At 40.4% G+C, this 144,179-nt stretch overlaps 2 protein-coding genes and 2 pseudogenes across 3 annotated transcripts; all 4 read left to right on the top strand.

Moving 5' to 3' along the window:
- Positions 1-36,577: 36,577 nt before the first annotated feature.
- LOC132232404 (small ribosomal subunit protein eS4, X isoform-like) lies at positions 36,578-37,435 on the top strand (annotated as a pseudogene).
- Positions 37,436-48,315: 10,880 nt separating this feature from the next.
- TSLP (thymic stromal lymphopoietin) lies at positions 48,316-53,003 on the top strand (the record flags this gene model as incomplete). The annotated part of the gene is made up of 4 exons (XM_059695084.1): positions 48,316-48,465; positions 49,373-49,411; positions 50,065-50,196; positions 52,110-53,003. Coding segments are annotated over 4 exons (435 nt in total), but the record flags the coding sequence as incomplete, so codon positions are not given.
- Positions 53,004-69,603: 16,600 nt separating this feature from the next.
- LOC132234035 (U2 spliceosomal RNA) lies at positions 69,604-69,738 on the top strand (annotated as a pseudogene).
- Positions 69,739-83,715: 13,977 nt separating this feature from the next.
- Positions 83,716-129,707, top strand: WDR36 (WD repeat domain 36). Of its 2 annotated transcripts, none has more exons than XM_059693926.1 (23): positions 83,716-84,004; positions 86,794-86,821; positions 88,720-88,820; positions 90,435-90,552; positions 92,320-92,452; positions 96,083-96,137; positions 98,798-98,930; positions 99,189-99,364; positions 99,696-99,816; positions 100,188-100,253; positions 101,433-101,519; positions 102,630-102,775; positions 110,141-110,255; positions 110,745-110,910; positions 111,148-111,256; positions 113,215-113,294; positions 119,415-119,522; positions 120,920-121,017; positions 121,397-121,542; positions 124,344-124,463; positions 124,664-124,745; positions 125,835-126,022; positions 127,174-129,707. In XM_059693926.1, the coding sequence occupies exons 1-23, from the start codon at positions 83,810-83,812 to the stop codon at positions 127,324-127,326; spliced, it is 2,724 nt and encodes a 907-aa protein (XP_059549909.1). In that variant the 5' UTR covers positions 83,716-83,809; the 3' UTR covers positions 127,327-129,707. The 2 variants fall into 2 exon arrangements, with proteins under 2 accessions (XP_059549909.1, XP_059549910.1); XM_059693927.1 differs by having other exon boundaries at positions 83,916-84,004; positions 86,794-86,817.
- Positions 129,708-144,179: the final 14,472 nt, after the last annotated feature.

Here is a 144,179-nt window from a genome sequence, read left to right as displayed (position 1 = left end):
TCCAATAGGTCCTAGAATGCCTCAGGATCTTCCTACAATGGAAACTAGGAGCCAATTTCTTAAGAACTATGTACTAGGTATCTCTTCTACTTTAACTCTCTCAGGTTAGAAGGCCTCCTGACCCAAGGCCCTCTAGAGTTTCCAGTTCATCACCATCGACCGGAAGACTACATTTGTTCTAATCAAGACTTAAAGGGAAAGCAAGTTGGAACCCTCCTCAGAAGGACCGTCCCTGTCTTGCTTACCACAGAGACTGCTATTTGGACTGCAGAGTGATACACCTCAACTTGAACAGCCATACCAGGACATATCCCCTTGAAATTGATGCTAAAAAACTGTGAGCTGTCTTAATAACCATCATGTACTGGGCTCTATTTGCTTTAGGAATCTGGCACATTGCAGGGGCTTACAATGTGGGCTGGAAAAATGTGTATAATGTGGATCATGCTTACCCAGTTAAGTTATTGATTATAGATAACTTGAATGACTTGGATATTTTAGCCTTTAGGCAAAATATTGGCTTGGACTAGATTTAGGAGTAGATGTCACAGGACAAGATCCCCTAGGGCAGTGAGGCGAAACTTTTGAGCTTGGCGTGTCAGCATTTTGAAAAACCCTAACTTAACTCTGGTGCCATGTCACATATAGAAATTTTTTTGATGTTTACAACCCTAGTAAAACAAAGACTTATATTTTTGATATTTATTTTATATATTTAAATGCCATTTAACAAAGAAAAATCAACCAAAAAAATGAGTTCGCCTGTCAGAGGTGTCAGAGGTTCGCCATCACTACCCTAGGGCCTAGGCAACTGCCACCACCATGCAAATAGAAGTAGGCTCTAAGGGGAAGAATGACTGGGTAATGCTGGTGTGTGTTTCTCGGCATCTAGAAGGGTTCAGAAATTTGGAGAAGGTGTTGTGTAAATTAATCAAGAGTCCAGAGACAAAACATAATTTTGGAAGGCTTTTTGGGGAGCCATAGAAAACTTAGCTAAAGGAACTAAGTTCTTCTGAATCTCCAGACCCCTTGCTTTTTATTAACACAATTTGTCCTAAGGCAAGGTAGATATACACATCAAAGGGCAAGGTTTGGTATACAGCAGAGGTTCTCAACGTGTGGGTCGCGACCCCTTTGGGGGTCAAACGACCCTTTCACAGGGGTTGCCTAAGACCATCGGAAAACACATATATAATTACATATTGTTTTTGTGATTAATCACTATGCTTTAATTATGTTCAATTTGTAACAATGAAAATACATCCTGCATATCAGATATTTACATTATAATTCATAACAGTAGCAAAATTACAGTTATGAAGTAGCAACGAAAATAATTTTATGGTTGGGGGTCACCACAAAATGAGGAACTGTATTAAAGGGTCACGGCATTAAGAAGGTTGGGAACTACTGGTATACAGAATCCATTGTTGGTTTGGGGAAAAACTGCCTACGGCTGTTCAGGTGTTTGGCCAGCAGGAGGCAATAATATGTAAATTGAAATGCCCTCAGCTGTCTGGCAGCAAGCAATCATTTATACATCCTTTTCAGGCTTGGGGAAATGCCCTCAGCCATCTCCAGATGATTCAGCCCTGCTGACATGCTGGAATTGGCTTCCGGCACCTGGATGGGATGGATTAAATATTCTGTAAGCACCCTAAATAAAAGCTACTGTTGATGCTTGCGCAGCAGGAAGGCTAGAGGCCCAAGTGGTCCCATTACCATTCAGATGGACCTCAGACAGTAATGGGATGGACTATGTGCTTGCCTTGTACCAGGAGGAAACCACCTGGGGAAACGTTTCCGGTAAGACTCTCACCTTGTTGTTCAAAGAGCTAGAACAACGCCCCCCCCCCCCCAAAACAACAAACAATCCAGCCCATCATCCAATGTAAACTATATCTCCTGCCTCTTAAGGGGGGGAACAGTGCTTGAAGTTTATAAGAAATTTATCGGGATGCATAAATGGCCGAATATCCTCAGAAGCCCATCATGCTGTATTGTTGGTACCCCACGCTGATGTCTGGTGGTGTCATTGGGGACCCTGAGTTGTGGCCTTGCCCAGCAGTTCAAGTGGAACTTGCACTCTGATACAACTGGCTATCCCTTTCACATTGGCATATCATAAACCTTTTTCAATGGACAGACTAGGAAGAGGAGAGAGAGCCTGGGGGGAGGGGGGCTCCTCTGATCCCCATATACACACAGATCCCACTGGGGTTCCATGAGGAGGGCCAAGGAGTTTAAGGCTAGAAATCAGATTGCTGCAGGGTTTGAGTCTATCCTGTGCTGGTGGCCCACTGTGAACAAGAACGTGGTGGATTAATTACATTTTCTAGAACCAGCAAAGGCTTGTTAACTACACTTGAGACGCAGTTAGAGGGATAACTGAACAGCTAGATGCCAGCAGCGGGATGGCCTGTGAGAACAGATTGACCTTGGATACGATTCTGGCAGAAAAAGGAGAGATATGTGTAATGTTGGGGGTCAGTGCTGTACATTATCCTGACAACAGAGCAGATGGACCATCACTGAAGCCCTAAGGCACTGGCAGCTTCAGTGATGACTGAGCTGGAACCTGGCATCGAGGGTCCTTTCTCTGATGCACTATGGCAACGGTGTCCACATTCACCCCTTTGATTAGGAGTTACAGTGATAGGATGTTACATCATCCCATGTAGGGGGGATCTTATTCAAGAGTTAATTGAAACCGCATTGACCAAACAGCAAATTAATCTCCTCCTAGATACTTCAGAGCATGAAAGTTAATGAATATCAGCCAAGTTTGAAGAAAAGAGTCTAAATAAAGAAAAGGGGGAAATTGTGAGAAGAAACAAGTCATCTTTTCTGTCAAAGAACTTTATTTATTTATTTATTTTTTTATTTATTTTTTTATTTTATTTTATTTTTTGGTGCCAAAACCCAGGATCGATGGATGTCAAAGAACTTTTTAGACAGCCACCATTTTGGACTGCATGACTTGGCAGTTGCCATGTTGGCCGCATGGCTTGCAGCTCCCCTGGGGGCCACCATCTTGAAATGGCAAAGGCCAACCCCTCCCTTTGAATGAGCCAATCAGGAAAGACTGTGCACCTGAGCTCCAATCAAGAGCAAGGGACAGGTCACATGTGTCAGGAATGATAAACCCGAGCAGACCACCTGCTAGGTGTGCCGTGTTTCCAGGCCATGTGTGCCCACCCTTCTACATAGAAGTAAAGATATTCGCCTTGCTTCCTGGCTCCCGAGTATGATTTCTGTTCTACCAGGACCCCTGAATTTGGGGGGCTTGCCTTATTACTAACAGTGAGACCTGTCTTATGACCCAGTGATGCCACTTCTGGGAATATATCCAAAAGAACCCCAAACACAAATTCAAAGAATATATGCACCTTTATGTTCATTGCAGCATTATTTACAATACCCAACATTTGGGAGCAGCCCAAATGCCCATCAGTAGATGACTAGATAAAAAAGCTGTGGTATAGTTACACAATAGAATCCTACTTGACCATCAAAAAGGAAATCTTACCTTTTGTGTCAGCATAGATGAATCCAGAGAATATTATGCTAAATTAAATAAGCCAGTAAGAGAAAGACAAAAGCTGTGTAATTTCACTTATATGTGGAATCTAATGAACAAAATAAACAAACAAACAAAATAGAAACAGACTCATAGATAGAGTAAACAGACTGACAGCTGTCAGAGGGGAGGCGTTGGAGTGCTGGGTGAAAAAGGTGAAGGGATTAAGGAAAACAAAAAGAAAAACTCATAGACACAGGTAACAGTGTGATGATTACCAGATGGAAAGGGAGGTGGTGGTTGGGGGTGGGCAGGGTGGGTAGAAGAGAGTAAAGGGGGAATTAATGATGGAAAGAGACTTGACCCTGGATGGTGAACACATAACGCATAATATACAGATGATATATTGTTATAGAATTGTACGCTTTAAATCCATATAATTTTATTAAGGAATGTCACCCTAGTGAATTCAATAAAAATTAAATAATAACAACAAAAATAATAATATAAATAAAGATAAAAACCAGGACTAAAGATTTGGGCCCAATGAGCTGCAAAATAGCCATTATATATAAAAGGAAGGCCAGAGAAGGGGCAGAAAGCCATGAAGGTTTCAGCACAAATCCAGAGGTAACCCAAGTGACAACTAAAGCTCTGGTTTTTGTCACTGCTGAAGATCCCAGTAGACAAGCAAAAAAATTGGACTTATACTCTTCAAGAAAGACAAGCACAGCTGGGACCAGGGTATAGTCTGGTCAAATGCAGAGAGGGGCATAATTTCTTTCTTTTTTTTAATCAGAATAGTTTATTTTATTTTTCCCATCACCATTTATCCCACCTGTATACCCTCTTCCACCTCCACCCAACCACCTCCCCTCAGAAATCACCACACTGTTATCCTTGTTCATGAGTTCTTTTCTTTTCTTTTCTTTTCTTTTCTTTTCTTTTCTTTTCTTTTCTTTTCTTTCCTTTCCTTTCCTTTTTTTTCTTTCTTTCCTTCTTTCTTTCTTTCCTTTTTTCTTCTTTCTTTCTTCCTTTCTTTCCTTCCTTCCTTCCTTCCTTCCTTCCTTCCTTCCTTCCTTCCGTTCTTCATTTTTTCTTTTCTTTCTTTCTCTCTTCTTCAATTCCTCCACAGTGAGGAGCATAATTTCATATGATCATCTTGAACTGATCTGGATAAGTCTTTGAGGAGTTTATTTAAAGAGTCATTTGACGTTTCTAGATAAGCAACCAAAAAGGGTATGGTTCTGCCAGTGATAATTAATCATGGACCATCTTAACACTTTATTAAATACTAGGGGCCTGGTGCATGAAATTCGTGCACTGGGTGTGTGTGGGGGGGGGGAGTGTCCCTCAGCCCAGCCTGCCCCCTCTCACATACTGGGAGCCCTCAGGCGTTGACCCCCATCACCCTCCAATTGCAGGATCGGCCCCTTGCCCAGGCCGGACGCCTCTGGCCTAGGCATCTGGCCCGGGCAGCGGGGACCCGCAGCTTCAGCGGCCCCGTGATCGTGGGGTTCGCTTTAGGCCCAGGCAAGGGACCCCTAGCTCCTGGGACTACCAGCTTCGACCGTGCCCAGCTCCCATCGCTGGCTCCACCCCTACTTCCTGCTATCACTGGCTAGGGCGGAAAAGGCACCTGATTCTCCGATCATGGCTCCCCCCTAGGTTTCCAATAACTGTCAGTGGCAGGGGGCTTCTTCCTGCTTTCCCTTTCGCCTCCCTGCATTGTGCCTACATATGCAAATTAATCGCCATCTTGTTGGCAGTTAACTGCCAATCTTAGTTGGCAGTTAATTTGCATATAGCCCTGATTAGCCAATGAAAAGGGTAGCGCTGTACGCCAATTACCATTTTCCTCTTTTATTAGTGTAGATGAATGAGAGAGTCTCTCTGAAAAAGTAGGATTTTTAAGTGGTGCAACTTTAAATTTCATTTGTTTCAATACCTTCATTTTCTTATGAGGAGTCAGAGAAGCCAAGGGGTAAAGTGGTCTACATAGCAGCAAAAGAGTTGGTGGAAGAGCAGAGTTAGAACTCTTTTCCATTTACCATGCTGATCTTGAAAACAATGTGTACTAGTATATTAGTGTTGCTTTACTACCTCATTGAGAGATTCTCAGTTTTAATTTTAAACTGGCCTCCATCCTCAGGGTGCAGGGAGAGACCAAAGAAAAAGGCAGATACAAAAAAAAAAGAGTATTTGAGATATTGCTACCCAGCATTTGTCTTCAGTTAGGCTCACATAAACTTATAAAAATGTGCTAAGAAAAAGAGAGAAGAGGAGAGAAGAGAAGAGAAGAGAAGAGAAGAGAAGAGAAGAGAAGAGAAGAGAAGAGAAGAGAAGAGAAGAGAAGAGAAGAGAAGAGGAGAAAAAGCAGGCCACTTCAGATTGTTAGGTGGAGGTTTTTTTTGTGTGTGTGTTTTGTTTTTTTAAAAAAATATATTTTATTGATTTTTTACAGAAAGGAAGGGAGAGAGATAGAGTTAGAAACATCGATGAGAGAGAAACATCGATCAGCTGCCTCCTGCACATCTCCCACTGGGGTTGTGCCTGCAACCCAGGTACATGCCCTTGACTGGAATCGAACCTGGGACCTTTCAGTCCGCAGGCTGATGCTCCATCCACTGAGCCAAACCGGTTTCGGCTAGGTGGAGGTTTAATAAGCAAGGAAACTTATATAAGAGGGTTGTCCTGGGCAGTCACAAGCTGTGGAGTTTTTCACACCTGCCCACCAAATCTTAAAAGTTTAGTTTGGTTACAGCACACAGGGCGCCTTAACAGGGTTCAATCATGTACCCTGTTCAGACAGTCTCATCACAACATCACTAGCTCAAGGCTGTAACCATGGGCAGCTTGTAGCTCCAGGAAGGCAAACTGAGCCCACATTCCAAGTGCAGGGGAGAGAGCAGGAGCCTCCAGTTGCCTGGGTTTTCAGGTCAAACCAGCAGTCATACCTTGTTCATGACTTTCCCTAAAAGTCATTCAGCCTCTTCTTCCTAAAATTGAGTCCAGGCTGAAGTATAGTTCAGACAACATATAACCAAATGCTCTGACTTATCTCTTAGTAAACAGTCTAGAATTCAAACATCCAAGTGTGGGCCTGCTTTCCTTGAGTTTCTAAATTGATCCTGACAACATGCTTGACTTGCCTGGCTCTCTGCCCCCGAGTTTCTTCAGATACCAATTATCATAAGCATGTTGACTCAGCTCTAATTAGAAAGAATAAATGCAACTATGCCAGGTTATTTTTATCAACCTAAATGTGGAGGTTAAAGTCACAAGGTTATTAACTCGTTCATTCAACTAATGTTTAGCAACTATTATAAATGCTTTTTGGGTTTGTTTCCCAATATCCTTTTTCCTTTTCTAACAGAAATGTGATTTTTTTTGGGGGGGGGGGGGGGCAGAAGAATTGCCTCTTTCTTATCTAATACAATCTGGTTGGACTTTACTTAGTAACCTTTCCTCTCATTTGCATATTAAGAGACAAAGACGCTGAAAGTGGTTGAAATCCCATCCTGACCAGAGGCAGCTTTCTGATCACTGGCTGGAGGAACTGTGGGACCTCTGCTCCTCTAGCCACCATCAGCTCCAAGAGCTCCCCAAATCCTTAACACAATTTTTGCTTTGGCTTATATTAGCCATAGTTGTTTTATCTTGTTTGGAATCAAAGAACTCAGCAGATAAACTAACTCATGTACTCACCACTATGTTTGATGCTGGAAAAAGAATATAAAATAATTAAAAGGCGGAGCCCCATTTTTCCAAAAACATCCTGTACAACTGAAAAAGCAAAATATGCATATCAGAAGAAAAATATGTAGGTCATTTATTACCAAATGGAAGACACCACCACTTTATTGAAGGCCAGTTAATAGAGAGAAAATGAGGACAAACAGCTGTTGTGAAGAATGGAATGCTCATAGGAAGGTGGTAGAAGAGGAAACCAGTAAAGAAGCCAGAAAAATAAGTAGAAATAAGATAGCAAAAACCAAAGACTTTTGAAGTGGACTTTAAGACAAATCCTTAACTTCTCCAGTCCTCAGTTTCCTCCTCTGTAGAAGGGGTTATGATGATGCCACTTCGTAGAGTGTGGTGATGAAAAGGTAAGTTCATATACATGAAACACTTAAAAATATTTGGACTAGATTAGCAAATGATACAGATCTGCTGCTTCAAGAAAGCATCATTTCCAGTTCAAGTCTCCAAGAAGTTCAAGCCATGAACATTTCACGAATTTAGTTATTAGTTGTCAACTGTCAAAAAAACACAAAACAGCCCTAGTCAGTTTAGGGTGTCAGCTTGTGAAATGAGGATCCTGGATTCAATTCTGAGTCTGTGTTATCGCAGATGATTATGAAAAAAGTTATTTAAAAAAAACACAAAACAGTTTTGAGATAGAAGTGAGATTACAACAGGTTAAAAAGAGAATGAGTAGTGAAAACATGGAAGATGTAGACTTTTGATTCAAAAGTTTGTCCGTGAAATGAAAGTGAGAGCAAATGTTTTATAAAGAGTAGGCAGACACCACAACATTTGGAAGGCATAGCAGAAGGCTCAGGAAGGGGGAAGAGGTAAGGACAAGAACAAAATGAGTCTGTGCCAAAGATTTTCATGAGAGTCAATAAAAAGATTCAGGACATAGAGTAGTTTATCTTAGGGAAGTGAAGTCTTCCTTTGAATCTGGAGGAAAAAATTAATGTATAGTCATAAGAGAAAATGATACATTGAAGTGGAGAATAAAAACCATAATGAAATTCAGGGTCAGTGAACATAACCTTATCAAAAAAGTAGGGGAGACCAAAAGAAGTGAAGATGATGAAGTTATGAAAAGTGAGAAAATGCTAAAAAATGACAAATCTTTGTGCCCCTTATTGAGACTCTATCTTCTCAAGAAATTCCAATAGGAAAACTATAGAGAAACTATCCCTAAAAATTGAAAGAGTAAATTAAAAATTATTTTAAACAGCCTATTAAATTCAGTGTTCAAAATTAAACTAATTGGTGAAGAGAGAAACAAACAGTCATTGGAAGGGCTCAGATTGGATAAAAGATATTGTGGAGTAGATTTCTGCACAGAATAGAAGGAAAGGAAAAGAGAACTTCCAATGCCCCAGATATTTATTTGATACTATGAATTTATATCAAGAATAGGAAATAAGAATTTATACGAGAAATCTACTTATATAAAAACCCTGGGTGTAACATCACGGCCAAAACTTCGACCAAGCAGGAGGAAGTCAGTCCTGCAGGGGTTGTCTTGGCAATGGCTGCGCCCGCCCCCGAGCTGTTTCCTGGAGCTGTTTCTGGTGAGGGCAGGAACCCGCCCTCGGAGCATGGAGGCATATCTTTATAAAGTGTGCTGCGCCAGCATGGCCAAGGGTGAACCTGAGTGGGGGCAGCTGAAAGGCATAGAAAAGACAGACAATAGAATAAAAGCTGGGTCTCGGTGGGATGCTGCTTCTCTGAGAGACAGCAACTGTTGGGGTCCAACCCCAACAGGTCCAGGGGTCCCCAAAGGTGTGGACGGAGACAGCGTTCAGTTGATCAGCAGCCTAGCCAGGATCTCCAGCCAAGTTCTGGTCTCGATCTCCAGAGAGGTTCTGCTCAGGTTCTCCAGTCAGGTTCAGTCACCAGGTTCTAGTCAGGCTCTCCTGCCAATTTCCGCAGTCAGGTTCAGTCCAGGATCTATTGCCATGTTCTCTCCAGCGAAGTTCTTCTGTCTACAGGCTCCGTGTAGGTTCTGTCTTCTGAATTCTGTCTCATGAGTTCTGTCTCTCTCTGTCTGGTTACATCTGTATTTATACCAGTTGATTCAATCCTATCAATCTCTATTACAAAGGTTAGGGTGTTTCTTCTCTCAATTCCAGGGAGTAAAGATTATGTAGCTTAAGCATGATTGTTCATAGTTAAAGTGATTAATTACCCGCCTGGCACTTAGTTGAGGGGTTTTATTCCCTCCCTAACTTCAGGGGGAAATCCCTACCTGGGGATTCAACCTTTCTCGGAGAGGTGACCTTGGTTAAAACACAGCGCCAAGAAGGTGAGCAAACATATTAAGAACTGTATGCCATATATGCCAGGTCCCTTGAAACAGCAAGGATGGACCGGCTCCCGGCAAGCAACCATGCCCACAGCCATGCCTTTATTTTATAGCAGATGGCACGAGGCAAAGTAAGGGCGTGACCAAGATGTTTACAACATTTTCCTGGGTTTCAATCCTACTTAACTACATGCACCTGAACTCTATCAAGCCTACATCACTCAGGCACGTGGGGCCACGTGTTTGGACCATAGGTTCCAGCTTACAACTACAGCTGTTGGCTATAATTGTGCTGGGAGGGCCCTGCCCTCCAAGCTGGGACTTGCACGTGGCAATGAGAGGACTGTGCCCTCTCATCAGTCCAAGGCTTGAACGTGTCCAAAACTCTGTAGCGGCTCCCCACAATAAAGTTTTAATACATTATATTAGAGGTTGTGGTGGTATATCTATAGATAATATTAAAAATATATCTAAACATAAAATTCTTTGTCCAAAAAAATGAGCACATTCAAAAATTAAATGAAGAAATTGTACTTGATGGAGATTTTAACACATATTTGAGTGATGATTCCATTGATTCAACAGATGATGCTGAAAAGGAAAATTTTGCCATTGAATTTCTTAATAGTATTATTCCGATGGGACTGCCGTGTCATAAATTAAAATGGGAAGTGGTGCAATCATCATGCTATTGAGAAATATTAATAGTAAATGGGGTCTTTATAGTGGTACCAGATTTATTATCAAAAGATTATGACCTAACATTATCGAAACTGAAGTATTAACAGGATCTGCAGAGGGAGAGGTTGTTCTTATTCCAAGAATTGATTTGTCCCCGTCTGACACTATCCTCCCATTTAAATTAATTCAATGACAGTTTCCCGTGATGCCAGCATTTGCGATTATTAATAAGTCACAAGAACAAACTCTAGACAGAGTAGGCATGTTCCTACCTGAACCCGTTTTTACACATGGTCAGTTATATGTTGCTTTCTCTTGAGTTTGAAGAGCATGTGATGTTACAATTAAATTTCTAAATACTTCATCACAAGGGAAATTAGTCAAGCACTCTGAAAGTGTTTTCACTCTTAATATGGTATACAGGGAGATATTAGAATAAGTTTAATCACATTATCAGTCATTGTTTGCATCACTGTTGTTTTTATATCATGTTTCTGTTGTTTTGATATCATGTTTTTGTCATTTTTATATCATGCTTCTGTTGTTGTTATATCCTTTTGTTACTGTTTATTAATAAATTTATATATTATTTTCATAAAATTTTACTAATTTCCTTTCATCTCTCACACTTCTATTATAGAGAAAGGGAAAATAGCAATATTAAAATATCTGCACTAATTAATTCCCTTTTAATGTGCATGAATTTTGTGCACCGGGCTACTAGTACCTAATAAAATTCCTGGGAGTCAGGGGCTTTTGTATGATGCATGTATTATAGGAAAAGGAGTCACCATTCCCAGGAGGAGAAAGAGCTTTTTTAAATCTCACAGCAAGGCTTGCATGTCACTAGATTTTCATTATATCACTTTAATCTGACCTACTGAAATGACATAATAAGGCTCTCCAGGATTGGCTAAGAAAAGGAGGCTGCCAAAGAAGATATGACCTAAATTAATTTTACAGACCACTTTTTCTCTAGGATTAACAAAACTGTTGTAAGCCTCATTTTACAGAGGAAGAAAGACAGGATGATAGCGGTCACCTGACTGGTAACATGGTGGAGTGAGGTCTGCCTATCAGTCTTTCTGCTGTATTTTAAATTTTTTAAAAAGTGTATGTAGTAAAAGGTAGGTACAATTGGCTCTCCAAGTTGGGTCTCTGAAAGTGACACCTTGGGAAGCTCCACCAGAGTCCATAATTCAGTCTCTTCTATCTTTATGTTTTTTTTAATTAAATCTTTATTGTTCAGATTATTACATTAGTTACTCTTTTTTCCCACCATAACACCCCTCCACCCAGTTCCTACCCCACCCTCCACCCTCACTCCCCACCCACTGGCCTCATCCATAGGTGCACGATTATTGTCCAATCTCTTCCCTCACCCCACACCCCTTTCCCCCCCACCAAGAATAGTCCACTCCCTTTCTATTTCCCTGATTCTATTATAATCAACAGTTCATTCTGTTCATCAGATTATTCACTTGATTTTCAGATTCACTTGTTGATAGATGTGTATTTGTTGTTCATAATTTGTATCTTTACCTTTTTCTTCTTCTTCCTCTTCTTAAAGGATACTTTTCAGCATTTCATATAATACTGGTTTGGTGGTGATGAACTCCTTTAGCTTTTTCTTATCTGTGAAGCTCTTTATCTGGCCTTCACTTCTGAATGATAGCTTTGCTGGATAAAGTAGTCTTGGTTGTAGGTTCTTGGTATTCATCACTTTGAATATTTCTTGCCACTCCCTTCTGGCCTGCAAAGTTTCTGTTGAGAAATCAGCTGACAGTTGTATGGGTACTCCCTTGTAGGTAAGTGACTTTCTTTCTCTTGCTGCTTTTAGGATTCTCTCTTTGTCTTTTGCTCTTGGCATTTTAATTATGATGTGTCTTGGTGTGGTCCTCTTTGGATTCCTTTTGTTTGGGGTTCTCTGCGCTTCCTGAACTTATAAGTCTATTTCTTTCAGCAGGTAGGGGAAGTTTTCTGTCATTATTTCTTCAAATAGGTTTTCAATATCTTGCTCTCTCTCTTCTTCTGGCACCCCTATAATTCGGATGTTGGTACGCTTGAAGCTGTCCCAGAGGCTCCTTACACTATCTCCGTATTTTTGGATTCTTTTTTCTCTTTGTTTTTCCGGTTGGGTGTTTTTTGCTTCTTCATATTTCAAATCTTTGACTTGATTCTTGCGATCCTCTGGTCTGCTGTTGGGAGTCTGTATACTGTTCTTTATTTCAGTCAGTGTATGCTTAATTTCTAGTTGGTCCTTTTTCATAACCTCGAGGGTCTCATTAGATTTCTTGAGGATCTCACTACATTTATCGGCGATCTCACCAGTCTTTTTGAGGGCCTTATTAAGTTTATCGGCGGCTTCTAGACAGTTCTTTAAAGACCTTAAAAATGTGGTTTTGAACTCTATATCCAGCAGTTTGCTTTCCTCTCATTCTGTCGTTTGTGTCCTGTTTCTTTGTCTCAGCATTTTTTATGCTTCGCTGTGTCGATAGAGTGCCTTTCTGTGCTAAGTGTCCCAATTACCTGAGGTAGACACTCTTGGTGCACCCCCTTGTGGGCTTTGTGCACAGTCTTGTTGTAATTAAGCCTTGATTGTTGTAGTTATCACTGTGAGGAATTGACCTCCAAGCCAATTGGCTGTGAGAATCAGCTGTGTCTGCAGTGGGAGAACTTCTGTGCTGGAGACACCCCTCTGGGGGTAGACTTGCTTCGATGGGGCTTTGGTGCTCACTGAGTCTCCCCGCTGAGTGTGTCTTTTATGGTTCCACGGAGCTGCAAACTGGATGGTCCCACTCTGACCTCTAGGCTTCCTGGCTCCTGGATCTCTAGGGAGGTGCTAATCTAGCCTTTGCCTGAGGCTATCTAGCAAAAGCCTCCCTGCAGGGCTTGGGCGGGGATGGGATCAACAGGGTGGGGTTAGCAATTATGGCTGCTCTCAGTCTTGCCCTCAGAGGCTCTGCTTCTCAGTGTCCCAGTAATCGCTGAAGCCCCAAGGAGAGAAAGCTGCCCTAGGGTTCTGAGCAATGCCAGGCAGTCCCGCTTCTCCTGTATGAGTCTGGGTCCCTAGAGACTCGCCCGGAGCTGGAGCTCAGAGCCTGAGACTCCCTCCCAATTGAAAACAACAACCACGCCCTCAGCCGCCAGCCTGCTCTGCAGGCACTCCGAGCCTTAGTATTTTACTTCAGCACTGCGCCTCCTCTGAGTCTCGGTATGTTTTTCTCTTTCCTCCTAGTTGTAGAACTTGCACTCAGCCAGCCTTCCTGTGGTTCTGAATGATGTCCGTTCCGTCTTTTAATTGTATTTTTGAAGTGGTTGTTCGAGGCAGCAAACTCCGGTGTTTACCTATGCCGCCATCTTGATTTCAATTCAGTCTCTTCCATCTTTGTGTCTGCAAATTAGTAAGGCAACTCCTCATCTTAAAATTAACTACAAGGTGGTGAGCGTTGCTGGAATCAGCAGAGTTAAACAGAACATATTATAATTAACTAGAGGCCCGGTTCACAAAAATTTTTGCACTGGGGGGTGAGGGCGGGGGGGGAGGGTCCCTCAGCCCTTCCTGTGCCCTCTCGCAGTCTGGGACCCCTCGGGAGATAACAACCTGCTGGCTTAGGCCTGCTCCCGGGTGGCAGAAGGCAGGCCCAATCCCTAGGTGCAACCACTGGTCGGGATCAGAGCAGGGCTGATTGGGGAGTTGAGGTGCCACCCCCTGTCATGCACAGAGCAGGGCAGATTGGGAGGTTGCGATGCCACCCTCAGTCACCCTCAGGGTAGGGCCAATTGGGGGGTAGGTGCACCGCCCCCTGTCACACTCAAGGCAGGGTCGATGGGGAGGTTGTGGCGCCACCCCGTCAGGCACAGAGCAGGGCCAATTAGGGGGTTGGGGCGCTGCCCCCTGTCACGCACAGAGCAGGGCCCATCAGGGGGTTGGGGCGCCACCACTGTCACACTCAGGGCAGGGCCGATGGGGAGGTTATGGCTCTACCCTGTAACACACAGAGCAGGGCCCGTGGGGGGGGTGGGGATTTGGGGCGCTGCCCCCTGTCACACACAGAGCAGGGCGGATTAGGGCGGTGGGGCGCCGCCCTCTATCACCCACAGAGCAGGGCCGATCAGGGGGTTGGGTGCCGCTACTGTCACACTCAGGGCAGGACCGATGGGGAGGTTATGGCTCTACCCCGTCACACACAGAGCAGGGCTGATCAGGGGGTTGGGGCGCTGCCCCCTGTCACACACAGAGCAGGGCCAATCAGGGGGTTGGGGCGCCGCACCCTGTCACACACAGAGCCGCAGGGCGATTAGGGGGTTGGGGAGCTCCCCCTATCAGGCACAGAGCAGGGTTGATCAGGGGATTGGGGCGCCTTCCCCTGTCACGAACAGAGCAGGGAGGCTAGGGAGGTTGTGGCCCCGCCCCCTGTCACACACAGAGCCGCAGGGTGATCAGGGGGTTTGGGCGCTGCCCCCATCACACTGATCCTGGTGCCAGGAGGCCTCTCGGCTCCGCTGATCCCGGTGCTGGGAGGCATATTACCCTTTGCTATATAGGATAGAGGCCTGGTGCACGGGTTGGGTCGGCTGGTTTGCCCTGAAAGGTGTCCTGGATCAGGGTGGGGGGGTCCCCACTGGGGTGCCTGGCCAGCCTGGGTGAGGGGATGATGGCTGTTTGCAGCTGGTCACACACCCTTCAGGGTGGGGGTCCCCACTGGGGTGCCTGGTCAGTCTGAGTGAGGGGCTGAGGGCTGTTTTCAGGCTGACGGGTGACTGAAGCTCCCAATCTGTCCTTTTTTTCTTTTTTTTTGTTCTCGGCCAGCTTTAGCTCTGAGGCTTGGCTCCAGCTCTTAGGCCTCTGCTGCTGAAAGCAGGTTTCTGGCCTTTGTTTACCTTCTGTATTTGAAACAATGTTGCGATCCTGCTGGCTGAAGCCGGATGGACTAAAGCAGGTTTCTGGGGTTTTGTTTAGCTTCTATATTTGTAACATAGTTGCTTGGAGTTGCAGCTCAGAGGCCTGCAGTGGCAGGCAGGGAATGTTGGAGTCCTCCATCACTGAAGCAAGCAAGCCTCATGTTCACTTTAAGCTGCCTGGCTTCCAGCCGCCATCTTGGCTGGCAGTTAATTTGCATATTGCCCTGATTAGCCAATGGGAAGGGTAGTGGTCGTACGCTAATTACCATGTTTCTCTTTTATTAGATAGGATGATCTAGTATAAACTAGAATGTATAATATTATCAGACATTTCAAGTTAGTTGATATAAATTATTTATCATATGTAACATGTAACAAACAATATACTGATTATTATGGAAAAATAGTACTATTACTATCGAAAATCAAAATATATTTTAGGAAAATTGAGCATATAAATACTTCAGAATATTAGGAACCATAAGAGCACTAGAACAAAATATAGATATTTCCTGAGTGTGATATCAAAGAGAGAAACTGTAAACTTTAAAACATTTGTAATAAAAAAATACTATATATATATATATATATATATATATATACATATATATATATATATATATATCCTATATAATAAAAGAGAAACATGTAAATTGTCCATCCCTCTGCTATGCTCACCAGCCAATCAGGAGTGAGTACGCAAAATAATCCAACAAAGATGGTGGGTTAATTTGCATACACAGGGGACTTGTCTCCCCAAGCCCCCAGACTTAGAGCAGAGAGGGAGAGCTGGTGGCTTGGAGGATTTGGCAGAGTGGGAGGCTGTAGGATGGAGACAGAGCAAGAAGAGAAAACCAAGAGCATGGGGAGCATTAGAAATTCTGGGAATAGTAGTTCTGGTGGCAGCCCCAGGACCTGAAGTGGAAGCCTAGAGCGCAGAGAGCACCAGGAATGCTGGGAATCGTAGTTCTTGTGGCAGATGAATCTCCTAGACCAGCGGTTCTCAACCTGTGGGTCATTACCCTTTCACAGGGGTTGCCTAAGACCATCGGAAAACACATATATAATTACATATTGTTTTTGTGATTAATCACTATGCTTTAATTATGTTCAATTTGTAACAATGAAATTGGGTGTCACCACAACATGAAGAACTGTATTAAAGTGTCACAGAATTAGGAAGGCTGAGAACCACTGTTCTAGAAGGATGTGAGCATTCTTATACAAAATACATGATAGAAAACCATCCTATACTAATAAAAGAGAAAAATGGTAATTGGCGTACGACCAATACCTTTTTCATTGGCTAATCAGTGAGATATGCAAATTAACTGCCAACTAAGATGGCAGTTAACCGTCAAAAAAGATGACGGCTAATTTGCATATTGCAAGGCAGGATGGTACAGCACCATCAGAGAGCGGGTTGGGGGTGTGAGTGCCAGCAGTCGCCTGAGACCTGATCCCGCCGGTAGACCTGGACACGGGCCGGCGAGGCTGCTGCGGCATCCGCCCGCACTCACGCCGCCAACCCGCGAGAGTGGGTAGGGGGCGTGAGTGCCAGCAGTCGCCCGGGACCCGATCTGGCCGGCAAATCTGGACGCGAGCTGGCGGGGAGGCTGCGGCGGTCACCCGGGACCCGATCACGCGGGGCCAGCGGGGTGGCTGCAGCATCCGCCCGCACTCACGCCGCCAACCCGCGAGAGTGGGTTGGGGGCATGAGTGCCAGCGGTCGCCCGGGACCCGATCTGGCCGGCAAACCCGGACGCGAGCCAGCGGGGCGGCTGCAGCGTCCGCCTGCACTCACACCCTCAACCCGCTCTTGCGGGTTGATGGCATGAGTGCCGGTGGTCACCCGGGACCCAATCACGTGGGCCGGCAGGGCGACTCGCCCCCAACCCGCTCTCCCGCCCAGCAGGGGACCCTCATTTCCCCCCATCACTGGTTCTGCCCCCAGCCCAGGCCTGATGCCTCTGTCAGAGGGGTCAGGCCTGGGCTGAGGTCAATGCCTGAGGGCTCCCAGTATGTGAGAGGGGGCAGGCTGGGCTGAGGGACACTCCTCCCCACACACACACCCAGTGCACGAATTTCATGCACCGGGCTCCTAGTAAAAACTATAAGAGCATAAAGAGAGATTACAAAGAAATGACTTTTACATGGAGCAGACATGTCACCAGCAACAAAAGAACATAGGAGGAAATTAGTCATTTTTATTCAAAATGATGTGTTTATAAAACCTGCCAGCCTAAAGTTCTTTATCTAACTAAATTATTATATTAAGTCAATGAAAAATAAACACACTTTTAGGCATCTCATCTAAGAGGGTTTATTGTCCACAGAATTTGCTGAAAGAACTATTAATGGGAATCCATCACAAGAACGTGTATTATAGCATTATTTATAGAAATAAACATTAAAGCAAACTAAGATGCCTTTCAACAGAAAAATGTGTTAATAAATTTTGTTGCACTTGGAAACATGATATCCAACTCTACTAGTGAAAATGAATGAGCTATAACTAAAAAATCAACTATAAATACATATTCTCAAAAACTGCCAAGTGAAGAAAAAGTCTCCAAAAATTATATCGGATGTGATATCATTATTACAAAAATCAAAGGCAAACAAACATACAATTGCAAAGAAATCTGAATGCAAAATCTTTTTAGATTTTATTTTATTCTATCTTTGATAGCTATCTTACTCATACAAATGATTCAACTTATGTGTATCACTATTACTCAAATTTTCTCAGTTATCATAAAATTGATGACACTCTTTCTTGCTCATGTTTCACGTAAAGGTTAATTATATAGTTTCATAATTAAGAACTATGTTCAAACAAAACTGATGATTCTTAGCCAGAAGGAGAGGGTGTGTTCATAGTCTGCTAGCCGCCCTTCTCCAGAGCACCATGATAACCAATATTATGCTGTGTAGAAGAAATAGGCAGCACCAATAATCTCATTCAATGGATCTTTAGTTAAGAGGAATTCAATTAAGAACTATCCTATTTGAACCTAAAATGTTAACAGTGGCCATTTCTAATGATAGTACTTTCATTTGATTTTTTTTTTTTTGCACAATTGTATTTCCTAATGTATAAATTGAACATATAGTGCTTCTGCCAAAACTACCATCTGTGGACTTACAGAATTCCTTTGCCTTTTCTACTGTCATCATATTCTACACAACAATGCTTCTGATCAAGGAACTCATTTCTCTGTTTAAAAAAAAAAAAAAGTGTGGCAATGGACTCATGCTCATAAAATTCACTGGTCTAACCAAGTTCTCCACCATTCTGAAATGGCTGGCTTCATAGAACAGTATAATGGTTCTTTGAAGACTCAGTCACACACCAGTTAGGTTACAATACCTTGCAGAGCAGGGCACGGTTCTTCAGAAGGCTTATCCGCTCTTAGTTAGAGTCCAACACATGGTGCTATTCCTCCCATAGTCAGAATTCATGGATCTAAGAATTAAGAGGTAGAAATGGGAGTGGCGCCATTCACTAATACTCCTGGAGACCACAAGAAAACTTTTTCTTCCTGTTCTGCAATCCTATGCTTTGCTTGCCTAGAGGTCTTAATTCCAGAAGGAGGAAGACTTCCGCCAGGAGACGTAATAATGATTCCATGTAACTGGAAGTTAAGACTATCATGGCCGCTTTGATAGTCTTCCAAAAGAAGCATTCCAGAGGAGATTGACTATGCTCTCTTACACCTCCAAATGAATAAGCAAGAAGTGAGTTACTGCGCTGTCTGCGTTAATTGATCCTGACCACCAACAAGAACTTGGGTTACTATTCCACAATTACAGCAAAGAAGAACATATCTGGAATGCAAGAGATCTCGATATTTCATAGTGCATGATGTTACCTCCTCTGATTTCTAAATTACTCCATCAGAGCCAGCCCAATTCTAGAGCCAAATTTGGAATCACTACTGACCATTCAACAAATAATTTTATATTAAAACTAGAGGCCCGGTGCACAAAAATTTGTGCACTTGGGGGAAAGGGGGGGTCCCTCAGCCTGGCCTGTGCCCTCTCACAGTCTGGGACCCCTCGGGAGATAACGACCTGCTGGCTTAGGCCTGCTCCCGGGTGGCAGAGGGCAGGCCCAATCCCTAGGTGCAGCCCCTGGTCGGGCTCAGAGCAGGGCCGATTGGGGAGTTGGGGCGCCACCCCCTGTCACACTCAAGGCAGGGCCGATGGGGAGGTTGCGATGCCACCCTCAGTCACGCACAGAGCAGGGCCAATCCGGGGGTTGGGACACTGCCCCCTGTAACGCACAGAGCAGGGCCCATCAGGGGGTTGAGGAGCTCCCTCCTGTCACTCACAGAGTAGGGCCGATCAGGGGGTTGGGGCGCCACCCTCTATCACCCACAGAGCAGGGCCAATCAGGGGGTTGGGGCGCCGCCACTGTCACACTCAGGGCAGGGCCGATGGGGAGGTTATGGCTCTACCCTGGCACACACAGAGCAGAACCCGTGGGGGGGAGGGGTGGTTGGGGCGCCACACCCTGTCACACACAGAGCAGAGTCAATCAGGGGGTTGGGGCGCTGCACCCTGTCACACACAGAGCAGGGCTGATCAGGGGGTTGGGGCACCACACCCTGTCACACACAGAGCCGCAGGGCGATCAGGGGGTTAGGGAGCTCCCCCCATCAGGCACAGAGCAGGGCTGATCAGGAGGTTGGGGGGCCTTCCCCTGTCACGAACAGAGCAGCATGGATAGGGAGGTTGTGGCCCTGCCCCCTGTCACACATAGAGCCACAGGGTGATCAGGGGGTTTGGGCGGTGCCCCCTGTCATGCTGATCCAGGTGCCAGGAGGCCTCTAGGCTCTGCTGATCCCGGTGCTGGGAGGCCTCGTGGCTCCACTGATCCCAGTGCTGGGAGGCCTATTACCCTTTTACTATATAGGATAGAGGCCTGGTGCATGGGTGGGGCTGGCTGGTTTGCCCTGAAGGGTGTCCTGGATCAGGGTGGGGGTCCCCACTGGGGTGCCTGACCAGCCTGGGTGAGGGGATGATGGCTGTTTGCAGCTGGTCACACACCCTTCAGGGTGGGGGTCCCCACTGGGGTGCCTGGCCAGTCTGGGTGAGGGGCTGAGGGCTGAAGCTCCCAACTGCTTCTTTTTTTCTTTTTTTTTTTAATTCTGGGCCAGCTTTAGCTCTGGCTCCAGCTCTGAGGCCTCTGCTGCTGAAAGCAGGTATCTGGTTTGTTTGGGTTCTATAATCAAAACAATGTATAACTCCAGCTCTGAGATCCTGGCTCGCTGAAAGCAGGTTTCTGGGGTTTTGTTTAGCGTCTATATTTGTTACAATGTTTCAAACTGCAGGCTCAGAGGCCAGCAAGGCAGGCAGAGAATGTTGGTTTCCTCCGTCACTGAAGCAAGCAAGCCTCATGTTAGTTTCAAGCTGCCTGGCTGCCGGCCGCCATCTTGGCTGGCAGTTAATTTGCATATCGCCCTGATTAGCCAATGGGAAGGGTAGCGGTCGTACGCTAATTACCATGTTTCTCTTTTATTAGATAGGATTCTCTGATCCAGAAATTAGAGATCTTACAAAACTACAGATGTCATCACAAATAACCAGGAGCATTCTCAATGTCACTGATCTAAAATGTACCAAATTTGTTTATTGTCCTTTGTGTTTTTGTTAGTGGCTGGTGGATTCTCAATAGGCATCTCCTGGATCATTACAGCAGTAATGGGCTGCTTGTAAAAAATACCCACATCACCCTAACCGGTTTGGCTCAGTGGATAGAGCGTCAGCCTGAGGACTCAAGGGTCCCATGTTCAATTCCGCTCAAGGGCATGTATCTTGGTTGTGGGCACATCCCCAGTAGGGAGTGTGCAGGAGGCAGCTGATCGATGTTTCTAACTCTCTATCCCTCTCCCTTCCTCTCTGTAAAAAATCAATAAATATATATTTTTTTAAAATACCCACATCACCGTGGCTGGTGTTCTTAGTAGTTAGAATGTCCTGTGCACTGAAGGGTCACAGGCTAGATTTCCAGTCAGGGCACATACTCAGGTTGCAGGTTTGATCCCTGGTCAGGGCACATGCATGAGGTAACTGATCGATGTTACTCTCTCCTCCCTTCCTTTCTTTGGCATGAATGTAAATATATATATATATATATATATATATCCTCAGGTGAGAATTAAAAAATAAATTAATTGAAAAAAATACCCACCTCTAGAGCCTAATTGTTAGAGATTCCAATTTAATTGGCCTCTAATAGGACCTGGACATTTGAATGTTTTTAAGGTTTCCTGAGTGATTCCAATATATTGCCTGAGTTGAGAGCCATGTCTTACTTAGTACATTCCTTTATATTAACACAAGACAAGCATTGTGAACATTCTTACCAGCTCTTAATGTCAGAGCAGACTCAAAAAGGCTCCTTGAGATCGAAGAAAACATACTACCTCTACCTAGATCCAAAAGTGGAGGCCTGGTAATTGAGAACATTAAAGCCTTACATTCTCAGGACAGATGACCCTTAACCTTGAGGCCACTGAGTGACAATAGAGGCATAGTCAGTAGCAATCTCTGATATAGGTATCTATTTTCCTCTCAGAACCAAAGGTCATTTTGCTGTGCTGGGTTAGGATTCTAGATTCTAAGGCTATGTCCCAATCCATCCTCTTGAAAGTACTCATTTATTTACTTTAGGGGTTTTTTTTGTTTGTTTGTTCGTTTCTGTTTTTAAGATCTTATGTTGTTACAGTCTACTCAGAAAGAAAAATATGGGAAATAAAACCTTCTAACCCCCACACAAGTCTTTTTCCTAGGAAGACCAGCTCTGCAGGCTTCAGAAATAGTAAGGGGAGGGGAACACTCCTATTTTATAAAGAAAAATAAGCCTGCGAGTTATCCCTGTTTAAAAAAAATTGTCAAGAAAATGCTTTGGGTAATAATAATTGGCTTTAAAATCTCAAAGTTGTTAAGATATAATAAATAGATGTAACTAAAATGAAGGGTTTATGATAAGCTTTTCAGTAATAATTATAAATATGTTAATCATAAAAGTCCAGTCACTTAAGAGGAGATTGACTGTGCTCTCTATTGGAGGAAGGGGCCAGTTGTCCTTCTCTCTGTAAAGGCAGAGAAGCCTAAAAGAGAACAAGGGTGAACAGAGAAATGGGATCCCTTGTCTTACCTTCCCCTCCCTATGTGACAATCTGAGGGAACATCCAAGATGGCCAATCTGCAATCCCAGACTCTCCCTCAGGAGGAGGGCTGTCCTAGTAAGGTCCCAGCAGGCCAGGCCGAGGGACCCCATTGGTACACAAATTCATCAGGCCTCTAGTATCCTATAGAAAAAAATAGGTAATATGCAAATTGACCATCACTCCAACACACAAGATGGCCGCCCCCATGTGGACACAAGATAGCCTGCAGGGGAGGGCAGTTGTGGGTGATCAGGCCAGCAAGGGAGGGCAGTTAGGGGCGACCAGGCCTGTAGGGGAGGACAATTGGGGGGGAACCCAGGCCTGCAGGGAAGGGCAGTTGGAGGCAATCGGGCAGGCAGGGGAGCAGTTAGGCATCGATCAGGCTGGCACAGGAGTAGTTAGGGGGTGATCAGGTTGGCAGGCAGAAGCGGTTAGGGGCAATCAGGCAGGCAGACAGGAGAGCGGTTAGGAGCCAGTGGTCCTGGATTGTGAGAGGGATTCCAGATTGGAGAGGGTGAAGCCTGGGCTGAGGGACACACACACACACACACACACACACACACACACACGCACGCACGAATTTCATGCACCGGGCCTCTAGTTTTTTATAATCAGCAGAGTTTTGTCAATTACACTTGAGATGCTATCAAGGGAATAGCTGAGCATTAAGCAGTGGTTCTCAACCTTGCCTGCACATTAGAATCACCTGGGAATCTTTTTACAATCCTGATTTCTAGGCCTCATTGAGATTCTAATGTGCAGCCAAGGTTGAGAACCACTGATTTAGAGGCAACCAGCAGAATGACTCAGGAAAACCTATTAGCCCTAGATATGATTTTAGCAGGAAAGGGCAAAATATGTGTAATGATAGGAAGTCAATGCTGTACTTTCATCCCTAATAATACGCACCTGATGGCACCATAAACCCGTAAGGCAGTGGTTCTCAACCTTGGCTGCACATTAGAATCACCTGGGAATCTTTTTAAAATCCTGATTCCTGGGCCTCGTCCTCCAGAAATTCTGTTTCTTTGTTATGGGGTGGGGCCACAACATTAGTAACAAAGAAACAGAATTTCCGGAGGACGAGGCCCAGGAATAAGGATTTTAAAAAGATTCCCAGGTGATTCTAATGTGCAGCCAAGGTTGAGAACCACTGCTCTAAGGTTTAGCAACTCTAGCCCATGAATTAGCAGAGGACTCACGTATAGATGACCCCTTCTCTAGTCTAATGGAGCAGTGGTTTGGGAAATGAAAAGGAACAATGGCTTCAGAGAATGTAGAGGAAAAGATTTAATTACTACTAGTATAAGTTGAAAACAGTTGTGAAGGACATCTTGGCAATGTCTAAAGCAATTCTGAATGCACATGCCCATTGATATATCAACTCCTCTTTTAGAAATGTATTCTAGAGAATATTACCTGAAGTTAAAGTAGCTCACTCATACATATTGTTTACCATGTGTCAAAAGGCAGAGTGTGTAGTCACTTACTCACTAACTAATAATTGGCAGAGCTGGGAATTTGCAGTCATCTCTGCAAAGAATGGAAAAAAATCCTAAATATCCATTAATAAGTAAATTATAATATCCAAACATCCAACAGACCACTACAAAACTATTAAAAATATTGAGGCAGTTTTATATATATTGATGTGAAACAATCTCCAGGATATTTACTTAGCAAAAAGATTAGAGTGCAAAACAATGCATATAGTAGACAACCGCTGTGTAAAAAATTTAGAAATGAATCTCCTTGTGGGGAAAAAAATAACAAGAAAAGGGTAATATTGATAGAGCCTTCAGAAAGGGACTGAGAGTTTGGTGGGAAACTTTCTCTGAATATCATTCTGTACTATTGGAATTTTGCAATAAGTGCTAGTAATTTCCATTTGAAATAAAAATAAGCTTTTTATTTATGTATAATATTCAAAGGTGATTAAAAAGATGACAATTATACATATAAGCATTTATTTAATCTTTACCAATCTGTGAACTTCCTTTGCCCAAGCCAGCTAGAAACCGAGTCACCCAACTGATATTCATTACTTTCTCTTTCATCCCATTACCTTTAAAGTAGTAATTCACAGTTTCATTACACTGGCGAGTGCATGGGGCATTGGATTACATCTGCCCATTACACAGCTCTGACTTATTGCCACAGCATATTTCTCATAACCTCAGTCTTTTTTCTTTTTTTTTTAATCTGTGGTACCTGCTAGCTCAGACCAGAATACTAGCTGGGCCCTCTCAAAACTCTCCATTCTAACTCCTGGAGTTTCCCAAGGCCTGATTCATATTCTACATAATTCCAAAAAAAACTTCTTCCTGTGAGTCTCTTCACACGGATAAAGGCTTTCCTTAGAGTTGATAGGATGTGAATCAGCACTGGGTAAATCCCCTTGGTTTAGGGTGAGCTTTTTATTTACACACTTTTTAGCATGTTATTTTTTAGACCCCACAAAAATTGAAAAACAAAATGTTTGACAGTGTTTTCGGGAACGAAGCACAGTTTTCATAAGTTGGGGACAGATCAAACAGAAGGTCAACATGAGGGACAGAAGAAGTAAATATCTTATAGGTTTGGCCAATTGGATAAAACCTATGACCTCACTTTTCTCTTTCAATAAGATCCCAACATCTGAACATTCTGAACGTGTTGCATAATTCCTGTTGTTAGACCCAGGTAGCTGAAGGCATAAGAAGCATCCATATTTGCTCTAAGAAATCTTCCTCACTTTTTTCATTTAAGAAATGTTGTACTGCCTTTCCTCAGCAGGTGAGAGCGGCTAGTGTTTTATGTGTTTTAATAGCCTTTGGAGTGCCCTGGTAATTCTTATCAAACACAGGAGCACTCACTTTCTGAAAACCCAAGCCTCACTTGGGTTTTAGGACACAGCCAGTTTAGTAAAGCAGCTGGGAAGTATCAGTAAACATATTACAGCACCTCAAATAACTATGAAAATTATCTCACTTTTCTAATGAAAATAATGTTCAGAACATTCCTTGGAGCATTTATTTTGTTTCTTAACAAAGAACAAAATTTGTGCTGGTTTCTACATTGAACACTTCACTACCCTTCATGGAAGTTTGAAATGTCTTCAAAAATAACACTATTAAAAGTAATATAATATGCCTTTCAAAAATATGTGTATTTATGGAGATTTTCTTAAAATGCATTTTTTGCTGACATACCTCAATGTGGGGTTGGGGACGAGCAGAGATAAACCAAAGAACTTATATACTTATAAAGCATAGCCCATGGACATGAGCAATAGGGTAGAAAAGACATGGGGAGGAGTAGGGGCTGGGAGGAGGGGGGTAAAAGGGGAGAAAGGGGACATATCTGTAATACTATCAACAATAAAAGGTATATTTTGAAAATGTGGTTTCTGAGTTTCTGATTTAGTAGTTCTGCGTGGGACCTGAGAGTCTGCATTTCTATGAAGCAGTGCCAATGCTGCTGGTCCACAGAACACACTTTGAATAGGAAGACCCTAGCGTGACCTTAATGTTAAGAAGTCACAGCAAGCAGTACCATTCTGAGTATGTGCAGGTAGGACATAGAGAATAGGAGAGTAGTACATAGTCATATATAAGGAAAAGTTCTATGGAACAGCGTATGCAGAAGGAGAATAGCATTCTGGTTAAGGGCATGAGGTCTTGAGACAGACAAACTTTTTATTTGTCCTTGTCACCTTTGATTATTTCCTTTGGCTAAATTCCTTAAAATTGCTGAATCAGATAGGATACACACTTAAAATTTTAATAGATATTACCAAGTTACCCTATAAAGATTATATACTATAGGCAGCTCTCTCTATGGAACATGCCCTGGCCTTTCTCCACCTCCTTCCCCCATCCACTTTCCTCAATCCATTACCCTACACCTGTTTTCTTTTTTATCTTTATTGTTGAGAGTATTATGGATGTTTCCCTTCCTTACCCTCTCCCCCCCCCCATTGCATCCCTCCACCTAGTTCCCAGCCTCCCCCAGGCCTTCACCACCCTATTATTACACATCCATAGGTAATGCATATATGCTTACAAGATCTTTGGGTAATTTCTTTCCTGCCTCCACCTCCCCACTTCCCTCTGAGATTCGTCAGTCTATTCCATATTTCCATGCCTCTTGTTCTATTTTATTCATCAGTTTATTTTGTTCATTAGATTTCTTGTTCATTTATTTTTATTTTTAGATTTAATTGTTGATAGATATGTATTTATTGCCATTTTATTGTTTATATTTTTTATCTTTTTCTTCTTCTCCTTCTTCCTCTTAAAGAATATCCTTCAACATTTCATGTAATACTGGTTTGGTGGTGATGAACTCACTTTGTTTTTTCTTCTCTGTGAAGCTCTTTATCTGAACTTCAATTGTAAATGGTAGTTTTACTGGGTAGAGTAATCTTGGTTGTAGGTCCTTGCTATTCATCACTTTGAATATTTCTTGCCTTCTCTTCTTGCCTGCAAAGTTTCTGTTGAGAAATCTGCTAACAGTCATATGGGAGCTCCTTTGTAGGTAACTAACTGCTTTTCTCTTGCTGCTTTTAAGATTTTCTCTTTGTCTTTAACCCTTGGCATTTTAATTATGATGTGTCTTGGTTGCCAGAAGCTAATTCCAGAATGTCATAAATGCAAGAAGTTTCATCAAAAGGATGATGGAACCTTGAGGATTGGCTGCTGGAAATGGCTAAGGGCATTTCCCCACACTCAAAGATTTGCATAGATGATTGCTTGCTGCCAGAGAGCTGAGGGCATTTCAATCTACATGTTATTGCCTCTTACTGGCCAAGTACCTGAACAGCCGTAGGCAGTTCCCCCAATCTGACAAGTATTCTGTATTCTAAACCTTGCCTTTGATGTATATCTACCTTGCTTTAGGACAATTTGTGTTAACAAAAAGCAAGGGGTCCAGAGAGAAAGGAGGACTTGGTTTCTCTAGCTAAGTCTCCCCTGGGTCCCCAAAATGCCTTCCAAATTTATGTTTCATCTCTAGACTCTTTAATAATTGACAGCAGTCCTTCTCCAGATTCTGAACCCTTCTAGATGCCGAGAAACACATACCGGCACTTGGTGCAGGCCTCTTTGGGTTCCTCTTGTTTGGGATTCTCTGCAATTCCTGGACTTGTAAGTCTGTTTCTTTCACCAGGTAGGGGAATTTTTCTGTCATTATTTCTTCAAATAGGTTTTCAATATCTTTCTCTCTTTCTTCACCTTCTGGCACCCCCAGAATTCAAATGTTGGTACCCTTGAAGTTGTCCCAGAGGCTCCTTACACTAGCTTTATATTTTTGGATTCTTTTTTCTTTTTTCTCTTCTGATTGGTTGTTTTTTGCTCCCTCATATTTCCAATTGTTGGTTTTACTCTCAGAATCCTCTACCTACTGTTGAATCCCTGTAAATTATTCTTTATTTCAGTTAGTGTATGCTTAATTTCTGCCTGGTCCTTTTTCATGTCTTTGACATTCTCACTAAGATTCTTATAAGTCTCTCTAAGTCCCTTGAAGCTCTCATTAATATCTTTGAGCAACCATCTATATATATAAAAGCCTAAGTGACCAGCCGACTGCAGTAGCTATGATGCGCACTGACCACCAGGGGGCAGATGCTCAACGCAGGAGCTGCCAAGCTGTGGTCACTTGGCAGCGGTGGTTCTTGGATGATGCTACGAAACCAGAGAGGGGGGAGCCCGATTCTTGGGTGCGACAACTGAGAACCACCCTCTCGCAATCCAGGACCCCTCAGGGGGTGTCGGAGAGCAGGTTTCAGCCTGATCCCCACAGGCCAGGCCAAGGGACCCTACCTGTGCATGAATCCATGCACCAGGACTCTAGTACTAGTATAACCATTGTTTTGAAATCTGTATCTAGTAGTTTGCTTGCTTCCATTTCTTTTACTTATGGCATGTTTCTTCTGTTCTTTCATTTGTGACATGTTTCTTTGTCTCTTCATTTTGGCTGCTTCCCTGTATTTATTTCTATGTATTAGGTAGAGCTGTTATGTCTCCTCCTGGGATTGGTAGAGTGGCCTTATGTAGTAGGTTGTCCTGTAGTGCCCAGTGGCTCAGTCTCCCCAGTCACCTAAGCTGGGTCCTCTGGGTGCACCCCTGTGCAGGCTGTGTGCACAGTCTTGTTGTAGTCAAGCCTTGATTGCTATTGGTGTCACTGGGAGGAATTGACTTCCAGGCCAATTGGCTGTGAGGACCAGCTGTGACTACAGTGGAAGAGCTACTGTGCAGGATATACACCTAAGGAGCAGGACTTGCTTCAGTGGAGCATTGGTGCTCACTGGGTTTTCCACATCACTTGTGGGTGTGTTGAGTTGTAATCCGGTTTGGTCTGAAGCTGTCCACTGCATGCACTGGCTCTGGGGACCCCCAGGAGGTGCAAAGTTAGCCACTGCCTGGGACCACCCAGTAGGAGCTACAGAAAGATCAGCAGATGGCTGCTATTTGTATTTGGCTTGGAAATGCCCAGGCAAGGCCCAGCTATGAAACAAGGCAGGCTGGTGCTAATGCTAGTTCTTCGGCCTCTTACTAATAGGTTTGAGGCATGCTGACACCAGCTTCTGCTTGTTTGAAATATTTTAGAAAAGTCTGAAGTCTGAGCCAGGATAGGCCATTTATATGCAAAAGCCAATGCAAACAGTTTTGGGTGTGGCTGCAAATTGGATGGGGTGGGGTCTCAAGGAATCACCAGGGCGGAGCAAACAGTGTGGGCCAGAGTGATAGAAATTCAGATATGGGTGCCAGTCAGCCTTGGGATGGGGAAGGTCCCAGTACAAGAACAATGACTCCTGTGAGCAACCCCATCTGGGGGAAAGTGCCCCTGAGTTCCTGCCGCAATGCCAAACAATCCAATTCCTCACCATACGTCCCTGGGTCCTCCAAAGCCACCATCCCAGTGCTGGAGCCCAAAGGGGTCGAATCTGAGTAAGTCCATGCACCAGCCCTTTAAGAGGAACTTCTGGGTCTCCAGCAGCCTCTGTCTCTCAGCCACAATCCCCACTGGTTTTCATGCCTGAAGTTATGGGGCCTTCTCCTCCCATCTCTGGAATCCTGGGCTGGGGTCTGGTGTGGAGCTGGGACCTCTTGCTTCTTACAGGGGCCTCTGCAGCCTAGATATCCCACCTGATTAAAAAATGTCACAGGTGAATGTTGGACCAGACTGTTCTGCACCTCTGCCTCTCCTGCTTTCTTCTTTACTTCTCTAGTTGTAGGACTTCCATTCAACCAGCTTTCAAGTGGTTCAAATGATAGTTGTTCTGTATTTTAATTGTAATTCTGATGTGGTTGTGGGAGGCAGTGAGTACTGGCATTTACCTATGCCATCATCTTGGTCTTGAAACTGAGAAACTTTATTTCAGGCCAGCAGTGCCATTATTGGCAAACCTCATAACCTTGGAAAAGTTACTTAACCATGTTCAACTTCTGTTCTTACTGTAGTTAAGGTAACAATATGTATATAGGTGTAACCTTATGATATTATCATCATTGTAAGTCAGATATAGTCAAATGTGGGCAATTTTGTATGGTTCAATCTAATGGCACCACTTCCTAGAGCAGTTATGAATATTAACATAGATAGTGTAAATATCATAACACAGTTCCAGGCACAAAATAAGAACACAATAAATTCTAGTAAGTGCAGCAGGACTTTGAATAACATTGTTTTATTCAATGTCATGTTGTTCAACATTGTTTTTTTATAATGTTGGTGAAACTTAACTCTTGTTTACATCAATTAATTAGCCTATGGTTCAATTGGTTTTGTTATGTGTTTTCACCATCTAAGACCTATCAACCATGTTAAGTGAGGACTTACCATATTACTTTATTCTGAATTGTATTTATGTGAACATGTGCCATTTTAAAGGATGAAGATGGAAAGCAAGTGGATGTTTTTAGCCTTTGTCCTTTATTGCCTGAAAGCTTCTTGGGTACTTTTTTCTTTCCTGTTTTGTTTTTTTTAAATCAACAAAACATTGTACTCAAAATCTCTAACTCTGGAGCCAGACTGCTTATCCAATAGACACTAACTGCATGCCTTCTGGAAAGTTACTCTATGTCTCTATGCCTCAGTATTCTCATCTATATAATGGGAAATAATGCTATCTACTTCATAAGATTGTTGTGATACTAAAAGAGCTAATATGTATAAAGTGATTATAGCAGTGTCTGGCACATAATAAATGTTAAATAAGTAGACAGATAGACAGACAGATAGGTAGATAAATAGATACGTGCATGCATGCTCCACCTCTGATTATTCTGCCCAAATTTGCCTATTGGTTAATTTCAATAAAACAATTACTGATCAATAAAACAACTGGCTAATAACCAATACAAACAAGATAGTAAAAGTTAAATGTTTTCCCCTATTTTCTAATCCATTTGAACACAAATATTGGGGAAAAAAACTATAAAAACATAGATCTGAAATTTAGAAGATATCTAAAAGCAATCTGTTAAATTTCTTCATTTTATAGTTAAGAAATCTGATACATAAGAAAATTAGATCTCTTCAAATCTCCACCTAAGTGACTTGGGGATGGAAGATGTCCATGAAGTCATCCAAAGCTTTCATCTTTCTTTACTTATCACTGTCAGCTTCCATTCCCAGCAAATCTCTGACCAGGAACAGAATTTATTGATCTCAATTTTACTTCTTTCTCTACTTTTACTAATAACCCTCTTTGGAAACAGCAGAAAAAAACAATTATATAGCCTTTGAAATTAATCTCCTGCAGTCATCTATATATAAAAAAGCCTAAGCAACGTTACAATGGGACAACCAGAACAACCAGAATAACTGGTCGCTATGACACACACTGACCTCCAGGGGGTAGACGCTCAATGCAGGAGCTGCCCCCAGCCCGCAGGTACCGATCACCAGTGGGGGCTACCAACCAACTTCCTGGTCCTTCCCCACAGCAGGCAGGCTCAGAGTGCTCAATTGGGGCCAGGCCCCAGGGCTGGGACAGGGAACCAGGGGTGGATGGCGGCAGACACGGCCCCTTTCCCAGGGGCACCAAGGGCCAGCTCCCTCCTCAGGGCCAGCAGCCAATCTCCTGGGTCCCTCCCCTTATTCCTCCCCCTGGCCAGCAGGCCCCTATTGCCCGATCCAGGCTGGGCCCCAGGCTGGGATGGGGAACCGGGGGTGGGTGGTGGTAGATGCAGGCGGTAAGGGAAGGAGGAGGTGGGGAGGCAGGGAGGCGGGGAATCGTGCGATGGCGGCATGCAGGCAGCAAGGGAAGGAGGAGGTGGGGAGGCAGAGAACCACACAGTGACAGCGCATGGGTGGCGAGGGAAGGAGGAGGTGGGCAGGCAGGGAGGCGGGGAGGCGGGGAGATGGGGAATCTGATCAGCCCTGATTGCCGGCCAGGCCCAGGGACCCCACCCGTGCACAAATTTTGTGCACCAGGCCTCTAGTATGTCAATAAGCCGTACAATTTATATGCATGTACTCAAAAGCAGTCCTAATACTTACCTGGCAGGGGAGATACCATGATCACAAAAGCAGTCCTAAGGTCCTGGGGGACTGCCCAGGACTGATAGTTCTGGTTTTAAAAAATGTACTTATTTATTGTCTGAAACTGCTGCAAAGAAACAGTCTGGAGTGGAGTCAACATTAAAATTACAAGAGAGAGTCTTAGTCATTTAGTACAAGTATAGTTTAAGGTATTGGTCAAAATCATTACCTCTTCTTAAATCATTTATAATAGACAGTGTGGCTCAGAGGAAAGTAATAAAAATGAAAACCATCAGGAAGCACAATTCAGAGCTGAGAAGGAAAGGTACACTCGGCCCCTTTGACTACCTTGAGTTGAATGAGTTACAGATTGTGACATCCATGACTCAAATCCATGAGATTTGAAAGAAACAGGTAAAATTAGTGTTAACAATTCTTTAAATAGAACACATCCCACAAAATTATATCAAAACATTTAACAGTCTTACTTATCTTCGAGCCAGATGATTTATTCTATACTTGTACTCTGTTTTAGCAGGCCAGCAGCTGGAACACAGATCATTCACATAAAAAGTAAATAATTTAATTCTTTTCCATATAACAACGCATAGCATGCCTAGCTGCAAGGAGAGCACGGAAATACAGCTTCTAGCTGGACAGTCACGTTCCAGTCACACTTTTATTAATTTCAAAAAGAAAAGAACAAATTTTGGAGGAAAACTGGAAGTCTCCACTACATTCACAAATAGGATTTAATGAAATGGTACCTCAGTGAAGCATAGTGAGAATTTTAAAATCATCTGAGAGTTTAAAATCATCTGAGAGATAGATATTCTTTAAGATCCACATCTTCGCCCTGACTGGTTTGGCTCAGTGGATAGAACGTCGGCCTGAGGACTGAACGGTCCCAGGTTCGATTCCAGTCAAGGGCATGTACTTTGGTTGCGGGCACATCCCCAGTAGGGGGTGTGCAGGAGGCAGCTGATGGATGTTTCTCTCTCATCGATGTTTCTAACGCTCTATCTCTCTCCCTTCCTCTCTGTAAAGAATCAATAAAATATATATTTTTTTTAAAAAAGATCCACATCTTCTAAGTGTTTTTGTAGACTAGTTTATATCAGAATCCAGGATAATGACCTTGCATCCAATAAAAATAATTCCTCCAAGGCTACTCTTCACCAGTATTAAAAATGGCTTGTTAATAAATAATTCTAATTCACATTATTCATCATTTTTTCTTATCCTATAATATTTATTCATACTAGTCCCTCCAGTGCTTCATTAGATGTTGATGTCCTGCACACACCTCTAAAAAGCTGGAAACTTCTTAAAGATACCTGAATGCCTGTAGGACTCAGTAAGATGAAAAATTTAGAGTGCACTTAATAAATATTTATTGATTTGAAGCAAATTAATCTGAGCCAGAATCTTTCCACAACAAACAAAATGGAATAGCTGCTAACATTCCAATAAGTATGCTAAATAATTCCATGCTACTAAATAGGAGTGGAAATAACATGAAAATAAAAACCAAGCTTGACCACAGAGCAAAAGCTTGCCTAGGAAAGTAAAAAGCAAAAGCAAAAAAAGAAATGATAGCAAAAGTAAAGAACAGAAGAAGGCAGATGTGGAATTGAAACAGTAAAAAACAGCTGGCAAAGCAAAATGGTCCACACTGTTAGGTCTGATCAAATAATCACATCGATATCCCCTCCCCTGGGAAACTGACCTTTAGATCACTTCTCTCTTTTTTTCCTGCTTTACTTTTTTTTCCTTCTAATTATTTATTGTTTAAAGTATTACATATGTCTCCTTCCCCCCCCTCCCCCACATTGACCTCCCTCTGGCTGTTCCCATCCCCCAGCACATGCATTTAACCCTTTCACTTAGACCACATTCCATTTGCTAAGACCGATATCATTCTCCTCCAGACTTGCCCAGGATCTGGACCCGCCCAGAGAATTCCCCTCAGGAAAAGCCCTCCTCAAGTCCTATAAAACCTCTGACTCCCAGGTCCCTGGGTGCTGACGCTACTTGGGGCTCAGCCCATCTGGTTTCCAGATGACTTAATAAATTCATAATTCTTTACCCCTTTCAGCCTCGTGCATACCTCCTTCTGCGACCCTAACAAACACAATATGAACTTGATATAATACAAAATTAATCTTGGTCAAGTCAATCTGAAACAAAATTCCAAGAAGACAAAACATATTTCAAAAAAGGAGTAACTGAGGTTGAATAGATTTTAACAGTAAGTTACCATAATTGCTTCCTTTCTATCCACCACTGTCTTTTTGGCAGCAGATAACCCTTTGAATCCTATGGGAGGAGGTGGAGATGGGGGAAAAGAATAGTTGTAATGCAGTGACAACAGATGAAGGGAGAGGCAAAGGGTGGGGTAAGAGATAAAACAATCTACATTAGAACAGTTGAAAGCCAGAGTGACAACCATCCCTGTCATTGTCTACACACCCTGAAACAGTGCTTGCCTACAGAGAAAATAAACATCAGCCAACATTTGAACTGAAGTAAAATAAAGCAAAGCAAGAGAAGAACTGAAACATAGGAACAAAACCTATGTTAATGATAATGGCTTAATAGTCAATGTTGGGATGAAAACAAACTGAGAAAGGAAATTTTTATAATCAAATAAAGCAGGATAATAAAGCAGCAGTAAGATAAAATTACCAATTCCAAATATGGCAAGATAACCAAAGCAAAGGTGCAATGACTGAGACAACATAAAAACAATCTAATGTTCTTGGAAAATTAATATTAAAATGAATTATTTTTAAAGTAATTGAACATCTTTAAACAAACAAGAATTCCACTTCCTCCAGTCAAACTGATTTGAGATACCTGAATTGTAGTTTTAGTTCTGCCATTGTCAATTTGTGGCCAATAGTAAGTAATTTAAATTTACTTATATATATTTACTTATATTTATATATAGTCAAATATTTGAAGAAATATAAAACACTTAAAAACTATATTTGCTGAAGGTAAAATGAAAAGTTGTACTAAGATTCAATGAATCTTCAAAGTGAAAGAGTGATTTTCTTTTTCCTTTTATCTCTTTGGCACATCTTTAGCAGGCTGCTGAATTGGAAGGTTATAATCTTCTTTATATAATCAACTACAGATTATCCATCTCTGACAAATTTTGAATAGTGTGCTTCATGTTATTTAATTGCATCCTACTAACATTATTTAATACTTCAATTTACTTTTACAGTGGCATTTAAAATTTGCCCTGTGCCAGGCACTGTACTAAGCCCAAGCAATACTTATCCTCTCAGGCATCCTGTACAGTCATTACTACTGTGATTATTTCTATTTTCACATAAGTTATTATTATTCCCATTTTACAAGTAAAAACTTGAGGCTAAGAAAATTTAAGTGAGTTGACCAAAATTACACAGCTAGTAACTGGCAGAGCTGAAATTAGACTACAGTATTGTATAACTCCACAGCATATTTTCTCTTAAAATATATATGTGTGTGTGTGTGTGTGTGTGTGTGTGTGTGTGTGTAATTTTTTTTTTCAGAGAGGAAGTGGGGGAGAGAGAGGTAGAAACAGCAATGATGAAAGGAAATCATTGTTCAGCTGCCTCCTGCATGCCCCCATTGGGGATAGTGCCAACAACTCAGGCACGTGCCCTGACCATCATGTCCTGGTCTATAGGACGATGCTCAACCACTGAGCCACACCACCTGGGTACATGTTCTCTTTATATGACACTCCCCCTGGAGCCTTCAGCTGAGTACTCATTGGCACATTGGCACATGCATTTAAGGGTCAGGAGAACAGTCACCCAAAAGAAACAGTAGAAATAATCCCCTGTGCTCACACAGGGTCAGGAAAAACATGTAACCAAAGTGGAAAAGCTCATCATTTGTAGAAAGAGTACTCAGAAAGTTGTAGCCATTATGCTGAGAGAAAAAAAAAATAGTCCCACTGTCTGATTCTGCCTAACAAAGCTTACTGGTAAATATAGGTCAGAAGAATGAAACTTTCCTATTAACTATGTCCCAGAACAAAGCACAAAAATATTATTGCAGAAATATTCTAACAAGGTAAAATCCACAATATTGCTCATCCAATCCAAAATTACTAGGAATACAAGGAAGAAAAATGCTACCCATACCAATAGAAACAAATTCAGGTATGACAGTGAAAAAAAGAATTGGTAGAAAGAAAATTAAATAGGTAATAAAACTGTATTTCATATTATAATTAGATAGAGAAAACATTGAGTTTGTTAAATAGAAACAGAAATTTTTTTAATCCAAAATCAACTTTCTAGAAATTAAAAATGCAACATCTTCAATTAAAAATACACTGGATGGCATTAACAGCATACTGTGTTAGACTCAGCAAGAGAAAAATGGTTACCTTGGGGATATGACAACAGAATCAATAAAAATGAAACAGAAAATACTGGGAAAAATGCATAAGGAATCAGTGAACTGCACTACAACATTATAATTAATAATACTGTATTATATACCTAAAAGTTACTAAGAGAGTAATCTTAAATTTCTCACCATAAAAAAAGCAATGGTAATTATTTGAAGTGATGTAGGTGTTAGGTAACACTATGGTGGTAATTATTTGCAATATACATAGTGTGTATCAAATCAACACTTTCTGCACCTTAAACTTACATAATGTTTTATGTCAATTATATCTCAATAAAGCTGAAGGGCAGAGAACAGTGACGAAGAGAATACCGTAAAAGCAGCTAGAGGCCTCTTTTTTTGCCTAATGCAGCCATGGCTCATGGTCCCAAGAAGCATCTGAAGTATGTAGCAGCTCCAAAGCATTGGATGCTGGGTGAACTGACCCGTGTGTTTGCTACTCAGCAATCTACCAGTCCCCACAAGCTGAGAGAATGCCTCCCTCTCATCATTTTCTTAAGGAACAGACTTAAGTATGCTCTAACAGGAGATGAAGTAAAGAAGATCTGCATGCAGCAGTTTATTGAGATCAATGGCAAGGTCTGAACTGATATAACGTACCCTGCTGGTTTTATGGATGTCATCAGCATTGACAAGACTGGAGAGAATTTCTGCCTGATCTATAAGGGCCGCTTTGCTGTTCATCGTATTACACCTGAGGAGGCCAAGGACAAGTTGTGCAAAGTGAGGAAGATCTTTGTGGGCACAAAAGGAATCCCTCATCTGGTAACCCATGATGCTCGCACCATTGCTACCCTGATCCCCTCATCAAGGTGAACGACACCATTCAGATTGATTTGGAGACTGACAGAATTACTGATTGCATCAAGTTTGACACTGGTAACCTGTGTATGGTGACTGGAGGTGCTAACCTGGGAAGAATTGGCATGATCACCAACAGAGAGAGGCACCCTGGTTCTTTTGACGGCGTTCATGTGAAAGATGCCAATGGCAACAGCTTTGCCACCCAGCTCTCCAACAGTTTTGTAATTGGCAAAGACAACAAACCATGGATTTCCCTTCCCCGTAGAAAGGGCAGCTGCCTCACCATTGCTGAAGAGAGAGACAAGAGACTGGCGGCCAAATAGAGCAGTGGATGAAGTGAGCTCCAGGTGACATGATTGGAAAAGTCTTTGTACTTAATTAAAGATAATACAGCATGAAAAAAGAAAAGCAGCTAGAGGAAAAAGACATTATATGTTCATCATTTTGTCATAAGGATAGCAGATTTCTTTTTTAAAATAATTCAAGCCACTTGACTTTACAGAAAATCTTTAAAATAATGAGGGGGCGGAGGGAAGGTTTCTATGTCCAAAAAAATATATTTGAAAATTGAAGGCCAAAAATAGGCGAAGGGGAGCTTCAGACATACAAAGTCTGAAATAATTCATTACAGCAAATCTGAACTACAAAAAAATGCCTTTAAAACCTCCCTTATTGGAGGGAAATTTGGATCTACACAGCACGTAAAGAAGGGCAGAGGAAATAACTACATGAGTAAATATGCATGGTAAATTTTTCTTATTTTAAAGATCTCTTTAAAATATAATTGACTCTTGCCCTAGCTGGTTTGGTTCAGTGGTCAGAGCATCAGCCTGTGGACTGAAGGGTCCCGGGTTCAATTCCAGTCAAGGACACATGCCCGGGATTCGGGCTTGATCCCCAGTAGGGGGCATGCAGGAGGCAGCCACTCAATGATTCTCTCTCATTGATGTTCTATCTCTCCATCTCCCTCTCTGAAATCAATAAAAATACATATTATTATGCAAATACTAGAGGCCTGTTGCACGAAAAGATTCATGCAATAGGCCTTCCCTTCCCCTGGCTGCCGGCACCAGTTTTCTTCCGGCACCCACGACCCAGGCCTTCCCTCCAGCTGGAGCCGCCTTCAAACCTTCGCTGCTCTGGCCTGAGCTGCCTTCAAGCCTTCGCTGCTCTGGCTGGAGCCGCCTTCAGTCTTCACTCTGCCGCTTCGCACCTACGTATGCACCCACCATCTTTGTTGGCAGTTAATTTGCATATCTCCCTGATTAGCCAATGAGAGGAGTAGCGAAGGTATGGTCAATTACCATGTTTGTCTATTATTAGATAGGATATATATATATATATATATATGTATATATATATATATATAATTGACTCTTTAAATAAAGTACATAGCAGCAACTGGAGAGAAGCTAAGAGGGGGGAAATAGAAATATGCTTTTATAACAGACACACTAGACATGAAATGGTATATTACCTGAAGGTAGACTGTGGTAATCTATAGCTATATACTGTAATTTGAAAGCAACCACACAGACACACACACACACACACACACACACACACACACACACACCTATACAAATAAAGCAATAAAAAGAAATATTTACAAAATACTGAATTAATTCAAAAGAAGGCAACAACAAAATGAAACAAAAACAAAGAAAAGATGGCAAAATAGTTTTCACTTAAAGAAATACTTTTCTGCAACTTATCAGATAGATATGCATGCTATGGACTGAATGTTTGTGTCCTCCTAAAATTCAAGTGTTGAAGCCTTAACAATGCGATGGTATGGAGATGGAGCTTTTGGGTGGGAATAAGGTGATGAGTTTGTGTTGCCTGCACGGTGGGTTTTGTGCCCCAGCCTTAATCAATGTTCTAAGAAAAGACACCAGACAGATGACCTTTCTCTCCACTATGTGAGGATACAGTCACCTGCAAGCCAGGAAGAGAGCTCTCACCAGAGAAAAATCAGCCAGCACCCTAACCATAGATTTTCCAGCCTTCAAAACTATGACAAATACATGTTTATTTGTAAGCTTCCTAGTTTTGTGGTGTTACGTTATAGCAGTTGGAACAGAGGAAACTTAGCCTCACTCTGCAACTGAAAACAATGACTCATGACGATTTCACTCCAAGCTCTTTGCAAAAGGAGACACCAATGCCTGAGGCTGCTCATTACGCAATTGCTCAGGAACACTTTCTCAGATGCCTGTGGTGCTGTACATCCCCACTGAGACACCTAGCGGTGGGCAGTTTATCTGAAGATGAAAGGAGGTCTGTATGCTCAGTGTTTTGCATTTTAACTCATAAAATGTACAACTGGACCTCTCTCCATATACTCAAGAAGGGCTTTTGTATATATTAACATCTCTTTAAATCATCCCAGTGAGACATGAAAAGAAAACAAAATGTATAAACAAATTGCTCTGGATCAGAGTTGGACCACATGCCTTCATCTCTAGATTCTTGTACTGACTCCTAATTGACCCACTAAATTTTAATTATTTTTAAATTAATAATTTTACTTATAAGTAATGAAATAATAATTTCAATTATTAACTCGTTTCTTTTTAAAAATCATTTATTTATAAAACAATAAAAACACACCATAGAACATTATCTGAATCTTTGGATTTACTTCTGTGCAACTAATACTTGTTGTTTAATAAATATTAAATATAATTGAGTTACATTAAGATATTATGAGACAATGTGACAAGTCCTAAACATAATGCAGATATAAGCATCATAAGATAAATTTAAATACATAGGTTTTCAGTCCTGGCTGAGCAGGTCAGTTGATTAAGCATTGTCCCAATATGCCAAGGTTGTGAGTTCGATACCTCATCAGGGCACATAGAAGAATCAACCCTGCCAGAGTGACTCAGTTGTTCAGCGTCAACCTAGGAACCAGGAGGTCATGGTTTGGATTTCTGGTCAGGGCACATGCCCCTGTTGTGGGCTCAGAGGAAACAACCAATCAATGATTCTCTCTCATCATTGGTGTTTCTCTCTCTCTCTCTCTCTCTCTCTCTCTCTCTCTCTCTCTCTCCCCCTCCCTCTCCCTTCTTTTCTGAAATCAATAAAAATATTTAAAAATATATAAATATACATATTATATTTTTTAGGAAAAGAATCAACCAATGCATAAATAAGTGGAACAACAAATCAGTGTTTCTCTCTCTTTTCCTTTCTCTCTCTTTCTCTCACTCTCTAAAATAAAATGCATAACTTTGAAGTTATCAAGATTGTTTACAAAATATTGTCCTGTAAAAGAAATCCCTTAAAGAACTGTCCCCAATAAAAAAAAAAAAACTCTCTGACTTTACAAAAATATGAATGAGAAAGGTAATTCAACTCATTGTATCAGAGAAGTGTGGATTTAGAGGTAAAGTAAGAATTCTTCATTAAATGAAGTTACAATCTATATATATAAAAGCCTAAGCGACTGTTAAGGCAGAACGACCGGTCACTATGATGTGCACTGACCACCAGGGGGCAGATGCTTAACACAGGAGCTGCCCCTGATGGTCAGTGTGCTCCCACGGGGGGAGCGCCGCTCAGCCAGAAGCCAGGCTCACGGCTGGCGAGTGCAGCTGCAGCGGTGGGAGCCTCTCCTGACTCTGCGGCAGCACTACCGAGCCGCAGTAGCAGGAGCAGCAGGCCTGGATGAGCACAAGTGGCACAGCACCTGACCCCAGTTCAGGCTCCTCCCTGGCTACCTGCTGCTTGGCACACTGCTACATCCCCAAGGGATCCCAGACTGTGAGGAGAAAAGAAATTAATACCTGGGTGCATTAGAAGGAAACTACAAAAAAAAAAAAAAAAAGGCAGAGAACATCTTAAAAGTTGTCAGAAGAAAACCAGCAGTTGGATATCCCCCAAGGGGTCCCAGATTGCAAGAGGGTGCAGGCCGGGCTGAGGAACCTCCCATGCAAGAATTTTGTGCACTAGGCCTCTAGTGAAGTTATCAATGGGCACATTCATCTAAAAGAATAACACCCACACTACAATTCTATGAATCTCTTCTTTCAAAAAGATGAAAGTAGACTATATTCTCTGAGATATGAAATTACTGAGGCAATTTCCTGGCTTTGTCAAATAACAAAGTATGAAATACTTATTGCATATCTTTGTTTTTAGATTTCATCTCTTCAAATGCATTTTGCAACAACTATTCTCTAAAAGATATTTGAACCTTTAAAACTATTAGGCATAGATGAGAAAGGTCTTGGGAATTTGGGAGTGTAATTAATCAATATTCCTAGGTACTTAGTGTGAATTAGGAGTTTACACTACAAATTTTGTTGAACAAAGGTGGGTGTAAGAAGAGAAGGGAAAATTCCCTTGATTTAAAGACTGTATTCAGGAGAGATTACTGTTTTGGAGACACATGACCTTAGGCGCTGGTGACAATCTTTTTGATACATGAATTGTACAGGTATAGAGAGACAACTACCAAATCCATTATAAGGCTAAGTGGGATGAGCCTCTAAACCAAAGGTCTATAATTTTTTTCTATAAAAGGCCAGATACCAAATATTTTAAGCTTTTCAGGCCATATGATTTCCATTTCCACTATTCAATTCTGTCTTTATAGTGCAAAAAGAATCAGAGACAATGCTGAAAACAAAAGGTTATGACTGTGTTCCAATAAGCTTTGTTTTTAAACACAGTGGACAGGATTTGGTCTACAAGTTATAGTTTGCTGACCACCTGCTCTAAATTCCCAACAACTTTTCTAAATGACAGTCCCACCTAAGGACATGCCCCAAGTCAAACTCTGACACTATATGTCTTTAAAAAAAAATCTTTATTATTGAAATATTACAGATGTCCCCCTCTTTTTCCCCATTGACCCCTTCTAGCCCACACCTGCCCCTTACCCCAGGCCTTCACCACGCTATTCTCTATGTTAATGGACACTATATATCTTTGCTGTCCATTTATCTTCCTCAACTTTCCACAGTCTCCTCCTTTTCTTGTTTTTTTTTTCTCCCTTCACTCTCACCATGAGTCTGGAATTCTCAGGCAGCCCATTCTCAGAAAGTAGATCATAATGAGGCATGATTATAAAATGGCTGTGAGGGGGTTGTTACATTCGGCAGAGGAAATACTTGGAGTGATTGCCTAACTCAGATATTATTATTGATAATAGTGGACTCACCATAGAGGAGCTAGTTGGAGGACCTCAAACATACCAGATGAGAAATAAGCTAATGGCTACTACTTGACTCACATAATGGTCACTTTTCTTATGACGCTTTTATATATAAACAATGAGGGTTCAGCTACTAAGCAAGTTATGCAATAGAGTTAAGTAGGTGTGTAGTTTTCTTGAAAATCCAGTCTAGCAATATTACTAGGAAAGGATGTCATTTGGCAATAAAAGGAAAACTGAAAAATTTCTTGTATCTTTCACTGTTAAGAAAAGAGCAAGAACTTTTTTAAAAAAATTATAATTTAATTATATATTAAGAGTCACTGTTTCCTCTATAAAATTATAGAACTAGTCTGATCCCACAAGGTAAAGGACAGGAATGTTAGCTGATGGCTGTAAGTGATCACATCCTGGTGACAACTGTAGGTAACTTTATGAGTTAGGAGGCCCACAGGAAACAAATGGCACACTCAAATTGGGTAACAAAGGAATTATTTATAAAGGTTATAAGTAGGGAAATCAGCAATATTAATATAACTCATTATTTAAATGGTGCCACTTTTGAAGGTAAAATGAAGCTTTATTAATAAATGTTGTCAGAACAATGGGTATAAACTGGATCTGGCCCAGCCAAGTTGTAATGTTTAGAATGGAACAGTGCCCCCAGGCTAGCAAGAAGAAGAAGAAGCTATTATCACCCTTACATGATAAAGAGACAAAGAAAGGAAAGGGTTGCCAGAACCAATGTAGCAAGTTCTAGAGGTCAGCGAACAGGGGTTGGGGCCTTCAGGAAAGAAAAGCATGCAAGCTAGGAAGAGCTAACACAAAAGGAGTGGGTGAATTAAAATCCCAATTTACTGTCCTCCTGCCTTCTGAACTCTTGCCAATATTTCCCATTGGCTGAACCCAACCAGAAACTGGAGGCTTATGGAGACTTTGATGCAGTCCTTATAGGTCAGCTTTCCTGGGGTACAAAGCAAGATAAGGATGGGTGGGAGAGTATATCTAGAGGAGAAAATAGAAGATACTTAATTTACAACTATGGTAACTATCCTTGCAAAAGTATCTAAAATTGGAACTATTTTTTAACTCTAACCTCTTCTACAACTCTTTTGAAACATTCTAAGAAAACTCAATACCTACCTTTTTCTTGCATAATTTTCTCCCTTTTTGTTTCCTATTAGATTGCAGAAAAACAGTAAAGCAAGCAAGATCTTTTACCTACAATTGGCTAAGGCTAAGACTGTTTCTTTACAGAGGAATGACTGCAAGCACTAGGCTTTTATGCATGTATTTAGTCTCCTTCACTCCCTGATCCATAGGCTGATTATGCAAGTATCACTGGCCTGAAAATGAAACAAAATAAAAGGTATGTTTTTCACATGTGTCATAGTTAACTCACTTCACTTTCTGGTCTACAAATCTCCCCAAAGAATCTTAGAGGATGTATGGAATTTGATGAATCAATGGTTCAGACCAACAGAAAGGCTGCTGAGTTCAAACGTACAATGCAAAATTAATGGGTCAAATAAATATGTGCTGCATTGACCTCACATTGACGCACTTCACATTATATAAATACTGTACCTGACTACAAAAAATGTAGGTAAAATTTCAAGAAAGAAAAAATGTTCACCCTTGCAAAGTGTAGCCCTTCCTTTTTGGATAAGTATACAAAAGCCAAGAGGTAGAGTGATTATATAATCAGCAATCTCTTTACTTCCAATCCTCCCCAAAAAACCACCCATCTGCTAGGGAAAGTCCATTGTTACACTTTCTAAAATATTACCAAGATAAGGTTGGCATCATCCATGTTTCTTACTCCGTAGAAGGAAATATCTTCCATTTCATCAAGAGGTTTCTCATTTTCTTTCTCAACCTACCTAGTACCCATTCCATTTTAAGTCCAAAGACTATGATTTAATACATTTTTAAAATATAGAATCTTTTTCCCCCTCCCAGTCAACTTCAATCTACTTAAATATTCATGACAGTTAAAAGAAGAGGAAGGAAGTGAATTTAAAAAGAGGGAGGGAGAAAATAAGGGAATGAAAAACCAAGGGAGCCATTACTTAAAAAAAATAAAAATATTAAGGAAATAAGTGAATGACAGATCTTTCTAGTTAGGGTAGGAGAAAAGAGAGTTGTGTCGTAGGTCATTTTCTGGTCCATTCCTGAGTGAGAGAATTGCATAAGCTCTGAGTAATCACAGTGATACAAATGATCTCACTTGAATTCTTGACCTAATCTAGGATTTCCCAAACTACACATGTAGGTACTGTTCACACCTTCAGCGTTTGAACAAATGAAGAGAGAGAAAATGGGAAGCTCTTTAGCCCATCACGAATTTTCAAAGCTGCCCTTAGCTGAATGGTTGCCACAGGCAAGGCATAAGTAGATTATAGAATGGTGGCAGCAAAAAGCCAAAAAAAGAAGTCTTCTTCTTTTAACAGGAGAGATTATTTTAATAGGAAATGATTTGCTACCTGGCAATGGTCTTAAAAGAAAGTTAATATACTTCAGTTTATTGAGTATCTTCAAGTATCTATTATTACATATAGCATATAAGACTAGGACCTATGGTGGCTATGATGATGACCACAGTCCTAAGAAAAAAATGGTTTCCCTAATAAACTTGTAGAGCCCATCTTATGTTCTTCTTTGCAATGACTGGAAGATCAGAACTCACTTTTGAGCTTGCCTTAATTCTCTAGTTCTTAATAATGTTCTCCTATGGCATCCCTTGTAACCGAGCCTCACCTTCTTTATTCTTTGTCCTTTATGTTGCCTCATCTTGACTGTTTTTTACCTTCTTGCACCAATGAAATTATTGCAAGTCACTTCAAATGTCTTTCGAAAAAGTAAACGGCTATTGAACAAATTCCTAAATTGCTTGCTTCTAAGGAAACTCACAATCTAATAAACAAAGAATAAAATATCTTTGAAATATTATGTAATGAATTGAGGTCATAAGAGGGAAGTCCAAGATAAATATATCTCAAAGGGAAATGTGGTCACAGCCAGGTAGGAGACCACTTTTGAGTAGATGGCTAGTGAAACGAGCATGGACTAACAGGAGAAAGTTAAAATCTGAGGGTGGGAAGGCTGAAAGAACAAAGATTAGGGCATATTTAGAGCATGTTTACCTTAAGTACAATTTGACAGAAGCCTAAAAGATTGGCGATAATGCTAGAAAGGCAGCATAAAGCAAGCATGTCAAACTCAAAGGCTAACACGGGCCAAATAAACAAGGTTTAAGCTTATGTGGGTCACAAAAAAACAAAAGCCTCAATTTTCATAGAAACGTAGGTTTATGTTGATAGAGACATGCTGAATAAGAAGGGCTGAAATAAATGAGTAATCATTAACATAAAATAATAGAACATTTTAATAAAAATTAATATTTTTTCTTGAACATTCACTTATCAGACACTGAAAAACTACACAAATTAATAAACGTAACACAAATAAACCTATTTTTCTCTTCTCCAAAAGGGAAATAGTTCCTGTTGTGCACACCAAATGACGTGGCCATTGGCTGCTAAAATATTCGCGGCTAGCATTAGTGGAGAGAAAGGGTGCGCCTACATGTAAGGTGGGTAAGGGAAATGAATGCAACACGATTGTAGTAATCAGTCAGCGAACATTGTAGTTCGTTATTAATATTTCTGTATAAAAGGATATTGTAAAAATTAAGCTATGAAGTTTTTATTAAAACGTTTCTTACATACTGTTATATTGGCTGGGCCACAAAAATATTCGTTGTGGGCCCCATGCAGCCAGCCTGTGAGTTTGACATGCTTGGCATGGAGCCAAGAGGGGAGAGATGATTGTAAATGGCAAGGCAACTGGGAGTCTACCAAGAGTTTTTAAGCAGAAACGTGATGTAATTGAAGTGATTTACGAGGTCACACAATTACAGATAAAGAAATAGGGGGTCCCAGGGACAAATGTTTAGCAGTGTGTTTAACAGTCGAAGAGCCATCCTCTAGAATGCCTGAGGAGGAGGCACCCGTCTGCCTCATCTCAAAGTTGCCATAGATGTAATGTTTTAAAGGAAGAAATAAAGAAAAGGAGGCAGCTCGGTTACACCCTAGAAAAATGGAAATAGAACCTCAGCCAGGGTGGCCTTTCTTCTGTTACTGCCCCACGAGCATATCTTCACCCAGGGGAGAGATCTGTGTCTTCATCTCCTGTCTGCCTGTCCAATGTCCAGGTGTCCACCAGGAACACCTCTAATGTCACAACGGATGAATCCGGTTGGGGCATTATCCCAAGACACCCTGAAAATTTGGTGATGGGGTCGGGGGCGCTTATTTACCAAAGGATGCTGCATGACATTAAACCCTAGACTTGGAGGATTCCAGAAGAGCCCACCTTTGAAGTCATGCGGTGAATCATAGGCTTTCCCTTACTGCTGCTAGCGCCACGACCTTTATCCTCAGTCCTTAACCAGAGAACTGGGTCCAGCTGTATTGGTACAGCTGCTGAGCGCCTTCTATGGAAAAAAAAAGTTCACTTCTGGCTCGAGTCCTAACCCCCAACACGGAGACTGTGCTTTTTTTCTCTTCTCTTGCCATCCCTCCTTTTGTTCCCAGGTGCCATGTGACCTGTGACATTTGCTAGGAACTCACGCGGGTCTCCCTGCCCTGGGAGCTCCGGTGACAACTGCTAAGAACTTCCCAAGGACCAGGGCTCTTTAGGCTCCGGAAAGAGGGCAAGGGGGAGGAGGGAGGAGAACTGGAAGTCAGGAAAGCCCGGTCGGCAGGAGGTCAAGCCCAGGAGAGCGTGATTAGTCCTGTAGCAGCCTGCTAGGAGGCGGGCTTTCTGTCCTTTTAACACTCTGCTGGAGTTGCCAGAGCCACAGGCGGCTCGGCATCCTCTCTGGCACTCTCCCTGACTCACTTCCCTGAATTTAAACTCTGCTTGGCTGCGTTAACAAGGGTTTGCCAGTGCAAATACGTGATCTCCATCTCGTGCCTTCCCCCCTTCCTAAAACAGGTGCGGGTGTTCAGGTCCCAACGTGGACCGGAGGCAAGGAAAGTTGTCTAGGCTTGCGGCGTGGGGCGCAGGGCGCTTGAACAGTGCAGCCTCTGGGATCGCGGCGCGCTGGACAGCACCTTCCCAGGGCGCGCGCCGCCGCTGCGCTCCGCTCGGCGCAATCTGGTCCCACTGCTTGAATCTAGCGTCCTGGCTCTTAGGTTTGGCCCGAGAGGTGAGACTGTGAAGGTGACTGGACCCCGGGGTTAGTGGTTTTAAATGTTCTTGACGCCTGTAGAAGTACTAGAGGAAAGCATAGCCCCTGAGGCGCTTCCCCCGCCATCCCCCACCCCGACCGCAAAAGGGTGCTTTGACCATCAGACTTTTCCCCACTCGTTTCAGCATTTTCTCGTTCCTGCCTCTAAGATTCTGGTCACTATTGCACATTTAATACATTCACATGGGAACTCGGTCCAAGCCTCAGGTTGCACCCACACTCAAAGCATCCCATGAAGTAAACACACGAGTTTTCTCAGTGGCCACAGAGGAGGGAAAGCAGTAGTTGAAATTGGCCAAAGGAAATGCTCAGTGTGTATGGCATGAACCCAATCCTCAGAGTGGATGCTGTTTGGGGGTATTTTTTCCATCAAGAAAGGGGCTTGTTGGAAATGGCCCTGTAGGAGAAAGGTGTGGGTATCTCCTTCTTAAAGCACATCCAGGCATATATCAAAGATTTAGGACAAAGATCAAAGGAGGAGAGGGAAATTCCTGCTGATTTCACTAAGGGTAAAATTCCATAGATTTGGCTAGTCCTATTTTTTTCTTTCATGTCATCAATTCAGAATTCTCTGAAGGAAGCAAATGACATCAAGGAAAATCATTGGCCTAGGAGAAAAGGGCCCGTAGGCGTTTAGGTATTATATATGTGGAGCCAAAAAGCTCTGGAGCATCAGGGAGACTCCAACCTAAGGCAACAGCATGGGTGAATATGGGCTTCTGTACACTGGGAATAAGAGGCAAAGAGTAGTTGGTGCCTGGGCCGTTGCCCCTAAGGCTGGCCTTGCAGACCTAGAGGCAATTCAGTGTGGGTGGAAAGAGTTTAATGTGAAACTGGGGTGGAACTGGGTTTTCAAATACATTGCCTGATGCCTTATTATTTGTTCTGTCAGTTTTTTTCAGGAAGATCTTCATTTTGCAACTGGTAGGGTTGGTGCTAACCAGCAATTTCACTGATTGTGACTTTGAGAAGATTAGAATGGATTACCTGAACATCATTTCTAAGGACCTGACGGTAAGTGAAGAAACCTTTTTAAAAACAATGTGTTTTCATCAGAAGAGTACACACATAGACACACACACACACACACCACAGTTTTACTTTCAAAAAAAAGAAAAATAATTTTGGGAAAAGATCATGACCCAGCATTATGTCAGAAATTTTTGCAAGTGATATTGAAATATATTTGCCTCTAAAATGACAACCTAGGAAGTGGCACACATTAAGTGTGTAGATGCTGATGCGGAGCAGATATTGATAGGTAACACATGACCCATCAGGGGTGTCTATACTGGGCTAAAGTGCTGCTCCGCTGGTGCAGGAAAGAAAAAAAAAGGTAAAAAAATAGGCTTGAGAAAGAAAAGGCTTGAGAAAAAGAGAGGAGTAAAAGAGGGAATTCTTGTGCGCTGAGACCTAACCAGTGAGGTTGCCCTTCAGGTCTGTCTAGCGTTCTAGATGCCTTGGGATGCCATTGTGGGATGAGGTGTGCTTCAGATTGTTTAGAACACAGTAGCAGTCATTTTCTTAATTATTCTAATTTCTGGATAGATCACGCATGTGTGAAATGCATGAACGGCTCGCTCTAGGACAGATGTGGGCATTCGGAAGTGACATATTGCTCTCCTGTGCAGCCCTGTATACAGGGTTACAGGTGTGCCTACGCTGGTGGGGAGGAGGCGTCTCCCTCCAGGACCAGGACCCATTGATACTGTTTCCGAGAGTAGAATCTTCAGAGCTGAAGGTTCCCACTTGTGTCACTACTTTGTCAATGACAAGAACCGATGCATAGAAAAGAAGTGCGGAAGTGGAAACTGCTTGCAGGGCATCTTTAAACCCTGGGAGCAACAGTGGGAGGGTTGGGGGGTTTCTCCTGTGAACACGTCTTTACCCTCTCGTCGGATGCTTTTTTCCTTCCTTCCAGTGTACCGACTGCGACGCCACCCTCCGCTGTGAAGATCAGGTGAGTAGCTGAACGGAGCTCCTGGCTCTCTCCAGAGGGGCACCAGGCATCCCGGGGAGGGGCGCCCAGCCGGAGGTAGAACCCCGGGCGGTAGTTGGGTTCCCAGGCGACACCGACTCCGCAAGGAGAACTGGGCTGCCGGAACTTCTGGGCTGGTGCCCAGCTGGGGACACCACTTCTGCTCCAATTTAGGGCGAGGAAGTCTCTCTCGAAACCGAGCGGGATTCCGGAAGAGACTCCCGGTCCCCCACACCCACGAAAGGGAAGGCAAATAGGAAACTGGGATCAGGGCACGACGTCAGGGGCACACCCCTCACCACCACCTCCCGGGCGGGCGGGTGGGGAGGGGCGGATGGGGTGCCTCCGCCTGCGGCGCCGCCTCCTGGCAGTCCCCCGGGTCCCGCGCCTCGGACGCGGCGAGCGGCAGCGCAGGTCCTCTCTCCTGCCGCGCCTTCTGCTACTCTCACGAGCCCCCACTTCCTCCCCCTCCGTGGGGTCTTTAGCCCACTCCTCACCCGGGTCCCATTGGCTGCGTCCCCCGCGCCTCCTTTCACTCATTTCTTACCAACTCTATTTCTTTGTTTTTTTATACCCCTACCCCCCACCCCGTGGCGTGTTCTCCTTTTCTCGTGAACGTCGCCGCTTGCGAGCAGCCGGATTGCCTCACTAAAATCGAGCGCCTTACCTTGCATCCTACCCCCGGCTGCAAGTCACTCCCCGAAGAATTAGCCAGCAGAACGGAAGCTACGCTCGAACGCTCTTGCCCAGGCTACTACCGAAAGCAGGTAAGCCAACGTAAAGCACTCTCGGTTTTTGTTGTGTGTTTTGTTTTGTTTTTTAATCTTGGCGCTAACCTTGAATTAAAGAGGCGCTATTCGTGCAGTGCAGAAGTCTGTGATTTTTATTCAGGTTCTCTCTTTTGGAGAGCAAATGAGCCAGAGCTGCAGGTTGTCAATTAGTCCTCGGTTGATACCGCGACCGAAACCCACTTATTTCTAGGATTCTGATTCTTCTTACAGAATTATGGTTCTAACCTTAGGCGAGTGTTGAGCCTCCAACATCAGAATGTCGCCTGGCTGCCTGAGCATGGGAGGTTATTGGCCAAAATGCCAATTCCCAGGGACCCAACCTAGACCTTCAAAATCACAGTCCCTGTGTATGGAAGGGCTTCTTATGAAATTTTTGCCCGTTCTACAATTTGAGCAGCATTACGTAGGCTTATCACTTAATAATTGTGCGTTCTTTCTTAAAATGATAAATCATACATCAAAGTTTTACCCTATGTTTCCTTAATTGCTTGTATGGGTGGTATTGCTGCCTCTTTACATAGTGGCTTTTGCATGTGCAGTTACATGCATTTGAATGAATGTGTAACTTTAAATATGGAAACAGTAGTACAGAGTTAGGAGCGGGAAGTCTAGAGACAGTCTTGCCTAACTTTGAATCTAGCCCCATAACTTTTAACAGTGAAAACCTGGATAAATTACTTAGCCTCTGTGTGCTCAATTTCTTCTGCAGAATGAGGATCATATTAACAGACCCCCATAGAGTGTTTATAAGGATTAAATGAGTCAATATTAGTAAAAGCACTTGGAATAGTGCCTGGCATGCAACTAGTACTCAGTAAGTATTTATTTCAGCATGGAAGTGAAGCAGAGGGTTTATCTTCTGGATGACAAATTTTAAAAAGACAAAGAGAAACAAGTGCAGAGATGTATGATCGCTGTCTATTAATCAATGGACTTTATCAGTCTGCACATTGAGTAGTCTGTATGGCCAAGGCTGTCACTTTTTTAGGGATTGGAGATTGAAGCCATAAGGTGAGTCTGGCTACATGTGAAAAACTGGTTTGGTTCTATGCCTTCTATCAAGGAGACTCTAGTAAATCTACTGATGGCCACAGTGAAGTTTATCCATATAAGGAGAGCATAGAGAACAGGCTAGGTCAAGTTCTGGATAGTAAGAAAGGGAGAGTCTGGAGTACTTTTTAAAAATTTATGATTTAGCAAATTTTAGATTGTAAGATTTTTGCTTATAACCTGGTAAACTTTCTTGACCCAAATACTGTGTATCTAGGAGGTCCAGTCAAAGTCACTACTCAAGAGTAATATAGATAGAGAAAAACAATAAAATATCATTGCAATCTTTTTTAAGTTTAGGCTGTCTTCAGAAAAACCTTCAGGTGTCTGTGGCACAACTCAGTGGTAGAAGGGACTGAAGGCAGGAGAATTTTGAATTATATCTGTAAAGAAGATGTAGATATGTCCTATTTTAGAGGAACTTACGATCTTGTCAAGGAGATCATGAAGTCATCGACTTATTCACTTGTTTACTTATTCAGTGTGTCCTATGTATAAAACATTCTGCTCAGCAGTGTGGGGAATACCCATGATGCAATAATGAATTTTAAAAAACCATTTAAGTGAGAGCCAAGTTAAATTAAACACACTGTGAAACACTAGAGTAGTTTCTAACAGAAAGGTCTGAGCAATCCCTGTAAAGGAGGTGGTGCTTGGCCTTGACGCATGAGTAAGTGGGTGGAAAAATGGGAGGGCATTCCTCTGTAGAAAGCACACAGGCCCAGACAGTAAGCAGGTGTTAGGAGAATACATTGAGAAATAGGTTTGCATAGAGAAGACAATGTAACCTGCCATTAAAGATAGTGACAATTTTAATTACTGATTCTCTTATTCCACAGAAAAATAATGCCCAGGCAATGAAGAAAAGAAAGAAAAGAGAAGACACAATAAAAGGATGCCAGAAAATAGTCTCAAACTTAATAGGATTGTGGCGTCGTTTCATGCGTCTTTAATGGAAACAAAGTGAACCTTCATTGAAGTCATATTTCACAGCAACAAAAAAATCATCCGTATTAGGTAGAGGGAATGTTAATTCTGTGACATTTAAAAGATCACTACTAATTATTTTTTTAATTACAGACGGGTTTCTTAACTTATTTTTGTAAGCTTTTATTGTTTAATATTGGTTTATAATGTGGGGGAGATACTACCCCTCAAATGTCAGGGAGACTTCAGTAGCATTGATGTCTGAGCCACTGGCTTTGTGATAGTAATTCTCAGCTGGAACTACATAGGCCTTACTCAAGAGAAGAATCTGAAAGTATAAGAGAAGGAGAACTTTTTCACTTCAAAAAGAAAAAAAGTTGAACTCAAGAGCAAATGAACCTCTGTTGAAAAGGCAGGCATTTCTTTCATACTAAAAATTTTCAAAAGAAGGAAATACATAGACGCAAAACGGTACACACAAAAAGCTGTACATATAGTGGAGAAATTTGAAAGAATTTCATATTAATATTGTGAAAATAGTTTAAGTTAAGTTTTAAAAATTATGTAACAGATAAGAGTGGTATATGCAAGCAGATCTTGAAGAAGTACATTTATTAAAGCTAAAATAATATATATTTTTAAACTTATGGAATACATTTTTAATTTATTGTATAAGCACTTTTTATTTTTTTATTAAATTTATTGGGGTGACATTGGTCAAAATGAACAGTAAGCACTTTTTTAAATGTACATATTGTTTTGTTATTGACATGATACATTTCTTAATAAAATAATTCTCAAATTCATTTCTTATGAATGTGTTATTTTATGTAGCTAGATGATTTTCACCTACACATTTTTCTGAGGGGCTTCACTCTTCTGCAACTCTTTCCTTCCCCTGATCCTTCAAGCCCATTGACCACTTCCCTCCTGCCCTGTGCTGCTATAGAGAGAATATTAGGCAATAGATAAGTGTCATCAGGATACTTTCCAACAATTCTTTTCTTAAATCAAATCTCTAGTCTTTCCTTGTTTCCCAGGTGGACTTCACCACACCTGGAAGAGACAAAGGAGGCAAAGGTAAACAAGAGATGTTAAACTCAGCGTCCTATTCTTGAACACTGATGCAAGCTAGAGCCACAGGCACCCTCTCACTCACCCTTGGCTCAATGCTCTGAACAACAGTGGGAGAGACCAACCTAGCTCTAACACTCAGGCCAATAGGGAGCAGATAGGAATACTACATTGATTTATCCTTTAAGTGTAAACTTTCCTTCCCACCATCGCCCTGAGGGATTGATTGTGCTGAGCAAGGATAGAAAAGGGGAAGTTCAATATCCCTAAATCCATTTTACTGCTATCAGGTAAGAAGAAGCTTACATTATGAATCCAATAAGCATTTACAGAGCACCTATTGTGTGTCCAGCCTTCAGCCAAGTACTGGGGATACAAGAGGAAATAGGACAAAGCTTTTAACCAGAGAACCTCAAACTATAGCTGAAAGTAAAAGGAATTTTTTAGGGGTAAAATAGGCAGGTTTAGGAAATGTTAGGAATTACGGGGTCTTTGGGGAGAACCACAGGGCTGCAAAGCCGGGAGCTGCCCAAAGGTATATATTCACAGAATCAGGGAGATGCCAGAGGGCACACATCCATAGAATAAGGGAGCTGCCATATATTTAAAGAATAAAGGAAAGAAATCCACTCATTCAGAGAGGGAAGAGGAAGGCCAAAGGGAATAGAAAAACAAAAGGGAGAAGAAGAAGAGAACCTCACATGAGGTTTGAACTCTGAAGCTGCTATAGTGACCAATAAGACACAAAGAACTGCAGCCTTTATAAACCTTAGAAAAAAGGGACTCAGTGGGACTCTCTTTCCCTCCCCACGTGGGAGTCTGTGCTTGTTTCTCAATAAATTTCCACCTTTTCCTATACCACTTTTTGTCCATGGTTTTATTCTTCCAACCCAGCTGGACAAGAACCCGGGAAGCCACCTTTGCATCCTGCCTAGGGGAACACCACGTGTTCCAGTTCAATTTTCAAGTTTCAAAAGCAGGACATACTTGTTTTCAAAAAGCTTCCTTTAATGACTAGGACTAGGGCTTTAAATGACATCATAAGAGAAACTCCTTTGGCCAGTATGCATAAGTTTTCTGTACAAAGAGTGGGGGAGGGGGATACATTTTAAGCCCATTAACTTCATCTTAGCAAGGATTCACTAACTACATTTCACTAAACTCTAAAAAGAAATACCCTCACAATTTTTCTCAAGGTTTGTGGTCTAATTTTCCTATGAGCAGAGAGGAATGAAGAATTAAGGAGACTGAAGACAGCTCAAAGTCATCCCGTTGAACACAGTTTCTTTGAGTTTTTGGATTTATCTTTAAAAATTTATGTAATTGACATAGTTTCTTTTTCTATGTATCCCATAAATGTTTTAATATATAAACAATCATTTATTTACATTACTTACTCACAAGTACAAGTAATGTGCAAGAAGCTGCATCATATTAATCTAGTAACAACTTTTCCTGATATTGTTAAAAATGAATTATACATTTCTACTCCTTGAGATGTATTGAGGTTTTCTTGGTGGCCTAATATATGATCAGTTTTATAAATGCTTCATGGTCAGTGGAAAGTAAGTTGCAAACTCAGGTTTAAGTTGGATATATACCTACTGGGGCCATCTTGTTAATTATGCTTTTTACATAATATATATTCTTACATTTGTCTCCTTCAGTCAGAGGTTGAGAGAGCTGAGTTAAAGTCTACTGCTGTTATAGTATTTTATTTCCCTGTATCCTTAAAGTTTTTGCTTTCTGATTGTTGACACTATTTTTACTAGTATTTAATGCCTAACCATTTGACACAATATGGATGAACCTTGAGAATATTATGCTAAGTGAAATAAGTGAGTCAGAAAAAGCTAGGAACCATATGATTTCACGCATATGTAGGATATAAAACTGAAACTCATAGACATAGACAAGATTATGGTGGTTACTAGAGGAAAGGAGGCTCAGGGAATAGTAAAAGGTAAAGGGGGTCAAACATATGGTGACAGAAGATGATTTGACTTTGGATAGTGGACACACAATGTAATATATAGATCATGTATCATATATTGTACAGAAATGTACACTTGAAACCTATATGATCTTATTAACCAATGTCACCCTCAAAAACTTAATAAAAAAAAAAAGAAAAAAGTTTCCTTCAACTATGTAGAACTGAATCTCCATTTACTCATAATAGCCTTATGAAAATACAATAAAGTCAGGGGAAATTTGTCAAGTGCTTTACTAAAGTCAAAACCTACCAAGTCTATATGATCACTCAAACTACAAATTAAATAATTTTCTCCAAAAATTTCTGAATTTCATTCAGAAATGAAAGTGGTGAAGTAACAAGTGATCCCACAGAAATACAAAGGATTATGAAAAAATACTATGAACAACTCTATTCCAACAAAATGGACAACATAGATGAAATGGACATATTCTTAGAGAAATACAAGCTCCCAAAACTCAATCAGTAAGAATCAAAAAACCTGAATAGGCCTATAACTACCGAAGAAATTGAAGCAGTGATCAAAAATCTTCCAGCAAAAAAAAGACCTGGACTGAATGGCTTTACAGGGGAGTTCTACCAAGCATTCAAAGGAGAACTAAAACCTATCCTCCTCAGACTATTCCAAAAAATTCAAGAGGAAGCAACACTTCCAAGCTCTTTCAATGAAGCCAGCATTACCCTAATTCCAAAACCAGATAAAGACACCACAAAAAAAGAGAACCACAGGCCAATATCCTTGATGAACATACTTGCTAAAATCCTCAACAAAATCCTAGCAAATCAGATTCAGCATTACATTAGAAAGATCATACACCATGACCACATGGGATTTATTCTAGGGATGCAAGTTTGGTACAATATCTGCAAATCAATAAATGTGATACATCACATAAACAAATTGAGAGACAAATATCGCATAATCATATCAATCGATGCAGAAAAAGCATTTGACAAAATCCAACATCCTTTCTTGATAAAAACTCTCAGCAAAGTGGGAGTAGAGGGATCATGCCTCAATATTATAAAAGCCTTATATGACAAACCTACAGTCAACATCATATTCAATGGGCAAAAACTAAACTCATTTCCCCTGGGAACGGGAACAAGACCCACCTTCACCACTCCTGTTCGATATAGTACTGGAAGTGCTAGCCATAGTGATCAAACAAGAAGAAGAAATAAAAGGCATCGAAATTGGAAAAGAATAAGTAAAACTGTCCTTATTCACAGATGACATGATGCGATACATACAAAACCCCAAAGACTCCATCAAAAAACTACTAAACCTAGTAAATGAATTCGGCAATGTAGCAGGATACAAAATTAACACCCAGAAATCTATGGCCTTTTTATACACCAATAATGAACTCACGGAAAGAGAAATGAAGAAAACAATCTGATTTACCATTGCACAAAAAAAATTAAGATACCTAGGAATAAACTTAACTAAGGAGGTAAAAGACCTGTACTCGGAAAACTACAGAACATTGAAAAAAGAGATAGAGGAAGACATAAACAAATGGAAGAACATACCGTGTCCATGGATTGATAAAATCAACATCATTAAAATGTTCATACTACCTAAAGCAATCTACAGATTCAATGCACTCACCATTAAAATACCAATGGCATATTTCAAAGATCTAGAACAAACTCTCCAAAAAGTCATCTGGAATAAAAAAAGACCCGGAATAGCCACAGCAATCCTGAGAAAGAAGAAGAAAGTTGGAGGGATCACAATACCAGATATCAAGCTACATTACCAAGCCATGGTTCTCAAAACTGCCTGGTACTGGCACAAGAACAGACATATAGACCAAAGGAACAGAAAGGGAACCCATAAGTCAACCCAAGACATTATGCTCAATTAATATTTTTCAAAGGAGGCAAGAGCATACAATGGAGTCAAGACAGTCTCTTCAATAAATGGTGCTAGGAAATTTGGTCAGATACATGCAAAAAATGAAACTAGATCATCAGCTTACACCATACACAAAAACAAACTCAAAATGGCTAAAGGACTTAAATGTAAGATGGGAAACCATAAAAATCCTGTAAGATTCCATAGGCAGCAAAATTGCAGACATATGTTCTAGCAATATCTTTACAGACACAGCCTCTAGGGCAATGGAGACTAAGGAGAAAATAAACAAATGGGACTACATCAAAATAAAAAGATTCTGCACAGCAAAAGAAACCATCAACAAAACAACAAGAAAGCCTACTGCATGGGAGAACATATTTGCCAATGCTCTTTCAGATAAGGGTTTAATCTCCAAAATTTACAGAGAATTCATACAACGTAACAAAAGGAAGATAAACGATCCAATCAAAAAAAATGGGCAAAGGACCTAAATAGATACTTTTCAAAAGAGGACATTCAGAAAGCCAAGAGACATATGAAAACATGCTCAAAATCACTAATCATCCGAGAGATGCAAATCAAACTAACAATGAGATACCATCTCACACCTGTCAGAATGGCTATCATCAACAAATCAACAAGTGCTGGTGAGCATTTGGAGAAAAAGGAACCCTCATGCCCTGCTGGTGGGAATGCAGACTGCTGCAGCCACTGTGGAAGACAGTATGGAGTTTCCTCAAAAAGGAACTTCCATTTGACCCAGTAATCCCACTTCTAGGAATATATCCCAAGAAACCAGAAACACCAATCAGAAAGGATATATGCACCCTTATGTTCATAGAAGCACAATTTACAATAGCTAAGATTTTGAAAACAACCTAAGTGCCCATCAGCAGATGAGTGGATTAAAAACCAGTGGTACATCTACACAATGGAATACTACACTGCGGTAAAAAAGAAGGAACTTTTACCATTTGCAACAGCATGGATGGAACATGAGAACATTATGCTAAGCGAAATAAGCCAGTCAGAGAAAGATAAATATCACATGATCTCACTCATATGTGGGATATAATGATCAACATAATTTGATGAGCAAGAATAGATCCAACCCTAACCAGTTTGGCTCAGTGGATAGAGCATTGGCCTGCGGACTGAAGGGTCCCAGGTTCCATTCCGGTCAAGGGCATGTACCTTGGTTGGGGGCACATCCCCAGTAGGGGGTGTGCAGGAGGCAGCTGATTGATGTTTCTCTGTCATCGATGTTTCTAACTCTCTATCCCTCTCACTTCCTCCCCATAAAAAAAATCAATGAAATATATTTAAAAAAAAAAAAAGAAAAGATCCAGAGACAAATGGCGGGGGGTGGGGGGGGGTGGTCAGAGAGCAATCAAAGAACTTGTATGCATGCATATTAGCATAACCAATGGACACAGACACTGGGGCAGTGGAGGCTTGCCTGGGGTGGGAATGGTTGGAGGCGAGGGGGGACAAGCAGGGGAAAAGGAGACATATGTAAAACTTTAGACAATAAATAAATAAATAAATAAATAAATAAATAAATAAATAAATAAATAAATAAATAAAGATTGGGGAAAGAAAAATAAAATACAACTATGTTTTTTGACATCCATTGTTTATAGAATACCAGCTAATAAAGTTTCACTGATTACTATTATGTAAAAGTGATTTGTGCCTAAACCTAAAGATAATAGTTTAAACATGAGGATAATAGCCAATTAACTTTCTTGAGTCTCAGGTTCTGCACCTCTGAAATAAGGATGATAAGGTCTACATTAAAGAATTATTGTAAGAATTAAAGTACATAATAAATGTAAATGGTAAAAAATATTTCAAATTAAGTATGCAAATGCCTATTTCATTATACAGATGAGAAAACTTGTTACAGAGTTTGGTGTATCTCTTTTTAGTTTTTAGCTTTCTGTCTAGGACTACTTTGTAGCAATGAAAAGAAGGCTGCTCAGAAGAGTCTTATCTCAATAAAGGAGAATAACTAGACCAAGCCTAACAGCTGCAACAAATCTTAACAATAAGACTTGAAAGGATCAACCTGTTTCCAAGTAACTTAGCTGAATTTCATAACAAACCTCAAGAATATGTATAGGAATAAAAATATGCAACAAGCCCTGATCTGTTTGGCTCAGTGGATAGAGCATCAGCCTGCAGACTCAAGGGTCCCAGGTTTGATTCCGGTCAAGGTCGTGTACCTTGGTTGTGGGCACAGCCCCAGTGAGGGGTGTGCGGGAGGCAGCTGATGGATGTTTCTCTCTCATCGATGTTTCTAACTCTCTATCCCTCTCCCTTCCTCTCTAAAGAATCAATAAAATATATTTTTTAAAAATATGCAACATGGCAAAATTCACAATGTTTGGCATGTGATTTAAAATTACTAAGACTGAGGAAATAGGGAAATACAACCCATGCTGAGGAGAAAAAAAAAATGAAACTTATCCACAAATAACACAGAGGTTAAAATGGGCAGGCAAGGGCATTAAATAAATGTTTACAGATGTTTCAATATGTCCAAAATGTTAGAGACATGGAAAATATAAAGAAGACTCAAATCCCACTACAATGTGTGAGATGAATAATACAGAGGATGGCATTAATGGCAGATTAGACACTGCAGAAGAAAAGATCAATAAACTCTCTCGTCAACGTATTAAAGCTTTGGAGATTCTAGTTAAGATGCTACTTTTCTTCAATGTGCTCATCGAGGACCCTTCTCCCTCCCCTTCTACGCTCTCTTCCACTACCTATAATTCTTATGGGGAGAGGAATGACAGGGATTTCAAGTTACATTGAGAATGAACATAGATTGTGTTTCTTATATAACTTAGACATGAAAAATTGCAGAATAATTTGGGGCAAATAGACCACATGGATGTGGAGTTTGAAGAAGACCGGGTGAAATCTTATGTGTAGCGCTCATACTTTATGCTGGTATAATACCTAACATATAATGGATTCTCAGTAAATATGCTGAGCAAATGAATAAATGAATTAAAATGAAATTAAAAGTTAAATGCTTATTTCCCAAGAATAAACTGTCCAGGCCATTGTGAGTCAGGAACTGGCAGCAGCATCTATCAGATGAGCTATCTGATGTCTGCCACTTGCTTTCTTCCCCCGTTATTTCCGCAGGTATGTGAAATGAAAGGAAATTATCATACCCCCGAATCACCAATATTATTGTAGTCTGCCACTGTTCCCCACAGGCTTCTGTTCCAAGAAGCCTCCGCCACACACCTCCCCACACACACAAAAATGCAATATAAAAATCAACTTGCATTTATTCAAGCATCAAACACCCACACAGCCTTTATTTGCATCACCCCCGGGCACACATAGATAATTTGAAAATTCTAAAATCATATCAAGGATATTTATCATTTGTGAATTTTGTACACCCCCCCCCCCACCACCACCACCTTCTATAATGCAGATTTACTACTTCTATAAAGAAAAACAGCCGAACCGGTTTGGCTCAGTGGATGGAGCGTCGGCCTGCGGACTCAAGGGTCCCAGGTTCGATTCCGGTCAAGGGCATGTGCGTTGGTTGCGGGCACATCCCCAGTGGGGGGTGTGCAGGAGGCAGCTGATCGATCTCTCTTATTGATGTTTCTGACTTTCTGTCCCTCTCCCTTCTTCTCTGTAAAAAAATCAATAAAATATATTTTTTAAAAAAAAGAAAAAAGAAAAACAAATTATCTTTTCTAAATTATTTTTTATGTGATAACTTTCACACATTTCTCCAGAAATCATATAGGCTTTCACCAGGTTATGAGAAGATAAACAACCACCAAGGTGAAGGCTTGCAGCAACAGTTAATTCTCACTCACGCTACAATCGGCAATTGCAAGTCAGCTCCGGGTCTTCTCCATATACCCTGTCTTCCAGACTGAAAAAGCAGCCCCTGTCTGGGAAATGCTTTTCTCTGGTAGCCAAGGAAAAGAGCAAGTGAGTTGGCAGAAACATGCAGTGACTTTTCAAGCTTCTGCAAGGACACAGTGCACATCACGTTAGCTCATGTGCAATGAACAAAGCAAACCAGATGTTCCCTTCCCCACCCACAAAAGATTTGCTACAAGGCGCAGGCAAAGGGCAGGGATACAAACTTTTTTGCAAGTTGGAAACATAAATGCGTATCGGGAATGCTGAAGTAATATACACAATTTATTAGAAGGAAACATTAAACATTTTTAGCATTTTATATATTTTTTAAGTGTAGGTTTTTTTTCTTCCTGATAAATATTTATTGAGCACCTCTTTTTTTCTAGGCACTGTCCTGGATGTGTGTTATGTATCAACAAGAAAAAAAAATCTCCTGCCCTAACCAGTTTGGCTCAGTGGATAGAGCGTCAGCCTGCGGACTCAAGGGTTCCAGGTTCGATTCCGGTCAACGGCATATACCTTGGTTGCAGGCACATCCCCAGTGAGGAGAGAGCAGGAGGCAGCTGATCGATGCTTCTCTCTCATCGATGTTTCTAACTCTCTATCCCTCTCCCTTCCTCTCTGTAAAAAAAAAAAAAAAGAAAAAAGAAAATCTCCAGCATCAGGCATAGACTTAGAATAAAATGATAAGCCAATCATGTAATAAGAAGCTGTTATTCTCTTTTTGAATTTGAATAAATATTTACAGATAATTAGCATATTGGTCATTGTCAAGGCATGCCCCAAACATGGGTAGAAATATGCACTGCTATTGAGAAATTCGGAGTGAAAATGAAAGTTCAAATAAGTACAACATGTCAAGAAACAAATAACAAGCTATCATTCTTGTTACATCTGCTCCTTAATTACCTAAATATCCAAATGTTTAAGATTCTTGTGTGCCAAGTGTTATAAATAATTCTTGTTTAAGAATGCATGGGTTAGATGTTCAAGTTAGCTAACAAGTTATTTTCATCTTCATAATAAAATAATGACATTTTAGAACTGGAGGAAACCTAAGAGATTATTTACTCAGACCTCTGTTCATTAGATATAATTAAGACTTCTCATTACTGTCAAGTACAAATATAGGCATGCACATTTTTACTTATTATATTAGTCACTGGTCCCAAATCTTATTAGGGTGCTAAATTTATTTTCATAAATGAAAAGCATATAGAAAAAATAAAAAAATAAGAGGTTAATGTGTATGTTGAACTTTGGTCCTGTATTTTTGGTTCTAAGGCCACCGCTGTTTCAGTTCACTTTCACATGCTCAGACATTGTTGCTCAAACCACATCCTGTTAGGACAGCTGGCTCCTGGGAGGTGGAGCCTCTGCTACCCATTCTAGCAGAATCAGCCATCTCCAGGATACTAAGGCACTTAGTTCTGATCGTCTGCCCAGACTCCCCTTCCCATTAGAATGGGTTTAGAGCCCTCTTCAGAGCTCTACTGTCTGCTCTTGACAGAAGAACTCAGAGTATTACTTCAATCCACAGATTCTGATAACATTTAACTTTGATCCTGTATTTTTTCCAGGAGGCATTTGAACTCATCCAAGTTGCCCAAGGAACCAGTCCCATCCCCCAAGTCATCAGTTCTATTCAGCAGGCAGTCCATAAGGGCTCCTCTTTGTTGAATTTGAAATGTCCCATGTAGCTTTCACCCAGGACAAGCCAACATACTGGCCTTCCCTCTACATTACTGAATCCATTCAGCTGATTCTTACCATCATGACAAAAAGCGGCTCTAAGGATACTTGCCTTCTATAGAGAGCCAATTCCTGAGCTCCAATTAGAGAGGAAACACAGGCCTAGGGAAGCTGGGTGATGTGGATCAAGTTGTTATCAGTGGAAGTGGGGCTCTTGGGGTCCTGTTGGAATAAGAATTTCCCAAGGCCCCTATGAGAGGATGAGGTATTGTAGAAAGCTTTCTTTCTGTGGAATTATACCTCTGAGTTCCCAAAGTGCCCTTTCCCTCCATACCCCCAAGGAGGAAGTATAGCTTTGGCTTCAGCAGAGCTAGAATCAAAGCCAGTGCCCAGGGTTTTTGCTCAGTGTTGGAGTCGTGTCAAGTCTAGCATCAGGCTAGCTTAATTTGTGCTCCCAGTTGCAGTTCAACAGTTCACTGCATGTGTGGTCTGCATGGCTACATGGCTATGGAGGGAACATGGGTGAATGCAAGGAAGCAGGTGTAAAAAAAACAAAAAAATAGAGAACCAAGAGGAAGAGCTCCTTTGTTTGGGGAATTATGAATCCCCAAATTTTCATGGGCTTGCAGTGGCCCTGCCTACTCTGGCCAGTGGTCCTGTTCCCAGGTCTGACCTTCCCTAGTCACCCCAACTTCACTGCACATGCATCTATCCCCCCTTTGTTGGCTCCCTTCCCCCATTAATTTGCAGGGAATGGGCCAATAGTTCCCTGAGGAGTGTGAAACTGCCCAAATGACATGCCTGTAATGTCTAGTCTTCCCTTTGCTCCTTTTCTATTATTAATAACTAGCTAGTTACAATGATATCAAAATAATGGATAAAGGGCAACACCTTATTCAGTGTTCTTTCTATTACACTGCACTGTCTTTCTTATTTGACTAAAATGTCCATTTTCTTAAAACTATGTCTGTAGCCCTGACCGGTTTGGCTCAGTGGATAGAGCATTGGCCTGCGGACTAAAGGGTCCCAGGTTCGATTCCAGTCAAGGGCATGTACCTTGGTTGCGGGCACACCCCCAAGTAGGAGGTGTGCGGGAGGCAGCTGATGGATGTTTCTCTCTCATTGATGTTTCTAACTCTATCCCTCTCCCTTCCTCTCTGTAAAAAATCAATAAAATATATCTTTAAAAAAAAACTATGTCTGTATTTCTGAGGCTCTCCCACATAGTTTGGGACCAGGCAAAGTCAGTCCATGGAGTTCTCCAAGTGTGCTGGGAAAATCATTCCTCTACCTAATTCTCTGCCTTCTGGGAAGTCTCAGTTCTAATGTGAGGATCTTTACTCAGTATAGGCTATCCCCTGCATATGCCCTACATCCATAAGATGGTTTATAAGAATCATGGCATGACCTATTTTTCTGCTTTTCTATTAATAGCAGTGTCTGCAAATGCAAGCAGATTATTTGTACTCTCTCATTGATGGGGAGCATAAGACATTTTTGGAGGGCTAGCAATCTGAATTTGCTCCAGTGACCTGCCTTCTACTGCACACTCTTGCTAGCCGATAATTAACACCATTTGTGAAAGAATGTGGGAGACTAGCAGCGGACTTTGTACCCAGCTAATCAGTATCCCTAATGCACATTCCTGATAGCCTATAATGAAGTCACTGCCCTTTCTTAATTAACTGGTCTTGCAAGACCTATTTCCCTAAATACTCCCAATTGACCAGGGCCATCAACCAAGGCTGTAACAGCTTAGCTAGAGGGAGGTCACTGGTGACATACAGGATAAACATTGGAAACAATCTAAATTAACCATCTAACTGACTCGAGGGGGATGCTGTGAGAGTCCACCATAGAATCTTGGTAGTTGGGAAACAACGGAACTCAGAAATATATAAGGAGACAATCTCATTGTCTAAGTTGTTCAGGATCTGGATCTTTGAGTCCCCTGAACCAGCAGCGCTGCTTTGAATAAAGACTTTTCTGAACCTCCCGAGTGTTCAACTGTCTTTTTCCGTGCCAATTCCATAACAACATACTCTCTTTACTACTAAGTGGGACTAAATCATTGGGGAATTTTTTTAGTTTGCTTCTAATTATTTTCTATGTCTGCATATTAACTCACCTCAGAGAACTGCAACCATGAGTTATATGTTCTAGACCAAATCTGAAAGATATTTATTTATTTCTTAAATATATTTTTATTGATTTCAGAGAGGAAGGGAGAGGGAGAGAGAGATAGAAACATCAATGATGAGAGAGAATAATTGATTGGCTGCCTCCTGCATGCCCCACACTAGGGATCGAGCCTGCAACCTGGGTATGCCCTGACTGGGAATCGAACCATGACCTCCTGGATCACATGTCAATGCTCAGCCACGGAGCTATGCCAGCTGGGCAGCAAGATATTTAAATTATCACAGTACTACATCACTCATATTCATAATTAAAAAACAAATTTTAACAAAAAACAAGGATGTCTATGTAGTAAAGTGAAACAGAAAAACTATGGTAATTTTGTACTTTTAATGTATACATTTTATTGAGCAAAATTAATTAGCTTTTATATAGAAAAATGAAATTTTCTGAAAAATGGAAGAAAAGAAACAGAAATTGATAGCATGAAGTTGACATTGAATGTTTAAATATATTTAATATATTCTTAAGATGTGTCTGAGAAATGTATTAATCTTTCTTCTAGATGAGTGTTTTGAAGCAGCTAAGCATTCCAAAATGCAGTTATATTGTTAGGACATTGTTTGGGGTGATTTATCCTGTTTTTCCTGAAACTCTGTTTTGGACCAAGAAATTGATTTCCAGGCAGGATCAAACATGTAAACTTAACTGCATATTCAATCAAGTTTAGTTATTGCAAAGATAGCCAATTTAGATAAAATAAGTCATAAGAACCAAAGCTGTCTCTCAAAATTCAGTTTTAATTGGTGTTTTCTGTCTTTGTTTTTTATTAAAAAAAAAAAAAAAGGAGCCTGTATACTTGTTGAATCTCAATCCTGTCTCCATTTTACTCCCCCTGACAATTTGTTTTGTCTTTCTCTGCCCTAACTCTACTTTTAATTTTTACTATCAGGTTATATTGTATGTATCCTTTTAAACATCCTTTAAGATGCCCTGCAATAAGGTAGAGTATCAGTGTAAGTACACTACATAATAAATAAGATAGTAGCATGTTTATTCCTTTCCTTTTACAATTAAGAATAGTTCTGGGCAAAATGCCAACAGAATTTTCTTACCAACCTTGTTGCTCTCCATCACTATTATAGAGTGCTCCATGAAGCCATCTATGTTCCCTGACTATGCAGGTGGGTGACCTATTTGGAAAATTACCAACACAGATGGTGGAACAATTAAGTTATTTCCAATGTTCAAGAGATCCAGCAAATACTTAATTAGATGTGGAAAGAGGAAAAAGAATAGCAACAAGTATGGGCCTCAATGTTTATCTTAGGAGGAGATATGATAAATATAAACTTTAAATCCCTCCTCCAGAAGATCTTACTCATTTTTTTCCTACTCCTATCTTCCAAAGAAGTGGAAAACTAGAAGAATAACGTATCTCATTTCTTTATCTTTTGCTGATAAGTCTCCTAAAATATTTTTGGATTGATAACTAAGGCATTTATTGAAACTACTTAAGTCAAAGGTAGAATGGATGTGATGAGAAAAATAAGACATTTTTGGAGGGGAGACCAGCAGCCTGACTCTGTACCTAGTTAGTATCCCTAATGCACATTCTTGTTAGCCTATAAACAAGTCACTGCCCCTTCCTTAATTATCTGGTCTTGCAAGACCTATTTACATAAATACTCACATTTTACAGAGGTTATAAACAATAAACAATATACAACTCCTGGAGGGGGTTTTCAGTGCTGGCACCAGGCCAGGCGTTTAGGCGTGGTCTCACAGCCCCCATCCCAACACTCAGGGCTTTTTGCAAAGCCCGCTAAAGGTCTGGAAGTCTGATCCACATATGGGGAAAAAGAAACCAAAGAGTATAAAGAGAAAGCTTCCTCCATATTGGTTTGCTCAGGATTTGGAGAACTGACACCATGAGGCCTTGTATAAGTACATGTGAAACATCCTATCTAATAAAAGAAAAACATGCTAATTAGCGTACGACCGCTACCCTTCCCATTGGCTAATCAGGGAGATATGCAAATTAACTGCCAGCCAAGATGGCTGCCGGCAGCCAGGCAGCTTGAAAATAACATGAGGCTTGCTTGCTTCAGTGACAGGGGACTCCAATGTTCCCTGCCTGCTGCTGCCGGCCTCTGAGCTTGCAGTTTGAAACATTGTAACAAATATAGAAGCTAAACAAAACCCCAGAAACCTGCTTTCAGCCGGCCGGGATCTCAGAGCTGGGGTTATACATTGTTTCGATTATAGAACCCAAACAAACCAGATACCTGCTTTCAGCAGCGGAGGCCTCAGAGCTGGAGCCAGAGCTAAAGCTGGCCCAGAATAAAAAAAAGAAAAAAAGAAAAAAAGGAGCAGTTGGGAGCTTCAGTCACCTGCCAGCCTGAAAACAGCCCTCAGCCCCTCACCCAGACTGGCCAGGCACCCCAGTGGGGACCTCCACCCTGAAGGGTGTGTGACCAGCTACAAACAGCCATCATCCCCTCATCCAGGCTGGCCAGGCACCCCAGTGGGGACCCCCACCCTGAAGGGGGTGTGACCAGCTGCAAACAGCCATCATCCCCTCATCCAGGCTGGCCAGGCACCCCAGTGGGGACCTCCACCCTGAAGGGTGTGTGACCAGCTGCAAACAGCCATCATCCCCTCACCCAGGCTGGCTAGGCACCCCAGTGGGGACCCACACCCTGATCCAGGACACCCTAAAGGGCAAACCAGCCGGCCCCACCCATGCACCTCTATCCTATATAGTAAAAGGATAATATGTCTCCCAGCACTGGGATCAGTGGAGCCGAGAGGCCTCCCGGCACCGGGATCAGCGTGACAGGGGGCAGCGCCCAAACACCCTGATCGCCCTGCTGCTCTGTGTGTGACAGGGGGCGGTGCCCCAACTCCCCTATTGGCCCTGCTCTGTGCATGACAGGGGGGAGCTCCCCAACCCCCTGATTGCCCTGTGGCTCTGTGTGTGACAGGGTGCAGCACCCCAACCCCCTGATCGGCCCTGTCCTGTGTGTGACAGGGTGTGGCGCCCCAACCCCCCCCCCCCACGGGCCCTGCTCTGTGTGTGACGGGGTAGAGCCATAAACTCCCCATAGGCCCTGCCCTTAGTGTGAGAGTAGCGGCACCCCAACCCCCTGATCGGCCCTGCTCTGTGGGTGATAGAGGGTGGCGCCCCAACCCCCTCCCCCCCACGGGCCCTGCTCTGTGTGTGATGGGGTAAAGCCATTACCACCCCATTGGCCCTGCCCTGAGTGTGACAGTGCGGCGCCCCAACCCCCTGATGGGCCCTGCTCTGTGCATGACAGGGGGTGGCACCGCAACCTCCCCATCGACCCTGCCTTGAGTGTGATGGGGGCGGTGCCCCAACCCCCCAATCGGCTCTACCCAGACTCAGAGGAGGCGCAGTGCTGAAGTGAAATACTCAGGTACGGAGTGCACACGGAGCGGGCTGGCGGCGGAGGGCGCGGTTGGAGCTTTCAATCGGGAGGGAGTCTCAGATTCTGAGCTCCAGATCCGGGCGAGTCTCTAGGGACCCAGACTCAAACGGGAGAAGCGGGACTGTCTGGCTTCAGTCAGAACTCGAAGGCAGCTTTCTCTCTGAGGTTTGCAGCAGTTGCTGGGACTCTGTGAGGCAGAGCCCCTAGGGACAGAACTGAGAGCAGCCATAACTGCTCTCTCTGGCCCGCCCTGTTGATCCCGAGCCCAAGCGACACACCTGCCCCGCCCAAGCCCTGCGCACAGGCATTTGCCAGATAGCCTCAGGCAAAGGCTAGATTAGCACCTCCCTAGAGGACAGAAGTTTTCCCACTGCAGACACAGCTGATTCTCACAGCCAGCTGGCCTGGAGGTCAAATCCCCCTAGTATTAACTACAACAATAAAGGCTTAACTACAGGAGGACTGCACACAAAGACCACTAGGGGGTACACCAAGAAAGCATAAAAAATGTGGAGACAAAGAAACAGGACAAAACTGTCAATGGAGGATATTCAGTTCAGAACCACACTTTTAAGGTCTCTCAAGAACTGTCTAGAAGCCGCCGATAAAGTTATTGAGATCCTCAACAAATCTAATGAGATCCTTGATGTTATGATAAAGAGCCAACTAGAAATTAAACATACACTGACTGAAATAACGAATATTATACAGACTCCCAACAGCAGACCAGAGGACCGCAAGAATCAAGGCAAAGATTTGAAATGCGAAGAAGCTAAAAACACCCAACTGGAAAAGCAAACTGAAAAAAGAATCCAAAAATACGAAGATAGTGTAAGGAGCCTCTGGGACAGCTTCAAGCGTACCAACATCAGAATCATAGGGGTGCCAGAAGATGAGAGAGAGCAAGATATTGAAAACCTATTTGAAGAAATAATGACAGAAAACTTCCCCTACCTGGTGAAAGAAATAGACTTACAGGTCCAGGAAGCACAGAGAACCCCAAACAAAAGGAATCCAAAGAGGACCACACCAAGACACATCATAATTAAAATGCCAAGAGCAAAAGACAAAGAGAGACTCTTAAGAGCAGCAAGAGAAAGAAACTCAGTTACCTACAAGGGAGTACCCATACGACTGTCAGCTGATTTCTCAACAGAAACTTTGCAGGCCAGAAGGGAATGGCAAGAAATATTCAAAGTGATGAATACCAAGAACCTACAACCAAGATTACTTTATCCAGCAAAGCTATCATTCAGAACTGAAGGTCAGATATCGCTTCTCGGCCTTTTGGCTAAGATCAAGTGTAGTATCTGAAGGTCAGATAAAGAGCTTCACAGATAAGGAAAAGCTAAAGGAGTTCATCACCACCAAACCAGTATTATATGAAATGCTGAACAGTATCCTTTAAGAAGAGGAAGAAGAAAAAGGTAAAGATACAAATTATGAACAACAGATACACATCTATCAACAAGTGAATCTGAAAATCAAGTGAATAAATAATCTGGTGATCATAATAGAATCAGGGACATAGAAAGGGAATGGACTGACTATTCTTGGGGGGGAAAGGGGTGTGGGAGATGCGGGAAGAGACTGGACAAAAATCGTGCACCTATGGATGAGGACAGTGGGTGGGGAGTGAGGGTGGAGGGTGGGGCGGGAACTGGGAGGAGGGGAGTTATAGGGGGAAAAAAGAGGAACAAATGTAATAATCTGAACAATAAAGATTTAATAAAATAAAAAAAAAGACTAGTTCAAAGCAGAAAAAAGAAAGAAAGAAAGAAAGAAAGAAAGAAAGAAAGAAAGAAAGAAAGAAAGAAAGAAAGAAAGAAAGAAAGAAAGTTTGAAGGCTAATTTGAAAGTGTGAAATTTGTGAAGGTTTTGTATGTGATGAGAAGGAAAAGAGAAATGTTGAAAGAAAGTTGAATGCATGATAGGCCAGTAAGCTGGAACAAGAAGAATAGGGAAACTGAGCAGAAATCCTATCTTCCTTAAACCAAGGACACTTGGGAGTAAATGATTTGCATTTGCCTCCCTAAACAAAGGTTAAATCATTTATGTCAATCTGATTAGTGTCATTTGCTGTCCACACCCAAGGACAAATGAAGTTAGAAAATAAGCCTTATTTTGATTAGTTCTTTTAGAATGTATGTTAAGGAATTTAAAAATTGCTCAAACCTTGCTGCCCTGGGTCCGGTTCTGCGTGTGTAAGAAGGAACAGAGTAAGTTTTAGTAATAGGAGTGAAAAGGCAGGCAGAGCAGGAGCAGGCCAGAAGAAGCTGGCAAGGCCATCCAAACCACCCAACCACTATTGGCCAGAGCCGCCTGAGGCAGACCTCCCCGGATTGGCAACAGCTGACTCCGACTAGGACAGGCTGGGCTCTTTCCAACTGGGCCCCCATGAGCCGATGGTCAAAATGAAAATTAGGGGCCAGACTGAACTTTATGGTTGATACAGGGGCAGAGCACTCGGTAGTTACTCAGAAGGTAGCTCCCCTCTCAGGACAGGAAGTCACCATTATTGGAGCTACCAGGACCACAGCTGCAGACTGTTCTGCCACCCCCCACCCCCGCTGATGTCAGTTAGGCAGCCACCAGGTGGTTCATGAATTCCTGTATTTGCCAGAATGCCTGTACCCCTTTCTTGGACGTGATCTCTTACAGAAATTACAAGCCACCCATTAGCTTGTTCGAGACGCCCTGCGAATGCCACCTCGGACTCTGTACATCCTTTCCAGCCTGGGGACTCGGTGTGGGTAAAGAAGCTCACTTCCCAAGGACTCACCCCAACTTGAAAAGGACTATACACTGTCGCCCTGCTGACGCATCCAGACCTGGCTACACCACTCCCCGCTCCTGCACCAGGAAACGACCTTGATCCCCGCAGCCAGCAGCTTCATCCGTGAGATCCCTAGCCTGGACTCCACACAGGCCAGGAGAAAGCTCGACACCCACAGGAGGGGAACTGGACTTCAGTAAGGACAGTACTGACAGGGACCGTGGCACTAGGGCACTTGGTAACTGTAAGAACATTTTTTCTAGCCAGTGAGAAAGTCCAGGGACAAGTGGGGCTAGATGCACTAGGGGACAGGAGAGCAGGAACAGAATAGAGAATGCCCCTAAAAGAAGTGGGGTGAGTAAATGAAAATCAAATGTGCCAAACTGGCAGTTTAGAAAAATTAATTCGGTCAAACTACTTGTAGTTAGGGGGCAGTACAATCCCCAAACTAGTAAAGATGAGTCCATGATTTGACTCATGTACATAAAACCAGTGGGGAATGAAGTATGGTACCTATTTGCTTTGCTTAACAGTGGGAAAGTTTTTTGATTTTCTGAATTGTATACATCATCCTATTCAATTGAATGACTATCCCATTGATTGTTATCTTACTGGTTTTGGAAAGCATATTCTTCTGTACCTGGGAAACAGGACAGCTCAATTATCCTAGGTTGTTTTAGTGGCCACAGATAATGCATTCCAATTGACTCAGTGGTCCCAAGGCCAGGGCAGCGCAATTACTCTAAATTTAATGAGTTCCTGGCAACTCAGTGGTCTCAAGACCCGAGGGCTCTGGATAAGGTGTTTCTATCAATTCAGTAACCCTGAGACCCAGAACTATAATTGACATGCTTAAATTCTGCTTCTGTAAACTGTTGTTGTTTTTTGCAAACCAGGTTCCTCATTCCAAACCCTGGGATGTAATCAATACCTTTGTGATTTTTGTGTTCATGATATGTAAATATTATACTAGATGCAGAAAAGCAAAATTTAAGACAAACAGCAAAAAGACTCGGATCATGATGGCTCAAAAATTAGAAATGATCCAGAATACTTTTTAACGAGGACGTATAGGACCTGACTGCCTCCCATTTACCTGCCCTTTTTAAAATAATAATAATTCGACCTTAAATGCCATCAGAGGTTATGGTCTTGCCCATCCCCAGTGGTCCACCTGTTCAGCAAGACATGCTGACACTGAGACATCCTAGGAATGAGCCTTCCTAGCAATGTGGGACTCCATTATCCAAACAAAAGGTTGGTCATCAATGCATCCTTTGGATTGATTTATGACCAAAAGGGGATGTGTGGACAAAAAGGGGCCACATGCTGACCTGACAAGCTCAGGAGAGGCCTGCATGGCAGTTTTGCAGACTCGGAGACCTAAAGTAACCACAAAAGATGGTCTGAAATTAAACTTTAACGAAAAGCAGTTATGGTGGGCAGTTACGTCCTAAGCCAGTATCTTCACTGTTAAGGTCAACCTTTGCCATAACTGAGCCTGTCTGTCTTTTTGCATCTATGATAACATGTCCTTGGGATGTCTGGGTAACTTGTGACTTCCCTTTTTATGGAGCCCCTGGGGCGCAGCCAGGTGTGCTGGGCCCAGGACACATACCACAGATTCCTTCATTTGTCATGTTAACTGTTCCTGTCCATCATTTTACTTTTTGTCCAATCCCGGAGATTCCCCCCCCCCCCCTTGCTTTGCTTTATCCCTCCTCCTTAATCTGTCACCAATGAATTTCATGTAACTCACCTATGTCCCTCCTTTGATTGCAATGTATAAATACAATTGTAACCCCGCCATTCTTCGGAGCACTATCTCAATTCGTTGAGGTTCTGCTTCCCAGCATATGTCAACAGTTTGGCTCAAATAAACTCACAAAAATTCTTTACAGGTTTCAATGGTTTTTTTACGTTAGCATCTGTCTCTCTTTTATAGAAGACAAACTCCATGAGCTCAAGTTTTTGTATGTCTGAAATATCCTGTAAATCTGTTTTGATTTTAGCAATATCAGAAGCATCTGCAAGTGTCTTTGTTAGATGTTAAATACTTTTTGAATGAAATGTAGATCACTCAGGTGACAAAAGTCATGTCAGTGCAAGATCACCAAATGGCAGCTTCTGTCTGTGTTTTCTCTGGGACAGTTGAGTTTTCCTCAATCTCCTATTTAGAGGTAAATATAGGCCAGAAGGTTGGTTTTCCGAGAACATAGTGCAGAAGGAACTAGGAGGCCCACTGGTCAGTGTGTGATTTCACTTCATCTTTCAGTCTCAGATGCAACACCTCTTTGAACATGCTGTCTAAATCTGGATTACTTAGGGTTCATTTCTCTAGAAAGTTGTTGAGTGTGTTTCCCTCTATGTCCCGAGTGGTTCAGGGTTCAGGACCTGGAAGCAGAGCCGCACACAAATGAAAGAGAAAAGACACGAGATAATTTGGAAATATTGGGGGACCAGGCGGGTAAGTGTTATGCCCAGAATTCAAGATCCCCAAGATACCACGCCAGGGAGCCAGTCCGATGCAAAAGCAGAAGGTCCTTTATTGAGTTAGCTAACCCGACCCGGGCCTCCAGCCGACGCAGCGACCGGAAAACCGAGTGATACCCATGAGAAAATCAGGGCTTTAATAGTGAGGGCGGGGGGGGGGGGGGGGGCTAGCTGTGGGCCCTGCGGATTGGCCAGGCGCCAAGTCGGGTCTTGTTGCACAGGATGTGGTCATCTCTATGGCGCGAACATCCCTTGCTTGTCATTGGCTAGTTCAAAGAAATCCCGGGCGTGGCCAGCAGGGGCCTGGGCTTCCAGGAAGAAGGCACTCTTCTGAGCACATGGCCTCTGCCCCAACATGGAGGATCCAGGGTAAGATGGAGGGCATAGCCCTCGCCCTTTCATAAGTCCAACTCAAGGGGAAGGACTTCTACCCATGCTCAGGCCTCACCAAGCTTTTATTGATCTGGGGTACACCCATAGCATAGTCCTTAGGCAGGCAACCCCTGGCAACAGGCAGACTAGCCCATCAGCAAGGATTTACATAAGAATAAATGGGGGAGTTACCACAGCTACCACTGTCTGGACAAACAGAGGTGGCGCCCAGCTCTGACCTTTGCTAGGGCTTCAAAGGCACCCAGCCTTGGGGGAGAGGGGGGGTTCTCTGTCTACCTTATCAGCTAGTGAAGACAATAAACGGTTTCCCACAGAAAGTAAATCCTCATCTCCTTAAGAGTAAAATAATGGCCTCGTTGTTCTTATTTTTAAAAGCTATAAATAATTCTTAAATGAGATTCAGTTATTCCTTTCTCTGGAATTTACCTGAAGACTTCAGAGAGAGTGTAATGAATTCAGGACCACATGTGACTGAGGTTTTCCATCATACAAGACTGTGTTATTTCAGTGATGCCTTTTTCAACTGGTGCCAGAGAATTGGAGGCCCTGATAACATGTACTGGCAGCACACATTCCATTATCTCATCCATTTCCAGTATCAAACAAACAGCATCTCTGTGCCAGACATTTCCTTAAAGGTCAATAGGTCTCAAGGTGCCTTGTGAACTACTGGCATCAGGCTCACCTGGGAAGTCTATTTAAATGCAAATTCCTGTTCCCCGCTTTCTTTCGGAATCAGAATATTGTTTTGTAGGGTCTCAGTAATTCTTTTGCATATTGACCACCACCAGTGACAATTTAGTCAGACAGCCAACCATGTATTCAGGTATTTAGAATTTCAAACTGACCCTTAAACATAGTTTAAACATATGGTCTTTTGGGGTATATGACAGACAAGGAAAAGAACTATAAGAACCCATTATTCCTTAAAAATTTCTACTTTTAGAGGGGTCTTTGATGGTCAGGGTATTGCTTCTGAGGAGGCCATTTTTGCAACCATGAGTACTGATTCTGCACCAAAAAGATAAGCATGCGAAATTATGCCCTCTCACCTCTGTTGGTTAAAAAAAGAGAGAAAAAAATACTTCCCCTCCAAAAAAATATTTTAATGTGGAAACAATAAATTTCACACAAAAAAAGTTAAAAAAAAAAAAAAAAAGAAAAGGTGGAGCTCAGGCTGCGGAGGGGAATGGAGCTGAGCGGCTGGACAGGTCTGGGGAGGCCAGCGGAGCGGAGACATTGGGTGGCGGCGAATATGCGCTTTTGATGTTTTCTTGTTCATGGATGGTGAAGATATGCCAGATTTCTCAAGGTTAAAGGTGGAAATCGCTTATTGGAAGGAACTGTCCTTAAAGTATAAACAAAGCTTCCAGGAAGCTCAGGAGGAGCTAGCTGAATTTCAGGAAGGAAGCAGAGAATTAGAACAGAGTTGCAGGCACAATTAGTACAGGCTGAACAAAGAAATAGAGACTTGAAAGCTGATAACCAAAGGCTGAAATATGAAGTGGAAACATTACAGGAGAAACTAGAACATCAATATGCACTGAGCTACAAGCAGGACTCAGTATTAGAGGATGATTTAAGTCAGACTCCGGCCTTTAAGGAGCAGCTGCATAAGTATGTCAGAGAGCTGGAGCATGACCACCTAGAGCAGCGGTTCTCAATCTGTGGGTCGCCAACCTGTGGGTCTCAACCCCTTTGGGGGTCGAATAACCCTTGCACAGGGGTCGCCTAAGACCATCGGAAAGCACCTATATAATTACATATTGTTTTTGTGATTAATCACTATGCTTTAATTATGTTCAATTTGTAACAATGAAAATACATCCTGCATATCAGATATTTACATTGCAATTCATAACAGTAGCAAAATTACAGTTATGAGGTAGCAACGAAAATAATTTTATGGTTGGGGGTCACCACAACATGAGGAACTGTATTAAAGGGTCGCGGCATTAGGAAGGTTGAGAACCACTGACCTAGAGTGAGCAGCCATAGTTTCACTGGAAGACTTTGAGCAAAGGCTAAATCAGGCCATTGAACGGAATGCATTTTTAGAAAGTGAATTTGATGAAAAGAAATCTTTATTGGTCTTGTTATTCTAACAATGCTCCAGATTGGTGGACACCTATTATCATAATGTCTTCATTTTATGTACTTTTTTTTCTTTTTCTTTCTTTTTTTTTTTTTTGCTACTCTTAGTCCCTTAGTGTCAGAAAGGTGTGGTAATGAATGGAGAATCAAGGCTGTATTTCCATCAATGTAGCAGGGGATATTCTTTCAAATCAGGATGAAAGAAAGGTACTAGTCTCACTGTCAGTGAATCTACATGGGTCTAATATAATACCAAATATTTTATCCAGGGAAAAGACTGTATAACATACTTAGGAAAAGCTGTTACATGAAAGACAATGTGCTTTGGGAGCTGCATTTGATAGATCATTTGGAGCGGAGCTAGATTTTGGGCACTCAAGTCACAAAAGTCCTTAAGAGAACAGCAGAACATTGAATGGCATTGCTGTAATATCATCCTCTGATGTTCTTAGCCCACATGTCCTATTATCCAAGCTCATTACAATGGAGTACTTCAGCTTTGAGCTTCCAGCATAATTGAAAAGGAAGTAAAAGGATCTTAAAAACCAACAGAATTTATCCAGCCAGCTATTGGACAGGATACTGTTAAATGGACGCTGATAGTGATAGCAAACCTAAGTACACTCCCTCCAGAGAGCTGATTCTTCTTTCAGGCTAAGTGCTAGCATAGGTACTATTGGAGAACTGTTTCATTTGTTGTTATTTTATCAGGCAAAGTTTGTTTTGAATTTTGGGAAAAGCAACCACCACCCATTTCCATGTTAAACTATAATAAAGGAAGCAATGTTGATAATTCTCAGGACCGACTATGTGGGTAGTGCAATGTTATCAAAGTAAGTGATTAGAGAAACAGTCAATCCAGATCTGGGTCATAGGCAAAACTGTGAAGCAGATTAATTTAAATTCCTTATTACATTGAAAGCAGAGAGTAGTGCTTGATATGTGCAAAAGGATTTACATGAAAAGAGTTCAAATAAATGGTGTGCTAGTAAAGAGGTTTTTCTATGCAATATTTAAGTGATATTTATCAAGGAGGATGGCTAAAACAAGCATGTCCTATAGTCTCCAAACTCCAGATCAGAATTCACATGACAACATTTTAGTGATATGTACTTGCTTATTTGTGGGAAAGTCCGATCTGATTTATTTAGCCAACCTCTTCTTTCTACCCTGGTTAACAATATGATGGTGCAATGTGTTTTCTAGTGGTACTACTGAACCAGGAACAGACATGCTCTCATACATCTTCCACCACCAGGGAAAAAAACGAACAACTCCCCAAAGTGGAAAGAGTCTTAGACTGAGAATAAGGAGAACTGACATGTGGTACCTCCTCTTCTACCACCACATTGCACATTAGTTCACACAACTATGAACTAAGGGGATGGACAAGAAAGATCTTGAAGCTTCTTTGTGTTTCCAACATGCTTCTGTCAGCACAATGAAATGAAGTGTAAGAATTTCTAAATTTGATTAGCAAGCTAACCATTAAAACATTAGTTATGTATTAATGTGTAACAAAGTATCCTCAAAATTAGTGGCCTAAAACAGCAATAAACATTTATCATGTTACACAGTTGAGACAGAAATACAGGTGAGGCTTAATAGGGTGGCTCTGGCTCAGAACCTTTCATGAGGTTGCAGCCAATATGTCAGCACAGTTGCAATCATGTGAAAGCCTGGCTAGGGCTGGAAGATCTGCTTTCAAGGTGCTTTACTGGCACATCTAGCAAGGTGGTGCTGGTGGTTGGAAGAAGGCCCTCAATTTCTTGGCATGTGAAACACTCCACAGGACTGCTTGAGTATCTTCCCAGCAGGGCAGTTGACTTCCTGAGGAGCAAATGACCCAAGAAGGAATCAATCAAAATGTTCAGTGTCTTTTATGACATAGCCTAGTTATACATGCTATTTAGTATGAAAGGGGACTATACAAGGACATGAATATGAGGAGGTAAGAATTATTGAGGGCCATCTTTTTTTTTAATTAAATCTTTATTGTTCAGATTATTACATTTGTTCCTCTTTCCCCCCCCCCATAACTCCCCTCCACCCAGTTCCCACCCCACTCTCCGCCCTCACTCCCCACCCACTGTCCTCATCCATAGGTGCATGATTTTTGTCCAGTCTCTTCCCCCATCCCCCACACCCCTTTCCCCCCAAGAATAGTCAGTCCACTCCCTTTCTATGCCCCTGATTCTATTATAATCACCAGTTCATTCTGTTCATCAGATTATTCACTTGATTTTCAGATTCACTTGTTGATAGATGTGTATCTGTTGTTCATAATTTGTATCTTTACCTTTTTCTTCTTCTTCCTCTTCTTAAAGGATACCTTTCAGCATTTCATATAATACTGGTTTGGTGGTGATGAACTCCTTTAGCTTTTCCTTATCTGTGAAGCTCTTTATCTGACCTTCAATTCTGAATGATAGCTTTGCTGGATAAAGTAATCTTGGTTGTAGGTTCTTGGCATTCATCACTTTGAATATTTCTTGCCACTCTCTTCTGGCCTGCAAAGTTTCTGTTGAGAAATCAGCTGACAGTCGTATGGGTATTCCCTTGTAGGTAACTGAGTTACTTTCTCTTGCTGCTTTTAAGATTCTCTCTTTGTCTTTTGCTCTTGGCATTTTAATTATGATGTGTCTTGGTGTGGTCCTCTTTGGATTCCTTTTGTTTGGGGTTCTCTGCGCTTCCTGGACTTGTAAATATATTTCTTTCACCAGGTAGGGGAAGTTTTCTGTCATTATTTCTTCAAATAGGATTTCAATATCTTGCTCTCTCTCATCTTCTGGCACCCCTATAATTCTGATGTTGGTACGCTTGAAGCTGTCCCAGAGGCTCCTTACACTATCTTCATATTTTTGGATTCTTTTTTCTCTTTGTTTTTCCGGTTGGGTGTTTTTAGCTTCTTCGCATTTCAAATATTTGACTTGATTCTTGCGCTCCTCTGGTCTGCTGTTGGGAGTCTGTATAATATTCTTTATTTCAGTCAGTGTATGCTTAATTTCTAGTTGGTCCTTTATCACAACATCGAGGGTCTCATTAGATTTCTAGTACATATCATTAAGTTTATCGGCAGTCTCTAGAAGACTCTTGAAAGACCTCAAAAGTGTGGTTTTGAATTCTATATCCAGCAGCCTGCTTTCCTCCAGTTCTGTCATTTGTGTCCTGTTTCTTTGTCTTGGCATTTTTTATGCTTCGCTGTGTCAATAGAGTGGCTTTCTGTGCTAAGTGTCCCAATTACCTGAGGTAGACACTCTTGGTGCACCCCCTTGTGGTCTTTGTGCACAGTCTTGTTGTAGCTAAGCCTTGATTGTTGTAGGTAACACTGGGAGGGATTTGACCTCCAGGCCAATTGGCTATGAGAATCAGCTGTGTCTGCAGTGGGAGAACTTCTGTCCTGGATCTCTAGGGCAGCGCTAATCTAGCCCCTGCCTAAGGCTAACCAGCAAATGCCTCCGTGCAAGGCTTGGGCAGGGTGGGTCCCAGGGGATCAACAGGGTGGGCGGAGCGAGCAGTTATGGCTGTTCTCAGTCCCGTCCCCAGAGGCTCTGCCTCTGTGTCCCAGCAACCGCTGCAAGTACCTCAGAGAGAAAGCTGCCCTCGAGTTCCTACCGATGCCAGACAGTCCCGCTTCTCCCGTTTGAGTCTGGGTCCCCAGAGACTCGCCCAGAACTGGAGCCCAGAGCCTGAGACTCCCTCCCAATTGAAAAAGACAACCAAGCCCTCAGCCACCAGCCCGCTCCACATGCACCTTTGTATTTTACTTCAGCACTGCGCCTCCTCTGAGTCTTGGTATGCTTTTCTCTTTCCTTCTAGTTGTAGAATTTCCCCTCAGCCAGCCTTCCTGTGGTTCTGGGTGATGTCCGTTCCGTTTTTTAGTTGTATTTTTGAAGTGGTTGTGCGAGGCAGCAATCTCCGGTGTTTACCTATGCCGCCATCTTGGTTTCTCCGAGGGCGATCTTGAAGGCTGGTGATGACAATACATCTTGAAGGCTGGTGATCACAATAAATGAAGTTAGTAACAAAAAGGAAATAGTCATTATTATATAACTATTCAAAAACCATCCCTATTTAACCTCTTTTTAAAAGTTAGAAATGACAACATGACATAGCTATATATTTAATTTACCTGAATATTGTGATGCTCCAATGCATTGAATAAAATTGAAAATTATATATATATATATATATATATATATATATATATATATATATATATATGTCTAAGCAATCATTCGACCCTTCGACCTTTCAACTGGTAGCTATGACGTGCACTGACCACCAGGGGGCAGATGCTTAACACAAAGGCATGGAAACATGGAAAAGACTGATGAATCTCAGAGGGAAGGGGGAGGGTGGGAAGAGATTAACCAAAGATTTTATATGCATACTAGAGGCCCAGTGCAGGAATGGTTCCCTTGGCCTGGCCTATGGGGATCGGGCTGAAACCAGCAGTCCAACATCCCCTGAGGGGTCCCGGATTGCGAGAGGGCACCGGCCAAGCTGAGGGACCCCATCGGTGCATGAATCTGTGCACTGGGCCGCTAGTTTGTCAATAATATACTACATCAACTTTTTCTTTAAATCTAACTTGGTATTAGCATCCTTGGGGACATCCTATCTAATAAAAGAGTAATATGCAAATTGACCATCACTCCAACACACAAGATGGCTGCCCCCATGTGGTCAAAGATGGCCACAACAAGATGGCTGGCAGGGGAGGGCAGTTGGGGGCAATCGGGCTGGCAGGGGAGCAGTTAGGCATTGATCAGACTGGTGGGGGAGTGGTTAGGGGCAATCAGGCAGGCAGGCAGGTGAGCGGTTGGGAGCCAGCAGTCCTGGATTGTGAGAGGGATGGTGGGATCGAGCCTAAATGGGCAGTCTGACATCTCTCGAGGGGTCCCAGATTGGAGAGGGTGCAGGTTGGGCTGAGGGACACCCCCCGCCCCCGCCCCGCATGAATTTCATGGACCAGGCCTCTAGTCTCTAAATAAAAATAATAATAGCTATTCCTTTTCTCCCAACACACACTCACACAATTTGCTGGCAACTGAATAGCAAGTAACTCAGGGAGGTAACTGGTAGGAATAAATGAACTCTCACCAGCTGTTAAAACTAGAATATTCACAATCAGTTCATAACATCTTCCTGTTAAAGGATCACAGCACAACAACCAACATATATATCTATTGCTACTAGGTTTTTCATGACAGTTCTAATTTTTAAATTTGTGTCCAGATGTAGGTCAAAAAACATAAATCTGATTGTCAGACAGGCCTACATGCAAAATACTACACTACCTTTAATTCATTGACAAGTTAGGTAATCGCCAGGAACCTCATGTCCCTCATCTAATGTGAATCTACACCCATCATGAGGCTCATTTCATCTTGAAAATATGATTGCTGAATGCATATTTCTCCCATCCTCATTCTGCCCTTCAGTGATTGCCCCTTCTCCTTTTCTAAACACTGTGTTACTCTGATTTGGGGCATTAAGTAATCTTGGAACTTTGGACAAATCACTTAACCCCAATGAATCAATTCCCCGTGTATTAAACAGCACTACAATTTGTGCCATAAACACCTCTGAGTCTTAATTTGAGGGATATATTAAGTCTAGAGGCCCAGTGCACAAAAATTTGTGCACTCGGGGCGGGGGGAGGGGGGGCATCCCTCAGCCCGGCCTGTGCCCTCTCGCAGTCTGGGACCCTCGAGAGATAATGACCTGCTGGCTTAGGCCTGCTCCCAGGTGTCAGAGGGCAGGCCCAATCCCTAGGTGCAACCCCTGGTCTGGCTCAGAGCAGGGCCAATTGGGGAGTTGGGGCGCTGCCCCCTGTCATGCACAGAGCAGGGCGGATCTGGAGGTTGCGATGCCACCCTCAGTCACGCTCAGGGTAGGGCCGATCAGGGGGTTGGGGCGCCACCACTGTCACACTCAGGGCAGGGCCAATGGGGAGGTTATGGCTCTACCCCATCACACACAGAGCAGGGCCGATCAGGGGGTTGGGGTGTCGACCCCTGTCACACACAGAGCCGCAGGGCGATCAGGGGGTTGGGGCGCTGCCCCCTGTCATGCTGACCCCGGTGCCGGGAGGCCTTGCGGCTCCGCTGATCCTGGTGCTGGGAGACATATTACCCTTTTACTATATAGAATAGAGGCCTGGTGCATGGGTGGGGGCTGGCTGGTTTGCCCTGAAGGGTGTCCTGGATTAGGGTGTGGGTCCCCACTGGGGTGCCTGGCCAGCCTGGGTGAGGGGATGATGGCTGTTTGCAGCTGGTCACACACCCTTAAGGGTGGGGGTCCCCACTGGGGTGCCTGGCCAATCTGGGTGAGGCTGAGGGCTGTTTTCAGGCTGGGACTGAAGCTCCCAACTGCTCCTTTTTTTCTTTTTTTTTTCTTTTTTTTATTCTGGGCCAGGTTTAGCTCTGAGGCTCCAGCTCTTAGGCCTCCGCTCCTGAAAGCAGGTATCTGGTTTGTTTGGGTTCTATAATTGAAACTCTGTATCAACTCCAGCTCTGAGATCCCAGCTGGCTGAAAGCTGGTTTCTGGGGTTTTGTTTATCTTCTATATTTGTTACAATGTTTCAAATTGCAAGCTCAGAGGCCAGCAAGGCAGGCGGGGAACGTTGGAGTCCTCCGTCACTGAAGCAAGCAAGCCTCATGTTCAGTTTAAGCTGCCTGGCTGCCGGCCGCCATCTTGGCTGGCAGTTAATTTGCATATCACCCTGATTAGCTAATGGGAAGGGTAGCGGTCGTACGCTAATTACCATGTTTCTCTTTTATTAGATAGGATAAGTGTCAAAGGCTCCATGAACTGTAAAGCCTGGTTGGGAAACTTTTCAATTTTCTCCCTAAACTGCCAATAGCTACAGAAGTCTTCACTTGTGATTATTAAAACAACGTATGCATTATATACAATTTTTAAAAATGCTTTAAAAATGTTAATCTAGTAATTAAAATTGTGTGTGCATGTTCTGTAACAGAGACATAAACAATTAATAATCAGTTAATATCCCAGTCTATTTCACTGTAAACAAACTCGGCGAAAAGCAAAAACTATATATTTTTATTATGAAAATTTTCCATTTTATTGGAAGTATCAGGATAGTATTACGAACTCTAATATATCTATTCCCTAGGTTCAACAATTATCAATCTGTTTCATCCAAACCCAACATTATGTCCCTAACTATTGGAAAGCAAATATGGGTATATAATTTTATTCGTAAATATATCGATATGTAAATCCAAATGACAAGGGGCTTTAAAGATATAGTAACAATACTACTATCACATAAATATAATAAACATCAAATATCCAGTTAGCGTTCAAATTTTCTCAATAGCCTCACGTTTTATACGTTTTCATATCCACATGTTTAACCTGATTCATTTTGGTTTTAAGACTTTGGTCTCCCATTCAACGTCCTGGACTTGAGCCTCTCCTCCCCAAGGTCCTGCTTTAAAGTGACTGATCAGCAGCACCAGAGCTGGGAGCACCGCTAACTGCTAGGGACTGTGGCCTGCGGGACCGGAACCGAAATCGCGCCTCCATTGTGAGACCCGGAGGGAGCTCTTTTTCAATTGCACTGAGGACAGTCTTCGCTGACGCGATTGGCAGGAGGCACCGGAAGCGCTTGTGAGTCTGTAGCCCGGGCCCAGGTTTGCCCCACGCGCCGCGCTGAAGACCGGCTGCGTGGTTTCTATCGGGAGTGGATGGAGCCCAGAGTCGACCGGACCTCCGCAGCGATGGAGCGAGACGCAGGAGGCCGCTCGGCCAGCGCACTGTTCGCAGGGTTCCGGGCCTTAGGGCTTTTCAGCAACGACATTCCACACGTGGTGCGGTTCAACGCGCTGAAGCGCCGCTTCTACGTGACCACCTGCGTGGGCAAGAGCTTCCACACCTACGACGTGAGTGACTCCTTCCATCACCTGCTCTCCGGGAACCACCCTCCCGGGACCCGGGGTCACCCCGCTCTCCATCCCCGTCCGGCCCCCCGCCCCCCTGCCCTCAGGACTGTCTTTCTGCCCGTCTCTTCCTTAAGCACTTCCTGCTGCTTTTCACCTTCGCCTCGCCCCCGATGCTGGGTTAGACCTCGCAGTCCGCTGGGGCGGTTTCCGAGGCAGTCCGGTCAGGGCAGTGGTTCTCAACCTGTGGGTCGCGACCCCCTTGGCGATCGAACGACCCTTTCACAGGGGTCGCCTAAGACCATCCTGCATATCCGATATTTACATTACGATTCATAACAGCGGCAACAGTACAGTTATGAAGTAGCAACGAAAATAATTTTATGGTTGGGTCACAACCTGAGGAACTGTATTTAAAGGGCCAGAAGGTTGAGAACCACTGGGTTAGGGGGAAGCACCAGAGAACATTTCAGTCCCGGGGCAATATATTCATACAGTGAGTCGTCATGTTAGTGTTCTCTTGAAGCTGTAACTGTGATTGAGACAAGTGCTTAGGCCCCGCACTCAGTGAGGAAGAACTGCAGGGCATTTATCGGGCGGTTGATGCCACAGCTGGATTAGAGATTCACTGACATCTATTGAGAGAGATGGAGAGGGTGGGATTAATTATGAGGTAGGGAACTGTCCACGTTTGATAGCAAACTAATTTCCCCAAACTTCCCCTGAGCATCTATTTTCCACCGATGTTGAGGGTCTGGCATCCCATATCTCATGAGTGATTGAAATAGTCTTTGTTGCTGTTTACCTGCTTCTTTAGTCTTCTCCAAATGAATGTATGCACTGTGAAAGCAGGAACCTTTTCTTTTTTAAAGAAATTAAATTTATTGGGGTGACATTGGTCAATTGTGTCATAGGTTTCAAGTGTCCGTTACTGTGATACATGATCTGTACTGTGTATCGCATAGTGTGTCCACCCCCATCGTCAGATCATCTTCCCTCATCAGATACTTGTCCCCCTTTATCCTCTACCTCTCCTGTCCCCCTTCCCTCTGGTAACCACCATGCTGTTGTCTCTCTGTGTCTCTGAGTTTCAGTTTTCTGTCCCACATACGAATGCAATCGCATGGTTCTTAAGCTTTTCTTTTATGAGGAAGATGATAATGGCAAGTGTTAATGAAGTACTTTTTTCTGGAAACCATGCTATAAAGTTCTATTGCTTGATGGATTGTGAAAATCAAGTGGGTTATTAGCAAGAAGAACTGGTTGTTGGTAGCCTGTTGAATTAGTGGAATTGGGAAGTGAAGGCCAAGCCAAAGGTGGAGGTGATGGTCATAGTAGCTAACATTTATTGAGCAGTTACGATATGACTGGTTCCATTCTAACTGTTTTACACAAATTTTACTCATTGAGTATCATGATAATTTCATAAAGTAGGTATCTGTATTCATCCTGGCTTTATGAAGACTTTGAGGCACAGGGAGCTTGAGTAACTTTCTCAAGGTTACACAGCTGGATCAGTAACCACAGATTAGGGTCAGCAAACTATAGTCTGCAAGGCAGCCTTGCTCACCATTTGTTTTTGTATGACATTTTGTTTTTTCCCCATGTAGTTTTGTGTTTATTCTAACATAACATGACAAGCTCCAAGTAAAATTTGCACAGTAGTAGGATGCAGTATAATCAAATTTGGCATGGGATGGAGACATCTACTCTTTTAAGAAACATAGGATATTTTTATTTTTATTTTATTGATTTTTTTACAGAGAGGAAGGGAGAGGGATAGAGAGCTAGAAACATCAACCAGCTGCCTCCTGCACACTCCCCATTGGGGATGTGCCCGCAACCAAGGTACATGCCCTTGACTGGAATCGAACCCGGGACCTTTCAGTCTGCAGGCCAACGCTCTATCCACTGAGCCAAACTGGTTAGGGTGAAACATAGGATATTTAAATCATCGCTAAGGGCCCTTTCAATCTTAGCACTCTTGCATCTGTGGGGTTTGATTTCACATTTATACCTCTCTGGAGCTCTGTGCTTCTGAGATGGGCAGTTTAGACATTTTTAAATGTTTAGGGGTAAAATCAAAAGAATAGGATTTCATGGCATATGAAAAGATTAAGTTTATTGGAATACAGCCACACACATTTGTTTATGCATTATATATGACTGCTCTCTTGGTACATTCACAGTTGAGTAGACACAACAAAGACCACATAGCCTGCAAAGCCCTAAAATATTTTCTGTGTGGCCCATTATAAAAAACATTCACCTACCCTTTCCTTCACCATTCCTGATGAAATAGTTGAAATGATAAGTTTTCCTAATAATGAAAATTAGGATCAGTAATTGTCTTAGGACGGACAGCATATCAAATTTATGTATGAGATTATATTTTGATCTTTAAGTGTTAGATTATTATAATTACTAGAGGCCTGGTGCATGAAATTCGTGCATGGGGGTCTGGGGGAGGTCCCTCAGCCGGGCCTGCACCCTTTCTCAATCCAAGACCCCTCAGGGGATGTCCAACTGCCAGTTTAGACCCTATCCTGGCAGTCAGACATCCCTCTCACAATCTGGGACTGCTCGTTCCTAACTGCTCACCTGCCTGCCTGCCTGATCGCCCCTAACCACTCTGCCTCAGCCCCCGCCGCCGCAGCTTCATCCAGAAGGATGTCCGGAATGACATCCAGAAGGTCGTTTGGCTGCCCGGTCTAATTAGCATACTATGCTTTTATTATTATAGATTTTTGTTAGTGAGAATTTAATCTTTTTTTTTTCCTCTTTTAAAACAGGTTCAGAAACTTAGTTTGGTCGCAGTAAGTAAGTGTAAACTTTATTCTGAATCTATGTATATTTTGTATCTTTTTAAAATTTCAACATAAATTTAAGACTTACAGAACATACAAGGAATCCAGTGTGTATTTCTGGTAAACTTACATAGCAAAAAAAAAAAAAAGTCAGGATCATATGCTACATTTAGTTGTCATGTCTCTTAAATCTTCTTTAATGTGGAATAGTTCGTTAGACTTTTGCTATGCTCCACATCATTGACATTTTTGTCTTTTTTGTTTTGTTTTGTTTTACACCATTGACATTTTTGAAGTCTATATAGGCTAGTTCTTTTTTAGACTATCCGTTAAATTTATTTTAAAAAAATTTTCTGTGTGATTAAGTAGAGGTTATGTACTTTGTCGAGAATAACAAAGAAATGATGCTGAATTCTCAGTGAATCATATCAGAACACACATGCTGTTTCTTAGCCTTTTCCTGGCAGTGATAACTGATCGTTTTATTAAGGTGACATTTGTCAGGAGGCTCCATTTTAAAGTTTTGCCCTCTGTAATTAATATGTATCTTGTGGTAAGATACATTGAGACATTATAAATATCCTGTTACTCTTCGAAGTGTCAGCTGCTGCTTTTATCATTCAGTGATACTTCTTACCTGAATCAGTAATCAGTATTATGATTACCAAATAGTGCTTTTCATATTTCATCATCACTTTGATTGTAAGGAAGACATTTTCCCTTTTCACACATTTAGATATTTTTCTAATGGAAGGAATATTTATTTTTTTGTTTAATAAAATAAAGGGCTTGCCAAAGTGCAGAGATTCTAGGTTTACTATCAATTATGATCTTTGTAAGAGAGACAGAGGAGAACTGTAAGGAATCTATTGGATATATCTAATAAACTTAAAGTTTTTAAAAGATAGGAGGCAGAAGAAGGACAATGTAACCTCAGTTGAATACAGAAGTGAATAATAAACCTATAAAAGTAGTATTTTGTAAATGAAATCCCAAAGTGTAATATGCAGCATAAAAAAATGCTTAATTCTTTATCTTCTAATCCTCTAACCCCCTAAGCAGAAAATTTTAAAAAGGCCAGGGTAACCATGACAGTGAGAGAGGATTCAAGAAATCATATCAAATGAGAAAGACAACAGTTGATAGGCATATTTATCTTGGAGAAGATGGAGTGGGAGCCAGATTGTTCATTTTAAGGGTCAGCATGTAGAATATCATATGGAGTATTTTTTAAAAAATACTTAAGTTTATTGATTTCAGAGAGGGAGAGGGAGAGAGAGAGAAACATCAATGATGAGAGGGAATCACTGATTGGCTGCCTCCTGCATGCTCCCTATTGGGGATCGAGCCTGCAACCCATGCATATGCCCTTGACTGGAACCTGGGACCCTTCAGTCTGCAGGCCAGTGGTCTATCCACTGAGCCAAACTGGCTAGGGCCATATGGAGTATTTTTGAGGATTCTCCAAAGTGTAGAGTTAGATGGGATTCTAAGTTTTTATTTACTTTAAAAAAATTTTCCTGGAGTTATTAGTGAACTTGATGTTCCTGAAAACATTCACATATGGGCTGAATGTCTGTCTGCTAAAGTTTTGTGTGTTAAGGATTTTTCCCAAATAACCTCAAAAGGCTTCTTTTCACTTCCTTAGAATTATGTTTTTATGTCTGCAAATACGAGACATTAGTTCTCTTAGTGAGGGTTAAGATGATTTCATAGTTTCAGCCTCATAGTTATTATTAGATGTCTAAAATAACATTAAAGTCAAAATTTTATACTCTGATGGTTAGCTTTCATATTTGTACACACACATATTTTTAAATTATAACCAGGGAAAATGTTATGTGTATACTTGAGGTTTCCATCTGTTTCAAGATCTTAATTTTTTATCACTTCATATTTCTTTTTTCCTAGGTAACTCTCTTCCACAGGATATCTGCTGTATGGCAGCTGATGGGAGGCTGGTCTTTGCTGCTTATGGAAATGTTTTCTCTGCATTTGCCCGTAATAAAGAGGTTTGTACCACTGGACTATTTTAATTTGATTGTCTTTTGCAGTTAGTAGTCAAATTGTCATGATAGTGGAGAGAACTTTGAAGTTGGCATCCTTCTTCTGGGACTTTATTCACATTGGCACCACAGCTTTATGAGAATTGGCTTTTTATTGTGAACAGCTCAGCGTCTAACTCCTTTTCTAAGAACTAAGTACTTGTCCCTATATAAAGAAAGCTAGATTCTCTTGTTTTCTCCACTAATAATGAAGAATCTTTTTTTTTTCTTAATCTACCAATCTTTTTTGTCTTAATATAAGTTTGTCCTGGGAAAACTAGAGAGATGATCTGGCTTTAGTGGTCCAGAACGAAAGGGAGAGTGGCAGTAGGGATGCCTGGCCAAGTGATAGAATCACTGTGCTTGTTAAGGGTTGAATGGACTGACATTTGTTCCCAAAGTCCTCCATCATCACTACCTGTGGTAGGATGGCAGCTTACCTGTGGAGTTCTTTCATGGGAGATGTTTGGGTTTTTAGAGAGTTAGGGAAAATGTCTGTTTTTTGCAAAGTATTGCAGTTTGTAGTTTTCTCTGAGAGATTTTATTTATATATATACTAGAGTCCTGATGCATAAAATTCGTGCAAGAGTAGGCCTTCCTACCAGGGAGGGTTAGTGGGGGGTACGGTAAGAGATCAACTGAAGGACTTGTATGCATGCATATAAGCATAACCAATGGACACAAGATACTGGCGGGTAGGGGAGGCTGGGGGAAGGTCAAAGGGGGAAAAGAAAAAAAAAGGAGACATATGTAATACTCTTTGCAATACTTTAAGCAATAAAACAAAATTAAAAAAAAAAAAAAGAGTAGGCCTTCCTTCTCCTGGCTCCCAGCACTGGCTTCCCTCTGGCACCTGGGACCCGGGCTTCCCTCTGGCCACTGGGCAGGCACCAAGGACCCGGGCTTCCCTCTGGCCACTGGGCAGGCACCCGGGACCTGGGCTTCCCTCACAGCCCCTCTTCATCCGGAAGGTCATCCGGCCTAATTAGCATATTAAGCTTTTATTATTATAGATTAGGTGTGCAAAGGCATCAAAGACTATTACCTAGAAAACTGTCACCACCACTAGGTCCAATGAGATAAAAAGAAATAGTGTTACTGAAGCCTGGTGAGAACTGAAACCATAGTTATTGAGGAACACAGTACTTCTTCCCTAAAACAAAGCTATGGGAAAGAAATACCCTATATCTCTCTCCTTTTCTCATATCTGGAAGCCAGCTTTTGATGGAGTCTGTGGAGGTCAGCCTTCTAGAATATATCACTTTTCTAGGATGCATGGAGTTGTGCTGGTTGGATTAAGTGAGGGACCCCAGCTGTGTGTGTGCCTCCTTCCTGAGCTCACTTGAGAGGCTCAGCCTCTCAGATCTCATTTCTGTTTCCAATCCATGTTTCCTTATTATTGAACTGCCTAGAGAGCAGTTGAAAATACCTGATTTCTTGCTATTTGTTAATCTAGCATGGATAGTCCAAAGTTAGATCATGTTTCTTAACATGATTAACATGTTGTGTTTTCTTGTTAATATGAATAATATTGCATGATGAATGAATAATATGAAATTCTTTTGAACTTTGACATTGTAGGTAGTACATACCTTTAAGGGTCATAAGGCAGAAATCCATCTTTTGCAACCCTTTGGGGATCATGTTATCTCTGTTGATACTGACAGCATTCTTATTATTTGGCACATATACTCAGAAGGTAAGAATTAACCAATTTATTGCTTTATCTTGGGATGGCATGTTTAGAGATAGAATTGAAAAAAATCTATACCAGATTTCATATATAAGCAGTAAAAACTTTTTAACAAAGAATCTGTAACATGTATAGGGAAAAGGGTTCTAAGTAAAAACTGGATAAGCAATTTTAGTCAGCTAGTTGAGCTCTTTATAACCTGTTTAATGTGTTTACTAGTATATATTATATAGACTAATACATTTTCCATTGCAGCTCTCCAAGTTTTTAGTGACATGTTATATTCTCTGTGGAATGAATTTTGATATATGTTTATACCTGTTAATTCTTGGTTTGTATTTTCAACTTTTAGTAACAGTAAACTTGAAGATCCTATAATCCAGTGGTTTGCAAACTGCGGCTCGCGAGCCACATGTGGCTCTTTGGCCCCTTGAGTGTGGCTCTTCCACAAAATACCGACTTCTGTGCATGGGCCACGAAGTTTCAATCGCACTGTACGTGCGCGCCCGCACGTGGTATTTTGTGGAAGAGCCACACTCAAGGGGCCAAAGAGCCGCATGTGGCTCGTGAGCTGCAGTTTGCAGACCACTGCTATAGTCTGAAGGAAAATGTACATCCTTTTTTTAAGGAAAAGTTAATGTTCTTTAACAGTGATATTCTTATACAGTGGCACTGAGCTATGTTTATGGGACTATATTATCTTCAAAGATTAGGCATTCATCACCAGAATATCCCCAGCTTTCCTCAGTAAAACACTGTGGGTCTTTTATGAAATAAAGCTGTTTTTAAATCTGCTTACATTTTTATCTTATATTACCTCCAAAAGTAGTCCCTATGCAGATGGATATTAAAAGGCCTTTTATAAAGTTTGAGAATCTGATTCTTAGAGTCCTACTGGCTTTCCGTAGATGCTGATGCCCAGGTTTTTATTACTGTTAGAGCAGCACATTTCTTCAGGGAGTTGTTTGTAATGACTTTTAAATAAAACTTAAATCAGATAACGGTGAGAATCTTTTAAAAATAGTATTTAAAGTAAACTTGGTATAATTTTTACCTGTATCTATGCTTCTTAGACTGGGATACACATACCCATGGGAGTGTGTAGCAGTGTGCCAGATAGTATGTGAACTAATGATTAGTGAAAAGTACCTTCTTGGACACTCAAACTTATTGGAAAATTTAGTAAAAAATTGTTTTAATTATGGATGATCCATGTATGAAGTAGAAAACAAAATTTATACATAGGAATTTTAAACATGTATAACATTTCAAAACATGTTATAGGTTCTTCTGTGGAAATATGTGAGGGAAATGTTCTTAATTTCACTGAGGTTTGCCTCTTACTTATTACATCTTTGAGGTAGTTGGCCCTTCATTTCCTGGAAGAGCTCAGAGCACTTCACGTGGAACATTCAGTATTGATTATAAAAATATTAAGGCTTATTTATTCCTATTGCCATTTTCTTTAAGTTCTTATTTTTCATTTCTATAAACCAATTTAGCAGTGAGAGACATTTTTAGTAATACTGATATTGGAACTTTTAGAAAATTTTTGACATTTTAAATTATATTTACAGATTGCCCCCATCACATTTATTTAATTTCTTACAGAATGTTTATAAGTTTGTAAAAATAAGTCTTTGATTTATATTAGTATATAAATCTTTGATGTGGTAGACTTATTTTAAGTGATGAATATATGGGTATATGAAAACATTTTGAACTAATTTATAAAAAATAATTACATGTTATTCATAACTTTTGCTTTTGTAGAAGAATATCTGCAATTGACTTTTGATAAATCGGTATTTAAAATTTCTGCAATTTTGCATCCAAGTACCTACTTGAATAAAATACTTCTTGGCAGTGAACAAGGAAGCCTGCAGTTGTGGAATGTGAAATCCAAGTGAGCACTTTATTTAGAATATAGTATGGGTGGCTCCTACCTTATCTATTCCTACCTAATGGGTACTTAAGTCTCTCAGTTCTCTCTGCCTTTATATCTTTACTTGGAGGGCTTTCAATAAATGTACATATTTTTGAAATTGTTACTTACGGCATCACATACATGAAAGTTTGGCATGTAGTCATGGCACATGGTAGGCAGCTTCATATATGCCCATTGAAAAGTATATACTAATGGCCCTAGTCATTGTAAAAAAAAAAATAAAAAAATCATGTAACTATAGAGAAGGCTCTAGTAAAGTAACATAAGTCCAGAAAATAATTATAAGATTGTCACTGGGCAGCTTTTAGTAATTTAGTGGTAGCATTTAAGAGTGGTTTCAGGCTAAAAGTACTCTTATCATCCATCACAAACATGATAGACATCTACTATAATATTATTGGTATAGCTGGAGGGCTAGATAAATGATTTTGAGTACCTCTACCTATTATTTGAAGATTTATCCAGAGAAAAAAGTGGCAGCTCAGGCTTCTTTACATAGTATTTAAAAAGCAAACAAAAACATGACCTCAAGCTCTGGATGGGTAGCTTAGTTGTTTAGAGTGTTGTCACAATATGCCATGGTTGTGAGTTCGATCCCTGTCAGGGCACCTATAAGAATCAACCAGTGAATGCATAAGTGAAATAACAAATCGATTCCTCCCTCCCTCCCTCCCTTCCTTTCTTCCTCTCTCCTTTTCTCTCTCCCTCCCTCTCTCCCTTTCTCCCTCCTTTCTTCTCTCCCTCTCTCCCCTCCCTCCCCTCCCCTTCCCTCCTTCCCTTCTTTTGTCTCTCTAAAATCAATAATGTGTGTGTGTGTATGACTATCTAAATTATCCTTCCCAAAGCCCTTATCCATTCAAAAGAGAAAATAAGATAAAGGTTTTTTTGTAGTGTTTTTTGTTTTTTTTTTTTTTTTTTTTTTTTTTTTTTAATTAAATCTTTATTGTTCAGATTATTACATTTGTTCCTTTTTTTCCCCCCCATAACTCCCCTCCTCCCAGTTCCCGCCCCACCCTCCGCCCTCACTCCCCACCCACTGTCCTCATCCATAGGTGCACGATTTTTGTCCAGTCTCTTCCCACATCTCCCACACCCCTTTCCCCCCCAAGAATAGTCAGTCCATTCCCTTTCTATGTCCCTGATTCTATTATAATCAACAGTTCATTCTGTTCATCAGATTATTTATTCACTTGATTCTTAGATTCACTTGTTGATAGATGCATATTTGTTGTTCATAATTTGTATCTTTACCTTTTTCTTCCTCTTCCTCTTCTTAAAGGATACCTTTCAGCATTTCATATAATCCTGGTTTGGTGGTGATGAACTCCTTTAGCTTTTCCTTATCTGTGAAGCTCTTTATCTGACCTTCAATTCTGAATGATAGCTTTGCTGGATAAAGTAATCTTGGTTGTAGGTTCTTGGTATTCATCACTTTGAATATTTCTTGCCACTCCCTTCTGGCCTGCAAAGTTTCTGTTGAGAAATCAGCTGACAGTCGTATGGGTATTCCCTTGTAGGTAACTGAGTTTCTTTCTCTTGCTGTTTTTAAGATTCTCTCTTTATCTTTTGCTCTTGGCATTTTAATTATGATGTGTCTTGGTGTGGTCCTCTTTGGATTCCCTTTGTTTGGGGTTCTCCGCGCTTCTTGGACCTGTAAGTCCATTTCTTTCACCAGGTGGGGGAAGTTTTCTGTCATTATTTCTTCAAATAGGTTTTCAATATCTTGCTCTCTCTCATCTTCTGGCACCCCTATAATTCTGATGTTGGTACGCTTGAAGCTGTCCCAGAGGCTCCTTACACTATCCTCGCATTTTTGGATTCTTTTTTCATTTTGCTTTTCCGGTTGGATGTTTTTTGCTTCCTCGCATTTCAAATCATTGACTTGATTCTTGCGCTCCTCTGGTCTGCTGTCGGGCGTCTGTATAATATTCGTTATTTCAGTCCGTGTGTGCTTAATTTCTAGTTGGTTCCCCAATATAAGATCGAGGGTCTTATTAGTTTTCGTGTAGATCTCATTAAGTTTATCGGCAGCTTCTAAACAGTTCTTGAGAGACCTTAAAAGTGTGGTTCTGAACTCTATTTCTTCCATTGACAATTTTGTCCTGTTTCTTTGTCTCCTCATTTTGTTATGCTTCCTTGGTGCACCCCCTAGTGGTCTTTGTTCGCAGTCTTGTAGATAAATCTTGATTGCTGTAGCTAATTCCAGGGAGGGTTTGACCTCCAGGCCAAGTGGCTATGAGATTCAGCTGTGTCAGTGGTGAGAGAACTTCTGTCCTCTAGGGAGGTGCTAATCTAGCCTTTGCCTGAGGCTATCCGGCAAAGGCCTCTGTGCAGGGCTTGGGCGGGGCAGGTCGAACAGGATCAACAGCGTGGGCCGGAGAGAGCAGTTATGGCGGCTCTCAGTCCTGTCCCCAGGGGCTCTGCCTCTCTGAGTCCCAGCACCCGCTGCAAAGCTCGGAGAGAAAGCTGCACTCGCTCTGACCGAAGCCAGACAGTCCCGCTTCTCCTGCCTGAGTCTGGGTCCCTAAAGACTCGCCCGGATCTGGAGCTCAGAGTCTGCGACTCCCTCCCGATTGAAAACAACAATCGCGCCCTCCGCCGCCAGCCTGCTCCGCGCACTCCGCACCTCAGAATTTGACTTCAGCACTGCGCCTCCTCTGAGTGTCCGTATGCGTTTCTCTTTCCTCCTAGTTGTAGGACTTCCACTCAGCCAGCGTTCCTGTGGTTCTGGGTGATGTCCCTTCCGTTTTTTGGTTTCACTTTTGAAGTAGTTGTTCAAAGCAGCAAACTCCGGCGTTAACCTATGTCGCCATCTTGGTTCTCTCTTGTTTTTTGTTTTTTTTAAATATGTTTTTATTGCTTTCAGAGAAAGGAAGGGAGAGGGAGATAGAAACATCATTGATAAAAGAGAATCATAAATTGGCTACCTCCTGCATACCCCCTCCCGGGGATCTAGCCCACACCCCAGGCATTGCCCTGACCAGGAATTGAACCACAACGTCCTGGTTCATGGGTTGCTGCTCAACCACTGAGCAACGATTATAACTCTGTTTGCTCCATGGGCTTAGTTATTTATGGCTTGATTCTGAAATTTAGAGCAGCTTCACTATTGCCATGTAACAGTTATAGTATTATAGTTATAACCCCTGTTGTTATGTTTCTAGAAAGATTGCAGTGAAAAATGAGATTTGCCTATATTCTAAGATTGTTTTCTATTATAGCCTCTAATATAAAGTAGTTTTTACTCATGTATTTTTTTTTCTATTTAATTTTTTAAAGAGTTGGAATAGTATAGTAGTTATTAGCAGCTTGGGATTTGGAATTGATCTCTCTGGTTTCTGTCAATTATTAGCTACGGGATCTTAATTATTTCACATATTTAAGTTTCTTGGTTTCTTTATCTGAAAAGTGGTATAAGTTTATCTCATGGGATTGTTTTGAGTATTAAATGAGTTAATATGTATTTTTAGAATAGTGTGGGGCAGAGTAAGAACCTAATGATTATCACTTGCTCTTTTAATTTTTAATGTGTAGTTGATTTTGTTTTCCTCCCAGAAAAATAGCTTTCAACTGTTTTTCTTCTTGTAGTAAACTTCTATATACATTTCCGGGATGGAAAGTTGGAGTGACGGCTCTTCAGCAGGTTAGTATTTTTTTTCAAAGAAGAAACAAATTTAGTAGCTGTATCTGTATCTTTCAGTTTCAGGGGTTGATTATATTTTTAGACCTAGACACTAAATAATATATAGACTAGTTTATCTTTATGAATATGCTCAAAATATTGTTTTGGAAATGTAATTGAAAACAGATAATAAAACCTTTGCCTATAAACTTTGTGGAAACTGTTTTGCCTGAAATTAGGTTCTTAACTAGTGGTTGCTGTGGAACTATGTTTACCAATCATTCTGCAAGCATGTAGTCTAGTGCCTTGTACGTAATCGAGATGAGTTGTTCATTGTGGGTCACACAGACATTTGTCAGGTTGTTAAGATTTGTAGCTTGAAATAATTGGGGCCCAAATACTAATACTTTTTTCTGGGCTCTTCCAGAAATAACTATTTGTTTTGAGTATAGACATGTCTGAATGAATGGAAGTATTTCTGCAGAGAATTGTATATGTATACTAGTAGCCCTGCGCACGAATCCGTGCGCCAGTATGTCGCTGCCGCCCTCCTGTAGCTCTCCACCCGCTGCCCTGCCCTCCTGTAGCTCTCCACCTGCTGCCCAGCTCTCCTGTAGCTCTCCACCCGCTGCCCTGCCCTCCTGTAGCTCTCCACCTGCTGCCCCGCTCTCCTGTAGCTCTCTGCCTGCTGCCCCGCCCTCCTGTAGCTCTCCACCTGCTGCCCCACTCTCCTGTAGCTCTCCGCCTGCTGCCCAGCTCTCCTGTAGCTCTCCACCTGCTGCCCCGCCCTCCTGTAGCTCTCCACCTGCTGCCCCGCTCTCCTGTAGCTCTCCGCCTGCTGCCCCGCTCTCCTGTAGCTCTCTACCCGCTGCCCCGCCCTCCTGTAGCTCTCCACCTGCTGCCCCGCTCTCCTGTAGCTCTCTGCCTGCTGCCCAGCTCTCCTGTAGTTCTCCGCCTCCCTCTTGCTTACTGCCCTACCCTGTCCTGTCGCTTTCTGCTACCCGCTTATAGCCAGTAGGTCGCTGCCTCCCTCCTGTAGCTCCTCCCGCCCCTCTCCCCCCTACCCCCCTCATAGCTTGCTACCCTCCCCCTTCCTGTAGCTCTCCGCACCCTGCTTATACCTCGCTGGCCCACCCTCCTGCTGATCCGTGATCTGGTTGTGATGCGTTTGGTCGTTACCCCTCAGGGTGTAATGTCTAATTAGCATATTCCTCTCTTATTATATAGGATTGGACACAACATGCTGCCAATATACCCTTGTCTTTCTCAATATCTGTTGTTTATATCTGTCTAATTTATATGCATTTCTTCATTCTTTCTTACTGTCAACATTGCTCTGTTTTTGCCTACCCAGAAAACCCCAAAGATATCAGATGATTGGGTCCCTTGAAGCCAAGGGATATACTTGTTTTAGTATCCATAGTATCTACACAGGATCTTATGCATAGTGGTCATATGATAGCAAATTAATAAAATGTTGAGCTAGATTCCATTTTATAATGGTAGTAGAGGCCCGGTGCACGAAATTTGTGCACTCGGGCGGGGGGGGGGGCATCCCTCAGCCCAGCCTGCACCCTCTTGCAGTCCAGGAGCTCCTGGGGGAGGTCCGACTGATGGCTTAGGCCCCATCACCCTGGGGAGCGGGCCTAAGTCATCAGTCAGACATCCTTAGCACTGCTTTGGAGACAGGAGAGGCTCCTGCCACTGCTGCCAGCCATGAGCCCAACTCAGGGCTTCTGGTTGAGCGGCACTCCCCCTGTAGGAGCATACTGATGACCAGGGGGCAGCCTCTGCATTGATCATCTGCCCCCTGGTGGTCAGTGTGCATCATAGCGACTGGTCGTTCGGCTGTTTAGTTGATTTGCATATTAGCCTTTTATTATATAGGATTATATAGGATTGGGCATTGATCTTCTGTGCTAAAATAGAGAAACTTATTATAGAGCCTGTATGTAAGATCATTATATAAAATGAAGATTATAATCGTAGGCCATTATAGCTGAAACAGACTAAGTTTAAAACTTTTTTGCCTTTTAACATATTTTATAGGTTTTTCCTGTTTTCCTTGAGTAAACAACTCTTCACTTCCTTTGTAGTTGGCCTTTTTTTAAAAAAATATATTTTATTGATTTTTTTACAGAGAGGAAGGGAGAGGGATAGAGAGTTAGAAACATCGATGAGAGAGAAACATCAGTCGGCTGCCTCCTGCACACCCCCCACTGGGGATGTGCCCACAGCCAAGGTACATGCCCTTGACCGGAATCAGTCTGCAGGCCAACGCTCTATCCACTGAGCCAAACCTGTTAGGGCTGTAGTTGGCCGTTTATGTTGTCATGCATTGGCCTTTTATGTTCCTGTGCATATGGCAAGCCTTTATGTTTTCTAAGAATTGTCTTATTTTTCTGTTTACAACTAATCAGTGATCTATAGTGATTTCAGACATGAACTTCCGTTTCTGTTATGACTGTTTTCTTATCAAGTCAGCCATGTTTTGGGAAAGGGGAGGTGATGGTAACTACCAAATTTGAAGGTGAGAAATCACTTGGGGAGAAAATTATTCTTAAATACTTTTGTGCTAAATAACATGATTTCTTTTGATAACATGTAAATAAGGAAGCATATAATCAGGATTATTAAAGCTGTTTGAAAATATTTTAAAAGTTGAATCTTTTAATTTTTAGGCACCAGCTGTGGATGTTGTTGCTGTTGGTCTTATGTCGGGTCAGGTTATCATTCATAACATTAAGTTTGATGAAACATTAATGAAGTTTCGTCAAGACTGGGGACCTATTACTTCTATTTCATTTCGCACAGGTAACTCTTAATTATTGCTATGACATAAGAACACTTAAAGTGCATTCATTACTCTTAAACTCACAGAAATTTTCTTAATAGATGTTTTTATAATTTAACAGAAAAGAATGAAATACTGGAGTATAAAGAGTCAAAGGAACATTGATGGATTCTTGGTGTATAGTCTTTTCTCACTTTATGGATTAAAAGGGTAGAAAGAAGAGTTACTTGATAATTTATGGTGCATGTTTTTGTTAATGTATTTTATTTTAATAACAGATGGTCATCCAATAATGGCAGCCGGAAGCCCATGTGGCCATATTGGACTCTGGGATCTTGAAGACAAAAAATTTATCAATCAAATGAGAAATGCACATTCTACAGCAATTGCCGGATTGACATTTCTCCATAGGGAGCCACTTCTTGTCACAAATGGCGCTGACAATGCTCTTAGGGTATTATGATTATTGTTGTTGTCATCTTCCTGGCTCATCTCTCCTACTCTTCAGGTTATTACAAGTCTGCTTTAATATTTTAGCCTGACACCTAGAAGGTGGAAGGAATGTGGAATAAGATACTGGTAGAGATGAAACAAAAACACAGCAGGTTACATTGATTGCTATGAAGTGAGAAAGCATTATAGTTTATCGCTCCCCTAACCCTCCACTGCAGGGTCAGCAGCCTGGCCAGCACTACCCAGTGCCAGTTGATTTATGTCAAAGATGATTTGGCTGCTTGCAGATAACTTACATTGTGGAGGAACCTTACCATTTTATTTCTTGGCAGGTATGGATATTTGATGGTCCCACTGGTGAAGGCCGGCTTTTGAGATTCAGAATGGGACATAGTGCTCCTCTTACCAAAATTAGATATTATGGACAAAATGGACAACAGATTCTTAGTGCAAGTGAGTTTCTGTGCATACTTGATTCCAGCAAGTATTGAGAACAGGGTGCTTAATCTTTATTAAGTTTGGTATTTGCACATTTTAAAATTCAAATGTCTCTTTGATTTACTTGGAAATGTGGGGAAAGGGTAAAAGGAAGTGAAGAAGAATGAGTTAACTTTGAATATTCAGGAAACATTGTAGATGATAATTGTCTTCATTTGGAATGTCATTCTGTTTACTAATTCTGAGACAATGGTAATGTTTCATTCTATTCTTTGTTCTTAATAAGTGCACAATTGAATACTGTAATGAAGGATGTAAGATCTGTGATTTAGATGGTCCATGGTTTTGATGAAGCTTGATTAGGCATTTTCTATATATGTCAACAGGTCAAGATGGAACTCTTCAGTCATTTTCCACAATACATGAAAAATTTAACAAGAGTTTGGGGCATGGTAGGTCATTTGCAAGGTAGAAAAAAAAACTGTTGGTCACAAAAGAAACGTTTCAAGATTCTGTGAGATGACCAGAAGAGGTTTTATTGATACATTTTTCTCTTAATAAAATTAAAAAACCCTTGTATAAAGGGCAGTAGTAAGATTCCTAAGATCAGTGTTGCTATAGAAGTGGTTGAGGTGCTGCTGTAAGATTATTGAAGAGTTAGACATCTTTGGTGTAAAAACGTATGGCTGCTACCCCAAAGACCTTGATGCTCTAGCTTGAGCCATCTGTAAAGAGTAGAATTTTAAAGATGGAAAGGAGCTTAGAGAAAGCAAGTATCCCATCTTTTTGTAAATAGGGCACATTTTGTTCTCTGTCCCTTACAAGGGTTCCCCAGCATTTGAAAGATTTTGTTTGCTAAACAAAAATGTTTCCCAGTTTTAGTCGTAATTACTCTTCTTTGTAAGCTAATGTCCTGGCTCTTCATGCATGTATATACTTACAGATGAATTTCAGGATCATTTAAAAATCAATATCCAAAATAATTTCTCTTAAATTGAAGAAATTTGATATCCTTAAGAATCTTCACATCTAGCAATATGGTATCTCCTCATTCAAGTCATCTTTTCATTTCCTGAGTGAATTCTTTTTGGTTTTCCTCTTGTTGCCCTACATAGTTAAGATCACTCAGTGGTATTTTACATATCTTAATATGATTTTCTAATATTATTTTGCTAACATGAATGGGATCTTTGTTGCAGTAAGAAATATAATGTAATACAAAAATATATAATATTTATATTATAATGATATTAAATATTGCTACATTGTAGGGAACTTGCTGATCTTTTTTATTTGTATTGGTCCGGTATCTGATCCAGTGAAACTATTATTACTTTTAATAATTATTTGGCTGTTTCTCTTAATTGACATGACTGTATCACCATTCATCTGCAAAAAAAGATATTTTTACCATCTTTTATAAATTATTTATATATCATAGTTTAATTTTTTATGGCATTACTTAGCTAAACTTGACAAGCAATTTAATGATAGTGGTGATAACATCTTTATTTTGCTTCTGACTTAAATGAGAGTATCTTGAACTTTATAGTTATGTGACAGTGAATAACTTTTATGTACATTTCATTAAGAAGGATTCATAGCTATATTCCCCTCTCCCCCAACCCTAGGATTAATAAATAAAAAAAGAGTTAAACGTAAAGGACTTCAAAACACCCTGTCAGTGAGACTTCCGCCCATCACAAAATTTGCAGCTGGTAAGTAACTTCTTACTGTGTTTTGAGAAGTTCTGCTTTGTCATTTATTTTCTACTGTACATTTCTTTATCTTTTTCTATTTTAATAGATGTTTTTGCAAATATTAATAAGCATCTGGAAGGTAACCCAAGTGCATGCTAATCTTGTGTGAAGACTGAAAAAGAGTTATTTATAATTTGAACTTGTTATCTATTAATTTCAGGCTTTGCTCATTTCTAAGAGCTATTAATAAACTATTTGATATATCACTTTGTAGCCCTTTTTATTCTGTCATATGCCTAATATAATGAAATTCACTAGTATAAAAAGGCAAGATCTGAGGACACAGCGCTCTGACTAACTTAATAAAGATCTAAATACACTGAGATCTTAAAATAAACTCTCATTTGAGCAGTGCTTCATTCAAAGAAGTAATCTGAAGAAAAATGCATAGGTAATGGGATTATTGATTGAAAACTATCATAGAAAAACGATATAAGCACCATTTTGACTTCAAGGTTATTTTAACAACCTGATGACTGATATTTTTTTTTAAACTTTAATTTTGACCATCCTCCTTTCTGGTTTTTATCTTAGAACCAAGTGACATTTCTAAAACATCTGAATCATGTCACTCATCTTAAAAACCTTTCAGTGGCCCCTTATTACCTTTAGGGTGAATCTCCTTTCTTTACATGGCTTTCAAGACACTTGGCCATGTGGCCCCAGTTGCCCTGCCTCCTCTCACCCCTCAAGAAAATGCTTCACTTACTTGCTGTTCTTAATTTTGTTCAGGTTACTCTTGGACCTGTGCGTACCCTTTTATCTCATCCTCCCAGTTAATTTTTCCTTGTTTTACTGCTTTTTTCATGGAGCCATTTGTTGTTCTTCCCAAATTTCTTAGCAAACTTCCTGAGTGCTCTTATAAGGCACAATCATACTTTACTGTAATTTCTGCTGATCAGAATCTCTTATTGGATTACAAGCTCATAACTATCAGGAATTACATGTTTATAATTGTGTCTCTAATGTCTAATGATAACATGGAAGATTAGATGCTTAATAAATGATAGGTGAAGAAATGAATGGGGGAATGAAAGCAGTTGGTTTATGATTTTAATTATGTTTTAGAGGAAGCTCGTGAAAGTGACTGGGATGGTATTATTGCTTGCCATCAGGGTAAGCTATCTTGCTCAACCTGGAACTATCAAAGATCTACAATAGGCTCTTACTTTCTCAAGCCAAAAGAGCTGAAGAAAGATGACATTACTGCAACAGTAAGTGAGCTTGTTTTAAGAGTATTTCCCCCCATAAAACCATCTTGTAATCTTGTTATACTCAACTTCATTGATGATAATATTGGTTGAAAGAACATAAGCATTTTCAAATTAGTCCCTAATAGTATTAAGTTTTCCAGCTTACAGAGAATTACTTTAGGTTTAAGTTAAGCTTTGCTTAATCAGATGTAGTATGTTGGTTTCTTACATTTTGTTACTCATATAGGATTACTCAGAATACCCTTTGAAGATTATTTCAGCATTGATTAATATATATATATATATATATATATATATATATATATATATATATATAATACATATATATAAACACACACACACACACACACACACACACACAAATATATGTTTTAATATGTTTTATTGATTTTAAAGAGAGGAAGGGGGAGAGAGAGGGAGAGAGAGAGAGAAAAGCATCAATGTGAGAGAAACATAGTTTGGTTATCTCCCATATCTGCCCCATCAGGGATGGAACTAGTAACCCTTTGGTGCATGGGATAAAGCTCCATCCAACTGAGCCATATCAGCCAGAGCTATTCATATATTTCTTTACCTGAATTATGTTGAGTGTACAGTATTGTATTCAATAAATATGAATTTGAAGGTTTCTTCCCCTCTTTATTTTCATCCTTCCTTCCTTCCTTGATTTCTTTTATTATATGAGTAGGATTTAGGTAAATCTTTAATGAGTAATAGGTGTAGAAGTTATTTAAATCCTTTATTTCTTGTTTTTTCGTGTATGTGTATTGTGATAAATGCCTTTTAGAGAAACTCTGATTGAGTACAGTCTAAGCATATTTAAATACAGGCTTTACATTTAAATGCCAGTGTTTATTTGTGAGTTCTTACTCCTCTTTGAAATTTTATTTTTGTTTTCTTTTGTTAATATGTGAATTTTCTGTTAGGTTGAGATTTAAGATATAGAGAAAGATGTCAAGTTTGGTTTGCAGAAATATTGCCTCTGCTTTTTCTTAAACAGTTTTATTGAGATATAATTCACTTATTTAAAGTCTATAATTAACTCAGTGGTTTTAAGTATATTAATAGAATTGGTGCAGTCATCACAAAAATTTTATCAATCTAATTTTAGAACATTCCCATCACCTCAAAATGAAATCCTATACTTATAAGCAACCATCTGTATTCTCTCACTTTTTCCCTTTCCCATCTCCCTAACCTAGACAATCACAAGTTACTTTTTATCCCTATACTGTACTAGAGGCCTGATGCAGGAAATTCGTGCAAGAGTAGGCCTTCCTTCTCCAGGCTGCTGGCATCGGCTTCCCTCTGGCACCCAGGACCCTGGCTTCCCTCGAAGCCCCGGCTTCGTCCGGAAGGTCATCCAGTCTAATTAGCATATTATGCCTTTATTATTATAGATAAACTAGAGGCCCGGTGCATAGGGTCCCTCAGCCTGGCCTGCAGGGATCAGGCCTAAGCCTGCTCTCCCACAACCCCGGAGGGCTCCCGGATTGCAAAAGGATGGTTCATGGGTGACACACCCCGGAGTCGGGGTTCTTCCTCTCTGGTTCTGGGTGCATCACCCAAGAACTGCAGCTGCCACATTGAGCATCTGCCCCCTGGTGGTCAGTGCGCGTCATAGCTACCGACCTATAAATAGCTTAGGTTTTTAGGCTATCTAATAAAGAGGGAATATGCAAATTGACCATCACACTGTCACAAAGATGGCGGCGCCCAGTCCCCTAAGCCCTGCAGGAGTCCCCCAGTCCTTTCAGCCCTGCCGGCAGTGCAGCAGGCGCACAGTGCAGCCGGACCCGCCCTCAGCCCCCCAACTACCCAGGGCTGGCCTGAGGCATAGGCAAGCCTCGGATGGCCATGCTGAGGAACCCCCTACTAATGCATGAATTTTCATGCACCAGGCCTCTAGTATACAGTGGGGCCTTGACTTACGAGTTTAATTCGTTCCGTGACAGCGCTCATAACTCAAATTACTCGTATGTCAAATTACTGACGTTCGCTGTGCCAGCTAGCGGTGGGATATCTGAAGCTGGCTCATAACCCGAATTTTAGCTCGCAACTCAAAGCAAAAAATCGGCCAAGAGACGGCTCATATCTCGAAAAACTCGTTAGTCGGGATACTCGTAAGTCAAGGCCCCACTGTCTATAGATTTGCCTATTCTGGCCATCCTCCTATCTAATAAAAGAGAAAAATGGTAATTGGCGTACGACGATACCCTTTTCATTGGCTAATCAGGGCTATATGCAAATTAACTGCCAACTAAGATTGGCAGTTAACTGCCAACAAGATGGCGGTTAATTTGCATATGTAGGCACAATGCAGGGAGGCGAAAGGGAAAGCAGGAAGAAGCCCCCTGCCACTGACAGTGATCAGAAACCCAGGGGGGAGCTAAGAGCTGGGGGGCAGGGCAAAGGTGGCCCTGGGGCCGCCTTTGCCCTGCCCCCCAGCCATGATCGGAGAATCAGGCACCTTTTCCGCCCTGGCCAGTGATAGCAGGAAGTAGGGGTGGAGCCAGTGATGGGAGCTGGGCACGGTCGAAGCTGGCAGTCCCAGGAGCTAGGGGCCCCTTGCCTGGGCCTAGAGCGGAGGCCACGATCGCGGGGCCGCTGCAGCTGCGGGTCCCCGCTGCCCGGGCCGGACGCATCAGCCAGAGGCATCCTGCAGGGGCAGGGGCGGAGCCCACGCGATTGTGGCCCCCCCCTCCCCCGCTGCCACTGCAGGTCCCTGCTGCCCGGGCTGGACGCCTAGGCCAGAGGCATCAGGCCTGGGCAAGGGGCCGATCCTGCGATTGGAGGGTGATGGGGGTCAACGCCTGAGGGCTCCCAGTATGTGAGAGGGGGCAGGCTGGGCTGAGGGACACTCCCCCCCCCCCCAACACCCAGTGCACGAATTTCGTGCACCGGGCCCCTAGTCTACACTAATAAAAGACAAACATGCAAATTGACTGTATCTTCACTATGCCTTAAGCCATGCCCACTGGGCAATCAGAGCGACTATATGCAAATTAACCCAACCAAGATGGCAGCCGGCAGCCATGGAGCTGGAGCAAGCAGGAGGCTTGATTGCCCCAGTGATGGAGGAAGCCAAGCTTCCCACCTGCCACAGCCAGCTCTGAGCTCCACTCAAGGCAACAAAGTTTCAATTATAGGAGATAAATAAACCCCAGATACCTGCTTTCAGCCGGCCGGTACCACGGAGCTGGAGCGAGCAGGAGGCTTGGGTTTCCCCTGGCGATGGAGGAAGCCAATCTTCCCGCCCATCCTGGCCGGCTCAGAGCTCCACTCAAGGCTACAAAGTTTCAATTATAGAAGGTAAATAAATCCCAGAATAAGGAGAGGCTGGGAGCTTCCGTCACTGGGGGGCTTGGCCAGCCTGAAAATGGCCCTCAGCCCCTCACCCAGACTGGCCAGGCACCCCAGTGGGGACCTCCCACCCTAAAGGGGGTGTGGCCAGCCTGAAAACAGCCATCAGCCCCTCACCCAGGCTAGCCAAACCTCCACGGGGTGAGGGTCTCCACTGGGGGGGGGGGGGCTTGACCAGCCTGCAAACACCCATTAGCCCCTCACCCAGGCTGGCAGGCACCCACCAGCCGGCCCCCACCCATGCACCAGGCTTCTATCCTATATAATAAAAGGGTAATATGCAAATTGACCCTAACAGCAGAACAACTGGGAATGACTGGTCACTATGACACATACTGACCTCCAGGGGGCAGATGCTCAGTGCAGGAGCTGCCCCCTGGTGGTCAGTGCGCTCCTACAGGGGGAGCTCTGCTCAGCCACAAGCCAGGCTGATGGCTGCCAGTACAGCGGTGGTGGCGGGAGCCTCTCCTGCCTCCTCAACAGCACTAAGGATGTCCTGCTGCAGCTTAGGTCTGCTCCCTGCTGGTAAGTGGACATCCCCCGAGGACTGCCAGACTGCCAGAGGGATGTCTGACTGCCAGTTTGGGCCTGATCCCCCAGGGAGCGGGCCTAAGCCAGCAGCTGGACATCCTCCAAGGGGTCCCAGACTGCAAGAGGGCATAGGCCGGGCTGAGGGATCCTCCCGAGTGCACAAATTTTTGTGCACCGGGCCTCTAGTTTCACATAAAGGGAATCATGCAATATATGATCTTTGTGATTGGCTTCTTTTACTTAGCATAATGTTTTCAAGGTGCATCCATGTTGTAGCTTGTATCAAAACTGTATACCTTTTATTGCTGAGTAATACTCCATTTTGTGTATAAACCTCATTTTGGTTAGCCATTGGTCAGTTAATTGATGGACATTTGTGTTGTTCCTATTTTTTGGCTGTAAGTACTGCTTATGAACATTGGTGTACAGGTTTTTATGTGGACATGTGTTTTATTTCTCTGCATTTATATCTAAGAAGAATGATTAAGTCATAATATAACTCTCTTTAACATTTTTGAGGAACTGTCATCTGGTTTTTCAAAAAAGCTGCATTTCTAACCAGCAATGTATAGAGGTTCCAATTTCTATACATCCTAGCCTTACTACTGTCTGTTCGTTTGATTATTACCATCCTAGTGAGTATCTCATTGTGGTTTTAATTTGCATTTCCCCAATGACTTAATTATGGTGAACATTTTTCATGTGCTTATTGGCTGTTTGTGTATTTTCTTTGGAGAAATGTTTATTAAATCCTTTGTCCATTGTTTAATGGAATTACTTATCTTTTTATTATTGAGTTTTAATAGCTCTTTATATAATCCAGGTACAAGTACCTTATTAGATACATGATTTGCAGATATTTTCTCCCATTCTATGGGCCATCATTTTGTTTTCTTGCTGGTATCATTTTCTGTCTAAGATTTTTTAGTGAAGTCTAACCTATTTTTTTTTTTTATATATACTGCTTGTGGTTTTAGAAAAATCATTGCTTAACCCAAGGCCATGGAGATTTACCCCTGTGATTCCTTATAAGAGTTTCATAGTCTTAGCTGTTACTTTTGATCTATAATCATTTCTGAGTTAATATCTAGTTGTTCAGCATCATTTGTTCAGAAGATTATTCTTTTACCATTGAATGATCTTGGCACCCTTGCCCAAAATCATTTGACATTATGTGAGGGTTTACTTCTGGACTCTCAGTTCTCTTTTATTGTTCTATATATCCATCTTTATGCCAGTACCAAACTGTCTTGATTATGGTACCTTTTACCTTTGTAGTAAGTTTTGAATTCAGGAAGATTGAATCTTCCAAGTTTATTCTCCTCTCCTCCACCCCACAAGATTGTTTTGGCTATTCTGGTCCCTTGCATTTCCATATGAGTTTTAGGATGAGCTTGTCCGTATCTGCAAAGAAAGCAGCTAGGGTTTTGAAAATACTTATTAAAAATTTAGCTCCACATTTGATCCTATTTTGTGCAAGTTTATTTGTAAGTATGTATGCTCTATTAACCATAGCACAAAAATCCAATCTTAAGATTTTATACTATTTTCTAAACAATAGAGATTCTGTCTTAAGTGTCTTAAGTTTAACTGCTCAGTTTTGAGTAGCGGTTGTGATAGTAGTGGTAATGATAATTACAATTAATAGGTTTTTCTGTGCTTGCTTTGTTCTAGTGTCTTTGCCTAGCACATATTATTGTATATTATTCTCACAACAATCCTATGATATGGTCTATTGTTAGCCTCTTTTTATTGACAATAAAACTGAGGCTTAATATAATGAGTAACATGCCTAAGGTCAATAAAGCTAGTAAATGGAAGAGCTGGGATTTGAACCTAGGACTATTCAATTTAGAACCTGTGTTCTTAACTCACAGCCTATAATGATGACTCATAGATCACTGAGTATATGAATATTAAGTGTATGTATATACTTAGTCATATGTTTGGCAAACTCAGCTACCTGGAACAAAATCAGTAACCAGTAAGTAATAAACAGTAGTATTTATTAGACAGCCCATGCACTAAAGTACAATTTGTTACTCAAAGGTAACCCTCTCTCAGTTTACTCATTTTGCTTTGTTTTATGCTGCCTTTGATAAGAGATTAGCATGAATAAATAAGAAAAGGAGATTACAGAAGCAGGCCCACTAACAACAGTAAATTTTATTAAAATGAATACAAGTTCACCCAGGCTGGTGTGGCTCAGTTGGTTGGACATCATCCTATGCACCAAAAGATTCAGTTCCATTCCTGGTCAGGGCACATGCCTACGTTGTGGGCTCAGTTCCCCAGTAGCTGATCTATATTTTGCTCTCCCATGGATATTTCTCTATTTTTCTCCCTCTCCTTTCCTCTCAGAATCAATTAAAATAAGTAAATACAAATTATAAAAAGTATAGCAAGCACATTGAGGTCCTTTGCTACTTGTAGATTATAGCCTAGTATCTCCATTAGTTCCTGATATTATAACTACAACATAGTGTAAACATTTATGAGTTTTTCAAAGTTGGTAAGATTACGTTTATGTTCTGTTTAGAAAGAGAGAATGCTTTTTTTAAGATTAGTTCATAATATATATTTTTATGGAATAAGCTTTAATTATCTAGAAAAATAATGTAAGTGGGACATACTTATGTAAATGCTATGTAAGTATGTCTTGACTTGGGTCATAGTGTATCTGAGTCATAGCCTCTAATAAATTTTTTATTTTAGGTTTTAGAAGTTTATTTCTTTAGGCATAAATTTAGCAGTATTTTCAATTCTTCCTTGGGTGGGTAATATCTGACTGACACACAGTGGCAATCAGGGATTTCTCTGGTCACAACCCAATATAGAACCAGTCTCCTGTTTTTAACATAGAAAAAAAGACACCTCATCAATACAGTATTGACTGACACTTTTAAAAAAGTATTAAGATATGAGTTTATTTTAGAGAAACTGCTTATAAACTAATGTTTTCTATGTAATGCCTTGTGTATTCTCTTGTATTCTCTTCCTAATATGTCATAATTAAAATATTTTGAGCGTTTTTATTGGACATTCTAATGGTAGGTTTTTAGTTTTGTATAGCTGTAGAAGCAATTAAAAAGTAAGGTAAAATAAAGACAAATTCAGGAATGGAATGCACTGTGGTGAATAAATTAAAAATTGAAGGCCAGCTGATAACACAATTATTCTGACTTTGTAAATTTCAACTGAGTTGTTTCCTTGGTTATGTTTTATGGTCTTGGATAATAATTTCTTCATACTTCTTAGAGAAAGGAGATAGAATCAAGCAGATATGTCTTAGATATCCAAATATAGGAATGTTTAAGAAAATTAATGAACTAATTAATTTATTATGCCATGCTTTATTTTAAAAAAGAATAAGGTAATTAGGGGATTAAAAAAACACTATGGAAGCTAAAGTACAATAAAAATGTTAGGTAATTGCTGTGTCACTTGTGTTTAATTTTTTTTTCCCCTAAGGCAGTGGATATAACTTCTTGTGGAAACTTTGCTATAATTGGTCTCTCATCAGGAACTGTAGATGTATATAACATGCAGTCTGGTATACATCGAGGAAGGTTTGGTGAGGATCAAGGTATTGCATGTTTTTTTTTTTCTTATTAAAAAAATAATATAGATAGGTATGAGGCTAATAACTCATTGGCATGTATTAAATTCTTAACTGCCAGCCATTTTGCTACAGTTATTGATGGGCTATTGTCAACTCCATATGACAGATACTGCCATTACATGTTATAGCCACCATGTTGAAATACTCAGAGAATTAAGTCACAGATGTTAAAGGGAAGTAGATAATATACACATTAAAATTTTTGTTTTCTTCTTGCTTTGAGCAGAAAATCTTAACTTTTTTTTGAAACCTTTGTATATTAATCTGATTGACTTTATTTTTACTCAAGCAATATAATAATCTCCCTACTCCCTAAAATTCAGAGCAATATTAAAATTTTAGTAAGGCAAATAGTGGAACTTAGTTATTTAAATAAGGGAATCGCTCTTTGGGCAGTATTCAGAGAGGCACTATCAATTCTTATTCTTTTTTCTTTTAACATATGCTTTAAAGCTCATAAAGGGTCTGTTAGAGGTGTTGCAGTGGATGGATTAAACCAGTTGACAATTACGACTGGTAGTGAAGGATTACTCAAGTTTTGGAACTTTAAAAACAAAATTTTAATCCATTCTGTGAGCCTTGATTCATCTCCAAATATGATGCTGCTACACAGAGACAGGTAAAATTTCTCTTTTAATGATAATGAATTTTCCTCTTGATGTTTTTGGTAAAAAGTTCTTAATTTAAATAAAGTACATAATTTACCAAGTGGGGGAAAAATCCGATTTTTAATATAAAAAGAACAGCATTTTGCTTATACTCCAAAGGTATACTTGATTTAAAAAATTAAAATGCCTGTGAGATTTTAGTTCAAGTTTTTGTTTGTTTATTAAAACTGATGCATTTATCTTGCTAGTGGCATTCTGGGACTCGCCTTGGATGACTTCTCCATTAGTGTTCTGGACATAGAAACTAGAAAGACTGTCAGAGAGTTTTCTGGACACCAAGGCCAAATAAATGACATGGTAAAACAAACCAGATGTTTAAACAAAATTTGACTCATTTCTGCTTCTGTTTAGGTTAAAAAATGTTCAAATAATTGAAACTGTTTTCCTTGAATAGTATTAAACTACTCATCATACTAGTAGATTTTTTAAGGAAAATGCAGAATTAAAAGAAAGTTAAATATTTCTCAGGGAGTTAATGCCATCAGATTAAAAAATATATATCACAGAGTTTATCTTTTTCTCTTAGACTGTAAACAGGACCAAAATATACTCTAGAGGTTGAATGATCTATGGAAACATAAGTATATCATTTCTGACTTAATATTAAACTAGGCTGAAGGAACTTATTTCTGATTTTCTACATGCATAAAAAATTAGTACTAAAAGACTTGGAATATCTGGTACCTGGTATGTGCTAGTTTTGTTTTATTTCTAGAGTTTGTATAGCTTAATTCCAAGAGTTTAACTGGTAATGTGATTTAGCTTACTATTATTATATTCCTACGGTGGGATGTATGATATAATGATAAGCACTCTGGTTTAAAAGTTATTTGTAGAGGACCATATTAAGTTTATATTGTCATTTTTCATCAATTGCAGATTCCTTGATTTATTTGAAAAGAGAAAAAAATAAAATCCTAGCTACTGAATGCCAGTTCCAACAGCTACTTTTACTTATTCATTCTCATACCAAAAATCAGAATTTGCAATGCTTACCCATTTCCTTAAAAATAAGGAGAAATGGTGTTGATCTGGAGATTGGAGATTGGTAGAACTACCCATCAACAGAATTTGTTGTGACAGTATCTATAGAAATGAGGGTGGGAGTGGGGTAATTTATGATGAAATAGCATTTTTTAAAACATCTGTCAGTGCCAACAATCTTCCTGTTTTTTGTTTTTTGTTTCCTTTTCACATTTTTCAACTTGTGTTTCTGTAGTTTCTACTACTCAGTATTAAATTACTCCTCTTAAATTAAATCTATAAGATTTATTTATCAGATTATTTTCCCATCCTTTAATAGCTTATTCTGTTCTGTAAATTGATCTCTCTGTACCTTAAGTTTTGAGTTTCCACAATATTACTGCAGCCCTGATGAACAAATTAGAGTTCACTTATCCAAAATCATGTGCTAATGTGGATAGTCATGATCCCTTTGATGTGCTTAGACTTCTGGATGAATACAATCTACTGCCATTATAAACCCTAAAGTTTTTCCTTTTGGGCCTTCCACATCCTATGTGATTTAAGCCTCAAAACACTTGCTATAGGCAAGGAGAGAGCTATTATTATTCATTTTTAATGATAGAAAAGCTATACCTTCTTTATAAGTAGTTTATAGTTTAAATTTATTTTGAAACTCTTATTGCAGATTTAAATTATATATTTTGGAAATCAAACATGATTAGTGAAGAAGATTTTTAACTGAAACTACAAGTGAAAGTATAATGACTTTTTTTAGTAACTTTAATATTTTAAGATAATATGCATTCAAAATTAGGTTTATTCTTAGAAAGCTAGTCTAATATATAGATTGTTTAAGAAAATGTAGTTTTTGTTGCTTTCACAGATACGTTGTAATCAAATTAGGTAACAAAATATTTCTACTAGTAATTGAATGCTCTCAGAACAGCAGCTTTATATTAAAAATAATTTGTAGTTAAACACAGTTTGTTAATTGTCTATAAATAGAGGAGATAAAGATTTAATTTTTAGTGTTAATTTCAAAACTTTTTATATTTCCTATAAAAGCCTAATCCTTATCTATATCCAAATCAGTGGTATATAAGAAATGGTTTCTTTTATATAAAATAAGGTAGTCTAAATTTTACTCAAACTTAGTTTTTCATGTAGTCTGTATCTTTTAATTTATTGCATTCTTTAAGCTGTTAAAAATGCAGGCACAAACATACATATACATGTATACACACACACAGATTATGTATGTACTCTTATTTATTTTTTTTAACTTAAAGGCTTTCAGTCCTGATGGTCGTTGGTTAATAACTGCTTCAATGGATTGCTCTATTAGAACTTGGGACCTTCCTTCTGGGTGGTGAGTTTATTTTTAAATCCTTAACCTCTATCAGAAAATTTCTCAATCATTATCTTTTACCTGTAATTAATGGATTGTGTGCTTTTAAAAATATGACTCAAACTTTTATTTTGTATGTTTTTTTGTTCATATTGAATTTAGTTAAAAGATCAAAAACCTTAACTTTCCTTGATGTATGTTATATATTCTCTGTCTCTAACATAATTCTTGAAGGAAGACATTTTAGATACCTTCAAGAATGAAACATGTGCATCTTAAGATTTGGGTAAAACCCAGTAGTGTTCAGAAATCTATCTCATAGACTTAAACTTGCTACTAAAACAGTTCTCAAAGAGAAAACATTATTCAATTCCGTTAATTAATTTGAACATTGGAGACAGAGAGAGAGAATGTGTGTGTGTGTGTGTGTGCTTTGTTGTTGTTAAAAATTATATAGGAATAGCCCTGGCCTTTGTGGCTCAGTTGGTTGAGCATTGTCCCATGCACCGAAGGGTCGCAGGTTTGATTCCAGGTCAGGGCACATACCCAGGTTTTGGGTTCAATTCCTGGTTGGGCTACATACAGGAGGCAACAGATCAATGTTTCTCTTTCTCACTTCCTCTATTTAAAAAATCAATTAAAAATACTCTTAAAAATTATATAGGAATAGATGCAATTTAAAATCATATTAACATAGAATTGCTTAGGAAGGAGTGATGGGAATAGCAAAATATCTAATTTAACAGGAATTACCATAAGGAAAGACATTGGTAAGAAAGATGAGAAAGAAGATGGTACTTTTTAATCTTTGAAATATTTCTAAATTACTAAGCTCTGTCCAGTTCTACTTTTTTTTCCCCCGAGGAGTTGGATAAGCTCATACTTGAAAGCAGTTTGACCTTTAGAAAGGAAAAACCCTGATGTAATAATTTCCTTTCAAGTTTGATATAGGAATGAGACACAGCTATTTATGCAGCATAGGCACCCGATTTGGAATATGTGCAACAAAAGTGTGTTGCTAATTAGTCCAGCTCTAAAAACTGTCATGTCCACACATGTTCCTGGGCTATATCCTCTGACTTCAAAAAGTTCACCTAAAGTTGGTATTTCCTTACTTTAAAAAAAAAAAAAAAAGCATCATTAGAAATATTGGTAGTCTAGGACTTTTGCTATTTTTCTAAAACTGAACATTGTAATTTGAATTGCTTTAATTACAGTAGGAAAGTTGTACAAGTAATAGAGTTGACACATGCCCTTGTCATTTTCCTTTTTAGTAGTTTTAGTTCATATTAGATGGGAGAGATAGGTTAATGTTCAGTAGTACTAAATTAACAAAATATTTTTTACAAAGCAGCAAATTTATCTTTCGAATGGAAAAAATAGGATCTAGAAGCATTTAAATCTATCAGTCTTTGACTCAGCATTAGTCTTTTTGCTAAATCTTTTATTTCAGTAAAAAGTTGAGCAGATTTAAATTTGATAAGTTTTTGATTCTGATATCTTTTGGTGAACACCGGCAATTTTAAATGAATACAAAGGCATGAAGATGGCAGACACACACAAACAAGAAATGAGTCACACAGAGATTATTAAAAGAAAATGTAATTACGTCTACACTGATTGAACCAAAGTCTAATTTTAATAAAGACAAAAATAAGGACTACTTTGGCTAAGATTGGAAGTGGAGTAAATGAGGAAGCTTGAAAAACCATGTCACACAACTGCTGTTGTCTAATTGCAACTAAATTAGCATTTACCATTAGCTACTAAGCACTTTATATACTTTTATTTTTCACCTTCCCTCATATTCGAGCGGGTGCAGGTACTATTACTATTATTAGTTCCATTTTACAAATGAGGAAATGGGGGCTCAAAGAGAAGCGACGTGATTTGCCCATGGTGGCATATTTCATGAATTACATTTTGCTGCAATAAGCATTGGAGGAAAAAACATTTCCCAACAGTTGTGCTTTCCACCTTGCTTGGGCTGTGTCATATGTTATTAAGAATGAACTGATTTTCTTGATGTAGAAGATAATGAGGAAGTGAGGATTAGTGTTTCATCATACACCCATATGTAATTATTGGGGTTTTTGATTCCCCTGTTTCTAAATCATAATTTGTATGACAATCTTTGGAGATTCCTAGTTCTTTCTTCAGTATGCAGCTTTGTCATTTACATCACATATTAAATATTTAAAGAATGAATGTGCTCATAACAGAGTCTGAAAAGTGAAACTATTTATGAGTAAACCTTTGGGTGTGGTAACATACAGGTGTAATCTACCTGGAGTTGTGCCTATCTAAAACAATTGCATAGGCACTGAACTGTTTCCTGTAAAATTGTTTTAAAATATAGAAAGTTTTCTTATTTTGTAGGGTTCTCATAGAAGCATATTTGAAAATTTTTTTTAATATATTTTATTGATTTTTTACAGAGAGGAAGGGAGAGGGATAGAGAGTTAGAAACATCGATGTGAGAGAAACATCAATCAGCTGCCTCCTGCACACCCCCTACTGGGGATGTGCCCGCAACCAAGGTACATGCCCTTGACTGGAATTGAACCTGGGACCCTTCAGTCCGCAGGCCGACGCTCTATCCATTGAGCCAATCCAGTTAGAGCCATTTGAAATTTTTTGTCATTCCCTACCACTACCATCTTTATTTCTTTGTTTTCAATCTACTGGAAGTTCATATTGGATTCTTTGGGGGATGAGAAAAGTATAAAATAGCAATGTCCCCTGCTGGGGATCAAGCCTGCAACCCGGGCATGTTCTTTGACCAGGAATTGAACTGTGACCTCCTGGTTCATGGGTCAGTGCTCAACCACTGAACCACACCAGCTGTGCAGCTTTAATAGAATTTTACATTTTGTTCTGTCTCATTGCTGTTTTCTGAGGAGCATTACATGAGAATAATTGGAATAGAATATAATTTTGCATTTCTCACTGAGGCAAAACCATCCCTTTCTTCTACTCATTAAAGATTTTTGTGTAAGTTGATTCCATCACTTTGGAGATTGATCATCTACATGCTGTCTGCATTTGTTCAGGATATAACCAAGGGGTGGGGAACATCTGGCCAGTGGGCTGTATAAGGCCCTCAAAATCATTTGGTCTGGCCCTGGCAAGGCATTAGGAGTGAGTTAATTAAATGTTTGACCAAATATAGCAGGCTAATTTTTAAGTTGACAATATTGTTTGACCCACAAATGATGTTATAAATATCCAAATGGCCCTTGGCAGAAAATAGGTTCCCCACCCCTGATATAACCAGAAAGGACTTGGTATGCAAGGCTTTGTGTTTGAAAATCTGATTTCTTACAGTGAGGATTTTATTGATCTTCTCTCAAAAACTATGTACCTTATCTGGGACTTTTCATTCTGTGACCTTGGCAGGGACTATATGGTAGTTAAGTCTGGGATTAAGCCTGCACACTTATACTTTATTAATGTGGCCATGTAAAATATGCTTTGTATGTGGAAATCATCTTCCTCAATTTGATGCTTTTACATAACGGAAGGTCTGTCTACCCACACGCAACAGCTATGGAATCAAGTTGCACAATGAATTTGACAAAATAATTATAGTATTATATAAAATAAATTTGCTTAAGCAGTAGATTGTAGATCCTCTTTTTAGCAGACATGTTAGGATGATTCACCCCTCACATAGTTAAGTTAATGCACAAATATTGATCAAGACAAGAAATGGTAAGATCTGAAACTGCTGTGTTTAGGCTTAATTTTCGTCTATATACATTGGAGTAATGTTTCTGCTCAGGGTTGTTTGGGTTAAATAACATAAATAATTTAATAGTCTTTGGTATATAATAAGTGTTTACCAAAGTTTTATTTTCCCCAATTCTCTTGATTCTTAAGAGAAGGCATTCTTGTGAGCTTCCAGAGTAAGTTTGAGCAGAAATCAGACAGGTTATTCTTCACCTTTTTCACCATAACTAAGAATTAAATAACAGTCATTGTCCTGAGCACACTTTCCAGTGTTCCTAATTTTAAGGCTTATTTTCCTATCATTCATTATTTAAGTTTTACTGTATTAATTACACACTGAACAAATTGAGGGATTTTTTTTTTTTTAATTAATCCTCACCTGAGGATATTTTCCCATTGATTTTTAGAGAGAGTGGAAGGGAGGGAGAGAGACAGAGAGAGAAATATCGATGTGAGAGAGACACATTGATTGGTTGCCTCCCGCCTGCACACAGACCATGGCCAGGGATCAAGCCTGCAACCTAGGTATGTGTCTTTGATTGGAATTGAACCCGGAACCCTTCAGTCCATGGGCCGATGCTCTCTCCACTTAGCAAAACCGGCGAGGGCGAGAGATTTTATTTTGGACAAGTCACTTAACGTCTCCACTGGAGAGACTTCATTCACATTTGCGCTGCTCATGAATCACCAGTATAAACATTCCCAGCATGTAAATGTGCTGTTGAGCGGCTTGTTATACTTTAGTTTCAGCAGTGGTTTTACTGAGTTTATAGTGATGAAGAGTACAGACTGCTTGTGTGACATTCTTGGCTCAATTTTCTACCTTCAGCAAGTTTTTAAATCTTACTGGGCCTCATTTTCTGATTTATATAATACAGATCTGCCTTATAGGGTAGTGAGGATTCAATTAGTAGACTCAAAGGCTCAGGATACTTCCTAGCATGGAATACTAAAAACTGTTAACTATTGTTATTGTTTTTCTTAAAATGATGTTTTATATAATGTAGATTCTGAACTTAAGGCATTTTGTTGTGCCTTCCCATGGATAATGTACTGCCTTCAGTGAATAAAATAGTTTTTAAAATAGCTGTGATTAAAACAGTATATTTCTCTTAAAGTACACAAAGTATTCGCACCCTCAGCCAACCTAAGAAGCTTCCTTTGCGGATCTTGCTCTTTGCTCATTAAATTCACTCAGGTCACTTCCTGCTGTCATCATCCTAGATCAGATCTTTAATGCTGTTAGATGACTGCTAGCACAATTTCACTCTTCTTCCTGTTCAAATATACTCTACATTCTGATGGCAGATTTTTATGAAAGTGAAGATTACATTACTATCTTTTCAAAGCCTTCAGTGACTTTTCATTGATTAAAGTAAAAACAAATTTAGGTATTTTGTATTGAGGAGCCTGCATGTAGCCTTATGCTTATGTACCAAACTGCACTCCTCACTAAACCCAGTTGTGTTTTCCTTTGCCTTGCCCTCCACACTTTCCTTATCCAGGATACGCTTTCTCTATCATCAACATCCATTTGGAAGGCTCATCTCCAACACTGTGTTTTCTGAGAAGCCTACTCCAACTACTCCAAGCCTCCTACCTGGGGGTGATCACTCCCCCTTCTTACCCATCTTTTCAACCCTTCCAACTTTTCAAGCTGTGAGACGAGTTTTTATACACTGCTTTATGGTTATGCTCTGTAGACTGAATTCTTTCATATGTTTCATGTATAGTGTGGTTACCTATTTGAAAAACAGATTTGCTCGAGTTTTTTCCATTACTGTTTCCTTATTCTTATTTACAGTCATTTTAATTTCTTCTGTTGCCTAAGTCTTTTTTTAAAAATATATATTTTATTGATTTTACAGAGAGGAAGGGAGAGGAATAGAGAGTTAGAAACATCGATGGGAGAAAAACATTGATCAGCTGCCTCCTGCACACCTCCTACTGGGGATGTGCCCGCAACCAAGGTACATGCCCTTGACTGGAATCGAACCTGAGACCTTTCAGTCCGCAGGCCAACGCTCTGTCCACTGAGCCAAACCAGTTACGGCTGCCTAAGCCTTTTATTATTTTCACTGGGATAACAAAAATACAAGAGAAATGTTCCCAAGTCAGTCTACCAAAATGGCATTCCAGAAAAAGTATTTCCTCCTGTGTTCTCCCTGTTGAAACTCTTTCTCTGGCTCATTGGTAATTTGAAGTTCCGAGTCATTCTCATTAAGAGAGGTTATTTTCAAATAGTAACATAACTGACAAAGCTCTTTGTTATTGATGCCTTTCTGGTATTGGTGATTATTAAAAAATAAAAAATGAAACTTTTCTGTATTATTTCATATTATTTTTAACAAAAATATATTTGTGAGTTAAATGTTTTGGTAGAGTTTAACATCTTGATCCTTTTTATAGCCTTATAGACAGCTTTTTGTTGGACTCAGCTCCTCTCAATGTAACGATGTCCCCTACCGGAGACTTTCTGGCCACTTCCCACGTGGACCACCTTGGAATTTATCTATGGTAAGTTCATTCATATAGTTCTGTTTGGGGTAAGGAGGAGAAGAAAGATGATATTGTCAGACAACCATAGTTGCTAACATAACCTTTTTTTTCCTAATTTATAAAATGGAAATGTCACATTGTTGACAGAGGGTTAATTTACCATAAGTTTATGGCTGATTCAACATCTGCTTGATAATTTAGATACCTTTGTTCAACCACACAATTGATTTCTATCTCTTATTTAGCTTTTATTTTGCAAAAAGGATATGTGAATTTTAAAATGTTAGAAAAATGGGAGTCCCTAGCCAGGTTCTGGCCCTCCTGCTACTACCCCAATACTGCTTTATAACCTTAGTGAGTCACCTGTCAACTTCAGACTACTTTATCTATAAGGCATTGTTTGGGAAAGATGCTTGCTAAGATCATTCTAGTTACATAACTCTTCACACCCAACTCCATTGTGATGAACATGTAAGAGGTTAAGGTAGATGGTCCATCATCTGAACCGAGAAAAAGTGCTGGGTATTTCCTAGGGTCAGATGTCTATGTCTTTTAACTGTTATTAATTATTGAGGAAGAGAAAAAACTTACCTTTTTTTTCTAATTATAAAATTTTCTAATTAAGTTTTTATGACACACAAAAAAATTCAGTATGCAATTGAAATATACTCTGGCCACCTTAATGAGCAAAATGGAGTATCTCCTGGAATCTGTGAGGCTTGAACAATCAAGATAAGAGAAGAATAGTAGCTGTGGGACCTTAGCAGCAATGTAGTACCACTATACATATAGCTCAGAACCTGATTTCCCCAACTTTTTGTTTTCATTCTAAATTCATAATGCATGGAAAACAGAATCTGATTAACTCACTTGGGGATAGGAAGCTACATCTTGATTAGTCATCCAAGGTCATGTGCAGGGTCAAGGTAGCAGAAACATGGCCACTTAGAGGGCCATTCTAGGGCAGGAGAAATCCATGACTGTTTACAATCTCAAGGATCTGATTATCTTATTCTGTGTCTGACTTAACTCTCTGAGTCTGTCCTTCCTTCAGTTAGGTATTATGTTCTTAACTGAAGATTGACAATTGTCAAAACAATATAAAGACATGGAGTTTATGTTACTTTATAAAAGTATTCCCTAGTATTGATCTCTCAAATACTTTTGTGTACTACATTAGTAATGTTTATGCACAGCTTTCTTGTGATAACATCTATGACATGAATCAAGGCATTTTTAAATTAATACTATTTTATTTATCTTTGAGGTTGTTTTTAAGTTGTACGTGATTGGAATCTGTAGCCAAATTCAAGATTGTAGAGTAATTGAAGTTTTTTCAGACCAGTAATTGAAGTTTTTCCCAAAAAACCTGTATTTTTAAGTTTTAAAATATGGCTTATGTTTTTATTTCTCAGGTCCAATATTTCCCTGTATTCAGTTGTTTCATTACGGCCACTTCCCACAGATTATGTTCCTTCAGTAGTGATGCTTCCTGGAACTTGTCAAACTGAAGGTAATCACAAAATAGTAATTTTTTGAAGTGTAAGATCATAAACCTAACATGGGCGTATTGCTAATGAAGGCAAAGTTTAATGGATTCAATCAAAGTATTTAACTGATATGAAATATTTTGAATGACTTCATAAATTTTTTACAAAAATGTAATTGATAAGATTATCTATTGGTAATCTATTGGTATTAGGGAGAAGTGTTTTAGGTCTTGTGATGGGAATTATAGTTAATATGAGAAGATGAGGAAATTAAGAGTTTACAAATCTACATTGAGTAAACGTGTTATGAAATACTAATGGATTTGGTCTGAATTAAATTTCTTTTACATGATAAAAATATTCTGTGTTAATTTTTTTTTACCCCCAAATTTTTGTTTTCAGATGTAGAATTATCAGAAGAAACCATAGAACCAAGTGATGAAATGATAGAGTATGATTCCCCAGAACAGTTGAATGAGCAGTTGGTGACTCTATCCCTCCTTCCTGAATCACGGTGGAAAAACCTTCTTAATCTTGATGTTATTAAGGTACTACTGTGGTACACTGAATATTCACCCCTAAAAACACATTCCAGAAGCATTTTCTTTAGTAGAAATAGCTTCCCCTACTTTGAGAGCTTTAGGAGGAACAGTTAACACATTGTTTGCGGGTAGTTTTTATCGCGGGCTAACAGGTGGCGCGGGCCATTTTTGCTAATTTTTTGCGCAAATGGCAACGTTCAGTAAAATTACGATAACTTTAGTTTACGTATTTATACGTTACCCGCATTCTACCGCTAGTCTATAAAAAACGTATTAATCCGTGTCCCGCGCTCTACTACACTGGTAGAACGTATAAATACGTAAAACGTGTCAACATGTTTCCCGCATACAATGTATTAATACCTAAGAGCATGCCATTTAGTTGAATCCTGTTTAATCTAGTGTGATTATCACAGAATTCTCTTTATATGTATTAATTTTGAGAGCATTCATCAGACCTTTGGGTATAGCAGAAGTACAGCCTACAACTGCAGAGCTATTATAAATTTGATGTTTTTAATCCAGCCTCTAAACTACTTTTTTAACTTCTTCTTTTTTTAATTTCTTGATTAAGTTATTACATATGTGTCCTTATCCCCACATTACGCCCCCCCATCACCCCCTAATTTCTTTCTTTCTTTCTTTCTTTTTTTAAATATATTTTATTGATTTTTTACAGAGAGGAAGGGAGAGAGATAGAGAGTTAGAAAATCGATGAGAGAGAAACATCGATCAGCTGCCTCCTGCACATCTCCTACTGGGGATGTGCCCGCAACCCAGGTACATGCCCTTGACCGGAATCAAACCTGGGACCTTTCAGTCCGCAAGCCGACGCTCTATCCACTGAGCCAAACCGGTTTCGGCACCCCCTAATTTCTAAAACAAGAAAAAAATATTGCCACCATGTGTGATATCTATCACTAGTCATTTGGAAACAAAAAGACTTTCACTAGTCTTTTTAAAATTAAGCTTCAACTACCATTTATTATTCTATATGCTACTCTGCCAACTATAAGAAGATGTTTAGAGCTTGCTGTGTTGGATCCAGGCATGTAAGTTAATAAGAACTAGGTACTAGGTAATGTCCCGTGACAATGCCAATGAAAAAAACCTGGTCCCTTTGTATTTGAGGAAATTATAATTTTTCATGAAAAATAGATAATATATTAGTGTTTTTCAAAGAATGTTTCATGATCCTCATTTGTGAGTAGTGAAAACAATTGAGAAGAATAGACTAGAGTAGAAAATTTTAGAGGCTGTCCTGTGATAATGCTAAGCATTGGTTATGAAGCTCGGTTTGGATAGATATACACATACATTCACTAGAGGTCGTATGTATGCTAAGTTATATTGTGGGCTGGCCATAAAAAAAGTGTAAGGACATCGATAACTATGACAAAGTAGTAAGTTTTTTTGTAACCAATAACCTAGTACCCAAACAGATATGAGTGTCTTGGGTAAGGAAAGTTTTCACATGTTAATTTCCTCAAAGCTGTTGCCCAGTCTGTCAGCTAAAGGTAGTCCTCCAAGGACTAGCTTTAAAAACGACGCATGAAAAAGTATAAGTAGTAGATGAGTGTGAAGGGAGTAATCAGAGTAATGCCCAATTAATGAGCTAAGTTTTTGGACTACTCTGTTCCTTGCTAAGACATAGTTTGTTCTGTGTAAAAACTTAAATACAAACCTGAGTGAATGATTTTATGAGAGAAGTTCTCACTTCCAATATTTTTATATCCTACTGAACGAAAAAAGTTAGAATTTTGTATTTGTTTTGTGGCAATTTTTCTACTTTTGGTTTTCCGTAGGCGATTAATAATCTCCAGAGCACTGTGGAACTCCTCCAAAAGCCTTTTATTTTTATTTACAGTTCAGGGTCTGTCTCCCTTGTCACTCTGTAACAGAGAGTTAGAAGGGAAACTGTGACTCTTATTCCTCTACCATCTCAAAGAAGGGCTGTGCTTACCCTGTAATTTAGCAGCACTTTATCCTGTTTTCAGGTAGTAACTTTCTTTTATTCCATTCCTCCTTAAGGCCACCAATATCCCTAGCTTTCTTTCAAAAAGCAAATCTCCCTAAGGTTACAGAGCTCCTGGAATAGAAGAAAAATAGTGGGAGGTAAAATTGTGAGACCCCTTTATCAGGCAGTTTACCATACAAAGGCTCTTCATCAAATGTTCTTGAGATAGTGATGTGTAGCCTGTAGTCATCAAAACTAAATTCTGTCGGTGGGAAATCTGATAGTGGTTTTCCTGATTGAATTTTACTAACACTTGAAACATTTTATAAACAGGCCATAGTATTCTCTTCTTAAATACACAGATTACTAAGGAAAAATAAAAATTTTAACAAAGTAGAATTAGCAATAAGCTTCACAAAAAAATATTACACCTAATTACTTCTAAAGGCTCTGGGCTCTGGGAAAATATTGAGCATTTGTAAATTTTGCTTTCTAGCCCACTTTGATAAAAAGTTTGTATTTTAATATTAAAGAATTTCAGAAGTGTTTATTATTTCTTCACCTAAATATTCATGTTTCAGGAAAATGAGGTGTGTTTGTCCTAGGGCTTCTCCTGAACCCCGTCATTTCTCTTCTGACTTATTAGCAGGGGTTCTGGAGATTTGCATTGGGAAACCCATTTTAAAGATATCTGTGATATTGATTAATGGGATTTTATTTTAACATTCTAATCTGAAAAATTTTCGTTACTTTTTGGACTTTTTAAAAAAAAATTTATTGAGAATTAAATATTAGTAACTGTTAGCCAGATGATTACTTGCTCATCTTTTTATTTTTTTCTCTTAATCAGAAAAAGAATAAACCAAAGGAACCTCCCAAAGTACCCAAGTCAGCACCATTTTTTATACCAACAGTTCCTGGCCTTGTACCCAGATATGCTGCGCCTGAGCAAAATAATGATCCACAGCAGGTAAAAACCAAGTTGGAGCATTCTAAGTATATGGGGGGGATGGGGGTTGGGGGGTGTTCTGTATTATACAGTTGTAGTTTTTTTTTTACCAACACCCAGTTTTATGCATATAGAGTAAATTAATGATAGCTTTTAATTATAGACTATACATATTTTTCCTTACACTTGTCTTCTTTGAATAATGTGTATTTATTTTTAAGTCTAAAGTGGTAAATCTTGGAATTTTGGCTCAAAAATCAGATTTCTTCTTGAAACTTGAAGAAGGACTCATGAATAATAAGTGTAAGTTTAATTATAAAAAATTATAAAATATTTACCAAGTATTTTTAGCTTATTTTACTTTCTATGAAAAGAAATTGAGTGAAATATTAGCAGGTTTCTCAGTAGCTAAAAGAAGAGAGTAAGAACTAAAAGGGTTGAAACTTGGGTTTTACTCTGAAGTAACTTTAGCTTTTCTACTGTTATATTAAACTAGAGGCCCGATACATGAAATTCGTGCAAGAATAGGCCTTCCTTCCCCCAGCTGCCAGCACTGGTTTCCCTCACTCCTGGGGCCCAGGCTGGCCTCCCTCCGGCCTCTCACTGGCACCCAGGGCTGGCTTCCCTCCAGCCCTGGCTTCATCTGGGAGGACGTCTGGCCTAATTAGCATAATACCCTTTTATTATTATAGATGAGTGACGCTAAACTAAGATGATATTGATATCAGAATAGTCTTCTGAAAATATTCACACTTTTTACATGCAAAATTAGATTTTTTTCTAATGCTTTTGTTTTTATTTACAAAAACAGTTTGCCATACAGTTTGGGAATATAACAGAGACTTTTGTCTTCAATGATTTTAGATATTCCCAAATTATCTCATCAAAAGATAATTTTAAAATTTATTGAGTTTGTTAATAGTAGATTTACCTTTTTGAAAGCTATAGTCTGTAGCTAGTAATGATAAACAATAAGAGCTGTAAGCAATTACAAAATCACAATCACTCTCTTATTTGATTTATCCTCTTGTTGTCTGTTCCAAATGCTTTTGTTTTTGTACCAAAATTACTCGAGTCCACATTTGCAAAGTCAAAGAATGGTACTGATGACTGAAGAACAGCAAGTTCATAAAAGGAGTTTTACTTTTGGGGGTGGAAGACAAAGAAGGGAAGCACTAATGTAGTTTAGTGTTTTTATTGTATTGCTCTCATTATTTGTACTGGTTTTATTTAATTTGGTTTATTCTACTACTTAACAGAAAAAAATTAATCCACAGAGAGAATTTCCTGTGCAATTTATGTATATGTTGCTTGGGATATGAAATGGAAAAATTAGTTTCCTAAGTAAACTGATATAGGTAATAACTGGATTCTTTTTAAAACTTAATACAGATGATGCTGCTCTTAACCTTCTGAAAGAATTAGGTCCATCGGCAATTGAAACAGAGCTGCGGAGCTTGTCTCCTGAATGTGGTGGGTCTGTAGAGGTTATGCAGAGTTTCTTAAAAATGATTGGAATGATGTTGGCCCGAAAGCGTGATTTTGAGTTAGCCCAGGCATACCTAGCATTGTTTCTAAAGGTAAGTCTAATGTAAGACAGTACTTCTCAGCTTGCCTTCCTCTGAAGCAACTTGTCTCATTGCACTTTCTGCAAAGATGGAAATGTTCTATGCCTGTGCTGCCCAGCATGGCAGCCATTTATCTGTCACATGTGGCTACTGAGCACTTAAATGTGGCTGATGTGACTGAGAAACGGAACTTTTTAGTTTATGGGAATTTAATTAAATGTGAACAGTCCCCTGTACCTCGTGACTGCCATGCTGGGCACCTGGACTACACAGCTTTGTAGTTTTTAATCTAATTTAATTATTTATTTATTTAAATTTTTTACTCAGCAGAATTTAGACTCAATTCTGAATTTTCTATGACATCTATTAACTTTTTAAAGTAATTACATTTTGGCTGTTTTTCTGTGATCATGAAGAGAAAGTCAGGTTTATATTCATTTTTTGCTTTTTTTTTCTATGCTGAGGTAAAAATACTTTTCTCTTGGTTGAAGGAGTTTCAAGTGATTTGGCAATAACAGAGTTGCTATCATGACTAATGTAATGGAGGACTCATGTTAATTTCAGTGGTATAATGGATTGAAGGAGGTAGATAATGCTCATTTTTCAATGATAGCAGATATGATTCTTCATCAATATATAAAATCTTTTCACTTGATCTGATTATTTAAAATTATTTAAAAAGTAGATATTTAGTTGATAGCATGTGGGATGAAAAATATTGAAATTCCACTAATAGTTTCTATATCTTTTCCCAAATTTATCAAAAAAATAAAAAGTTACTTAAATCTTTAGAAAACAAAGAGCCCATCTGCATGTATTACCAGTGGGTTACAATTGAAGGAGAAACTTAAAGAAGCACAGAAAAAGGATTTAGTGTAGGAACTATGTCCTTGTTTCTGGGTCTATTTGAGGACTATTCTTAGTGGAGGGGAATGAGGACCACTTCACTTCTGCTAAGGGTGTGACATGTAAGACAGTTAAAGGAACTCAAACTAAGAAAAGTTTGATAGAGGACAGGGAAATGGGAGATGGTAACAAATCAGCAATTAAGAAAAACATATTCAGAATGGATGGTGTCTTCTGACATTCCTTAGTAAAAAAGTTGAGTCCAGAATAAACAAAATTTAATTTTCTTAAATGGTCAACTATTTTTTTTCCTTCAGTTACACCTTAAAATGCTTCCTTCAGAGCCAAAACTTCTAGAAGAAATGACACAGTTGTCATCCCAGGTGGAAGAAAACTGGATTCATTTGCAATCACTCTTCAATCAAAGCATGTGCATTTTAAATTATATAAAAAGTGCTTTGTTACAATAAAAATAAATTTGTGACTTTTATAAACCAAAGACTTTTATATTAAATGGGTTCAGTTTAACTCATACTTTGTTTTTCAAGTTTCATTGTAAGAGAAAATTAAAGTAGCATTACTGACTAGTCAGTCATTTTCTACTTAAAAGATAAACACTTTCTTGAAATAAAATTATACTAGCCTTTCTTTTTAAAAACTTAAAGAATCCACTCAAATAATTTATTTTCTGATCCTCTTCACATTAGCTACTTAGGTATGACTTTTTTTAAAATTGTCATCACAAGCTCCTGTTTTTTTGAATATTTGTAGTATGTAAGAGATTCTGGATATTTCATGTAAAATGTTGCTTAATCATGTTGAAGATAAAACTGATCTATAATCCTATATAATAAAAAGCTAATATGCAAATTGACCCAAACAGCAGAACAACCGGTCACTATGATGCGCACTGACCACCAGGGGATAGGCACTCAATGCACGAGATGCCCCCTGGTGGTCAGTGCACTCCCACAGGGGGAGCGCCGGTTGGCCAGAAGCCGGGCTCACAGTTGGCGAGCGCAGCAGTAGTGGCGAGAGCCTCTCCCACCTCCTCCATAGTGCTAAGGAGCAGCAAGCTGAGCAGTAAGGAGCAGGGAGGTGGGGAGGGGGGGCGGTAAGGAGTGAGGGGCCCGGACTGCCAGAGGGATGTCTGACTGATGGTTTAGCAGGTGAGCGGGCCTAAGTCATTAGTCGGACATCCCCTGAGGGCTCCCGGACTGCCTGCGAGAGGGTGCAGGCCAGGCTGAGGGACCCCCTGCTCCCCCCCCCCCCCGAGTTCACAGATTTCATGCACTGGGCCTCTGGTACAGTTATGAAAGCACCTTGATATGAAGTAAAAAGATGTGTTTCCTTTCTTGGTGGCCTTTGCTGAACATGGGGGTCATTGATTCTCAGAGCTGGGAGGCTGTCAGACATTAGTGCAGCCCTCTTGTAATCAGAGGAGGAATCTGCTAATGTCAGCGTGGGACCTCAGCATCAGAGCCAGGTTTTCTGACACTGCCCTAGTGCTCTCTCTCTCCATTGTAGCCTTTCTAAATCTTCTTTTAGGAATGTGAGAGGCACTTTGACTTGGCAAATTGCTGTAGGAGACAGTTGAACAGATACCTAAGATAGATGAGGGAAATTCCAAATTCCATTGAAGATATCCTTCAAAGGTTTTTCTTCCTTACTGATGACCTCTTTATTTAGCAAGAAACTGCTGACTCAACTTTTCTCTCATCACCATTGTGAAACCAGATAGCTCTGGCAATTCCTCCTTTCTCACCATTATTTTCCTTTCATGTTCAAAACTCTAGCAATACATGAATTAAAAATAAGCAGTTCTTAAAAGCACAGTGCTCTAAAAACAATTTTTAGCCATAGCTAGTGGGGTTTGTGCAGGAAGCAACCAATCAATGGTTCCCATCATTGATGTTTCTATCACTCTCCCTTCCTCTCTAAAATAAATAAAAATATATTTTTAAAAATAAAGTAAAAACAATTTTTAGTTTATATACTTAAAAGTAGTGTAATTCACAAAATTCACCTGGTTGTATTTGAATGCCAATTATCATCATTCTCATTAGGGTAAGAAGGTTTTACAGAATAATCTCCAGAAGGAACAGTCCTCACAAGGAGTTGTCAGTGATAACTTACATCAAGCATGTAGTTTAATTGTATAAGGTAGAATTAGTAAACTGCTAAAGAAATAAGCCAATCTAGTTTTATGTTCTTGTATTTCTTTTAGAAGTGTGTATAAACTTAAAGCCACTGATCAAAATATTAACAATGACTTAAGTTCTAACTTTTGAAACTGTATTTCCCTCTGGTCCAATACTATATTCTAAAGTTGTGGCAAAATTCCAAAATATAAGCATGTACCATGTGAAAATTATAAATGACTGAAACAAGAGCTCTAAACTGAAATTGTATTGCTTTTATAAATCTTGAACTGATTTTTTTTTTCTCTTCAAATGAGAATACAGAAGTTGAGTGTTTTTATTTGAGATATTGTTTTATTTAGACAGCATTGCATCCTCATTTTTAGGTACTCTAGAACCTTTCCTGTGTGTTTGCCATCAGGGAAGGGAAAAAGAAGGAAATACAAAGTATAATTTGTGTGTATATTTTTTTCTGAGAATGCATGTCTTTGCATACTGCTTTTCAAAATTTAAATTACAAATATATTTTATGGCATTTTACTTGTAAAAACATCAGAGACAGTTCTATATTTTTACATTGACCTTCAATCTCAATACACTTCCTAGAAGTAACACCTTTTTCTGTGAATGTACATAAATGTTATATATAGCCACATGAAACAAAATGTGTGTAATCCTTGTTTTTTACATAAATATATGTATATCATTCAGCAACTTTTCTACTTGGTATCTTTTATTTTATTACAATCATACCTCTTTTGTATAGTAGTTCACAATCTGTATAGCCTATAATGGAAACTTAGGTTAAATTTCTTTTCCTTGTTTTCTAATAACTAACAGTGCTGAAAGAATGTCATCCTGTATTATTCTCTCTGCATATAAGATTTGTCTGGGTACATATACACAATGAAATACTACTCGATCATAACAAAAAAGGAATCTTACCTTTTATGACAGCATGGATCAACCTAGAATATTATCCTAAGTGAAATAAATCAGAGGAAGACAAAAACCATGATTTTACTTATATGTGGAATCTACAGAACAAACTAAAATAGAAACAGACTCATGCAGAGAACAAACAGTTGACAGAGGGGAAGGGGCTTGGGGGTCTCAATGAAAAAGGTGAAGTGCTTAAGTAGAAATTGGTAGTTATAGAAATGTAAATTACAGCATAGGGATTATAGTTAATATAACTGTGTGTGGGGCCAGATGGGTACTTGAAGTAGGAGGACCACTTTGTACACAATTGTTTAATCCCTGCTGTACACATGAAACTAATACAAAAAAATATTGAGGCATAAACTATAATCTATAATAATAAAAGCATAATATGCTAATTAGACTGGACATCCTTCCAGACAAAGCCGGGGCTGTGAGGGAAGCCCAGGTCCTGGGTGCCAGAGGAAAACCGGTGCTGGCAGTCGGGGAAAGGAAGGCCTACTCTTGCATGAATTTTGTGCATCAGGCCTCTAGTTGAAAAATAAAAAGTTAAAAGATTTCTCTGTAGTATATGCTTAGCTTTTGAATGGCTGGGCCAGAGCTAGGCAGTTTTAACCTGAGAGATACTTCAGTTGGCTTCTAAAATGACTATTAACATTTTATAGTTTCTCCTCAGCAATAATGAGTACCTGCTCCCCATGTCATTAAGGATATTAAAATTTTAAATTTTTTATTAATCTAAAATGTGAAAGCATTTTTATTTTTTTAATGTAAAAATTTCTGATGAAGTGAGAATGGGCATCTTTACTATGTTTATTTTAGAGCATTTTATTTCTCATGTGAATTATCTTTTATACTGCTGATTTTTCTGTTGAATGATTTGTCTTTTCATCTCATGGGTTTGTTAGGAGTTTTTCACATAGTTTAAATAGTCTTTGATGTCTATTAGTAGTGTTGGTCTCAGTTGGTTACTTGTCTTTAACTTACGGTATCTTTTTTGTAGATGTTTTATATTTATATATAGTCATATTGATAAATAATTTTTATGGCATTTCAAAATATAAAGCATATTCTGTATTTTCTAAGACATCTATTATTTTTGCATCTAGATCTTTATCTGGAATTGAATTTTGTAAAGAGTGTAAGATACAGAGCTACTTATATTCAAAAGTCCAAAATCTATTTTCCAAAGTCCATTCTTTCTTTACTCACTGATTTGAAATCAGTTTTATTATGTGCTAAATTCTTTAATTGATATCTCTAATAAATAATGTATTGCTTTTATTATAGTTTTCTGGTATGTTTACAGATTTGGTGGGGGAGAAAGCCTAATGATTTTCAAAAATTTCTTGGCTATTGGTGAGCATATCTTGAAGTTTTGATTTTGGTTGCACTAAAATTATAGGCAGAAGTTTCAATGTATTCTTAGAAAATCTAAGAGAATCCCACCTTCTGAAATTGTAAGACTTCATTTCCTATTCAGTATTGGTATTTCATTTAATTGTTTTGTTAGAATTGCTTCAGTTATGATCTGGCATATGATGTTGAATAATAACAGTGCTTAGCAGAAATTTTTGACTAATTTCTGTGGAAATGCTTTTAATGTTCCACCATTAAGGATAATGTATGCTCTAAATTTCTGGTAGGTACCTTTTGTTAAGTTCTATTGTATTAGTAATTTGGTACTTTTTAAACTAGAGGTAAATATAGAATTTATCACGAGATTTTTCAGCCATAGCTGATTTGGCTCAGTGGATAGAGCATCAGCTGCTTATGGTTTTGATTCCAATTGCAGGCTCAATTCCTAGCCTCAGTAGGGGCTCATGCGGGAGGCAACCAATCAATGTGTCTCTCACATCGATATTTCTCTCTGTCTCTCCCCCTCCCTTCCACTCTCAAAATCAATGGGAAAATATCCTCGGGTGAGGATTAACGAAAATTTTTCAGCATATATCAAAAGATCAGTGTTTTCTTTAATTGCTGCAATTCAGTGAACTTTAGTCAAACATTTCTATTATTCATATTTTCATTCCTAGGATAGAATTGTTTGTAGATAAGGTGAAACTGGTGCATTTGTCTGTTTCCTGTCAATAAATTTTTACCTATATATTTAAATTTGTCTCATCAAATGGTGAAAAAAGTCTTGCATAAAGTCTTTATTATATGGTGATTTTTGTCTATTGAACTTATTCTATGGTTACTAAACTAATTGGGCTTTCTGACTCAAAAATTTATATTTTTCTTACAAATCATTTAGATTAAATTATTATGTTTATGCCTTTTTATTAATCATGCAGTTGCAAATGACAGAAGCTCAACTCAAATACATCAGTGTCTGCAAAGTCCAGGTATAAAAATTGACTTTACCTACTACTAGATCTAGGCGTTACTTGGGAATCAGTTTCTCCAACTCCCCCTTTTGCTTTCCTCATTATTGGCTAAATGTTCAGTCAAGATGTCTCCTCATTCCTTGAGTCTTCAGATACTTATTGAGGATACTGTGTGCCAGAATTTCATTTGTGCTGTGAGATATACTTGATTAAAACTTGAGGCAATTCAACTGCCGGCAGCTCTGAATTTACACATTCCCCCCTAAACTAATTAGGAAGTGATTACCTTTAAAATACATATTTTTATTGATTTCAGAGAGGAAGGGAGAGGGAGAGAGAAGCATCAATGATGAGAGAGCATCATTGATTGGCTGCCTCCTGCACGCTCCCTACTAGGGATTGAGCCCATTACCCAGATATGTGCCCTTGACCAGGAATCAAAATGTGACGTCCTGGTTCATGGGTTGACACTCAACCACTGAGCCAGATGGTTCTCAGGCAGAGAGTGATCATCTTTTTTTAAAATCCTGAAATAGAATCTTATGAGCCTACTTAAACTCTGAGCCATAGTGGCGGGGTATGGTAACATATTTAGGCAGAGGGAGAGGCCTGTGGCAGCTCAGTTTTCCATGACTGCATAATGTTGGGAGAGCGCTGGAAGTTTCCACCTGTTTCCTTAGAGAACAAGGGAGGGAGCTGAGATATAATGCCAACAGGCTGACTGGGGAGTCGCTGTGGCAGGGTGAGCCGTGACCCTAGGGTGGCAGCAGCACCCTAGCCCGGGGCCCAGTTGGAGCCCTGAGACAAGGCACAGGGTGGTGGTGGGTGGAAGGAGGGTGAGGGAATGATCTGGCAAGACAGAAGGCTTCTCTTTATCGGCATGCATCTTGGAAAGAAAAGGGGAGTGGACTGAACTGCTGAGAGGAAAGAAACAGCTTAGTTGAAAATTTGGATATAAATTTTCACAAGAGTCCACCAGTGGTTCTCAACCTGTGGGTCGCGACCCCTTTGGCAGTCAAACGACCCTTTCACAAGGGGTCACCTAAGACTGTCCTGCATATCAGATATTTATATTACGATTCATAACAGTAGCAACATAACAGTTGTGAAGTATCAACGAAAATAATTTTATGGTTGGGTCACAACATGAGGAACTGTATTTAAAGGGCCAGAAGGTTGAGAACCACTGGAAAGTGAAAGAGACTGAGAAACTATCTGGTAATTTTGCACCACTCCCCTCCAAATCCGGTGGTTAGAGGGCTTGTGATGAAATGTAATCAGTTATATCAAGTAATAAATTCTGTAGGGATTTTCTCTTGTCTACTGAAAATTTCTAGTGAATTTCTACTTCCAATTATGCTGGATTTCTACTTCCAATTATGCTAATTTCCAATTCCAGCTGAATTCTACTAAATGTCCCTAAGGAGTTATATAAAATTTTCAATAGTTTTAATCTCCATTTTTTAAAAAATGTCCATGTGTTATATCCACAGACATATAGATAATGATTTAATAAGATTTACTGAAAAAAGTAGAGTGGCATAAATCCCAATAATTTTTAGCTGTATCACTTATTTGTTATGGCCAGAATAATTTCAAATCAGTACTTTTTATGCTACCATTTAAATTTTTCCACTATCTGACTAAATTTCAGTCTTTACCACTTCTTTGTTTTTGGCCCTTTTCCCCCACTTGAACGTTCCAATCTGGCCTCTGTCCCATAACTTTGGTTCCTCTTTCCTTCACTCCTGACCACACCCTGCTCTCTAGAGTACCTAGTGAAGCTGACTTATTCATTTCATCAAAGATGAAGCACCTACACTGTCTCAGACGCTGTTTTATGCTCTTGAAATACAGCAGAACACAAAACATGCAAGGATTTCTGGATCTTGTGGAGTTTAATTTTAGCAAATCATTCTTTTATATTTTTTGCCTGGCCTCTTTGGCTTTGTTCTTATTTAGACAAAGATGAAAGAGAAATTGTTTCTAAGCTTTCACACTTTCCAAAAAAGGGATTGCCAGGTGTTTCCTTGTTTTTCAGTGTGGAGTACACGTGCATGCGTGTGTGAATGTGTATATGTGTATGCCTGCAGACAGAAGGTCTCAAGTAGCTTCTAAATGTACACATATATCTGCATGGAAGAAAGTGCAGTATGACAAAAGGCCTGCATGCTGTTTTACTGCCATTTTTGTTTCAACAAAGAATTTGATTACAGCACAGAAATCAATACATATGAAGAGATAAAATGAGAAAAAAAAACCTACTCTTTTTTTTCTGAGGGCACCGCCCCTTGCATTCTCTGGAGGAAATGGGTTGGTACTAGATGGCCATATCTGGGGAAACAAAAGCAAAGAATTGGCCTTTTGGTGTTTGTTAGACCCGGCTTAGGGAGCTGAGGGACACGCCCCAGCGGGCTGAGTGCCAGTGTTAGCTATTGGCACAGTAAACAGTCGAGCCCAATGGGAAAGTGACAGCAAAGGACATGAGTTGTTTATGCCTGGTTGCTGTGGTGAGGAGGGGAGGTGAAGAGCAACGCACAACCGTGGACTGCAATGGGTGAGGAAATCCCAGGTGTATGTGGCGACCCATGTGCCTCTCCACCCACCTCATTCCCTTTCCTGTGTTTCATTCAGTATCCTTGTGTGGGTTCCACAAGATGTTGGAGATACTCATGCTAATGAGACAAGGTGCCTGCCTGACTGTCAACTCCAGGAGGTGAGCTATGCCGGAGGAAAGGCAGCACAGCATGGAGAAGAGGATGACTATCTTGGATCTTGAAAGAGAGGTGGGGGAGGGGGAGGTACACAGAAAGACAGGATTCAGAAACCAAGGGGAAATGAAAAAGGCAGTAGGAAGCAGGGGCGGCTAAATGCATGCTAGTTATTACCTCTGGAAATGTGTGGGTCCATGACCTAAGTGCAAAGGAAACAAACTTTTCTGCATTATTGCATGGTAAATTTCTTTTTAATTAGACGAAATAGGATAAACTATTGATTCTGGGCCTTGAGATATATACATCCCAATACTTTTTTTTATTGTTTTTTTTTTATCCTATTTATTTTTTACTCTTCCTTAGGTTTTAAAATAAAATTTATATATACTTACAAATAAATTTATATATAAATCACCATCCACATGCATATACACCTATATGTACATATATTCTATGTGGTTGGCCAGAATGTCACTTCTCCTGGAAGGCCACCCTGAAAGTTACAACTGTGTTTATTGCTCGGATCACTGACCCTTCCCAGCCACCTCTAGGGACCACTTGACCTGATAACACACCCTTGGATTTGAGTCCCTAGCATTTGCTCTTTGAGAGGAGAGGATAGTTTCCAGGTCTTATCTCCTCTCTGCACTGTGCTGACAGGAGCAGGGAGGCAGAAGACCCATGGAAACGGCCATGAGTCACCTGGCGCTTGACTGAGCCTGGAACTCCTCCAGGAAGTGGTGGGAAGGGCAGCTCTTAGCAGAAGAGGTCCTCACCTAAACGCTGCATACCTGAGGGTTCCCAGAAAGCATGAGGAATATTGGGGTGGAGAGTTTCACTCTCCTTTAACAATAAACAGAAATAATCCTCTTGGTTCCACATGAACTAAATGGCAAAGAGAGACATAGTCTCAATTAGCTTATCTCTTTACCCTTTACCAGAGCCCAAAGGAGGAAATTACCATTCCTCTTCCTGCTGGGAAATGACAGTCACTTACCAAGTATACCACACCTTGTATCACTTGAAACCAATTTTATTTTTTTAAAAAATATGAATTCTTCAAAAAAGTATTATTCTTTTTAAAACAAAGGGCCTTTTTTCTTATAATTCTTATGTAGCTAAACCCCTGAACAGATAGCATTTCCCAGAGGTACATAAGGTGAGTTTAGATCATATGAGCAAGTGTCTCTCACTGTTTCCCCAATCTTCTGGCTGGCTTCCTCTTCTTCTGCCAATGTAGCCTCATTCCCAGGGCTCTGTCTCTGCCTGTGCTGTTGCCCTCAGCTGAGCTTCCAAATTTACAATAGAGACCAAATTTTGTGCATACCACAAGTATTCAGTAAATACCTAATATCATTGTTTTTACAGAGTGATTCAGTGTTCCCTGGGGGTCCCTGAAATCCTTTCAGGGGTCCACAGAATATTACAAAATACCATTTTTATAATAAGGCTAAGAAATTATTTGACTCTTTGATCTCAGTACTTCAAATGCAGGAAATATAAATAGGTATTATCTGTATAACCAGAGCCTGGTAGGGTCATTGATAATTTTTTTTAAAGGGGAGAATGATGATTTTTATTTTAATATATTTTATTGATTTTTTTACAGAGAGGAAGGGAGAGGGATAGAGTGTTAGAAACATCTATGAGAGAGAAACATCCATCAGCTGCTTCCTGCACACCCCCTACTGGGGATGTACTGGCAACCAAGGTACATGCCCTTGACCGGAATCGAACCTGAGAAGACCCTTGAGTCCACAGGCTGACGCTCTATCCACTGAGCCAAACCAGTTAGGGCTCATTGATAATTTTTGTGAAGAAGTCCTGAGACCAAAAATGCTAAGACTTACTACCCTACCTGATTGATTGATTGATTGATTGATTAGGCGGTGCCAGCATTTACTATGCAATACCCAATGCTTATCTCCAAAAATGCCTAAAACTTGACTTCCAAGATGAGGAATATGAATCAATACTACTCTCAGATCCTCTGAGAGGGCCAGTGGGGCCAGGGAAGCTCTTAGATTTTGAGATCCCATGCAACCTCAGATTTAGTTGGGATCAGTGGTCTACTGAGTTCAGTAAGGACTTGATGGCAAACCTTGGCTTAAGCCAATGAAGTGATAAGTCAAAAATGTTTAAATTATTAATATAATGCAATCTATCAGTCTAGGAGTTTGGAATCAGTTCCAACTATTTTCAGTAGAAAACACATTCATTAAAGATAGTTATGGAATCCTTCCAAATCTTTTATGGGCTAAGAACCATGTCTAGATTATACCAATTCACTTGCACAGTTTATACTGGCCCTGGTGCTACTGAAGGCTGGACAGCATCTCCTCCACAATGCCTTACAATCACATTGTCATGTGGGTGCATCCTGTTGGTACAAAGGCTCAAGCCTGAACTCAAGTCACAAGGGAGGCCAAGAGAGTGAGGTTCTGGGTTCTAAGATGCAGGGACTTTGAGTTAAAATTCTCCAAAAATAGAAAGAGTGGTCTCAAGGTATTTGGACTAAAATAAGTAAATAAATAAATATTTTTTAAAAAATAAAGTAGGACAGACATCCCCATGGCCCTTGACTAGCCAACACTCACCCTTCTATACTTAAACTTCCCAGCAGCAATAACAGCAGCAACAATAATAAAATAATATCTTTCATACGAATAAAAACACATTCCCTCTTACCTGATAGAAACAATTTTCTGTTGGTTAAAAATGATTTCGAGATTAAGTAACAGAAAATCCCAACTAATCATGATTTCAAAAAATGGTTGGGATTGATTTTGTTTATTAATGAAAAAGTCTAGAGGTTTTTGACCTTAGTTCAATTATTCAGTGATGCTGTGAAGAACATAGAGGTTTTGTTCTACTTTTTCTGCTTCATTTTTATGAGAGGAACAAAGTTCCCCATGTCTGTCATTTTGTGGTCTCAAGATGCCTGCCAATAACTCTGCACATCATTACCTCATTGAACTTTCCCAAACAGGGAAGAAGGGAGAGAGCCAAAATTACTTCTTCATTTGAGGCTTTCTTCTTTTAATTGGATGGACATCCCCCCCCCCCCACCACCACCTGACTATCTCACAAACACACTTATTCCAAGTCTCACTAATCAGAACTGGCTTACGTGACTACCATTTGACTAATCACTGATAATATAAATGATTAATTTAGACCAAACATGATTTATCCCCCAGACCTGTAATGGGCACTATATGAATATGTTGTTGTTAAAAGGGAAGAAATGGTAGACATCACGGTTACATTGGCAACGGACATTGTCTTTTGGTTCATAATACCAACCAAAGAACAAAAATTCTTACACCATTCATTGTCTACTAGAGATTGTTTTTATTGAGTTATGTATGATTTAAATATGATTTAAATGAAAGAAATTTGGTATAATTTAATAATAATAAACTATTTTAGTGTGAAATGAAAGTGCCTGGATATAAAGAAATGAAAAATGGTCCATGAAAAAAGTGATATACAACACTTCCATGAATGATTAACACTTCTAGAATTGATAGCAATCTGCTTCTTAGAAAAGAATCTAGAAGCTAGAGTTTAAAGACAAAGGTGACATTTGTGACAATGTCTGACCCTGTTTCCCTGTAGGAATATGGTTTTTAAGGCCAGCTTAAATTCCAGGCTTCTTCTAACTGGTACCAAGTGGTCCTAATGCTCTCACCTGCCCCACCACCCTCAGGTCCTCATGCTGCTGATTCAGTATGAGTCTAGTAATTCCGCTAATTATTGTTGTTTTTTAAAAAAGCTTTATTGAGGTTATAATTGATATATTAAAAGTTTCACATGTATACTTCTTGATGAGTTTGGACACATGCATACACCCGGAAGGCATTGCCACACTATGGCTGGATCAGAGTGCCCTCTACTGACTCCTGGAGTCCCATGCTCATTCTACAAGAAGTGAAGGCAATCTCAGGTCAAGTCCAGAATGCACGGGCAAAGTGCTGATGATAAGTCAGCCTTATCAATATCGCATCTATTAGTGGCAACACCTTGTTAAAGTTAAGGAGTGAAAGGGCATTTCAACCAAGTGATGGCAAATAGAGCTGGTTTTATCTTGTCTTTTCATCTGAAAGTGTTAAGTGACCTAGTATTAGAAAGGAGATTCTAGGGAAGGTTTCGGCACATTTTCCAGGGGTTTATATTAATAAAAAGCCATCAATGTCAATAGCATTAAAACATCCTAGATTCAGAAAAAAAGAATGTTAACTTTAAAAAATAAAGCCATATTTATAAATTTTACTTTGCATTAAAGAAGTGGCAGAAAGAGGAATGATATATCTCAAGTAGAGAAAGCACACCATATTACTTTCCAGAAACTAATGCTACATTTTAAATGAATTCTGAAGAAAGCAAATGTTAAAAAAAAAACACACATAGAATACTCCGTGTTTTTCTCATTAAACTTATTATAGTACCTTAAAAATATACCTCTTCCTTCAAAAACAGTAACCATCAAACTGCCTCTCTAAAACCCTACCATTTGGAATTTTTTCAGTGGCCAGAAAGTTGTTGGCTGTGGAAAACTGATGTCGACTATGGTTAGTGTCCTGTAAAAAGTTGTTTGTGCTACAGAATTTACCCAAGTTTAAGGCTGTAATCTGCTCCCAGGACACAGATGCACCATATAGGAATATGTGGTGGTGACTTCAAATCATTTCATACCTGACCTCCTTAACTACAATCTTCTTAACCACTTACTCTACAAGATGTACATAAAGCGATGAAGTGGAGGGGTAGCAGGGAAGCAGAAGGAGGGAGGGACTATGAGGAAAGATAGCATTTGGAGGGGGACCTCCTCCTCATTGCTCTAGCTCAGTGGTTCTCAACCTTCCTAATGCCGCGACCCTTTAATACAGTTCCTCATGTTGTGGTGACCCCCAACCATAAAATTATTTTCGTTGCTACTTCATAACTGTTATTTTGCTACTGTTATGAATCGTAATGTAAGTATCTGATACGCAGGATGTATTTTCATTGTTACAAATTAAACATAATTAAAGCATAGTGATTAATTACAAAAACAATATGTAATTATATATGTGTTTTCCGATGGTCTTAGGCAACCCCTATGAAAGGGTCATTCGACCCCCAAAGGGATCGCGACCCACAGGTTGAGAACCGCTGCTCTAGCTGCACACCCTATCTGCTTGGGGTTTGGTGTATCTGTAACTCCTTGCTTCCATCTGGCCCACAATCCAGTCCCTGTGTTGCCAATGAATTGAGTACTAACTCCCCATTCTGCCACTGAAACCCAGAATACAGCACAATACTTGGCCTATTTCTTTGCATTCTACAATATAACCATACTTCCAGTTCAGTGGAGCCTTTGATTTATTCCCAGGTGGAGGCATTACTCCCTTAGGAGCCAAGACTTTCAAACCAGAGGAGCTCCAAGTTGAAAGGAAGGGAAGCAAGAACTCAGAGAGGATAATTAAATGTCAGTCACTCCCACTTTCACCACTTAATTTTCAGATGCGGACATTCTGGTTATGGGAGAAACAGCACCATGTATTGTTTGTTGAGTCCAAAAATACTGCTTTTTCTAAGATAATATCCATCTTTTTAGAGTAACATCAAAATTGAGTCGTAAGTAAGCTCAGCTAACATCATAACTGAGTCTTCAGTAAGCTAGCCTACCAGTCCATCAAGCCACATTCTTCTGTAGGATCAGGTCATGGTAACACCAGTGAACTCTGTAAGCATGAGCCCATTGGTGTACTTTTGCCATGACATGGGGTTTTGTTTTATCTGAAATAATATGGAGGGCATAGCGTGGTGGTAAATAAAGCACTCTGTAAGTTCATACATGGTTGGTACTGCCAGAAGTATTAAAAGCAAAGAACATAAATGCATATCTGAAATAAAAGTCTATTCTAGTGAGAATAAGTTGTGAAGGGATTAGCCAAAGAACATACAGTATAGGCATAACCCACGGACACACACAGAGTGTAATGATGGCCAGAGGGAAGGGGGGCAGGGGCTGGGTAGAAGTGGGGGAGAAGGCTGAGGGAATGGGGACATCTGTAATAGTGTCAACAATAAAAATAAAAAAAGAAAACCAACCAACAAAAATGTAATTGTTGCCCTGCTGTGATTGAAGAGGTTCAATGTAATCAACCTGCTATCAGCATTAGTCTGCTGTGCACAAGCAAAGCATCCAGCAGTAGCAGTGGCAGTAGCCAGATCACCCTATGCACTTTCTTAAGGCTATGCTTCCATCCCCACTGCCATGGCCATTTTGCACTTAAAAAGCAGCAGGGTGGGTGGGAACAGAGGCCAATGGACATTCACAGAAGGTGTCTTTGTGTCACTTGATTATTGAAAGCTTCCTCTGCAGTCGATGCCTTCTGGTGATATTCACATGGGACAAAAGTAACTTCACCTTGATCCATTCTGAGAGTTATTGCTCTAAAGTTGTGCAACTAATCAAAATTTGCATATGTTATCTGGATAAAATACCCAGCATACTAATTAGCCAAATGGAAAAAGCCCAGGGGAGTTGTCTGGATGTAGTTGCAGTAGCCTTTGAGCATTATTTTAGCTATTTAACTCATCCAAGGTGATGCATACATAAAATTCATGGCACTTATCTACTGATATCAGAGTGAAGGAAGCTATGATCATCATATTCTGTCAGAGACCTCAAGTTCTCACATGTATAAAAGCCCTGAGAGAAGCTAGTAGATAATTCAGTCTAGAATCTATCATGTTAAAGGTATTTCAAACTCGTAACATGTCCCACTTTCTCCTCTGACAGTCAGTTAACATGACGATATCTTTCTCTGCATTTGCTGAAGCACCAAGGACCCCTCCCCACTCTCACCCTATCTTTCTCCCCTGCCACGCCTCAGAAGAACCATATCCCAACATTGCCATTCAATTAAGAGTCATAAACTTCTAAAGTTAAAGGGGAGAGGGGGCTAATTAGTAATTAAGAATCATTCAGCGCTGGTCCGAATGTAGTGAGTTATCACAAACGACTGTACACAGTCTGTTACAGATTGAAAGAATCATTCAGATAATTGGCTCCCTTAGTCTTCATTAAAACTTACAAAAATTTTGGTATTTTCTATAGTAATTATGTTTACCGAAGCAAGGAACCTGATAGAATGGTGCAATAATTTACTGAGTCTCAATTACATTTCTGAAAAAAATGTTTTCCACAAAATAAAATCAAACCCATCCTTCCTCATACGTGGCACGCAAATTTCTGAAGGAAATGATGAGAAAGGATCTCATTTCAGGATTTACATTTATTAACCTCACTTGACCACTCCAATAGATCTTGTTTCATCTTCTCATTTCCTCTGAGAAGTAATTTGAAGTAATTTGGCTAAGCTCATTCTCTAGTTAGTGTAGTCAGTCTTTGTGTCTTCAGAGCCTATTTACTTAGCCAATGTTGTTAATGTTGAATAAAGACCTTTTTGTATATTTCATAATGTCCGGGGAGTCCTGGCTGGGATTAATTAGTACTGGTAAACTCTTCACCTGTGGGGAAAGATCTGTACTTGTGCAGATGAAAAAAAATGACCTCCTAATTTTCTCATCAAGAATTATTTTACTGATCTGGTGAAGTAGCTGATGGGAATAGCTGTGAAAAGTGCACACCCAACTGCCTTCTAGACCTGTTTGTTTGGAAAGTACATCAGAAAAATAACCTGGCTAATAGAGGGCAGGTATTATCAATTCCTGGCTTTGATCCTCTTCAAATCCCAGCACCCTCAGGAACATGGAACTGTTTGGAAACTGACTTCCTGACTCACATATTCTTCTGGCCAATTTCACCACTTCCAGAGGAGAAAAATCCCAGCAGGCCAGAAACTGATTGTTTGTCTACCTCTGATTATCTCAGCGTTCAAAAAGGCAATTGAAACTTAGGGTCCTTGATTTATGGAAAGTGCTGGCAATGCTGTCGGCAATGCCTGTGGCAGTCCTGTATTTCTTTCCTAAGTTTTCTTCTTGGAATTTAATTTATATATACTTAAATGTACAGATATTTAGTGCTCAGTTCAATGAAATTTTACAGTTGTATATATTAATGAAACAATTAAACAAAACAAGATATAGAACATTTCTATTACCCCAGAATGTTATCTCTTTTTTAAAATATATTTTTGTTGATTTCAGAGAGGAAGGAAGAGGGAGAGAGAGATAGAAACATCAATGATGAGAGAGAATCATTGATGGGCTGCCTCCTACACATCCCACACTCGGGATTGAGCTCGCAACCTGGGCATGTGCCCCGACCTGGAATCAAATCGTAACCTCCTGGTTCATATAATATATGAACCTGCCACCAGTGGTCGGCAAACTCATTAGTCCACAGAGCCAAATATCAATAGTACAACGATTGATATTTCTTCTGAGAGCCAAATTTTTAAAACTTAAACTATATAGGTAGGTACATTATTGACTTAATTAAGGCACTCCCAGGGCTTAGGAAGAGCCACACTCAAGGGGCCAAAGAACCGCATGTGGCTAGCGAGCCACTGTTTGCCGGCCACAGAATAGGTCAATGCTCAACCACTGGGCCACACCAGCCGGGCCAGAACTTTATCGCTTGACCCTCTGGTCAATGCCCTTCTCCTCCACACACACACACACACACACACACACACACACACACACACGCACACGGGAGAAACAACTACTCTATTGCTTTTTATAACCATAGCTTAATGTTGCCTGTTCTTGCATATTATATACATAGAGTAATACACTGTGTGCTTTTTTGTGTCCAGCTTCTTTCACTCCACATAACACCTTGAGATTCATCCATGTTTTTGTGTATATCTGTAGTTTTTCCTTTTCATTGCTACAATTTACTTATTTTTCCATTTTATAGACATTTTGATTGTTTCTAGTTTGGGGTTGTTTAAATTTCCCTTTTAAACGATTTGAGATTCTTTAATTGGAGTAGACTTCATGTGAAATTATGAACGGAGAGCATATATTTTGCAAAGAGGATGTATCTCTAATAAAAGTTTCATTCCTTTGTTGAAGAGAAAATAAGATTGAGTTTCTTTGGGACCAGAGAAGATTTCAAATAGACTTCAGAAATTCTCAACTATAAGATTTGAAGAAGTTGGAATTCCCTTCCAAGGGTATGAGTGACATCTCTTTTATTGAAGGACTTTAAAGATACTCATTCTGATTGATT

This window comes from Myotis daubentonii, chromosome 4 (genome assembly GCF_963259705.1).
Source record: "Myotis daubentonii chromosome 4, mMyoDau2.1, whole genome shotgun sequence".
Classification (NCBI taxonomy): domain Eukaryota; kingdom Metazoa; phylum Chordata; class Mammalia; order Chiroptera; family Vespertilionidae; genus Myotis; species Myotis daubentonii.
The sequence above is the reverse complement of the archived record's forward strand: the minus strand, read 5'-3'. Positions and strand labels throughout refer to the sequence as shown.

What these genes read in the sequence shown, in the direction of transcription:
- WDR36 (XM_059693926.1), top strand. Translation starts at nt 83,810, where the DNA reads ATGGAGCCCAGAGTCGACCGGACCTCCGCAGCGATGGAGCGAGACGCA. An exon ending in AAGATGACATTACTGCAACA is followed by an intron (nt 102,776 to 110,140) that starts GTAAGTGAGCTT and finishes TTTTCCCCTAAG; the next exon opens with GCAGTGGATATAACTTCTTG. An exon ending in TTAATCTTGATGTTATTAAG is followed by an intron (nt 121,543 to 124,343) that starts GTACTACTGTGG and finishes TCTCTTAATCAG; the next exon opens with AAAAAGAATAAACCAAAGGA.